Genomic DNA, 116,921 nt, shown 5'->3' on the forward strand with positions numbered 1-116,921 from the left:
ATCTTGTACTTTTCTTGACGCTTAAAAAAAGTCATTAATTCCCTTTTTTCTTGTAGTGACAGAGAACCAAATACAATTATTGTATTCTTGAAACATCTCATGTTTCCCTACTCCTTGTATCTATACCCTACCACGAGCTTTCTCATTCCACCGGATACCTCTCGTTCTTCTTCACATCTCTATCCACTTCATATAGTCTCTATAGACCCATCTCCATCTTATAAATTTTTTCCCTCATGACCTAGAATATTTATAGTGATATTTTCGACAATCTTCCTTATTAATAGATCCAATGATAAGATCATTAATTTTATTTAGGGCTATAGATATAATAGGAGTAAGCTTGAAGTATATATATATACACATATATAGATAGATAGATATATATACAAAAGAGGAAAATGATATTTTATATTAAAAAAGAAATACAACAAATAAATAAAGTAAAGAAAATAATATTTTGAATTAGTAGAAATAGAAAGAACCAATATTTATGGGAAAAGTGGGTTTTGAATCACTAATTTAAAAAAAATAAAAATAAATAACCTATGCCTTGTTTGGCAACCATTTTCAAGAACAATTTTCTGTTTTTTAGAACCAAAAAAACTGAAAAACGTGTTTAGCAATCAGAAACTATTTTCTGTTTTTTATACTCAGAAAATAGAAAACATGGTGTTTTCAGAGAACTTTTAGTTGTTTTCAATTGGTTTTTGAGAGTTGTTTTAAATAATAATTATACAAACATATATAATGATTAAAAATAAAGCTATGAACATAAAATTAATTTTTAAAACATATTTAAAAATATTAAAAATAAGTTAAAAACAATTTTAGATTCCCAAATAGACTTTTGTTCTACAAAACATCAGAGAATAGTTTTCAAAAACCGTTCTTAAAAACTATTTTTTCAGAACTGTTTTAAAAAAATAGTTAATTACCAAACAAGGCCTTAGCTTTTATAAATCAATTTTATCTTCATCCATTTAAAAATGTTTTAAAATACATACACGCTTTAATAAATCAAATAATTATTTCTTAAAATACCATTAAATAAAATTAATTTATCATTTTAATTTGATAAAAGTATCTTATAAATAAATATATTATAAATTTTTGTTATATAACATGAGATATAAATCATTGTGTAAAAATTATCCAGGATCCTCAAGTCATAAATAAAAAATTTCTAATTTCTTAATTAATAATGATTTTACATCTTGTATTTTTTTAAAAAAATAAAATTGAATCAAAATTTTGTTAGTTGAGATCAACAATAAACTAAGAAATTTTCAAATTTTAAAATTCAATTAAATCTAAAATACTTAAAAATTAAATACAATTAAAAAAACCTTAAAAATCAATATAATTAAAACCAAAAAAACTTAAAAATTAAAGAAATAAAAAAATTGATTTTTATTGTATTTCTAACTTTTTCTCAATATCTATATTTTCTATCAGTCAACTTTAATGAAGTGAAAGTTACTATTTTATTTTAAAGTTTTTTTTCTTTTAGTTTTAATTGTATTTTTTTTTTAAATTATCCATTGATGTTATTAATCTAACAAGTAAAAAGGTCATTTCAGGAAATAATTATTTGACTTATAAAAAACTGCATGTGTTTTAAAATATTTTTAAATGGGTAAAATAAAATTGATTTATAAAATTTGACGTTCTTTTTTCTATAATTTTTTTTTTTTAAATTTGTGATTCAAAACTAAATTTTCCCAACATTTTTATTTTAGTACAATTCTAAAAAATAATTTTCATTTGTTTTCAGGAACGAAATTCTATTTTGGAAAGTTCTCAAATATGAATAAAATTTTGAAAAATGTTTCCTTGACCAACACTTGTTGCAACAGTTGAGCCAAAATGCATGGAATCTTGTTCCTTAGATCTTTGTGTAGACCCCAAAATTTGTCACAATTTTATTTTTACATTAATTTTGAGCCCAATTTTGTCCTTAAATTTTAAATTTCAATCACATATGATTTTTTTTTTTTGCCCACTCACCATTTAATTATTAGTTTTTATTATTTTGTATATTATTTTATTTTATTACTATTACTATTACTATTACTTTTATTTTATTATTACTATTATTGTTATATTCTATTTGTTGTAAAACAAGGACAAATATAATGCAAATCAAAGTAGTAGAGATAAAATATATCTTACTTTGATATATAATATGGAAGAGGGAATCAAATAAGAGAATTGAGAAAGTGAAAGAAAGAGAGAGAGAGAGAGAGAATGAGAGGAAGAGCTTTCTTTCTTTTCTCGGGATGCTCTTACATGGGGGGGTAAGAAGCCTTTTATAGGCTTCATAATATGAACTCCCATTACTCATCTTAAAGATGAGTAAATGAAGTTCATAATGACCATCAATGTGGTCATTCATTTCCCTTAATTTACAACACTCCCCCTTGGATGACCACCATATTAAAAGAATATGCCTCATTAAAACCTTGCTAGTAAAAAACCCTATAGGAAAAACCTAGCGAAGGAAAAAGAGTACAATATTCTTTTCTTGGTATATTAGGACTGCCTCATTAAAAACCTTGCCAGTAAAACCCAGTAGGACAAAACCTGGACGAAGGAAAAAAGAGTACAGTACACTAACACCCTTTTACAAGCATACTCCCCCTCATATCGATATCCTTGAGTTGACGCATTCCAATATTGTGTATTAACTTCTTGAATGTTGAAGTTGGCAATGATTTTGTGAATAAATCTGCTAGATTATCACTTGAGCGTATTTGTTGCACATCAATTTCACCACTCTTCTGGAGTTCATGTGTATAAAAGAATTTTGGTGAAATGTGTTTAGTTCTATCTCCTTTAATATAACTCCCTGTTATTTGTGCAATGCATGCAGCATTATCTTCAAATAATGTTGTCGGGTCACCTTTGATAGAGGAGAGTCCACATGATTCTCGAATATGCTGGATCATAGATCTTAGCCATATACATTCACGACTTGCTTCATGAATTGCCAGTATTTCTGAATGATTTGATGATGTGGCTACCATTGTTTGTTTGACAGATCTCCATGAAATAGCAGTACCATTGCAATTAAACACATACCCTGTTTGTGACCTGCCTTTATGTGGATCTGAAAGATATCCTGCATCTGCATATCCAAGCAATTGTTGCTTTGATTCCCTTGAGTAAAATAAACCCATATCAGTAGTTCCGCGAAGATAACGCAATATATGTTTGATACCATTCCAATGTCTTCGAGTTGGAGCGGAACTGTATCTTGCCAATAAATTGACAGAAAAAGCAATGTCTGGACGTGTACAATTGGCAAGATACATAAGTGCACCAATAGCACTAAGATATGGTACTTCAGGACCAAGTAACTCTTCATCCTTTTCGCAAGGACGAAATGGGTCCTTTTTCACATCAAGTGATCGGACAACCATTGGAGAACTTAAAGGATGCGCTTCATCCATATAAAAACGCTTCAAAACTTTCTTAATGTATGTTGATTGATGTACTAAAACTCCATTTGGAAAATGCTCGATCTGCAGGCCGAGACAAAATTTTGTTTTTCCAAGATCTTTCATCTCAAATTCCTTTTTCAAGTAATTTGTTGTTCTTGTGAGCTCTTCAGGAGTTCCAACAAGATTTAAGTCATCAACATATACTGCAATAATTGCAAATCCGGTTTCTGATTTCTTAATGAAGATGCATGGGCATATAGGGTTATTCACATACCCTTCTTTTAGCAAGTATTCGCTAAGGCGATTGTACCACATGCGTCCAGATTGCTTTAATCCATACAAGGATCGTTGTAACTTGATTGAGTACATGCTACGAGGCTTTGTATTATTTGCATCAGGCAATTCAAATCCTTCGGGGATTTTCATGTATATATCATTATCCATGGATCCGTATAAATATGATGTAATAACATCCATGAGACGCATATCCAGTCCTTCTGAGACTGCCAAACTAATTAAGAAACGAAATGTGATTGCATCCATGACGGGAGAATATGTTTCCTCATAGTCAATACCAGGTCTCTACGAGAAACCTTGTGCTACTAATCGCGCTTTATATCTTATGATCTCATTATTCTCATTGCGCTTTCGTACAAATACCCATTTGTACCCAACAGGCTTTACATCTTCAGGTGTTTGGACTACAGGTCCAAAAACTTCTCGTTTTGTTAATGAGTTTAATTCTGCCTGTATAACTTCTTTCCATTTTGGCCAATCATTTCTATGTCGACATTCTTCCACATTTCGTGGTTCGGGATCTTCATCAATTCTTATGATATCAAAGGCCACTTGGAAAGCAAAAATATTGTTAATAACAATATTATTTCGATCCCATTTTTCTCCCGTTTGTACATAACTTACTGAGATCTCACAATTTTCAGGTACCTGTGCCTCTTCAGGGGCTTCTCGTTCAATATGTGGATCTTCAGGGGTTTCTTGTTCAATATGTGCCTCTTCGAGGGCTTCTTGTTCAATATGTACCTCTTCAGGGGCTTTCTGCATTATTTGTGCCTCTTCTAGGGCTATAGATTTATCAATTTTAAACTGATCAGTCATTTTGATGGTCTCTTCTAGAGTGCCAAGTTTTTCTTGGGTTCTCCTCTTCCGGGGAGTTACATCCTTTGAGCCGACAGGTCTACCACGCTTCAGGCGTATCTTAGATTCATTTGTTAACTGTCTTACAGGGACATCAATCTGTGCTGGAGTATTTGCAGCCGGGATATGTGACTTTGTCACTTTCTTTGTATCAATGAATGCATCTGGTAATTGATTTGCAAGATTTTGAAAATGAATGATCCTTTGAACTTCTAGTTCACATTGATTTGTACGAGGATCAAGATGGGTCATAGTAGATGTCTTCCAACTAATTTCTCGTCGTTCTTCAGAAATCGACTTTTCTCTCCCTAATGATGGGAAAACGCTCTCATTAAAATGACAATCCGCAAAGCGGGCTGTAAAAACATCGCCTGTCAAAGGTTCAAGATATCTTATGATAGATGGAGAATCAAAACCTACATAAACCCCAAGTCTTCGTTGGGGACCCATTTTAGTGCGTTGTGTAAGTGCAATTGGTACATATACTGCACAACCAAAGATTCGTAAGTGAGAGATATTTGGTTGTTTTCCAAGCACAAGTTGTGAAGGGGAGTATTCATGGTAAGTTGCAGGTCGAATACGAACTAAAGCTGCAACATGCATAATAGCATGTCCCTAGGCGGAAGTAGGTAATTTGGTTTTCATTAGTAATGGTCGAGCTATTAATTGGAGACGTTTGATGAAGGATTCTGCTAAACCATTCTGGGTATGAGTATGAGCAACAGGATGCTCAATATTTATCCCAACTGACATGCAATAGTCAATGAATGTTTGAGAAGTAAATTCGCCAGCATTATCAAGACGTATTGTCTTAATTGGATAATCTGGAAATTGTGCTCGTAATCTGATTATTTGTGCAAGGAGTCTAGCAAAGGCTACGTTACGTGTAGAAATGAGACAAACATGTGACCACCTAGTAGAAGCATCTATTAAGATCATAAAATAATGGAATGGTCCACATGGTGGATGGATAGGCCCACATATGTCTCCATGTATTCTTTCTAAAAAGATTGGTGACTCAGATATGACTTTAGTAAAAGATGGTCTGATTATCAATTTACCTTGTGAGCAGGCAGCACATGAGTATTCATTGGGCGAAAGAATCTTCTGGTTCTTTAGTGGATGCCCATGTGAGTGTTCGATTATTCGACGCATCATTGAAGACCCTGGGTGACCTAGCCTGTCATGCCAAAGGACAAAAAATTTTGGGTCGTTGAACTTATGGTTCACGACAACATATGATTCAATAGGCTTTATAGTTGTATGATACAACCCAGAGGAAAAAGCCGGGAGTTTTTCCATTATAAGCTTCTGGCCAGATATAATGGAAGTAATATAAAGATATTCTACATTATCTTCATTCATAGTTTCAATATGATATCCATTTCTGCGGATATCTTTAAAACTGAGCAAATTTCTTCTGGATTTGCTAGAATATAATGCGTCATTTATATGGAATCTAGTTCCATTTGGCAATGTTATGTTTGCTCTTCCAGAGCCTTCAACTAAGTTTGTAGTACCAGATATGGTACTTACATTAGCTTTTATTAATGTCAATTCGAGGAAATATCTTTTATCTCGAAGAATTGTGTGTGTGGTCGCATAGTCTGCGAGACATACATCATCCTCATTCATCTTGAGACCAAATAACACATGGATTTCAGATATAACAAAAAAACAAGGCATAATGTAAATAACAAAGTAAATCAGATGTAAATATAAGACATAATAATATATTATTTCATATATAAAGTAACATCAATCAATGTTAATTTTCTCATCATTTATCAAATGGTCTGTTTTTTCATTAGGACCTAAAAAAAATCAATGTCATAGTAGGTTAGGTCCAATCCATCACTATCGGTAAAGTTCATCTCTATCTCTTTTCCTTTAACTTTTATTGATGCTTAGTAAAGGTCGACCAAATGTTTGGGCATACAACAGGTACGTGACCAATACCCCTTAATACCACATCTATAACAATTATTCTCATGATTCTTAGGAGGTTTATCTTGTAAACGCTTCCCATTTTCTTGTTTTGCCTCAGTATTGTTCCATTTCGTATTGTTCCACTTCTGGTGGTACAATGAGGCTTTCATTTTATGAGAATTATTACTATAAGAACCATGGTATCGGGGATTTCTTTCACGACCACAATCACGTTCTCATCCACGTCCACGAGTTTGGGACGATATTGCATTCACTTCAGGGAATGATTCAAATCTAGTTGGATGAGACTGGTGATTTTTCATCAAAAGCTATTTTTTTTTATAAAAAAAACCTTCATGGAGATGATGACGAAGGAAAATCAATGTTTTTGCGTGATCCTGCAGAGATGCTTGATTTCCTTGTTTGATCATAGCTCGAAGGTCCATTGCATCAAGATGTAATTCAGTATCAAGGATCCAAGATAGATAGTTCTTTCCCGAAATGTCAAGTGCCACAAATTCGAGTTTTGTGATATTCGAAATTGTAAAATAATTTCATATATATGACAAAACAATATTATTAGAATCAGTTATAATAACTTTATAGCATTGGTATAACTTTGATTATAAACAAAATCAAATAATTTGTTTATAACTTTTAACAATATGTAACAAAACAAATCAACAATAATATAAATATGCAAAATTTTATTCTATATAAATAACTTCAAGTTTAAGATACGAGAATTACCTTCAGAGCAATTCGTGCTGATAACGTGTTATAAAACAAGGACAAATATAATGCAAATCAAAGTAGTAGAGATAAAATATATCTTACTTTGATATATAATATGGAAGAGGGAATCAAATAAGAGAATTGAGAAAGTGAAAGAAAGAGAGAGAGAGAGAGAATGAGAGGAAGAGCTTTCTTTCTTTTCTCAGGATGCTCTTACATGGGGGGGGGGGGGGGGGGGTAAGAAGCCTTTTATAGGCTTCATAATATGAACTCCCATTACTCATCTTAAAGATGAGTAAATGGAGTTCATAATGACCATCAATGTGGTCATTCATTTCCCTTAATTTACAACACTATTTTATTTTTTATTTATTTTTCTTTTCTCTCTCCTCTTTCCTCTCTCTTCCCCACCTACCTCACCCACTTCCTCTCTCTCCTCCCATACCTCCCCTCATTCCCAATACCACCGGTCACCATCTCATCTCTCATTTTTCCCTTTCTCTCCTCCCAATTTTTTCCCCTCCCATTCTCTCCATTGTCAAGAACAACCGACCCCCCATTCTTCTCTCCCCCAGCTTCTCTCTGTTTCGGGAGCCCCATTTTTCTTACTTTTTCTCCAGCCTTTCTCTACCCAAAGAAACCAACGGCACACCCGGGCTGTTTCCCATCTCTTCTATTTCTTTTCGATTTTATTTTCTCCTACGGCTAGTCTCAACGCCCACATCCCCACCCGACTCCATCATTACTGCCGGTGGCGTGACGCTGACGCCTCTCCATCTCCATTTACTCCATTTTTCTTCATCATTTTTATTTATTTATTTATCTTCTTTCTTTTTTATTTAATTTTTTTTCCCAAAAACCCATCAACTCTCACTGTCAGTAGATCACCGGCCAGTCGCCGTCGGTGACCCCCTCCCATTTTCTCTCATGCCCTCACTTTCACATCCCACTAGTTGTTGTTGTTGTTGTTGTTGTTGTTATTGTTATTATTTCCCTTTATTTTAATAGTAATTGTTGTTTGTGAAATTTGGATTATTGAATTAATATGAAATTTTGGTTAATTTGTTGTTGGTAAATTAATATGAAATTTGAACTAATTTATTGTTGGTGAATTTATTTGGAATTTGTTAATTTGGGCTAAATTAGTTGATAATTTATATGGTTGAACTCATTTGAATTATTTGATTTTGATATAATGTAATATTGTAGTATATTTTGGATGTAGGTTTACATATTAAATTGGTTTGATTTTGGTTGTAGATTTAGGTTTACATATTAAATTGAGCTTAGATTATAAGATATTAAATTTAGGCTTAATGAGATTTATTTTAATTTATCATGTTTTGAGTTTGATTAATTGAGCCTATATTTTAGCTATTAATTTGGAAACTTTGGATTAGGGCGTATGACATGTGAGATATTTTTGTTGGGTTATATTTGTTAATTTGGGTCCATTTTTAATTGCTGAAATTTATTGGACTAATTTGAAACTTGAATAATTATTTTGGACTCTACATATTTTTGGATATTTACATTTGTGTGTTTTTTTTTTTTTTTTTTTTTGCATGGGCCATTTCTACAATCTTGTTGGTTGAATATGAATTTATGACACGTGGAGCTTATTGTAAGTTTCTTTGGGTACATATTTTATTTCCCACTTTTATATTATTTTATTTTTATTAGTTCTTATAAATATTTGTTTATATATATTTATTGAGTGTGTACAGAATTACACATCAAACAAACTAGAAATTTTGTTTAAATGAGATGAAGAATTTAGTAAATGTGTTTTGATAAAACAATAATTTTAAAATATTATTTTTAATAAAAGAAAGTTTTTTTTATTTATAAAAATTCAGAAAAATGTATTTAGAAAAAATCCAAAAGAATTGTTTTTAATAGAATTCGAAAAATTGTTTTTAATAACATTGTCCAAAAATCTCTTTGTTTAATAAAAATTGTCTAAAAGTTGTTTTGTAAATAAAGTTGTCCCAAAAATTAATTTTTTATAAAATTGTCCAAAAATATTTTTTAAATGAATTTTTTTCCTTAATTAAAATGGGATTAAAAGTGTTTTTTAAGAAATAGAGGATTTAAATATTTGTTTTTCTTTTTAATTAAAATTTCTTTTGCAAATAAAGTTATGTCATTTTAAATAATTTGTAAAAATCACTTTTTTAAAATGAAAAAGAATCAAAATACTTTTGTAAATAAAATTGTAAAAATTCATTATTTTCTAAAAAAAAAAAAGCAAGTAAAATACTTTTTGTTGCCAAATTAAAATTTTGTAATAAATTTTTTTGATACAATAAGTACAAATAAATTTTTTTTTGAAAATTAAATACAAATGAAATTGAATCAAATCATTAATTGAAAATAAATTGAAACTTCTTTTTTGTAAATAAATAAATAAAAATCATTATTCAAAATCATTCTTTATAAAATCCTTTAAAATTTCTTGAAAATTATTTTTTAAATATTTTTTTAGTTCAATAAATCATTTTACATAATTTCTTGTCATTTATTTTGTAAATTCTTGTAATTAGATTTCATCATTATTTTTGTGTATATTTATTTTCACAATGACTTGTACATTGATTATTTTTTTTTGTATCCATAATTAATTAATTAATTGTCACAATTTCCTTAATTCGTTTAGTGGAGGTTGTACGTATATGGGCTTAGAGGGGTGCTACGGCTCATCACCGTACCTTCCCAATAAGTAACCTGACCCTCGGACCTAGACTCGGTTTTTCATAGACCTGTTTTTTTTTTTTCAAGAGTCAAACTTAGGGTTTTTCTTTCTTATTTTGTTTTTCCCTTCAAAAATAAAACAAAAATAAGTAGCGACTCCAAGTCTTTTCAAAAAATCAAACTTTCGCCAAATAAAAAAAAAACGAGTTTTGCCATCGAGTGAAATGTCCACACCTTGATATTAGTTTTCTTCTTTTATTTTCATCGATGTTAAATTTTAGTCTTTTTCATGCCATTGATAATGAAAATGACTTAGTATAGTACAAGGGATGTTTTAATAGCCTCTATAAAATACATGTTTTTAATTCTTTTTTTTTTTTGAATGAATGAAATTTTAATATCTTACCTTATATTTTTTTGAATCAATCATTAATGGGTTGAAAGCAATTGAATAATGTACATTTTCATGAAAAACGATGATTTGCTTTGTCATTTTTTTATTATCATAAATCACTATTTTCTCATATCTTTTACAAGTACATTAGATTCACCTTTAGGATGAATTGAATCCAATGGTTAAAACCCTCAAGATAACAATTTTTTTGATACATTAATAGGTCTCATGCTAAAAGAATGGAAAGTAAAAGCCATAGAGGTCTCAAATGATGTGTTTGATGAGGGTTTTAAGACCTCCCTTATGAAAGAAGATATGGATATGATAATCTCATTGAACGAAGTGTTGTTTAATTATGTCATATATTATTTATGGTAAAGGATTTTATAACTTGTTAATATGTGTTCTTTTATTTTTTTGTTAGAAGTGTAAAAAAAAAAAAAAAAAATCATTACTAATTTAAGGTATTTGGAATTTAATCATACACCTACAAAAAAAGGTAATTTATTCTAGGCTTGTCAAAAAATTTGTTTTTGCCAATCCAACTTTGGTTTCCAAAGCTAGAATGGATGTGAGGCAAAAAAAAAAAAAAAAGTAAAAAAATTTAAGGTTGATTACAAATCAATTAATGGATGTAAAACATGTTGACTACTTTGTTATTCCATATAATCCAGAGTAAGTTATGGAAAACATGAAGTTTTTTTGTACAAGTTAGCTGAGGTTATGCTAATTAGTAAATAACATCTAATACATGTAATGTTATTGTTATAGTTTCCACTAGGTTTTAGTAGCACTAGATATAACGCTAATGATTGAACACTATCTTAATCCATTGCTACATTAATTATGTGATAATATTCTTAAAGAAATTGTTAACATGTGTGTCTTCTTTTCCATACTTGAATGTAGTTCATAGTGTCTAAAAAATTATATTTTTCATCGTGATTCAAACATAAACCCCATTAAATGTAAGTTATTTTCACTTGTGTTTTATGGACTACTTGTATATCTAAACTTAACTTTCATTTAATTTGTATTAAACAAATATAATTTTCCTCTTCTATCCTTTGTTTATTTAATGTCTATAGGTAAAAGATTCCAAGTTCACGAATTGATATGCAAGCACCGAAATACTTTCGGCCTATTCATCTTTTTATTGGTAATATATTACTTTTGATGAGGAATATAGATGTTGCCCATTTTGTGGTGCATACTTGTTTTTATGTTGGAGTTTAGAAAAATTTTATGTTGTAAATCATTTGTTATATTAATAAATTTACTTATATACTAATCAATTATGTAAGCATTAGTTATGATTTTGTTAACAAATTTATTCAATTTTTTTTTTTTAAGATATAATTATATGTTCTAAAGTGTCAACATAGGTTACTCAACAATGGTGCTGCTTGAAATGTCGTCACCACAAGAAGATAACAAAGGATGTTAACAATGACACTTCTTGAGCCTCAAGATTGTTCCTTAATTGAAAGTTGGTGGAAATAATGGCAGTACACTCAAAGAAAATAATAAAACATGTTAACAATGACACTTGCTAAAGCACCACTGATAATGAATATTAAAGATAATGTTTTCAAAAGCCTCAAGATTGTCCTCTAACTGAAATTTGGTGGAAATAATGGTACTACAATCAAAAAACATCGCTGTTTGAAAAGATGATACTTCTATGAGCATCAACATTAGTATTTAATTGTAGATAATGCTTTCTAGAAAACCATGATTGCCCTTATCCATACCTTGACACGAGAGAAGAGGACGCTTTTAAGAAGTGTCATTTTATAGCTTTCTTATTACCACCTTTTTTCTTATATTGATCCTTGCACTAGGGGATTGGACACAACTTTATTGTCCTACTCTTCCAAATCCTTTGGGAAGGCGAGCACTTGCCATATGTAAAGGGAAGAGACGTACTCACTTCTCTATGAACATTGTAGTAGAAAATGAGGAAGTTGGGTTAATAGAATACTAAAAAATTTTGTCTACCTACAAAGGCAGTAACTAGCAAGCAATGTAAAGTGAAATCATTTGCAAAAATTAGTTAAAAATCACTTCATGAACTAACTTTCAAATTATTTTGATGTACAAAATGTAACAGCCAGTAACTGCAGGGGAGACACCATTTTTTTCCCTATTTTTTTATACAAGGAGACACCAATTTTTGCCATCATGCTTCCTACCATTTCACAAGTTGATTGTTTTCTGCCCTTCTGATAAATTGTTTTTCATTTCAAAGCAAAAGGTCAAAAACAGAAAAAAAGAAAAATAAAATCAGAAGTACTACTACAAAAACATTCTAGAATTGCAGGATTGTAAGTGATAAGCTGCCACTGTTGAAGACGACTGTAATTTTCAGGTCTAAGGAGTGTGAGAGAAGATTCCAACCCCCGGAGAAATGTGGCTATGCTTCAGTTCTGGATATTTGACATGGTTATGCATTCAGGAAGATGGATACACCCAACCGTGAAGAACTCGGTTTAATGGCGGCCAAGTTGCTTCATGCCCCCGGTCTCTAATGCACACTATCCAAACACACAAGTTGGTAGTGTACACAATCAAATAAAAAGGTCAAATGCTGAAAACAGAAATGTTACGAGGCCATACTCAAGCTAAGTGGACTAGTTTCAAATGCCTACAACATATCATAGGTAAAACTAGCGACTCTTCCACTGGGGTCAGGGGGCTAATATATATAACACCAGGCTACCAAATTCAAGAGAATCAATCCATGCCCACATAGATGTTTTGACTCGTGAGTTCTGATAATGAAACAAATAATCATTTGCTAAGAAATGTAAAAGTTGTCATAGACTCTGGTAGCAATTTGACAAATCAAATGGGAGAGCTGAAAATAGGCGTATGAAGAATACCAGGTCCTTTTCTGTATGATATACACATCATGATGAATGGTTAAACAACTAGGTACTCCCATGAGATAAGATTGATGCAGTGGGACTGGTTGCATCATGATCTACATTTCCAAAGTTGGCTTCTCCAGTCAGCATCTTCATAGCTATTTGAGCAACCTCAGCAAACCATTGATCCTCTGGCAGCACACTGCCAAAACAAAGGTTTTCAGTGCATCAATGGCTAGAAGGTCAAAACTTCTTAACAGAAAAGACTTAAAGGTGAACACTTAGTTCAAAATTATTAATCATAAAAGAAATGAAGGAAAAAGTGGAACAAAAAAATAAATAAATTGATATCTGATATCTTTCCATGGACTGAATTCCTCTCTCCTTCATTCAATTTTGCCAGCCAGTGTTACCTATATGGGTCTGTTCCAGTTGCAGCAGCAAATGCATCAATGGCTCTAGCTATGATGTTTTTGATAACTTGATGCAGATGACGAGATAAGTAACGACCTTGGGATGAAAAGAGTATCACAAACTCCATATCCAAATAAAACTTCAAAGAATCAGAGAAATACACAATTTCAGTTACAAACATCAAACTGATGGACACATGAAAGAATATGAATAAAGAAATGAGGTTTTTTTTTTCTAAGGAAAATATACCTGTTGAAGTCCAAAAGTGCTCAAAGGCTTTGGCCCAGCCTCAATCTCTCCCCAAAAGCTTTGATCATCAGAAAGCCACAAGATCACTGTCTCTGTGAGTCTCATCAGTAGAATAGTTGCAAACCTTTCCCTTCCCACAAACATATCCGTTGCAATGCTTGCTATTTGGGTCAATTTTGCAAAAAATTCCTTAATAAAAAACAAAAAAAAAAACGAATAATAAGCCACAGGATCTTGACAACTCGAGCTCCATATGAGAGCATGTATATATAACTCACAAAAACAGCTTAACCCACTCATGAAAAATATATCTGGAAGATGAAGCCTATATATGTAAAGACATGATACAACACTGAAATAGATGAACAAAAAAGAACCAGATCATATAACTCACAAAAACAGCTTAACCCACTCATGAAAAATATATCTGGAAGATGAAGCCTATGTATGTAAAGACATGATACAACACTGAAATAGATGAACAAAAAAGAACCAGATCATGCACCGTAAAGTAGAAAAAACACAAAATATATGGTTCTAGTGATTGTTCAATTTGATTTGAAGGGTTCTTGGCAGTCCCAAGGACAAGTAAAGAGGAATTCTATAAAACCAAGATGCTCCTACTTTAAGCCATGAATTACAGCATCTTTGTTGTGCGATGAAACCGACATGTTTATTTGTGAAGGCCATTTCGAGCACCAAGTGTTCATTTTGTTTTTAGGTTTCACTTTTAGGAACCTTGTATTTGTATCAGACAACAACAATTTGAATGCATTTGTTGCATAAGATAAGAACAACAATTTCAATGCACTTGTTACAGAAGACAAGAACAACACTTTCTCAAACAAGATAGAAGCTTGCAATTTATACTGAATTACCTGAAATATTGGAGATGGGAACCATTCAGGCTCATTTGTACTTCCATCCATGCTTGTATAGATCTCTGCAGTCAAACGGATTTCACCATCTTCCGTGAAGATGAGTTCAAGAGCGTGTTGTCGGCAGAAGCTATCTCGCAATCGATCAACAGCACGTTGAAGCTTCCTCTTCCATTCTCTATGCTCCGGGAATCGGTTTTGCCTGTCTGAAACTCTTCCAGGGGTGTCCATTCTACCAGTCTGGTGCAAGGGTGAAAGCTTCATAGCACCACGTGGAAGCAGTTCATCTGCTAGCATTGATGCATTTGCCAGCAGAGCTAGTTGTTGAGATTCAGTCTCTGCCATTCGAACAATTTTATGCCCAGAGCCACCAAGATTATCCTCAGTTTCCATTGTACCTGGCAGTGCATGTATCAGCAAATTGATGTAGGAGTTGAAAACTTGTAAAAGACCTTCCAATGTGGAACCACCCAACTGCAAGCTCTCAAGGGGCCCTACCTCCTCAAAGAATTCCTGAAGAAGGCATTTCAAGCATAATGAACAATTACCAAAATGACAAGAACTCGAGGCAATGCAATGAAGATGAAAAATAAATAAATAGAGCTCCGAAGACAGATGCATGACATATAATAAACTAAATTCAACACTCATCATTTTCTAATTATATTTAATAGCTTATAGTAGCTGTAAAGAGCCCATTTCTTGAATGAAAAGGAGGACCCATGGGAGTCAGATGCTAAATGAATCCAAAGTTGTAAAGAGGAAAATCACCTGAACCATTGAATTGAATCTGTGAGCACTGGTTGAAAGCTTCAGCTGTGATGCAATCGCACTACCAAGAGATGATGTCCATGCACCAAGAGGGCGTATACCAGCTGGTGGTAAGACAAGTGTCCAATCATCTACAACAGCTAGAGCAGAGCTGCTCTGTTCAATTCTTTTTAAGTTGGTAGTCAGTGCCTCTTCTATACAAGGCCTGAAGAGTTTCAATAGAATAGGAGAAAGGGCTAATCCGCGAGCTTCTAACAAGGAACAGTGACCCAAGCATGTTTGAACGCATTCTGCAGCAAGTCTTAGACCGCCTGCAGCTGCCGAAGTGGCTAGAACATGTCTCTTTACCAGAAGAGCAAAAGTCTTGGTCTCCTTGACAGCCCAAGTCACAAGCTCAGATGCATATGCTGGCTCATCACCAAAAACTGACAAGGAATCATTTGCTGCCTGGGCAATGATTGAGAAGACATGATGTGAAAGAGCAGCAGTAAATGCTCCTCCATATGAAGTGCTTGATGGGCGAATACGCATATTGTTCACCAAATTATGATGGTGAGAATTAAGCAGCAATTTATGAGCATGAGGGCCATCCCCCAGTTTCTTTAGGGCTTGAACAGTTGAACGAAGCTCAAGACCAGAGGTAGAAGTTTGGCAGGCAACATGTGCAAGCTGATCAGCCAACTTCTGTCTTCCTTCTTTAATAGCAGCCTGCAGATATAAGAAAACAGATGGGCTCAATGTTTGCCTATTACTAGCTTCTTGTGCTGTTCTTTCCCCTTCATCCAAGACGGTCAATGATTCATCCACTCTCCTTTCAGCTAATAAAACATCAAGATTCTCCACAAAGTCTATTAACCATTTTTCCATGTCAGTAGGTTCCCTATGTGTAACATCAGATGTGTCCTCTTTTGTTGAACTATCGGAATCAGCAGACAAGGAATCAACCCCAACTCCTTCAGCCAAACCATGAACTAGAGCTGCCTGAGTTGATAAAAGATTTCTCATGGAAAGAAGCTCTCCTTCAAGATCTGAAATTTCCTTGGATGTGCTGCAAATGAAAAGGATACAGACAGTTCCAAATACAATTGAATCATTCATACGTTAATCATGATCATCTACTCCAATTCCCTGTTACAGACGTAATTTTGTATGTGACAAATAAAGGAAAATGAAACAAAATCAAACGTAATGTGCTCACCGTATAAAGGCTGAATAATTAGCATACACGCTTTTACGCATTTCCTCCGCAGACGCCTTCTTTAAATCTACCAGATAAGCGAACAAGTGCCTTATTTCCTGTAGAGAATGCTATAAAAGTTATACCATCTTCTGTTGAAACAATGTGAGCAAATTATGAATAGAGAGACAGAAAGGTGACCTTTTCATTCGTGGCATGGCATTTTGAGGTGATGTAGCCCTTGCAATCAAATTGAGAAGTTTTGAAGACTTTTAGCCTGTCATTCAACGTTAATTCCACGTCAAATTCCGCAGAATCTCCTATGCTCGATGAAAATGACGCCCCCGAGAAAGCTGACAATTCCGATGATCCCATTTGTCTCTACTGTTTCAGTCTCTAAAAGCACTGATTGAGAAATCCCAACCTCCTCTTCTTCAAACAAAAATAGAAGTACAAGAACCAAAAAAGAATGGAATAGGAACTACAATTTGGAGAAACAAGAGAGAGGAACCAAGAATTGGTCAATGAAGTATGTGATAAACACGCAGGATCCGCATTATCTGTTCTGGTTCATCTTGGCTCCCTGATTAATGGCTTTTATTTTTTATTTTTTTATTTTTTTTTATTTTTGTCATTTATGATCCACCCACTAGCCCCTTGACACAAATCTTGGTTTATTGTTGTCATCAACCATAACCATACGACCAATTTACCTAAGGGAAAAAAAAAAGAAAAAAAAAATCTTCCCTTCCTCGTAATCGATGTTTATCTATAATAAATTCATGAAAAAAAAAAAAGTTAAGATTAAGAGAGTATTTGTTTTTTTAGTTTTTTGCTGAAAACAATTTGCTTTTAAATTTTACGTTATTTATTTATTTTTATTTTTTTAATGACTTGTTATAAATATTTTACCAAAAAAGAAGAAAAATGTAAGGAAATACTATATTTTAGGTTAAGACTACAATTTTAGAAAAAAAAAAATCAAATTCATTTTTTTATTTTGGTTTTTTAATAAGAAAATATCTTGTATTAAGAATGATGGAGTTTCCATATTTATTGGTTATATTTAGTTTCATCTTTGTCAACCTTTTAAAAGAAATTAACTCAAGAATTAGTATAAAAAATGTATAAAAAAAAAATAAATATTAAGAAAGCTATAAATTTCTAGTGAGAGGTCAATATTTTATATTTTATTTTTAGTTTTTAAATTCATAATTAGAAAATATTTTTAAAAATAATTTATAGTGTTGAAAAATTATTTGTAATATTTTCTAGAAAAATAATTGATAAATCTTCCAAAAATACTTAAGGAAAAAAAAATTTCACTAAAAACATTTTTAATGAAAACACTACGAAACACACTTTTAATATATTTTTTTAATACGTTTTCAATTTTCTCCCATAAATTTGTCCTACAAAGCGTGGAGTCGGATAAATGCTACTTTACAAAGAAGGTGGAATTATTGTATATAAGGAGTAAATAGGTTATATTTATATAAATAAATAAATAAATAATTGGTTTTTTCAAGACAAAATATTCTTAAAATTAGTATTTTTGGAATTAAATTTTTAGATATCTTTAAAGACATTGAAAACTATACTTTCAAAGCATTTGAAGATACCACAAAATTGGTTTTTTTTTTTCTCATTTTTCTTCCATTTTTTTTAAATCTCATTTTTAAAACACTTCTAAATTATTAATATCTACTTTTTATAATAAATTTCTATTACAATTTACATAAATCATAAACACTAACATATATTCATGTATTACACACATGATATTAATATATGGATTATAAATATATATATATATATATATATATATATAAAAGGTTGAAATTAAGGAGAAGATAAGTATGGAACAGAATAATGATAAGAATATTTTAAATACATTAAAAAGAATTTAGGTAAATATATTAATAGGATTTATGTTTTAAAGTCAATAGAACGAGTAGAATAAGGTGGATGTAAAGATAGATTTTCTCGATAAAAGTATAATTTTTATCTTTTATTTATTTTTCCCTTCTTTTCATATCCGGCTTTAACAAACTCTAACTTTAAAAAAGATGAAAAAATTAAGAGAGAGATTTACAGTTACCCAATCACTGAATGGAAAATTAGGATTGAAACTAGAATTGAAGGGTGAATGGTTGTGAAGGCAAGGCTTGATTGGCGAGCCAACCAACCCTCCTACATAATTATTTTTCTCAAAGTCATAGAATGATTGAAAGGTTAAAAGGTCGGTGGGTCCATGACAATCATTAAAATATAGCCGACAATTCATTAGGGTTTACCATGGTCGCTGTTACCCTGTTACCAACTTTCTTTGCGATAGGGACCACGACAACAATCTGCCGCATCATGCGCCCCACATTTCAAATATAAATTTACATTCTAGTTTGTGGGGCACATAATGTATACATATATTTTTTCTTTTCCTTTTGCCTTTTCCAAAAATTTTGAATTGCGTTTGGCTTTAAAACCTTTTTATGGATTAAAATCCAAACACTTTTTGTGTCATCCCATGTGAGGTAGTGAGCCAAAGGCGCAAAGGCAGCTCAAATTTTGCTTTGTCGGTGCCTTTTTATTATTAAATTAGTATTTTATTTTATTGCTAAAATAACAAAAAGGTTATTTACAACTTTTAAATATGAAAAAGAAAATAAATCTACAAAAAGAGAAATTAATTCTTTATTAATGATAATGCATCGCAAATAACACTTATATTGAAAGATATTTGCAAAAATTGACATCATATTCAATAATTCATATATGATAAAAAAAAAACAAAAAGAAGTAAGAGGATACATAAATATCGAATAGACTTTTTTTAGTTTTCACCTTATTTGCCATTGTTTTTGTTCAACATCAACAAACTTAAACTTTTCTAAATACTAATAAAGTTCAATTAAGTCTTCAACCATAAGAAAATACGAAGGTATCAAAAAAAAAATATATTATAAAGTTTAGATCATATAAAATAAAAATGCGACTAAAATATAGGATAATAAAATCAAACCTGAATGTGATTTAAAAAAATCTATATATTATATAAATAATATAACAAATTGGTTAACTTAAAAGTAGATGAGCAGTGAATAAAGTCGTTAGAAAGGAGCCACTTAAAATAAAGGTACAAATATTAGTTGAGATCAAATGTAAAGAAATAAATTGAATTCTTGAATGGTTGGATATGGGATTTCAAATTTTAAATCTTTGTTAGTTTAACACGTGGTCAGCAATTAAGTTCAGAGATATCAGATATCTTTAGGAAAATAAAAGACAATAATAATAGTGACGAGGATGGGGCGTGGGCGAGGAATAGAAAAAAGAGGAAGCATGAGGGCATGATGCCGTCGCCCACACGGACGGGATCCAGGGACCCCACCACCCCGCCCTACCACGAAGTCCGCTTTCAGATACCGCTCCCAACGGTCTTTTAAGAATGGAAAATAATAGCCATAGAAGGTCAGTTTTAAATAAATACAAACAGAATGAAAATGAAAGTTGATACCGACCGCAGTGTTCAAATGGGGTGAGAATTTTTGAGGGACGATCCCTTATTTTATGATTGATGATGACACTAAGGTCGATAAATAATTTTGAGTTTTTGAGTTTTTTACACGTTCCTGTGTCCTGACGACGCCGTTTGGTTTCACTAGTTGCTAAAACGCTGCGTTTTTATAATGATGTGGATAAATTAATAAAGGATTCCTCTTGCACGATCTGCTGTTTCCATTTATAGGATAGACTTTAAACTAGATTTCCAAATCAACCCAAAGGAGAGGGTCGTCTCTGTCTCTCGATTGTTGTCTCGAGCTGGCTGTTCATCGGCCCTGGCTTTTTTCCTTTCGGTGGAATCTAGGGTTAGGGTTTCGAGTTTGCAGGTGAAGAAACGAACTTCTTCATCCATTCTTCTGTTTTCTGCTTCAGAAATCCCCTTCTTGAACTGAGAATATTAGGGTTGGGGGAGTCGTTTTTCAACGATGAAGAGAGGAAAGTTCGATACACTGGTGCCAACGAGTCGGCTCAAATCGTTTAAAATTTTGGCGGGTCTGCTGTTTCTGTACTTGATTTTCATGAGTTTTGAAATCCCTCTAGTGCTTAGAACTGGGTTCGGATCGTTACCGGGTGATGGGTTTAACGGGTTTCTCGGTGACGCATTCTCTCAACAATTCATGCTGGAAAGCGAACAAGACATGGCGGAGAAAGATGCCCCAAGTCGACCCTCCTTTAGGGTTTCAAAGGGCTTGTCTCAGTCTTCGCGGTTTCGGGCCCCTGCGCGTCGAATGCGGGAGTACAAGAAAGTTTCTGGTTTGGCATTTCACGGGGGTCTTCTCAATAGTAAAGATGGCTATTCTGAGCTTCACAAGTCGGCCAAGCATGCGTGGGAAGTGGGGAAGACGCTTTGGGAGAAGCTGGATTCGGGAGAAATCCAAGTTGAGTCGAAGAGGAAGGCGCAGAATCAGTCGGAGTCGTGCCCACATTCAATTGCGCTATCTGGGTCGGAGTTTCAGGATCGAAATAAAATTATGGTGCTTCCCTGTGGATTGACGCTGGGATCACATATTACGGTTGTGGGGAAGCCGCATTGGGCACATGCTGAGTACGACCCGAAGATAGCGTTATTGAAAGATGAGGATCAGAGTGTGATGGTTTCCCAGTTTATGATGGAGTTGCAGGGATTGAAAACAGTGGATGGAGAGGACCCGCCTAGGATACTGCATTTCAATCCAAGGTTGAAGGGCGATTGGAGCGGGAAGCCGGTGATTGAGCAGAATACTTGTTATAGAATGCAATGGGGGTCAGCCCTTCGGTGTGAGGGGTGGAAATCAAGGGCGGATGAAGAAACCGGTAGGTGGATTAAATGTGGTGCTTTGCTTTTTAATTTTAAAATGCATGCAGTTGGTTGTCTTTTATCTATTATTGCTATGGATTGAGTGCATTGTGCCATATTTAGAGCAAGAAGATGCAGAGCTTGTTTTATAATCTCACTAAGTTGTTATTTATTTGATCCATTGTTATGGGTAATAATGTCAGCTCATTCGTACCGCCTTTGCAGTTGGAAGTGTGTCAGTTGTCTCTAGTCTGTGAATGAATCACCCGAACCTGAAATTGAAACAGACTTTAAATGTAGAAATTGAAATTTTTGGTATTATTGCCAATTCTGTTTGGTAGTTCATTTATTTCATTTTTCTTTCTCAGTGGTTGCTATTTTCTTGTTGTCACTAGCTTTAAAGAATTCAGAAATACCTGAATAATGGGACATTTGCTATAAATTTCCCTATTTCTTAATCCCTAAATGTTATTGAGGCAATTATAAATCTTGCTGATTCCTTGAATTCAATGAAGTTGATGGGCAGGTGAAATGTGAGAAGTGGATTCGTGATGATGATAGTCATTCAGAAGAATCAAAGGCTACATGGTGGTTGAACAGGCTGATAGGGCGGACAAAGAAAGTGGCGATTGATTGGCCATATCCTTTTGCAGAGGAAAAGCTATTTGTTCTTACTGTGAGTGCAGGCTTGGAAGGTTATCACGTCAATGTTGATGGGAGGCATGTCACTTCTTTTCCCTATCGCACAGTGAGTTCCCTCATGAAACCTCTCCTAGTATTATGATGTTGATGTTGGCTGGGATCATCTCAAAATTGTTTGTAATGTTGACAGGGATTTGTTCTTGAGGATGCCACTGGCCTATTTGTAAATGGGGACATTGATGTGCATTCTGTATTTGCTGCTTCTTTACCGGCATCACATCCAAGTTTTGCTCCTCAGTTGCATCTTGAGAAGTTGCCTAAATGGCAGGCCTCACCTCTTCCAGATGGACCTGTGGAGCTTTTCATTGGCATACTTTCTGCTGGCAATCACTTTGCTGAGCGGATGGCTGTGAGGAAATCTTGGATGCAGCATAACTTAGTCAAATCTTCTAAAGTTGTGGCTCGGTTCTTCATAGCATTGGTAAGGGCAGGAAACAAGAGGCATGCATCCTCTATTTGAAAAAACCCTCTATGCATAAACTTCAAGTTGGAGATATCACTTTCTGAACATTGGTGTTTTGACAGCATGGAAGAAAAGAAATAAACGTGGAGCTAAAGAAGGAAGCAGAGTATTTTGGTGATACTGTTATAGTTCCTTACATGGATAATTATGACCTTGTTGTGTTAAAGACTGTTGCAATCTGTGAATATGGGGTGAGTGGTGGATGAATATTTATACTTGATAACTCTTTATTTCTTTGTAGAAATTATTTATCTTCAATGCATATGCTGTTTTACAGGCTCGCACTGCTGCTGCAAAGTATATCATGAAGTGTGATGATGACACGTTTGTCAGGGTGGATGCTGTGATCAAGGAAGCAAGGAAAGTCCATGAAGATAACAGTCTGTATGTGGGAAATATGAATTACTACCACAAGCCCCTGCGATATGGTAAATGGGCAGTGACTTATGAGGTACGGATTCTACCTTGGTTCTACTTGACTCTAGGCTTGAACTAATGGTCATCACTGATAAAACTTTGATTCTTTCTACCTTTCTTTCCCTCCTATGTTGCTTTGAAATCAGATTTAAGTACTATTTTGCCTGCAATTCCTGATTGCAGAAAAATTCTAATATCAAATTAAAAATCATTTTCTTTTGGTTTTATGCATTCCTGTATGATTTTTTCTGGTTTGAAAATATCTTTTGTTTGTGACAGTTGAATAATGTTTGCCTCTTCTAGAAACAGAAGACTCCACATCATCATTTATTTTGGCATTACTATGATATGTTTGAATTGCTGATGAAACTGTCCTATTCCTAGTTATTCTGGCGCTTTGTAACCCACATGTATCTTTTTAACTAAAAAAATAAAGTATGGTTTTCTCTCAAAGACATTCTATTCACCCATTACTCCTGAGACTTACCTCCCATGGAGTGGGATTGAGTGGGAATGAGATTGTTCTTGGTTCAATTCCATCCACCAAGGAGAAAAGGAAAAATCTATGAAAAAGAATAAGTGAGGGAGATTCTATTTGCAAATCATTTTTTGCACAGAGAAGCATAAATTAATGGTGATAGGCTTTCTGACAGCTAGAAGTCTGGAGTTTCAAAGTCATGGTACTAAATTTGCTGTGGCCTCTCCTAGGAATGGGGGTTGAATAGGTTTTCCATGATGTACAGATATTAAATAATATTTGCCTGGTTTGCTGTACTCTAAATCTCGATGGCACAAAATGCGCTGTTGTGCCCAAGCCAAAATTTTCCTATTATTGTGTATAAAGAAACTACAATTCTGTTTGCAGTTAATTTAGAATTCTTGATAATGTGAATATCCTCTTTTTCTTTTCCTTACCATCTTGGCTGCAATCATACAAGTTTGAACTTAAATGTTATTTGGTTAGGGTTTTCTTTTTCTTGGGCATGATGATTGCTCCATATTGAAAGCAATTTCCCATCATCATTTCCTTTACTGGAAACTTTCAGGAATGGCCAGAAGAAGATTATCCACCCTATGCAAATGGGCCAGGTTACATTGTGTCATATGACATTGCAGAATTCATTGTTTCAGAGTTTGAAAAACACAAATTGAGAGTATGTACTTGTATCCATTTTTAAGCTTTGTATGGCTGTTTTTGTTTTGATCCTTGAAGGTTTACTAAATCTATTTCCACATGGTGCAGCTGTTCAAGATGGAGGATGTGAGCATGGGAATGTGGGTGGAGCAGTTCAATAGTTCAATGCCAGTGCAGTATCTGCACAGTGTGAAGTTTTGCCAGTTTGGGTGCATTGAGGATTATTATACTGCACATTACCAGTCCCCGAGGCAGATGATTTGCATGTGGGAAAAATTGCAACAGCAAGGAAAGGCCCACTGCTGCAACATGAGATGATCATGATCTTCATGACATTAGAAAAAGCTCGGTTATAAAGGGAAAACTTGAGAAAGATGGAAACGCAGAAACAAGTTTTGTAGTCATAGCATGTCCTTGTACATAATGCTGATGAGCTAAGTTAGATACTGGGGCTGTTCATGTTCCCTTTCATGATTCTTTCATTATTTAACCTTTTTCTTGTCCAATTCCTTTGTTATGGCACTCGGGCGCAACAGGAACGGGGTTTCTAATTGGATATCCACGAGGAATGCCTGATTTTGTAATCAAAGAGAAAAAAAAAAAGACATGTAGGGGCATAACAGAATCAATATTTTTCAGGTTTAAGTTCCAAAATTTTGTCATGTCCGTGCTTGGATTGGATGAGATGATGATAGAAATACAGTAGTAGACAACCTGCATTCTAGTCAATTCCATGGATTTTAGATACCTCATTAGCTGAGTTCATTCCATTGGAAGGATTTTCTCTTAAATCCAACTGTATTTGGTTGCAAACTCTGACCTTGTTCTCAAACTAGTGTATTAAATATACCTTCCTTTTTGTCTGAAGAGTCACAGGACTTCTTCAATGACCTTATCCATTCTCTAACTCAACGTTTTTAGCCTATCATCAAACAGTGCAAGTGCGTAGATATGGGGGACATACTGAGGGGAAGTCCGGAGCTTGTCATTGAAGTGGGGATGGGAGTGATCTAACATCAAAATTGTAGGAATATAACTTTCTATATCATTGGCTGGAGCTTCCCAACGAAGAATATATAAAAAAACAAAGAATCTTATAGTGAAAGCGAATCTCTCCTTGTGGACAAAGAGCTCAAAAGAAAAGAGAAGGAACCATATTCCATCACAAAAAAGTTTACTGGTCATCTTTATCCTTACAATCAATTCCTTTGGGCTAGCTTAAAAGATTTTACTTCTACTTTCCAAGCTGGATTACAGTTTTTGACTCCGCTGATACCCACATAAAGCAATGTTTAATGGAAACTAATAGAGTTTTTTGCGTGTCTACAAGCTACTCCTAATTGTATCTTATACAGATTCAATATTGTATTTTCAACATTTTTTTTCTCCAAATAAATGACATTTCATGCATTGCAATCTTGGGGGAAATTCCATTAGCATTACTCATGTTTAATCTAGTCTGGTTAATTGCCAAGTCCTGTTACCTTCCTCCAATATCAGTCAAACAATCTGCCCTAGCATGCACAATCAAAATTGTGTGATTTTGGAAAAGTTTCTACAATACGCCCATGTTTCTACAGGAAAGTAAAATTATTTCTCTTGATTGCCCTGTCGTGGCCATATTCACTTTTGACACCAACAAAAAGGACTTCACTCCTAAAGTCTACACTGCAACATAAAGAAATAAAAATGAACAAAAGATGAAACTGCAGTACTGGTCTTTTGAACATCTCTTCCATCTTTAATAGTATTCTCATTCCTCATAATTTACCTTGACATAATGGTAGCCTTGAAGAGTTTTGCCCATTCAAACTGGAGAGATCTCACCTAGAAGAAGTCGACCCTCTAGGTGTTGTAATCTGGTTCCCACGTGGGGGCCCCAGCCCATGATCTTCACAATCTACGAGATCCAAACCATCAATGCCAGATAATAGATCAGCCAAATTCCTGCAACAACACCAAGATAATCCAATTAATGTTAGAAGCTAAACCAAACATCGAGGACTTGAAAAAATCTAGAATGTATGTGTATAGGTTGATATGTGATTGGTACCCGTTTGCCATGGAAGAGGCCTCAAACCGTTGTTCCAATATGCCGAGAAGAAACAATTCCCTGTAGTGTTCACCCCACCAGGACAGTTGCAGATGAATGAATTATAATCTCCAGTATACCCACAAACTCCATTACTCTTCTCGCAGTCAGCACATGCGCCCGGATAGTCGTTATTGATACTGAACTTATATTTTAGTGCCACTCCATATTTCCAACTCTGTGGGTTAGAATCCTGGCCATTATAACTATAAAACCCGGAATATGAAGTGCACTTTAACTTCTGCAAATCCATTTCAAATGAGGGCCCAAGATCAACTGGCGTGTAAACACAGCATGTGGAGATTGGGATGTTGAGCACGATGATTGGTCTGCAAGAATAGAGGAGACTGCAAATGGGTGCACCCTCGCTATCACATAAAGGGACCAGGGTGCTGTTTCCACCACCATAGAGGCCGTCTGGTTTGTAAATAGGTGATGAAGTAATTGAGCAGTCAAGTAGAGCAAAGACATTGCCGTCATGAAAACTGAATGGAGCATTCCAATCTAGGCCAAAGCCTTTGCTTGGCTGTGCACAAGAGCAAGTGGACATGGATGGATCTGTGATACACAAAACTTGAGAGTTGTAATCTATGTTGGTGATGGTGTAATAGCCCGTGTGGGTTATAAAGGTGAGCTTTTCTTGGCTACAAGTTACATATGGCTGGAAGCGTGGATCACCGCAACCAGGGCCACTGCCAAAAGGATATTTGAGGTGTTGATTGCCACACGTTCTTTGGCAAGACTGGGATAAAATCAGGGTAGGGAGTAAGATGAGAGAAATGCAGAGGAAAGTGATGGAAAGGCATTTGGGCTTCATTCTCAGAGAAAGATGTGAAAGATGTGGAATTAATATATTGTGGAAGGAGCCAAGTGTTGAGTCTTCCCTCTTGGAAGTAGGAGAGGGTGAGGGTAAGAGAGAGGACAATGTGCTGTTGTTTATATGGGGATGGGTTTTGTTGCTTTCGGTGTTAGGCTGGGCTACAGGTAACTTTAGATTGATATTCGTAATGCCTTTTCCTATTACTGGATGCCTTTGTTTCATAACTCCTCTCCTTCATATCACTTCCTTTTCAACTAAGAAATGCACTTTATGAGATTTTAAGATTTCTTTAGCTTTGGCTGCAAGGTAAGTTGAGTGGGACAGAAGAAAACGTGTTGAATTTTTGTTATGGTTTTTACTTTTTATGATTCAAGTGGACTGAAATTTTATTTTATTTTATTTTCATAGTTTTAGAAAAAGATATTTTGACTATTTTTTATTCTTAAAAAAATATATGAAAGAAATTAGTTTTATGAATTAAAAATTTGTATATTTTAAATTATTAAATATTAGTGAAATGAGTTTGAAAAAATATATAAAATTAATTTATTAAAATAAAACCTATTTTTCATTTTCTTACCATTTTTTGAGGAAAACTTACAAAAAAAAAAAACATAATTTTCAATACATAATCAATTCATATTTAACAGAATTGCATAAATATTTGGCCTTGGGTTATTGATAAGCGTCCAATTATTGGGACTTGACAATATGCTAAAATGATGAGACTTGCACTTGGTGGGTAGCCTTAAAGTTCCACTTAGTGTTGGATAAAACAATTTTCAATCAATGATATATAACAAACTCCAATAACTCTATTATTCTTAATTTATTATTATTTTTACTTTGATATTAAGTCATTATTATGATTCTTATTTCTTTCTTCCCTCGACCACCACAACATTTTTTTTTTTCCTCGCTGCCACACTAGCCATAAACAGGATGCATAAGCCACCCAAAACACAACATTTTTCCTTACTAGGGGCATAATCAGTTTAGATGTAGTTTTTACCCAACCAACCATAATTTCATTGAAAAACTAAACCAAACCATTTGATGCCAATTTGCCTATGTTTTTTTTGTATTGGTTTTGGCCCAACAACAAAGCTCATTCTGGGCCTTGGGCCTAATAAAGTTTTAAAGTGGATTCATTTCATTTTTGAGCCCAAATGCCATTCAATTTGGATTACATTAAATGAAGTTTTTGTATAAGATATTATAGCCCATTACAATAAGCTCAAAGCATAAAGCCTACTTTTATTTTAAGCTTAATCCTCAATAATAAGACTTTCTTATACATTCATTGTAACACAATGAAAATTTTAAACATAATGAGACTTAGGTTATGTTTGTTTTTTTGGCTTAATTCTAAATAGAATTTATATTTAACTTAATACTAAATAATGCTTAATAGTATTAAGTATTAAGCTATTTGTTTTTTTTTTATATATACTAAAAACCAATATCTTAATATTTTAATGTATTAAAAAAATATAATTTAACGTATTTCTAAAAATTTCAAAATAATAAAATTGTTATAATAAATAATTTATCATTATTATCCTTACAAAAAATAATTAATATATTTTATTTTTTACATAATTAAAATAAAATATTTAAACTTAATAATCTGAAAAATAATGGATTGATAAAACCTAAATCAAATTAAAGAAAAAACATAACAATTTAAGTACATATTTTCAAATATCCAAAGACGTCACATTTTATGCTAATATCTAAACATTGCATTTCTTACAAAGGTAAAAAACTAAAAATGACAAGTTAATTAAATACTTGAAAGAGTTCGTTTGTGATTTGGTATTGGAATTGTTGCATGAATTCTTGATCAGATGTTGCAAAAAAATTGCTTGTAGTTGAGTTTTGATTTTGATTTGCATTATCACTTTCCAATTCCACTTCATTGTCATATTTAGAAAATAATCTATTCGCAACTGAGATTTGTCGAAGAAAATTGTGAATAGAGAAGGATGTCATGACAATTTTTGTTTGAGTAGTAAACGAATAAGGTGCCATTCTCTTCAATATTGGGAAACGCTCCTTAACAACACCAAAAATACGTTCAATGACATTTCTTAATCTTGCATGGCATTGGTTGAACATCTCCTCTTTTCCTACAGTTTTACCACCACTACGAAAATCACTCAACCAATAGCGTACACAATATGGTGCCATAAAACCTTGAGTGTGTGTGTGTATGTTGCATCTACTAAATAATATTTTTCTGGAAAAAAAAAAAAGATTGAGTTGATTATTATAATGAATAAATACAAATTATATTAAATAAAATGAAAATAAAATGTTTATATGATTGGGGGTACTGGAAAATTATGTTGCAGGTTACAGATAGTTTCTATGAAGACTCTTGAATCATGAGTTGTTCCTTCCCATCCAACAACAACGAACCTAAATATCATGTCAAAATCACAAACTAATATAACATTTTGAAAACATTCTCCTTTCCCACGACCTCGATGAGGTACTTGTTGGTTAGTAGGAATGCATGTATGGATAAGAGTTCCATCAATTGCACCAACAACATCCTACATGGTAATAATTCTTTAAAATATAAATAATTATTTTTATATGAGAATAATATAAATATGATATGAATAATTAGAAATAAAAAAGAATATACCTTAAAATTTTGTCTTAGCCGACGATTGGAGATACCATTTGAACTATCATTGAATGATGGAGGAGTAATAATCTCTTTTGATAAATTCACCATGGTCATGATCGCTTGAATTTTCGTCGTTTATCGCATCAAAACACAATTTATAGCCCAATTCGCTATTCTAAAGCAACTTGTACCCAATCAAAAAGTGGTTTTAGTACAAACTACTGTAGTATAGTGGTTTTTATGTGTTGTCCACTAGGATTGATTATTCTCGGTAATTAAGGCTTGAATGAAAGGAGAAGAAATGATTGAGATAAAATGAAAATGGTTTGACAATTCATGATAAAAGTTTAAAATAACAATGATTTCAAATTGAGAAGAAAAATAAAATGTAAAATAGAAGAAAATTAATAGGAGATGAAATTCTTGGAATTAGGATTTTCTAGAAAACAATTTCCATGGTGAATAGATATTGAGATCTAATTTTCATCAAGTTAGATTAAAAACCTAAATTTTCATCTAAACTGATTTTTTATTTAGCTTTAAGTCTAAATCTAATTTATCTTCAAATTAAGTCATTTAATCCAAGAGATCAATTCAAATCATATATTCAATTCATCTTAAATTATCTTTCAATGATTCTTACAATGCAACTATTCAATCTCACCAAATCTAGATTTAAGAATTTAATGAATCTATCTAGCTTGCATTGTAGAAATCATCTAAGATAATTTGAAAAGAAAAATCCCTACAATTCAATTAATCAATCAATTGGATCAAATTACCTTTTTAATTCAAGCTTATTTCTTTAATTCACTATAGATCTTGCCTCTAGATCGTCTTTCCTCCGAGAAAAACGAGATTTAGCCACTCATACTTGGAGATTTGGTCTCACAAGGTATGTTTGGCTAGTGAGAAAATGAGAGAAAATGAAGGAAAGTAGAAAATTTTACAGAAAGAGGAAATTTGGAAAATTCTACAATTAGAAAATGTCTAAAAGTCTTCTTAAATGAGTAAATCGAGTTTCTATTTATAGGCCAAGATCAAGTGGACACTTGACATCATCTAAGAGGTCTTTCGGAGGTTCTTCACCAAGAAATCTAGAGTTTAGTAATAAAATGTCCATTTCGCACAAGATTTGGCAATTTCGCACGATTGTGCGAAGTCAAAAATGCATCAGCACCAATTTTGCCTTCTTGGAGCATTTCGCATGATTGTGGTAAATTTTTGCATGGTCATGCGAAATCAGCTTTTAGATTTCCCTCTAAGCCGCAACAGAAATTGTCTTCTGGTCCATTTCGCATGTCTGTGCGAAACTTTCACATGATCATGCAAAATGGAAATACATAATTTTTCAACTTCTTTTTGTCATTTATCTCATTTCTTTCTTTTGAATCCACCTCAACCACCTTCAAATCAACTTCACATCCCGATTCAAACCAATTGCATTACTTCTTTCATTATGCATTTGGATTTTCATGAACTTTATTTGTTATCTTCAATTTGATTCATCTCTTTTGTCACCAATTTATCAAAATGATACATTGAAATGACTTCAAAACTTCATAAAACTTGTTAGTAACTCTTGCAAGGGAAACAACACGTTAATTGAGTGTCTTAGGCATAATTACTACTCAAAAGATGTGAAACTTATGAAAATTATTATCTATAATATGCTCTTTTTGAGTAGTAATCAGACCACTAAAACCTCATGGAAGTATTTTTTAATTGTTTGACTTGAGTGTTGATCAATCAATTTCGTAGACTATGACTAATAGTCATAAGAAACATGACCATTTTCTCTTCAACATTCAAATGTTTAATGTCAACAAGCCATCCTTTTTCTTGAAACATGTGACATAGAGAAATAAATCCATGTTTTTGCATCTGCATTAGTTCATAACATGTGCTAGATGAACCATTTCAAAGTTCTTAAATGAAAAGTGAACCTGTAAATGATGATGTAGAGACTCGTTCCTTATTAATGGATGAGTCACTTAATAATTGGAGCAACAACACAACTAATCTTTTTTTTTAAACTCTTGTCACTTCCATAAGAATATCTATTATAAAAAAAAACAATAGTTATGAAATAAGCATAACAATATAATCAAATAGTTATAATAATGTATGAGTAACAAATATCCATAAAATGTAGAGAGAAAGTCTTATAATTGGAAAAGTTTAAATGTATCAAATATCTAAAACAAACAAACCAAATGTACCAAATTACAAGCACTATATAAGCCATATACCATATGCATTCCACAAATCTAAAACAAATATTTAAAAAGTTTTTTTCGCAAGCTCTGAATCCATCCCATTCGCTCTTTGTCACTTTCCATCTCCACCCACACCTCTTTATACTCTTTCTTCTTGCAAAACACATTAATTTCTACATAGTATAATGGATCATCATAAGTCAAGAGCCTCTTCAAAATCTTCATGCATTCTTTGATTGAGGGTCCTTCAAAATTCTCCAACACATTCATTATTCTATTAATTTCTTCTTGAGTTTGCTTTTTCTTTCCTTTGTTATGTTTTTTCTTAGAACCTTCTATTTCATCATTAGTATTTCTTGGCCAATTCTCATCTTCTTCTAAACTAATTGAAGTTTCTCTAGGCATAGATGTAGAATGTGTTGATGATTCCTTAGCCCCAGAAACTATCACTCCTCCAAAGCTCCAATTTTTAGACCTAGTAGCTAATACTCCTCCAAACAATGCCTCTAATTCTTCCACATTTGCTAATGGTTTAAAACGAAATTGTTTAGTTTCTGGATATTTCTATTTTACAAAATGAACAACAAATTAGTCATGCATACATATATAAGACAATTATTTTTAAAATTCACTCAAATCCATAAGAAAACTACCTGTAGATATTCTTCCCATTTTTCAGTTGCCAATCAAAAGTTTTGGTTATAGAGTTGTAACCATGTCATGTCATAATCATCATTTTACTCCAAATGAGATATTGTCTTTTCATGTAATCCCACCCATTCTTAAGTTGTTTTGAAGTATAGCGTTTTCCAAATAACTTCTCCAACTCTTCAGCAATTCGAGGCCAAACACTAGACTTTAAACCTCCACCTGATCTAAAGCCTTTGTTTGCCTCTTGAAGACAAAGATCAATAAAGTGCTTTCTTTGGATGGGGTTAGTGCAATTTGCCCTACTAATCTCAACATTTTGACTTATTACTATACAAAAAACCAACCAACATTAATGATTAATTTTCAATTTTTTTTTTTAAAAAAATGTCTAGTGGCATTTTGCACACATATCTAGTGTGTGGACTTGAAAATTAAATTCAAATAGTAGCATTAAATTAGAGATAATAAATATATAGTTTGGATGATGGAAGAATAGACAACAAATATTAATCCATTCACATGTAACCATTCTATGTAGAGAATGAATTCATCAAGCACAAGAAACATTAAAACACAAATTATGCCAACAACCCGTAAAGACAGTTTATAAAAACTATCCAAAGTCCCTTAAGATGATTTTTTCTAAAGAACCCAAATATGGACATGCACAGAGAAGAAGGTAGGAAAGGTAGGAAGCATAATTTTTTTTTTTTTTCATTTCTAAAATCATTGCCACCTCCATCTAGTAGTTGGTTAACAAACCAACACCAAATGAGTTGGGTTAATCCCAACTGAAATCTGCTCTATGACCCGAGAGAGCTGCAGTTGTGAGAGGAGTGTGAGAAAGAGAGAGAGGTGTGTGTGTGTGAAAGAATTGGCCTGAGTTGTTTGTGAAATGAAATAAACCTCCTACAGTCTTGTTGTTAGATTAAATAATGGTTGTGTATAGTGCAAAATTCAAATTGGGTCTAGAACTGCCATACCTAAAACATAGCAATGTTTTACAATATAATAAGATATATTTAAATTTTAAATGAACTTCATTTTCCATAAAAGAAAAAGTACAAAAACCCATTAAGGTTTGTTTTGAATCAAAGAAGCAAGAAACCTAACCTCACCCATTTGAAATACTCAGGCAAAATTTAGAAGGGTAGTGACCTACATCAAAGCGCACAAAGTAGTTAAGCCTATTTTAAAAACAAGTTATTAATTTATAAGGGTTGTGGTAGGAATGAAGGAGGTTATAGGTTATATTCCATGTTAATATCATTAAAAAAATGAAAATTGAAAAACATAAAAACAAAGGAAAAAAAATCATTGCAGAGGGTCATCAAAAACCACAAAAAAATATAATGTTCGAATGTTAATATTAGAAGCACATCTAGCAAAATAGTGAGAAGTAAATTTCCAGTATGTTTGACTTAAGAAAAAAAATCCATATGCTAGTATTGAATTCAAGAAAGGAAGAAAAAAATCCGCCAATTTAATAATGTTATTTTCTATAACCATAAATACGATAACACGAAGAATCCCAACAAAGAACAAAATCGCATTATCACTCTAAAAACCTTCTGCCAAATAAACAAGACCATCAAACCTTTTAAGAACAAAATCGCATTAGTACTCTATCAAATTTTATTGTTTTTTTATTCATTTAATTTTATTACAAAATAAATGAAAACTCAACCCTTTCATCTATAATTGAGAACCATCTAAAGCCCGGGCCATGGAATCATAAGCTCAAGTCAATCTGTGCAGAGCAACTGGACTATCTCAAATTTTTCATTCATAAATATCCAAAGGTATTTCATTTTCTCTATTGATTCATAGTTGTTGACTTGTTGACTGTGCTGAACCCAAATTTATTGTTGGATTGCATTGAGCTAGTATTGAGGCCATGAGCCAAAATGCTAGCTAAGGTATAGCACATCATCCATGCACCATTTGTTAATTGGATTTTTTTACTATGGTTTATTTTCTGGCCTCTTTAGAGATGGTCCATTTATGCTAGGCACTGCTACTGAAATCTTTGAAATTGAGAGGCTAGGATTTGCTTAACATGCAATATGTAGTGCATTGCCAACCAAAAAATTATACTTGTCCATCTGGTTCTTTGGTTCAAATAATGGTTTATGGTAGGTTAAATAATTGGTCCCCCAATTGATCTGTAAACAAAACACCTGAATTTACATTTTTTTTTCCTTGGATTTGGGAAATGAGCATCCTGGGTTGGGACTGAATTGGGTTATTAGTGGATGCTCTATTTGGGTTTCTGTTGACCTTCAATTCTACTACACCCGTGTTACCTATGAAAAGAATTTTCTACTATTCCCACCTAAACTCCAACCATTACTTGATGTCTACTCAAATATTTTCCATCTATAGCATTTCCTTATATATAATTTTCCTTGTTTTATAGTATTAAAAAAAGAAAGAAAGAAACCACTATCAAAACATTTTTCCCCTCATGAACAAGAAAAAAAAAATATATATATATATATATATATGAAAAAAAAATCTAATATTTCCATGTCACTGTAGGGCCCCAGGTCACCTTTCTAGGGTTGTTGGGAAGGATTCTGGTAAGGAATGAGTTTGTTCATTTTTTTTGTTCATCTGATATAAGAACCGTACTTTGTTGTAACTTGGTTATGCCATAGAAATTATCACTCTCTTATGAAATTGGAACATCCAAGTTGTTTTGAGATTGCAAAATTTGTCAAACTTTCTCTATGTGATTCTTTTTTGGTCTTGTTTATTTGGCAGAAGGTTTTCAGAGGGAGTGAATAATTTCAATGCAAAACAACAAGAAACAAGAACACAGAGTCAAATCAAGCAATAACATACATTTAGAAAATGCATATTATTGTTTAAAAATTGGTTAAAATTTATCATTTTGATATTATTATTTCCTCCAACAACAAGTACAAGTGAATGATAGAGCTTCACTTTGCTCATTGGACAAGTGAATGACACAGTACAGGGGCAACAATAAACAGCCAAAACAAACAAAATATAGCTCACAGAATCACACAAATGGTTCCTCAAAGCCAAAACTGAATCACACAAATGCTTCCATAAAACCCATGAGCACTTCTACAAAATTTGTTGAACATGTAAATCCATCAAACTCACTCCCACAAAATCAAAATTCTCCACAAAACCCCAAAATAAATCATTAGCATGGGAATCATAAAGAATCGTACCAGAGAAGATATTAATAAACCATTTCCAAACAAAAAACAACCATTCTACCTATGGTTTAACTCCATTGCTAAGAAAGAGCAAGAACGAAAGCTGAAACCTAGATAGAGAGAGAGAAAATGAGGAAGAAATTACCTTGAGAAAGCTTGGTGATGGTCATGGAACCAATGAGCTACACAGGGGTGAGGTAAGGGTTGGGGATCACCGATTGCAATTGAGACTAAAGAGCTACAATGGATGGGCTAGGGTTGGGCATTGGCATAGAGTTGCAATTGTGATTTGGGGGAGGTTTAAAAAGCTTGTTTTTTTTATTTAGCGAAAAAAAATTTAAAAATTCAGTAATAAGTAATAAAAAACAAGAAAAACAAACAACCTAAATTCTGAAATCAAATTGTTTTCAGCAAAAAGCAAAAATAAACAAATGCCACCTTGGTAACCATTTGAAGTAAAACAAATTATTGATTGCAATTATGTTGAGATGATTAAAAGATAAAATAAATAAATAATGAAACAATTAATCTATGATTATATGTTCTAGTTTCTTGAAATATCGTCTACTCTTAACTCATGCTTTCATCTTCAATTTCTCAATACATCATCCATAATACATATAAGTAAAAACTAACATCAAAGAAAAAAAAAACTAACATTGTCCATGTTAGCATAAAGGTTTTCCTTATTATGCATTAATGATTACAAAACAAGGTTAAATACATTAACAGGTTTAAATCAAGTGAAATTTTCAAGTTTTAATGATAAGTTTCAAAGAAAGTTCAATCATTCTTATAAGAAATTCAAAAGACATGAAGAAATGAATCATTTTGAAGACTTAAGGTGTCTAGGAAATATTGTAAGGCGGGTTCCATTGGTGCATTTAAGTCTAAATAATTTTATGCACTTCAAAACTAGTTTTCATTCATCCTTACCTAAGCTTAAAAATAACTTTTTATTGTTAAAGTGGGTGAATATGCATTTTATCTCAAAACCTTAGATTCAATTTTTTCAAAACTGACTTATAAAAGTTTTAAGAAGACATACACAAGTTACTAGAAGTTAAAAACCAAAACAGGAAACATTTTAGCCATTTTTCGATGCAATCGATTAAGGTTACCTTGAATCAATTGAAGTAGTTAAGGAACCAACTCAACCGATTAAGCTCTTCTAACTGAGAGCTGGTCAAGCCTACTTAAAAATTTCTCTTTCTTCTAATAGCTAGTTTTTGACTGATTGAGGGTTGGTTGAAGTTTAAAATCTTAAACAATCACCTATAGAGCATTAAATGCACTAACGACTAGTCAACAAGTTGAATTGAAACTCGATAAGTCTAGACCTTTTTGTGTTGGTTTAGGTTCTCGAGGTTATTTTCTATAAATTGAAGAGTCTTACTATATTTATTGACCAGATAATATTTGCATTGATTAGATATACAACTACTTTTTCTCTTTCAAAGCTTTTCATTTAAGTGCATTGAATTCAAATTTACAAATTCCTTTAGTGCACCCTTCAAATCCATTCTAGTGTTCTTATGTATTGTGAGTTATATTTATACTATGATTGAGAGCATTAAAACTTCATCTACCTATTCTTTCTTGAGTGAAATAGATTTCAATTTGGAGGAAAACTTGAAGCAATTATAGTGTCATTCGAGTTGATGAATCTAATTATAAAGCTTGAAGGCTTGGGTTTCAAGCCTTGGATAATGGGAACCTCATTATGTTAAAAGACCAAGGAGAGTGGACATAGATGGATTACTAAATCATTATAAAAAGAGTTTACATTTCTCTTCTCTCTACTCTCTACTTATTTGCACTCTTATTTACACGTTTTATGGTTTTACTTAAAAAAAAATTAATGTGAAGGAGTTATGCCATATGAACACTTTTTTATTGTCACGTTTATCTTTTATTATATACTCTATTACAAGTGATAATTTTTATTTTATCGTTAGTGAATAATTATCATTTTGTGACTCCTTCATTATACATGATAGTCATAAATCATCAATTTTTATCACTCTATACTACTCTTATAAAATTATGAACATTTATAAACCATAATTCAGTCTTAACCATCTGATTTTTAAAAATGTCGTTTTTTCAGGTATGTTATTTTGAATACATATGAAATTATCTTCCAAATTCCATCATTGACTTAATTGCGGTTAAATGTCTTTTAATCATAATTCATTAGAACTGAACCAAACACCGTTTTCACTAATCTAGCTTTGGAAATTAATCTACTAGTGCGACATATTTCAAGTTTTACAAGAGTATGGTATTGCAAGCAACCAAACAAACAATGGTTTCTTTCCACCTAGAGTCTCACTTCTCCATAGTAGCTTAAATGCTTAATGTACATTTCTCTTGAAGTAAGCCTTCATAGGTTGGACATTTTTAAGTTTTTAGCAATATATACCTGCATTATACATATTTATGACAGTAGGAAAACTCTCATAATGTTTAAAAAAATTAAGAAAATATTTGAAAAATAATATTATTAATTTGGTATAAGGGTTTTAATGTCAATGGCTAGCCGCCAATACAAGTTATGATTCTCTCACTAAAAATCATATTTCACTTATGAAAAAACCTTTTCTTGAAGACTCATTGAATCTTTAACTTGATATTAAAGAATCTTTGAATCTTGAAATTCAGACTTGAAAAACCTTCAAATTTTCAGACTTTGATAGAAGACCAAAGACAAATGGTTGAAGAGTTCCCTTTCACAATTCCACAAAAATCAAATTTATACTAAAGGTGTCTCTTCAAGAGACACCTTCAATTGATATAAGGGTTTTAATGGCAACGACTAGTCGCCAATACAAGTTTTGATACTCTCACTAAAAATCATATTTCACCTATGAAAGAACCTTTTATTGAAGAATCATTGAATCTTTAACTTGATATTGAAGAATCTTTGACTCTTGAAATTCAGACTTGAAGAATCTTCAAATTTTCGGACTTAGATAGAAGACCAAAGACAAATGATTGAAGAGTTCTTCAAGCTTTGAGATGACCTCTTGACTCAAACAAGGCTTAAAACTAATAGTTATGTATATTTTTATACATATTTGAATAGTTTTGATCCTTAAAATATTATTTTTCTAATTAAAATTCATACCTAAGAATTTTGGATACATTTAAATCCATTGTCAATGAAAATTCATACTTATCTTTTTAATTATCAAATTCACAAATTTTATTTTATTTTTGATAAGTGCATCTTAATTATCAAAATTCTTCATTTTTTTTATATAATTTGAAAACAATTTGTATTTCTCTAATATTAGGCCTATCTGATATGTGTCTCGATTTTATTTAAAGGAGTTCTATCATGTGACCACTTTTATTTTGTCACATGTATATTTTATTATATACTTTATTATATATGATAATTTTTATTTATCATTAATGAATAAATATTATTTTGTGACTTATCTCTTCATTATACATAACAACCAATATGTCATTTGTAATCACCCCGCACCCAATTATGTAAACATTTGACTTTAAAATGTGTTTACTTGGTTAAGAGAAGCTCATATGTACTCATTGTGGGATATCACAATCATCCTTTCATGTAAACACAATGTTCTCATTGTATCGCACGAAATTACGAGACCAAACAAACAAATATCCTTAATGGGGCTAAACAAACCCTAGTTGGGGATCTGTTTTAATACTATTTTGTAGTGAACTGTTCTCAACCATGTAAATATTATTCGTTCTAAGCCCAAAGTTCCTAGGATTATATAAGTATGAATTTCTCTTAACCAAGTAGAATGTAAAATATCTATATGGTTGGGTGTGAGTCATTACAAATGGTATTAGAGTTAATCTCTAAACCCAATATGAGGGTTTGTTTAGTCTCATCAGGGATGTTTAAATGGAGCCCATACTTATATAACCCTAGGAATTTTGAGCTCAAAGCGAATAATATCTACATGATTAGAAGCAGGTCATTACAAAATGGTATCAAAATCGATCATTGACTAGGTGTGAGGGTTTGTTTAGCCCTGTTAGAGATGTTTATCTATTTGACCATGCAATTCCGTGGAACACAACGAGGACGTTATGTTTGCATCGTAGGATAATTGTAATATCACGCATCAGATATAAGAGAAAGTTCTTAAGGAAAGTATGAGTTCCTTTTAACTAAGTAAAAGCATTTTAAAGCTGTGATGACCTATTTGAACCTAGAGTTGACAATATTTACATAGTTAGATATGAGTCATTATAAATAGTATCAAAGTCGACCCCTGACCTTTGATGTGAGGGTTTGTTTGGCTCCACGAGGAGTGTCTGTTTGTTTGATCTCGCAATATTGTGGGACATAATAAAAACATTGTGTTTACATGGGAGTGTTTGTAATATCCCATATCGGATAGAGGAGAAAGTTTCTAACGCTATATAAGTGTGAACTCTTCTTAATCATGTAGACGCGTTTTAAAGTAGTAAAAACTCTTTAAACCTAAAGCATATAACATCTACAAGGGTTGGGTGTGGGCCATTACAATACAATGTGGGAAGATTTATGGGGCTAGGTCAGTATGAGCTCTTTTTAATCAAGTATGAGCATATAATATCTACATGATTTGATGTAGGTTGTTACATCATTAATTTTTTTATTACTATTGTATCACTCTACACTAGTTTTGTAATTATAAACATTCATAAACCAAAATATGAAGTATGACTAAACCATCTAATTTTCAAAAATGTCTTTTTGTACCACATTTTTTTTAATACACGTGGAATTATCTTCCAAATTCCATCATTGGCTTAATAACGGTCAAGTGCACCTTTTAATCATAATTCATTAAGGCAGAACCAAACACCTTTTTTCACTAATCTAGCTTTGAAAATTCCTCCACTGGTGTGACATTTCCCAGGTTTTGTAAGAGTATAGTATTAATAGCAACCAAACAAACAATGTTTCTCCCCACCAGCAACCTCCCTTCTTTGTAGCTTAAATCATTGGTGCATGTTTCTCTTGAAGTGAAAAATAATAAAAATAATCCTTTTTTCTTTTTCTTTTTTGTCTATTAGTTGTTTTAGTAGTACAATAAGAAAAATATAGCATGTCTATAATTAATAAAGGAATGGACTCATTGTGGTTTCTTGTTTTGATTTTTTACACAAAAAAATAATTGGATAATTAAATTATATTTGTTTATTATTATTTATTTTATTTACTCTATTAGTCATTTTAATAAGGTCAATTGGGCATATTTTAATCTATTAAATAATCATTTTTTAATATAAAATATAAAATTATTGAAAAAAGGAAGAAAATTATAATATTATAATATTGTTGGTAAATATTCATATTTATGTTTTAAATTATTTTATTGAATTTGCGTTTTCACTTTTTAGAGATTATGAGTTTGTTCCGTAGCTTTTTTCTACAATAATTTTTAAGAATAATTTTTAAAAATTACTCTGATGTTTTATAATGTAAAAATTTGTTCGAAAATTTAAAATATTTTTAATACGTTTTTAATATTTTTAAATATGTTTTTAAAATAATATTTATGTCTAAGTATTTTAATTTTAATTATTTTATATAAAAAATAAATAAAAATAATAGAAAATAAGCCCAATATGTTATTATAAAAATATTATTATTAAAAATGGTAAATAAAAAATAGTTTGTAATTAATATGTTTTTATGGATTTTTGTTCGAAAAACACAACACTGTACTCGACAACAGAACACTGTTATCGAAAACATTTTGAGAACAACCGAAAGCCCTATGGGTGTTGCCTAAAAGGTGTTTGGTATAATGCTCTTGAGAACTACGGTTCTATGAAGTCCGAATCGGATGAACGGGTGTGAATAGTTGTTACAAAGAAGGAATTTCATATTCCTTGTGCAGGTCATGGGCGATGAAGAAGCTTTTATCCCTTAGTTTTTCTACCGGAAGACAGTCGTCGCATTCCAAGACCGAGTCTCAAAATGGTTCCTTCTAGCACCCGTGAAGTGAAATGTCATCTCCTTCTGGCAACATTGTTTTGAAATTTTGTCATATCATTTTGACTTGGGTTCTGCTCGCAATCCTTCCTAAAGAATTTAGGAGATGTTTGATTCCCAAAAAATCCCCCCTTTTTCTACATGTAAGGGTCCTGCACTTCCACGACGGGTTCTCAAAACCTGTTTTAATGGGTCCTTCTAACAAAGATGAAGAGGCATGTTATCTCCTTTTCACGACATTGTTTTCAAGTCTTCTCTTATCATTCCCACTTGGATCCTGCTCTCAATCGTTTATCCTTCTTTAGAAGATGCTTTAGTGAAAAACTTTCTTCCTTTGATTCTACCACCAGAAATTTTCCTGATTATTCCCCAAAGAAACCTATCATTCAAGATTCTGAACTGGTTCATCGTATTTCCATTGCAATTAAGCAACGCCGCTCTGAGCCTCTCCGTCGTGTTCTAAAGCCCTATGAATCCAAATTCCGGGCTGATCACCTCATTTGGGTTCTTATGAACATTAAGAATGATTACAGATTGGTTTTAAGTTTCTTTGAGTGGGCCTGCCTACGCAGAGACCCATCACTGGAAGCACGTTGCATTGTTGCTCAAATAGCAACGGCTTCAAAGGATCTGAAAATGGCTCGCAAGCTCATCCAGGATTTTTGGGTCAATCCCAATTTGGATGTTGGTGTTTCTTTTGGTCATTTTGTTGAGCAGTTGATATACACTTACAAGGACTGGGGTTCAGACCCCCGTGTCTTTGATATTTTCTTTCAGGTCCTTGTTGAAGCTGGGATGCTCGATGAAGCAAGAAAACTTTTTGATAAGATGCTGAATTATGGGTTGCTCATCTCTGTTGACTCTTGTAATTTATTTATTTCTCATTTATCAGAGGATCTTGACGGGATCAAAATTGCTTTAAAGGTTTTCGTGGAATTTCCTGAAGTGGGTGTATGTTGGAATACTGCATCATATAATATTATAACACATTCTCTTTGTCAATTAGGGAGAGTGGTAGAAGCTCACCAGCTTCTCTTGCAAATGGAGCTGAGAGGCTGTATACCTGATGTTATAAGTTATAGTACTGTAATTAATGGATATTGTCAAGTTGGGGAGCTCCAAAGGGTTTTGAAGCTCATAGAGGAAATGCAAATAAAAGGATTGAAGCCAAACCCATATACTTACAATGGCGTAATCCTTCTTCTGTGTAAGACTGGTAAAGTAGCAGAAGCAGAAAGGGTCCTTAGGGAGATGATTAGTGAGGGAATTGCCCCAGATGGTGTCATCTACACAACATTAATTGATGGTTTCTGCAAGCTTGGGAATGTCTCATCGGCATATAGGCTGTTTGATGAAATGCAGAAGCGAAAAATTAGTCCTGACTTTATAACATATACTGCTGTTATATGTGGACTATGTCAAACAGGAAGGGTGATGGAAGCAGATAAGCTCTTCCATGAAATGGTCTGCAAGCGGTTGGAACCAGATGAAGTTACCTACACAGCACTTATTGATGGTTATTGCAAAGAAGGGAAGATGAAAGAAGCCTTTTCCCTTCACAACCAAATGCTTCAGATGGGACTGACCCCAAATATTGTCACTTACACTGCACTGGCTGATGGTCTTTGCAAATGTGGGGAGGTTGATACAGCAAATGAGCTTCTTCATGAGATGTGCAGAAAGGGTCTTGAACTGAATATCTACACTTACAACTCACTTGTTAATGGTCTCTGTAAAGCAGGAAATATAGATCAAGCAGTAAAGCTAATGAAAGATATGGAAGTGGCGGGGTTCCATCCTGATGCTGTTACTTATACTACTCTAATGGATGCTTATTGCAAGTCAAGAGAGATGGTTAGGGCCCATGAGCTCCTGCGTCAGATGCTGGATAGAGAGCTTCAACCCACAGTTGTTACATTCAATGTGCTAATGAATGGGTTTTGTATGTCAGGGATGCTAGAAGATGGTGAGAAGCTACTAAAATGGATGCTGGAGAAGGGTATTATGCCAAATGCCACCACCTACAATTCTCTTATAAAACAGTACTGCATTAGAAATAACATGCGTGCCACAACTGAAATTTATAGAGGAATGTGTGCCAAAGGAGTGGTGCCTGATGGCAACACCTATAACATTTTGATAAAAGGGCATTGTAAAGCAAGGAATATGAAAGAGGCATGGTTTTTACACAGAGACATGGTTGGGAAGGGATTTAATCTCACAGTTAGTTCCTACAATGCTCTCATCAAGGGTTTTTACAAGAGGAAGAAATTTTTGGAGGCAAGGGAACTGTTTGAGCAAATGAGAAGAGAAGGCCTGGTTGCAGATAGGGAAATATATAACATATTTGCTGATATAAATTATGATGAAGGGAAAATGGAGTTGACTCTTGAGCTTTGTGATGAAGCAATAGAGAAATGTCTTGTGGGTGACATCCAAACTAAGAACACATAACTTGGTTTTATCTATGATAGGATTATGGTGGATAGAAATGTTTGGTTTGCATGTGCATAGGTTGGATGGTGGGCTCCTTGCACAAACTGGCCTCATCAATTCGTAATCATGGTAATGGTTTTTCTTTGGCTTCTTTATATTGCCCTTCAATCTGGTTCTTTGCAATTGCTTAGAATTTAGAAGCTACTTTGGTGTATAGTAATTTTTATCAGTGAATGTCATGGTAGGCATGAAATTGTTATACATTACTTGTATAAAGGCATCAAGTAACTATGAGATTGGTGGGTAGAATGGTTTGGTATTTAGATGTTATGCTTCCATATTTTATGACAGCAATCTTCATGTCTATTTTCTTCTACTGATTAATAATTGACCTAAGATGATTTTGTGACACAGATTGATTTCAGGGAGAGTAGAAGAAAAATACAAACCACCATAGGCATTATCGTCTTCCATTATTAATTAAAGTTGAAAAGTCTAATGATTGAATGAAAAATAATTTAACATATCTTGGAACTGCCATTCAAAAACTAGCAGGCTACTCATTGTTATAGTTGGATGTCAAAGACTTTACTGAGAGCAAAACAAATTGTTACTATTCATTATCAGTCTATTTATTGTCTAGATGATACTTCCTTTATAAAAATAATAATAATAAAAAGCATAGAGATGTAAAATTAAAAATCACACAAAATCTTTACTAAGAACAAAATAAGAAAAACAATATGTGATTTTGTCAAAAAAATTTATATTTCTATTTCATACAGTATCTGAAAGAAAGAATAATTTATACCGATCGGTGCCTTAATTAACTGTATACTCATTCAAATCTGTAGTATCCGTTGTGCCATAAAAATAGAATTGGTTGAAGTTGATAAAATATAAAATAAAGAATCCAAAGGACTTCCATTTGTCTTTCTGTCTATTTTTATCATGATGCATTTATAAATGGAATAAAATACATCGAAAAGTTTTAGAACCCAACCATTTCCTAATTAATTGTATATTCATGAAAAGATAAATATAAAACTCATTAAAAGGTAACAAACAAAACAACAGAATAATAAATAGCCTGCCTATCTGGTGGAAAAGAGCTATAGAATAACAATCACCCCCAATAAGAAGTTGCAAAAAATAACATGGCCAATTCTAAGCACAATGTAGCATTTTTTGGTTTCTTATCTTACACCTTTCATCATTAGTTAAACATTATATCACCTTTTTATTTGTTATTTTTAGTTAGAATTATTTCACCATGTACTATTAGTTAAAAATTCTATCAATGTTAGAGCAGGCATGTTTAAAAATTAGGAAATGAGCTTTAACATCAATAGGAGAGCACTGGAAAACAAGCAAATCTTTGATGTCCTGTTTGTGAATCATGAAATTCCTTGGGAGCCCTAAAATATGTGTTTTGATTGTCAGAACTACTTACCTTATCCTAGTCATTCTTCTGTGCTTGTGGCTGATGGAGATGACTAGATGAACAAGCTTCAGATGTAGCATGCCAGCTTGCTCAGAAATCTCCAGTCCTGCCTTGGAGCTGGCTGCCATCTGTTTAAATCATGGAAATTGATTTATCATTGTTCTGTATTTCCAGGATTTTTTCTGATTCTAGTTGGAATCAGTGGATTTTGGGGTTTTTCTTGCAACTAAAGTGTATCTAAAACTCTAAAATATTTATTTAGGTTACTGAACTGAGCATACTGTGTTTTTCCAAGAGTTTAGTTTGCAATAGTTCCCACAGAAAAGAAATCGTCTGCTGTTCAATGTAATCTCTCTGTTATTCATCTGAGGAGTTACTTGGAGTTGAACAGAAAGCCTATGATTCCAGGAAGCAAAGATTTAATTTGTTGCAGGCTCTCTCATGAGGGGAACTAAAGCATGTGAAGAACCGATTCTCATCCATCATTTATCCTCTCAATGCCTTAACAACCCAGCTTATTTGTAGGTGTTGCCTAATTGGAATTTCCTCATGGCCTCCCAATCTCAGATTAGAACAATAAAACAGCCCATTTTGTTCAGGTTCTTGGTCTTGGGTAGCAGAACCTCTTGATGAAGGAATGCAAAAACTAGCTTATTTGCAATGCCTACCAACAGGTAAGCAGTCTCTCTTGCTTCATTTATTACAGAGAATTTTAATTCTTGATCATTTCCTTTACTCTTTCAGATTGATTTCTGGTACATTTAGGTTCTTTATTATGGAATTGGGAGAGTCCATTATATTTTGTTCTAGAAAGTACTAAGGAAAGAAAAAAATATTAAGGAAAATGATTTCTCTTGTTAAATTTTATTATAAAAAATACAAAAAAATAAAATAAAATTCAAATACAGTTAAAATTAATTAGAAACTTATGCATTTTTAAATTATTTAATATTTATACAAAAGAACTAAAATAAGTTAAATGAGTTTGAAGTAACATATTAAAATAATTTATTGACTTTAAATCTATTTTTTATTTTCCTTCACTTTTCTTTCTTTCTAGATTTCCTCTTTATTTTCTCTCTTGTATTGCTGGAACCAAACATTGCCTAAGAGTTATTCATTGCTTTAACATGAAGGCATCACATAATCAACAACTTGGATTATGAATTGTTTGTTTATTGAAATTCACAATCACTGCTGCCTTAAAACAAGTTTTAAGGAAAAAAAGGAACCGATGGACTAATCTAAAGGCTATCTAACACCCAATTATAATCCTCTGTAAAATCAATGAACTCATTCAATTCCATTGGGATTTCCAATTGTTGTGCAAATAAGGTTTTGTTGTGCTGGCAGCTGTGTATCAAATGCAAACTGAACTGTACTAGTATCACAGGCATGAAGTTCACCCCAAATTTTTTGCTTTATGCATCTCGTCGGTGTTGGAAAAGACTGGCTTATAGGTGCAGCACAACACATAATTTTGAGGGTGAACTTCGTGCTTGTGACAAGTGGCTATGTTTCCTTGGTTAAAAGTTGTCAATGCAATTGTTGCTTTTTTATCTCAATGGTTTCACAGATTTGCCTAGCACAAAACTTCAAGAAACTGGTCCGAGGAGAAAGGGAAGAGCCCTATTCTGGATGGAAAGACATTAAGCTTGGCCTGTATGACAACGCATCCAGTCTCGTTCAAATTGTAAGTTAAGATAATCCCTGAGAGCATCCCCACTCCAACCCCAGCTATTCGTGAAATTGATCTAGTTCGGTTATTTTTCTTTATTAGGAAAATCATTTTGAAATGATTCACATTGCAGGATGTCAGGGTAAGTGCTGAAATTTTCTCTTTAAAACATTCAGGTATAGCAAATATAGAAGAATTTTGAGATGAAATCCCCCACTGAAGAGACCGAAGGTACCTGTCAGAGGCATTTCAGAAGTTAATCCAAAAAGACGAGCAAAAGCTGCTTCTTAACAACCACCATGGTTACTAGGAGTACCTGATAATCTTTCAACTTAGGAAGAGAGGAAATGTTGTGATTATTGTAAAAGAGGTTTGATCATTGTCCACTTGAAGAGCCGTATCATAGTTAAAAATCGAGGGTTGGTGATTCTTTTTCCTGGTTTTAGTTATTTTCTGCATACAGCATTGACCTGATTCTAGCACGTAACTCCAAGAGGATGGATGCATTGACAGTTCTTGTTTCTCTAATTATAAGTCATATACATGGCTAAACCAAGAGAATGGTCACAACAAGTCCCTTGTACACTGTATGTCAAGCTGTTTCCAAGTGACCTTTCTTCATTGTTTTTCCTCTCCCCAGAAGCTGCTTTCTCGTATCAGTGCCTGTCTCCATATGAACCTTTCAATGCATTATATGGTGAGTACAGCATGAAAGATCTGTAGATAGACAAATACATCACCTTCAACTTTTACTATATTCCTCTATGCTGGAAGGTGTTCAGTATATGGTATTTGATCATGATAGTCTGCATTCCAATCAGAGCTGAGACCAGTAGTTGGGCATGTTTTTCCCCTGAGAATGCTAATTTTACTTGCACTGCCTTGGCCGGAAATTCTGTTTGGAGAGGAGAGAGACTAAAAGATTTTCCAACCTTTTTGCTCCAGGGCCCGGCTTGAGGACTGAAGGATTGCCCACAACCGAGCAAGGGTCAGTTCCATTTGAGCTGCTTCCAATGCACCAGGCACCCGGCACAAGCATGTCTGGTCTCCGGGACAGAAGCTCAGCATCTATCTTATCAAGAACTGGATCATCTCTTCGGAACTTTCTGGCAAATGGAGCATTGCTACTAATCATCTTGGACATGTCAGTGATGGTGAGCAGGTGGGGATGCTGCTTTGGGGGGTTATCCCATGAAATGAAATGCAGGTCGCTATTGACGGTGGTATTCCGAAACTCTTCGGCATTACAGATGACAGTATGGAAGTAGCCTTCTGGGGAAGAGACAAAGTTTGTGTAATACATTAGGACAGTTCGGGGAAGGTTGTCCCAGCCCCATATGCAGTAGTCTATGAAAGGCCGAGAAAGTGCCACCCAAGCAGAACCTGTTACAGGAAGCCAAACAAGGATGATATCACGAGCAACAATAATTGATTTGAATCTCAGTGCCTCAAAATCTAAAGGTTGACATCATACAGACTGTAATGGGTTCTTTTTCTCGTTCTTTCATTTTTCCAAGAAAGTTAAATTTGTCAACTTCTGACGATAGGAGACTAGAGAAGTGGGAAAGAAGATAACAATAGAATAATTAGGGATTCAATCTAAAACAATTCAAAGGGAAGTCTCCGATTCAAAGAAATCTTATCTTCTGGTTTAAGTAAACAAGGTTCCAACACTTACGGAAACTCGTTACATCATGTGTTTCACGGAAAAAAAATAAAAATAGAAGAGAAAAGTGAAAGAAAAAATAAAAAATAGTTAAAATTAATAAATTATTTTTATTTTTTTCTTTAAATTCATTTTATTTACTTTTCTTCATTATCTACAAATTAAATAATTTTAAAATATATAAATTTTTAACTATTTTCATTCATATTTTTCTTAGGAAAACCAAATCTTTTTTCTTTCCTTGCTTAGTTGCCATAGCCAAACATAGCCTAAAAGCAGTAGGCTGGAAAACACAGTTAATTTAAGCGAAGAGGCAAATATGAGAGTTCCAGCACTCGAACCTGTAAAGAGCTTGAAGGCCGTGGGGACACTTCGCCTCTGTTTCACCCAGAAAACATTATTCTTCTTTGTCATATACAACCCAGGATCAACAATTATAGGCTTTGCCCTTTGAAATCTAGGGGAAAAGAAAAATGAAAACTAGGTTGAAAAGCCATGGGAAAATCACGAAATCGAACGCAAAAAAATGCAAAGAACTAAGCAAAATCACATACTCCTTCCACCCAATGTTACTCGTATGATCGACGAAGTTGAGATCCCGCGGCAAATACGAAAAGGTGTGCAGCAAATCTGTCAAAAAAGGGACGCAATCAACAAGCCAATCAAACAAAGAAAACTTCAAAACTTCGACTACAAAGTTGCAGAAGGGGCAAAACCCACACACCATCTTGAGTTACGAGTGGGTAATCAGAAGCGCTGAGATTAATAAACCAATCCCACTCGCCTCCTTCCTTTAACAGAATGGCCGCGGCATGAAGCGTATTCGCCACCATGGTCGGACCACGGTAAGTCACCAGATTGGCCTTCTCCATCATCCACACGTTTTTGACGGACGAAAAAGCCGGGTGGTTACGAATATAATCGCGAAGATGAGAGCGTTCAATTTGTGGGGATTCGAGGTCCAAGTGAATGATGTAGAGGTTGTGGGGATGGTAGAGAGCTTGGAGTGTCCGCTTGAGAGCTCCACAGTCGCCGACGGTGCCGGAGATCAGGTAGGCAAGGCGCGGAGGGAGAGAGACTGGTGTGGGCGAAATGGGTCGGAGCTTATACTCCACAAAGAGGGAAGCAGAGCCGGAGCGATGGAGAGTGAGGAAAGGTATCGAATCAGGTGAAACGAGGGTGGTGAAGAAGAGGACGATGAGCGAGAGAATGGAGCAGGTGGATATGAGCATTATCCATTTGGGGTTTACATGGGTGGGATGGTTCTTGACCCTCTTCATCCTTATCTCAGGTCAACCAATGGAGTCCAGTCTCTCTCTTCAACACTGTTCACTTGTTGAGCTCACACCCACAGAGCGAGAGAGCTGCCTCAGGTTACAGAAAATGGATCAGCGCTCAGCGCTTCAAACGTTCTCTTCCTTCATTCACTCTTTTTGACCAATGCAAGACCTCATTTCTCAACCAAAACGCATCGTTTTTGCTACTTGAGTTGAATCATTTTGCAATATGACGAGGAAGATAGAGCTACCAGTCATACTCATCCACTACCATGATTATTTACCCATCATGAAAATGTTAAGATTAAAGTAATACCATACAAATAAATGAAATTAGAGTATGAACAATGAGATGTAAAAATATATATGTGACACCATGTGATTGGTGATATCTTTTTACTCCTGTATCTAGCCAGACCTTGGAAATGCATTTAAGGATGACCTACAATAAGACCAAAATTACGGTGCATTTCTCCTCAATCAAAAAGGGAATTCAAAAGCTCAAAGGATATGACAAGGGCCAGAAAAGAGAATAAACTGATTACAAAATCACAAACTCTAGAAATAAGAAAGGTTCATTTATTGGAAAATCTACAACATCCACGAGGGTTAGGGGAGAAGGCATACATACAGCACCGAAGGTTTAGCTAAACCATTTAAAGGAGATTCTAAATTACAACACTCATTCCAGACAGCCTCAGAATATATATCCCAGCAGAAGTAACAATGAAGAAAGGAAGAGCCGAAGCTCCTTATCTGCACCAGTCAACTGGTTAGCATAGTTGGAAGTGGGGGGACTTGGGCTGGGGGGACTTGGGCTGGCTGCTGTCACAGTTTCCTTGGAGCAAGTATAATTGCATCGGCTTGGACGAACTACTCTGAACACGCCATTGCTGGTTAGAATGAAAATGTCTTTCCTGTTATCCTCTGCAAATGAGTATATGTATCCCAATGCAGGAAGAGAACTTTCTGGCACAGAGCCACACTGTATGGGAGAGTCACTAGAACAACTGAAAGGAATAGAGGTACCAGTAAAGTTTCCACTGCCTTCCGGTCTCTCAGCAGCTGCCCATATATAACTAGCATACAAATCTCCATACAAGTAACTGAATGTTGATGAAGGTTTAAGAGGATTAGTAATTTTTAATTGAGTTTCCAAATATGAAAGGAGAAGAGGATTTGTGGTCTATTTACCTTCCATACATGCATGGATCAGTCATGGAGCGATAGAAATACCCTCCTGACATTGCTGCTGATCCAAGTTTTGGATTGACATCTGAGTGCTTATATCCCAATATAGGGAAAATCGGGTTTATTGAGTTAGCAGAGGTATTTCCCCCAGGAGTCTGTTCAGGGGTAAAGAGAAGGGGACCTTCATAAACACGCCACCCGTAGTTTCCACCCTTGGTAATAATATCCACCTCTTCATATTGATCCTGTAGGATTTCAAGGATTGCAAGTGTCAAACATGTATGATAAGAAGAATTGTTTTGAGGGAATAAAGAATCAACTTAAAAGAAATATGTAATAGACTTAAAAATGTCCTTAGGATGCTTTTGACAGAATTAAAGAAATAAAACAGAAACAAATGGTTTGTTAATTGACTGATCAAATGAGCCAATTGCAAGTATGTAAGCTCAAGAGTTGGGAAAAAAAATTGAGTTTTGTTACCACATGCTGGTTATATTTTTTGCATCATAAACTAATCAAGAACCTTTTGGTAAATATAGACGGGCACTTTGATAGACATTAGTGTGTGGATAGCCATTGCGAAAGTTCAAGACCATTGAAAGTAATCAAAAGCAAAATGATATCTTAACCTGCCCAACATCACCGCAAAGGAAGTATTCAGGCCTTTCTGAATCAAAGCTGCAACGCCAAGGATTTCTTAATCCTAGGGCCCAAATTTCAGGCTCCAATTCCTTATCTTCAGAATAAGGATTATCTCGAGGGACTGAATAGTTCCCCCACAAACCAAGTTCATCTATTTCTTCTCCACCTGAAAATGCATGGAAAACATGGGAAAAGAATGGTTAATTAAAGTAAAGAAATAGATGAAGAAAAGTTTGACCAAAAGCATAAGGATTGAGGAACTACTAGTCTACTGGTATAAACAAATTCATCATAAAAAAATTTATGGATATGAAACAGGAAGAGTGACAGGGGTCATTATCTGATGCTACTGTAACTGCATCTGATCACTGAGCATGAATCCACTGGTTTGAGTCTTGAAAGCATGCCACTTACCCAGGACTATCTTTTGTGGACCCACGGTTGGGAAATGGGCATTTAACAGTCAGAACATAACATAGATCTGAAGGAGCATTCTAAGCTACCGTATAGTTTCTTAACAAATGTAGCTTCAATGGCTCTGCCAAAGTCATGGAGATCTCATCATTTTGGTCACTTGGGGGCAGCTAACAGAGGGTTATGGTTTGTGAAAGAGTTCAGTCATCAAAATAATCCCCCAACTTAGTCTGTTCTTTGAACAAAAATCTTGAGCCCATGAAATAATTGCACTGTTTGCCAAGAGACATGTGAGCCATGCATACTATAAACAAATGGAGGGGTCAAGAGATGACTAGTCATTGGCAGCAGGAAATTTGTCCAGCTGATTAAGGCTGTGTGCATACATTTTTCACCTCAAATTTCATTTTTATTTCTCAACAGAGCTTAAGGAGTTAGGATCTCTTCATGCATAGGGCATATGTGTATGCTCAATTAACTACAAGTAATAATAAGTGACGCAATTTTTTCCCTAAGAATTAAATAGAATATAGAAGATAGAGTTACTATGTTCATAATTTTCATTAATCTTTAGGAGATGGCCAGTAAAAAGTTGGAAAACATATCAAAACCCCAAGGAAAAGGACCCCTAGGCATAAATAGGTCTCTGCATTGAGAGTTGTACTCGTAAAAATGAAATATGATATATTCAATCGGCAGTAGAAAGTTCTGATAAAAAGAAGAAAGACAGAAATCAGGAACCTCAAATAGAAAGATAGTTCTGACCCAAGAATACTCACTTGGTATGTTGTCTATGTCAAGCCTCATGATCTTTCCAAGCAATGATTTCTTGTTTTGGGCAAAATTATATGGATCACCTTTGCTCCCACCATCCCCCATCATCAAGTATAAGTACCCATCAGCAGGTCCAAACAGGATCTGGCCACCATGATCAGATGTAAATGGGAGGCCCATTGTGAATATTCTTCTCATTTCTGATGGTTTGGCACTTGTTGCCTGGAAATAGATCATGATTCAATTAGGCTAAAACCACAGTGAAAATCATGCCTGTAAAAAAACAAAAAAGAAAAATGGAAAAAACAAATCTGAAAAGTGTTTTGATGTTTACCGAGGAAGGGTCAGATGCAGTCCCATTTGCGGTGAACTCTGCAACAACAGCATGATACTGGCACGGCTGAACTCCACTTGAAGGATCTATCTTTGAAGGATCACAGTTCACATCTGAATTACATGAACACCTTCCCGAGCATACAGGTGATTGAACCTTATCACAATTGTATGAAGCAAAGAAGCGTCCATTATGGGCAAAGTTTGGATGAAAAGCCATACCCATCATCCCAGCTCTAGGATCAGAAAGAACAAGGTCTGTTATATCTACAAAAGGATCAGATTCATCAAGTTCCAATGTTCCTCCTGAACCCTGTTCGGGAACAGAGGCCAACCAAATTTTACCCGCTTGGCTAGAGAAGAAGGCTCTATTAGAGCCATCAGGATGAGCAACCATATTGATGTAAGATCCATTGCTAATTTTCTCAAGGCACATGCCCTTAGGGGGAACAATAGTTTCAGTATTTTCAAGTGAAACTGCCTCACCATCAAAACATATTGATCCATTATCAGAAGAACCACCGAAGGCATCACAGAAAACACTTTTGGACTGCCAGAGTTCGGTTAGCTTGGAAGCGGAGGAATTAACTGATACTCCACCTCTACCTTGCAATGAAGGAGCAAAGGGAGAATTTGAGATGAAAACATTTTGGCATTCATCCCAGACATTTGAACAAAAGCTACTTGTACCCTGTTTTGACATGGATGAGTTCCCTGAATCAGTGGAGTTGCAAAGAACAGGAACTGGACGAGGCCCCGATTGTACCTTGAATAGCTCTGCTGAGAACGGATCACATGTCTGCAAATGATGAAAATTTAAAACCAGTGACCTTGTGGAATTTTCATGCAATGAGTCAAATTACATTTAATGAATTCTTAGTCTATGATAATCAACAGCTAAAATTTTGTGAGCCATGTTATCAGTTTCACATCTTTGTTGGGATCAACCCAAAACCAGTATTGAGAGGGGCTTCAAAAGGAACTATTTGGTAACCATCTATGCAAGTTTATCTCTTCTCAACGGTGCTATAAACCTTGAAACAAAAATCTTATAAAGGTGAGAGGAAACAAATTATCACAACAGTCAAGCAGTTGTGCATATAATTATGTTCCGAAGACTCGTTGAATGGATGTGATAGACAATTGCACTTAAATTTATTTGCAATTACCTTTGTATTAAATCACTAGTGTTATGCCGATTCTAATGAACAGATTCAGTGAAGCCAGTCAATCAAAGTTTCAGCTGTCAGGAATCAATTAACGGCTATTCATTTTTACCTCATTGTTTGCATAAAATATGCATATGCTTTGGATTGTTTCATCCAGAATCTTTCAGGAAGCCTACACCTCATAATCACATAACAAAATCCATATCCTCATGTACTTATATTTGCCATAACAAAAGTGAACAACTGGCACAGATTTGGTAAATTGATTTTCACCATCTTCAGGACATATCAGTGGAGCAGCTTCAGCAACAAAAACAACACCACTGATGACAACAGATTATGTGCAGAAGGTTTTGAGCAGATCCCTTTGCATATTCATAATCACTTACTCAGATTCCAAAGAAAATCAATCATGTCAAACAACAGTAATTTGAAAAGAAATGAAGCAAGTAGGAACCATGATTTACACTAAACTAAACTCTTTAACTCTTTGTTAATGAAGGAACTGATCAGATTATAGGCATTCGTACTACATCAATGGTAAAATACAAGACTTTGATGGAAAATCTAACCTAGCTGAGTTAAATGCAAGATGGGCACATCAATTTCAAATTTGTAAAAAGACCAAAAATATCGATCTACTTTGATGCTCAACAACCAATGAATCCGTGATGAGCTTGATATATGGAAAATTTCTTAACAAGCCTTCTTCACTACAATTTGGTCAGTGAGGTCTCACCGCACAGAGGATTGATTTCATAAGAGAAGCACAGCCCTCATCAGAGATATTCATTGCTTGAAATTGTTTCTGCAGTTGCAGATCTTTGGCTGAGTCACAGCACACACTCCCATTATAAGGACAAAAGGCAAGAGGCTTCTTTGGAACGAGGGGAGCCCCTGTTTAAAACAAAAAGCAAAATGAGCAATATATATATATATATCCAACAGAGTGAAGATCAAGCAAAAACAAAACTAGGGTAAGTATGAAAGAGAGACTTACTCAAGTCAGTACACAAGGGGAGTGAAGAAGAAGGACAAGGCAGCAGCAGTAGCAGCCCCAGCCATATTTGATAAAACAGGAAAAGGTTGGTGAGAGAACCAATCATCTTTTCCAACAAAAGGGTACAGGCAGTAGCCGGCTCCTCCGCTACCTCCTCAAAGAGATGCTCATAAATCTAACATTTCCATTGGAGTTCCTCTGTTTTCATGGAAAATCCCATAATCTCTCCCTTTCTTTTCCTCTCATTTAATATTCTCTTTGCTTTAACACCACTGGATGGCTGTTGGAAAACATTAATCAGCACCCATCACTGGGAACAATCCACTTGACCTGGATACCCAAACAGGGAAACAGCACAAGTTTGACTTTACTCCAATTCTAGAACCCAGCTCTTGATGGGGGTAGTTAAAAAGTGCATGTCGTTGAGTGCAGGGTGGTGGGGGAACGAGAAAATAGATTACAGCACCACAGAAAATTCAGAAAAATAGACATTTGAGTTAAGGGTTTGAGCTCAAAATTTTCATTTCAGACAAACCAACCCCAACATGTGATTGCGGATTCTCTCAGATACAATACATTTTTCAATATGAACGTGCCACAGACAAGACCCACTTTCCACAATTTTCAATTAGAGAGTTGATAGCAACAACACCTAATTTTATACATATATATATATAAAAATATCCCAACACAAGATGCCTTAAATGCAGAAGTTGAATAATGGTGGAATAGAGCGAGTCAAATCTATAATGTGAGTGAAGACCACGATCCCGCCTTTACCCACTCATATCCAAAAGTCGCGAAAAGATAAGTGGGCTCCAAAGCTTTTCATATGACAGCCGCCCGTCCTTTAATTGAACAGACGTTGGGCTTTACAAAAAAACTCTCTATAAAAATGATATCAGGGTTTCACCCCATCAGCACCAGTGGTCTAGTGGTAGAATAGTACCCTGCCACGGTACAGACCCGGGTTCGATTCTCGGCTGGTGCACACTTTTGATTATTTTATTGTTTGGGGTCTTTACCAACCCAATTCTGATCAGGCTACTCCCAGGCAAGTCTCCTCACCATAAATCTGAATTAAATAATTCAATGTTTTCAGAACCGGACCGGTCATCGAACCGGAAAAGTTACCGGTTCACGGTTCACCGGTCGGACCGGCGGTCGAACCGCTATTGAACCGGTGACGTCATAAATATGTAATTTTTTATTTATATATTATTAAAATTAAAAATAATTATAAAAAATTTAAAATATATATGAATAAATTAAAAATCAATTTTATATCTTTGATATTATCAAATTAAAATTTTAAATTTTATTAGATGAAATATGTATAATATTTAAATGTGAACATATTTGAAAATTTAAACTAATTTTATAATTTTTAAAAATATTATATTATTTTTATTTAATATTATAAAAAATTTTAAAATCTAAAATATATTATTTAGTTTGGCATGGTAGATAACAAAATGGGTATAGCCGAGTGGTCTCTTAAGGAGGGTAGTGTACCAGAGGTCGGAGGTTCAAGCTCTCTTGGTGGAGATTGTTATATAAATTTTTCATTGATAATGTTAGCAATCCCACATCGGAAAGTGAGAGGAATAAGGAGTCAAGTGACTCCTATAAAAGCCATCCTCAGGGCATAGGTATGACATGATTAATGGGCTCAAGAGTCAGCCCAAAATGAGGTTGGGTTGAGTGTGTGGGCTTTGTCATAAGACAAGGCTCAGCATGGGCTTTGGTTCAAATTAATTAAATGCAATCAATGGGCCCTTCTTGCAAAATGAGGGGCTAATTTGAACTATTCGGTTCGTTTTGAACCGTCCGGTTCGACCGAGTCACCGGTCTGACCGTCGGTTCAGGCGGTTCGTGTCCGGTCCAATAGCCAAGTGGTTCAATAGGGTGAACCGGACCGGAAACGTGACCGGTCGACGGTTGAACCGGTTGAACGGGCCGGTCCGGTCCGGTTTTTAAAACATTGAAATAATTCATTATTATGGGGGCCTAATGTGAAGATTTATGATTATATTTGAATTTCCTATTTATTTTTTTATTTTGTATATCATTTAAAAATAAATGCAATAAAATTAATAATCACATATATTAGTATTTAATTGTTCTTATTCAACTTAATCATTTTTTTGTCATTTTTCTTTCTTCTCATGTCTATTTTTTTTATTAAAATTATAATTGGTCATATTCTCTTAATTTTTAATTTCTCTATATTTTTATTATTATTTATTTTCTAGTCCAATTATTAAAATGAAATTTATGAATAAATTAATGTTGAATACAAAAAATGTCATTCATTTCCCATAATATTTTTTTCTTTGTTCTTTAGACTTGAAATTAACTCTTATAATAAATTAAAATTTTTTGTACAAAATATTATTATAATGTCATGCCCCAAGACCCACTCCAAGGGCGTGACGATCATTTCACACCTCAAACCCGAAGGCTTAAAGTATAACCTGACCAAAACAATCATATTGTAATTGGAAGTAACCAATTACCAAAAACTTGTTCAGAGTAGCAGAACAAAATTCTAAAATCTCCAAAACTCAACTTTGATCTAACATAAAATTTGAAGGATCAATATCCAAATAACTTTCAAATACCAAAGGATCTAAATGAACATAACTAACAGTTAAATAAAATCTAACATAAAATCCTAAGTCAAATCCTAATGATGACCATTCATCAGCCTAGCCATCACTCCTCACCTAAACTAAGAGTACCTAAAAATTTTTCAACAATTGGGAATGAGCTCACAGCCCAATAAGGAATATTAATGCAGTTCATGGATCAAATATTTTCATTTCAAATAGGAGATATCATTTTTTTTTCATCAAATATCAGAGTTTCAAAAATACCAATATATTCAAAATTCAACCAACCATTTTCATATCAAATTCAAACACTTTCACATACGATTCAATCAAATCCATTCAATTTTCATTACTCTGGTTATCAAATATCAAATGCCCAGTTAGGTGAGACTTTTCAAATGGGTGGCTAGCCTCAAATTGTTCCGGGTGGACGGAACCAAACACTACTAGTACTAGTAACCTCTAACCAAACCCCTAGAGGTTGGGGTCCAAATCAATTACATTCCCACCATGAAATGTAAAGGTCAACTATTATATCCCATTGACAGGGCCGAATAGTCAACTATTATATCCCGTTGACAAGGGCCAAATAAACCAGAGTGATGTTTTTGTTCAAGTATTCAAATTTACACAACATAATATCTCCATATTTTGTGTCATAAATAAAACAAAATATTCCAACATAATATTTAGTGCAAAACAATTTGATCCATGCATGGTAACAAAATATCATTTTCTTTTCCACAATTCAAAATAACATATAAAATAATTTAATTTTATAAATATTGCATTAACTTCCCTTACCTCAAAATATGTAAAGACCTTGAAGGAAAAAATAACCCTGAAAAGTCTACTCCTCACCTAACACAATAAAAAGACAACTATTACTATTTACCTCAAAATATAAATTTGATAATCCTAAAATTTCTAAGTGTTAAGATTAATATTTCTGATTAACAAAGTAATAATTTAATTACTCTATTCCTTATTTAATTATATATATATATATATATATATATATTTCTAATTTAAGTAAAAAAAAACACCTCATAACTTAACTATTTACTATTTATTTTACTAATTAAATTTTATTCTATTTATTAGCTTAATTTTACCAACTAATCTTGCACTTCACTTTATTTACATAAACCTGTATATATAAATATTATTATTATTGCACTTCCTAATTCTCTGATTTGCTACCTCATTTCTTAATAAAAAAAATCTGGTTTATTATTACTTAACAATTACTAGCAAGAACCTGTACCTCATCAAAAGTTCCAACACCTAGTTCTATATTATATTAGTCTTCATACTCAGCATTACTACCCATTCCTAACACCTGTACCTCATTTTTTTTTTCTTTTCTACCCATTATTACTTTATTAATATAATATACATATGAAAAACATTCTTTTTACACTCTCTGCCACTCCAGCACACGAGAATTTATTTTTTTATTTGTAAAATATTATTTTCTCACTCTCTCATTCCCACTGCACACGGCATAACCAACAAGTCTTTTATTGTTATTATTATTATTATTTATTTATTTATTATTCTCTGGCTATCACCTGCCGCCACAACACGCTTAGAAATTTCCTTCATTTTTTTTTTACTCAGATTTATTCTTCTAAATTTCAAAGTTTCTCAATTTCCAACAATAAAATCAAAATCTTAAATTTTTTTTATTTATTTTGATATTAAAACGAATTAAAAATAAAATAAACTAACGCTAATCTAGATTTGAGTTTTCCAAAAGATATCTAATGTATTTGAAATTAACTAATGAATCTAAAATATTAAACTAGGGGTTAGAATTTTACCTATAGAGATTTGTTCTTCAACATTGAAATCTGACTCCAACCTACGTTCTCTGAAATTCTGCGAACAGGAACTCTATTCAGAAATAGAATTTCTAATTTATACCTAGGGTATTTATTCGTAAAATTATACTTTTGCCCCTCTTCCACTTTATTAAATTAATTAATTAACTAATTTAATTATTATTAGTAATTTTCTAAATTACCCTTAAAAGAAAATGTTTGGGTGTTACATCCTCCCCTCCTTAACAAAAGTTTAGTCCTCTAAACTTGACATACCTGAGTCTTGAAATAATTGAGGATGTTTTTCTCTCATCTCTTCTTCTAACTCCCAAGTAGCTTTATGAACACTATGGTTGCTCCATTGAACCTTTACCAATTTGACAACAGCATGTCGTAGTACTTTATCCATTACATCTACAATCTGAATGGACACTTCTTCATATGTCAAGTCCTCAGAAATTTGAATAGGCTCCAACTCCACAACATGAGAGGGGTCAAAAACATATTTCCTTAGAGTCGAAACATGAAACACATTATGAACCTTAGACAGGCTTGGGGGCACGACTACTTTTTATGCCAAAGTGCCTACTCTTTCTAATATTTCAAATGGACCCACAAAACGAGGACTAAGTTTTCCTTTTCTCCCAAATCTCATCACAGACTTCATAGGTGAAACTTTCAAGAACACATGATCACCCACCTCAAACTCCAAATCTCGCCTACGATTATCAACATAACTCTTATGTCTATTTTGAGCTGCTTTTAATATTTCTTTAATCAAGGCAACTTTTTCAACAGTCAACTGCACAAGTTTAGGCCCCAAAAGTTTCCTTTCTCCAACATCATTCTAACAAATAGGAGATCGATATTTCCTACCATACAATGCCTCAAAAGGTGCCATCCCAATGCTATCTTGAAAACTATTGTTATAGGAAAACTCTACTAGAGGTAAATGATCATCCCAATTACCTTGTAGGTCCAAAATACAAGCTCTCAACAAGTCTTCCAAAACTTGAATTACCCTTTCTGATTGGCCATCAGTTTGAGGATGGAAATCAGTACTAAAACTCAACTTAGTGCCCAAAGCTTTTTGTAGACTATGCCAGAATCTAGAAGTGAAACGAGGATCTCTATCAGACACTATAGAAACTGGTACTCCATGCATTCTCACAATCTCCTTCACATAAAGAGAAGCTAAACGATCTAAAGAAAAGTTGACTTTCATAGGCAAAAAGTGAGCAGACTTTGTCAACCGATCAACAATCACCCAAATAGCATTATTACCCCCTGAGGTTCTTGGCAATCCTATCACAAAATCCATGGTAATATGCTCCCACTTCCACTCAGGAATAGCAAGTGGCTGCAAAGACCCTACTGGTTGCTGATGCTCAGCCTTCACCTGTTGACACACTAAACACCGAGCCACAAATTGTGCAATATCACGCTTCATACCTGACCACCAATAGTTTTGTCTCAAATCTTTGTACATCTTTGTCCCTCCTGGGTGGATTGCAAGCCTAGAACAATGAGCTTCCTCCAAAAACTCCCTCCTTAAGTCTCCATCATTTGGGACACAAAGTCTAGTCATAAACCTCAAAATCCCATCATCTGATAGAACAAAGTCAGGCTTACTGCCCTTTTTAACCTCTTCCATAAGTTGCACTAAATTCAAATCGTTCTTTTGTAGGGCCTTAATTCTCCCAACTAAGTTTGGTTGTACTCTGAAGTTAGCCACAAGAGCTCCCGAGTCCAAAACTCTCATATGGACTTGTACACTCCTCAAATCTTCCAATAATTGCCTTTGACAACCTCTAATAGCTGCTAAGGAACCAACAGATTTCTTACTCAAGGCGTCAGCCACAGCATTCGCCTTCCCTAGGTGATACTGAATAATGCAATCATAGTCTTTAAGTAGTTCAATCCACTTCCTCTGTCTCACGTTCAATTTCTTTTGGGAAAATAAATACTTCAAACTCTTATGATCTATGAATATCTCACAAGTTTCACCAAAAAGAAAATGTCTCCAGATTTTAAGTGCAAAAACCACTACAGCTAACTCCAAATCATGAGTAGGATAATTTCGTTCATAGGGCTTTAACTGTCTAGAAGCATAAGCTACAACTTTCCCATGTTGCATAAGAACACAACCCAAACCCTGATGAGAGGCATCACTATACACCACAAACCCTTCTAAGCCTGAATGGATAGTCAAAATAGGAGTTGTCACTAATCTGTTCTTTAACTCTTGGAAACTACGTTCACAATCATTAGACCACTCAAACTTAACCCCTTTCTGGTAATAGCTACGGTCTAAATCCATTAGATAGTCTATGGCAAAAAAATTTTTTATCGGTGACAGAAAATTCCCATCAATAGACTTTTGTCAACATGCCTTTCCCTGACTACCATGTGTTGGGATTATACTTTAGTAAATATTTATTCCGACAATGTATATCAGTTGGAAAAAGTCAAATTTCTTATAGTACATCACATTTTGTTTTTAAAGGTTCTATTGTTACGCTCAAGTCATGTATAATGTAAGTGATACAAACGTACATACTCAAATAATAAATAATGCAATTAATGATAAATTTGGGAGCTAAAAATCATAATATATAAATGTACTAAAAAAATTTATTTATTTTCACGTCATGTTATGTCTTTAAGAGTTCTATCCTAAGAGTTCTACCTTACAAACTCTTGTTCATACTCAAATACTATAGACACATTCTATGAGAGTTGTTTTGAGGAGCATGTTAAGCTTAGGCGTTAAGACAATTTTGTCTGCATAGACAATTATTGGGAACCTCTTACATCTATTCAGGAAGTGGTGTACCCTCATTATACTTGAATGTTCTACGTGTACATTTGTCAATTTAACTAATACTATGTTTAATGTTTCCGAATGGAATCTTACTATCATAGTGACCCCTTATATGTCAAACTTTAGGACTTCATCCACATATTAGAATAGCTCCAATCATGATTCTAATGTTTTGACACTTTCTCCCACTAGGATGAAGTTGTGGCGAAGAACTTGTGTAGTGAGAGTGGAGACCTCATACTCCACATATCAACAAGGATAAAAATATTGATTTTTACAAAAATATCAAAAATTAGATTTTACCAAAATATTGGGATATATTAAAAAAAAATACAGATGAAAATTTTGATAAAAACTTTGTGAGACAAAAATAATCAAATCTCACAAAAATGTTAAAAAAAACCTAAAATAAAATAAAATAAAAAAGTAATCATAGTGCATATTAAAATTATTTTGTTAAAGAAATCAATATATATATATATATATATATATATATCAAAATTAGTGGCCTTGGTGAAGCTTAAAAAATATTAATGGGAAAAATATAAATTTTATTTTATTAATAACATATCATATTTCAATATTTAAAAATTTAAAAGACATTATATTTATGAAATAATTTAAATTTTACCAAAAAACAAATCAATATAAAAATAATGTGTTGAAATTTTTTTTGCTTGTAAATTAAAAACATTGACATTTTTTTTTTCAGTTAGCTTATTTAAATAATTTAAACTATTAAAAGTTATCTTTATAATTTATCTTATTAAATTAATTTTTATTTAAAACTTATATTTATAAAATTTTATAAATTCATTAATTATTTTGATATTTTAGTCATTTAAAATAAAATTAAAATAAAAAATAAAAAATAATTACGCATATTTCCCTCAAAAATGGGGAGAAAATTGCCAACTTTTGCACGATAAAACCCTTATATATAATGGCTAATAACGTTATCTGATAAAATCATTCCCTATTTTCGTCGGACAATTTTTTTGAACTTCATAGATTTTTGACCCTATTTTTCGCTTCAGTTTGATCCGTGGGAAATTTCACGGGGATTTATTATGGTCTGTATATGTCTCATAGATGTGACCAAGTGGCAGCTTATCTATTGGGTACTTTAGGGACCGACACATTTTATAGGGAAACTTGTGTTTTGATGGGCCAATTTAGTAAATATATACTTTTTGGAATCCAACTTTTTGAAATCTGAAAACCAGCTTTTAATTGAAAAATTTATCTTTGGTATGCACTCTAAGTTGACTGCATTTTTTATACCGAAATTGCCCTTTTTTTTTTTTCCTCCCGTACCCACCATCCGCCTCTCCCTTCCGTAAAACCGGTCGACCGGCGTCATCACCGACCGCCACTCACACCTCGTTTGATCCCCAAGAAAATCCATCCCCCATTCAATTTGCGGGAAAATTCATCCTCGTTTGATTTCCAAGAAAATCCATGCAAAACTCCCAAGGAAAACCAAAAAAAAATTGTTTTTTTTTGCTCCCTGTGTTTTTTGGATTTGTTCTAGGGGTCTCTTTGCTGTTGTGCCATTGGATTTAAATTTCATGAACCCTAAATCCATGATTTTTGAGCCAGGCTGAAAAACACAACGACAACGGAAGCGGAGGAAACAAAAAAAATCTCCATTTGATCCCCAAGAAAATCCATCCTCCATACGATTTCCGGGAAAATTCATCCTTGTTTGATTTTTGAGAAAATCCATGCAAAACCCCCAAGGAAAACAAAAAAAAATGCTTTTTTTTTTTGCTCCCCATGTTTTTTGGATATGTTCTAGGGGTCTCTTTGCTTTTGTGCCATTGGATTTAAATTTCACGAACCCTAAATCCACGATTTTTGAGCCAGGCTAAAAAAACACAACCTTTGCTTGCCGGATTTTTCAGCCTGGATTCTGTTGTGGAAGAAAAATCCGGAGGTGCCACGGTCGCCGCAGCTCCACATCAGTCCATCGCTGCCGCACCACTGTAACCTATTTTTTTTATCGGTGATTGAAATCGGAAGGGCAATCTTAGCACAAAAAATGGGACCGGCTCAGAGTGCATGAAGGCAATATTATTTTTCATATTAAAATCTGATTCTCATATTTCATAAAATTGGCTTTCAAAAACCATATAATTATCAAATGACCCCATCAAAACACAAGTTTCCCTATTTTATACTATACATCACATAGGACACAAATACCTTGGTTGGGAGTTGATTTTGTTCAATATGTGCTTGTACGATGTGAGCTTCCTGTTGTTCGGTAGCTTAATTAACACCCATATATGAGATATCTTGGTCCAAAGGCATGTTGGTCATGCCATTTGGTGGTTCTGTAATTTGGAGCAAGGAAATGACTGGGGGGGTTCTTCCCACCGTCACTCTCGCTTAGTATTTTCTCACTTGGAAAAGATGGAAATTTAGGAATGTGTCGTGCTCCATTCTAATTTTTGAGCCACAATTCACCAACCATTTCTTGGAGTTTTGGGTCAAAATGACCCATTTAAAAAAAAAAAAAAAATTGTAACATCTAACCACCTTTTGAAACTTATGTTCAAATTGGGCTCTTTGGTGCCACGTAAGTGTCATGTCATTAAATTTTTTTTTTCTTCATTTTAGTTAAAGCTGCAGTTGGCAACTACGACTTCATTTTTGAACTAAAGCCACAGTTGCTAATTGCGACTTCATTTTTGAACTAAAGCTGCAGTTGCCAACTGAGGGTTTAGTTAATTTTTTTTAAAAAAATTAAAATTTAATTAAAAATTATTAAATTACAATTTATGATTGAAATTTAAAAAATATACTTAAATAATAAATTATTTATATTTAAATTTAAAAATCTAGTATTACTTCAACAAACATAAATTGATAAATAGAAGATATTATAAATGAATATTTTATTTATTAATAAATTAATAATCTTAAAATAATAAACTTATATAACATATAAATAATATATAAAATTGTATAATTTATTAATTTAAGATATTTAATTTGTTGTTTTTTAAGATATTAATTTATTTGTATTATGATAAATTTATCTTTATCGAAATAATAGTATACTTTTAAGCCGCAGTTGATAACTGAAATTTCAATTATAATTTTTTTTTTACTTTCAAATTTAATTAAAAACTTTTAAATTACAATTTATGATTGAAATTTAAAAAATATACTTAAATAATAAATTATTTATATTTAAACTTAAAAATCTAGTATTACTTCAACAAACATAAATTGATAAATAGAAGATATTATAAATGAATATTTTATTTATTAATAAATTAATAATCTTAAAATAATAAATTTATATAACACATAAATAATATATAAAATTTTATAATTTATTAATTTAAGATATTTAATTTTTTGTTTTTTAAGATATTAATTTATTTGTATTATGATAAATTTATCTTTATCGAAATAATAGTATACTTTTAAGTCACAGTTGGTAACTGAGATTTCAATTATAATTTTTTTTTACTTTTAAATTTAATTAAAAACTATTAAATTATAATTTATTATTGAAATTAAAAATATATACTTTAATAATAAATTATTTATATTTAAACTTAAGAATCTAGTATTAGTTCAATAAACATAAATTAATAAATAGAAGATATTATAAATAAATGTTTTATTTATTAATAAATTAATAATCTTAAAATAATAAACTTATATAACATATAAATAATATATAAAATTTTATAATTTAAAATATTTAATTTGTTGTTTTTTAAAATATTAATTTATTTGTATTATGACAAATTTATCTTTATTAAAATAATAGTATACTCTTAAGCCGTAGTTGTCATATATAATTTTTTTTACAAAATTAGTTAATGAAGTTAATTACAAAAAGTCTATTACAAAATGTAATTTTTAATAGATTAATTAAAGTCACAAAAAATAGCCACTAAACATTAATATAGTGGAAAATAAAAAACATATATAATCTCACATGGAACCTATGTGTAACTAGATTTTAAAATTTAAATATAAATAATTTATTATTTAAGTATATTTTTTAAATTTCAATCATAAATTATAATTTAATAATTTTTAATTAAATTTTATATTTAAAAAAAAAAATAAGTAAAGTCTTAATTGGCAACTGCGGCTTTAGTTCAAAAATGAAGTCGCAGTTGCCAATTGTGGTTTTAGTTCAAATATGAAGCCGCAATTGCCAACTACGACTTTAATTAAAATGATGAAAAAAAATATTTTTTAATGATATAACGTCTACATGACACTAGAGAAGCCACTTTGAACATAAGTTTAAAAAAGTGGTTAGATGTTAGCCATTTTGACCCCAAACTCCATTTCTTGGGCTTTGAGAGATTCATACGGATCTTGATTATATTCTAGAGCTACGTTATGGACGGTTCCTATCCTCCTCGATTTCACTATACTCTCGATCTTCACGCCCGTAACAACGGCCTCAACACATGTAATACCTAATTGTTTACATTCCCTATTCACAGAGAGTGGCAGAGTTACTGATTATTTATAGCTTTGTGTTTGCTTGTTTTTTTGGTACTTCTTTCCAGATACAGTGGCTATGGCTAAGAACGATGTGAAGCTTTTGGGTGCATGGCCAAGCCCATTTGTGATGCGAGCACGCATCGCCCTCAACATCAAATCCGTCGACTATGAGTTACTCGAAGAGAAACTGGGATCCAAGACCCAACTCCTCCTTCAATCTAACCCAGTTTATAAGAAAGTGCCCGTTCTCATCCATGAGCACAAACCCATATGCGAGTCCCTCATCATTGTCCAGTACATCGACGAGGCTTGGTCCTCTGGACCCTCCATCCTCCCTTCAGACCCTTATGACCGCGCTATTGCCCGCTTCTGGGGTGTCTACATTGACGATAAGGTATGTTTAATTCATGTTTTATTACTCCAAATATTATAGAAATGCATGCTAAGTGATTCTTGTTATTTGATTATGATCGATGCGATTCAAATGGGTGTAGTGGTTTCCGTTGCTGGGTGGGATCGGGAAGGCTCAAGGAGAGGAGGCGAAAAAGGCGGCAGTAGATCAAGTGCATGAAGGGCTTATGCTGTTAGAGGAGGCGTTCGGGAAGTGCAGCAAAGGGAAGGATTTCTTTAGCGGGGATCGAATTGGTTACCTTGATATCGCTTTAGGGTGCTTCTTGGGGTGGGTGAGGGTGTCGGAGAAGATGAATGGCGTGAAGCTGCTTGATGAAGCCAAGATGCCTGGTCTGGCTAGCTGGGTGGAGAAGTTCTGTGCGGACAGTGCTGTGAAGGATGTGATGCCGGATACCGATAAACTTTCGGAGTTTGCTAGGATGCTAATCCAGTTCAAGGCCAACGCTCATCCGCCGGCTTCTTAATTATAGATGGGAGGTATCCTAGCTAGGGTTCATCTTATTCATAGGATTGAAAATAAATTCTAATTGTTAAGTGATTTGATGCATTGATCATCTTATTCAGTGGCTACTTCTCAATGCTGTAAACCTTCCTCTTCACACCTCACATTTTTCTACTTGTTTTTTGGCAGCTCTTCACTTCATTTCGATTAAGGTTTTGGCCAAATCTAACCTCGTTGATTTGAAATTTGATCAAATATCTCCCTAGTTGAAGTGAAAGAAGGGTATTTGTTGAAATTTTAAAAATGACAATACATTACAAAGGATCTACATAAGCAACAGAGTATGAATATTCCTTTATACTATGGTAGAGAAACCTAAATTATTAGCGTTCATAATTCTCAATTAGACTAATTAAGATGTGTCTATAAAGTAACTATATATATATTTTTTTAATGTAACTCTTTATTTATATAAAGATTAATCATACCTATTGTCTTCTGCTCAATTGTATGTCAACTCTCATCTATAATTTTTTAAAAATAAAATATTAAATTTGGCTCATTTGTAGCCGAATGGCCCTGACTAGGCTTGGACAATTTCAAGCCAAGTTTGCTGATCTTTAATTCATATAATACATTGTTTGAGCCACAAAAGTCATACAGAAAATTGCATAACAGCCCTATGGAACTTGATAAAGCTGATTGATTCTAGTAAAGCAGTGAGGTGGTGAAACTATTCTTTTCAAGTTCTGGTTGGAAATAGACCTTTATTGCAATTAAATGAGAAGAAAGTGGACTATTACTCATGACATAAGGAGGGTGACCCTCAACTCGATTCTACTTAGGCAGTGTTGTCACACTAGATTTTCACTTCGTTTTTTTCTAAAAGATTCCTTAATTTTTACATGGCTCCTAGTGATATTCTCTGAATCTTCATCGTCGTACTCATAAGAATAGGACTTCGTCTTAAGTTCTTATACTCATTACTAGATAGGTTGTGTTCATAAGTACATGGATTTCTAATCGTGTTCTTATAAAAACGGCTTATCGTTTTTGTACATAAGAACACGATCTTTAATTCATTTTCTATTCTTTATAGATAAAAAAGTAAGAAAGTAATTCAGAAGTTTATTTGATAGTATTTTAATTTTTAGTTTTAAAAAGCGTTTTTGTCAAAGTTTCTAAATTAACAATCTAATATTTCTTATAAAAACATCTATAGAATTGTTAAGAATGAGATTAAGTCTAAAATCAAAATAAAACAAAAGTTTAAAAATATAAAAATAAAATATTACTTCCACCTTATAAATTTAGGGGTGCCTTTTCTTTAGTTTTTCAAATGCTGATTTCTTTAAAATAATAGCTAAATAAAAAGTGACACAAAATGTAATTAAAGACGAAAACTCCATAATTCTTAATACTAGCTTTTTCTATTAATAAAAATGTAAAAATAAAACCAAAATTTTAATAAAATTATAATGTTAGTTTGAATGTAGCACTACTTTATATTTATCTTACATCTCATAACTTCACTTATTATTTTTTAATGATTCTATCATCTTAATTTTACTAAAAAAAATTAAATTTCATGAATTTATTATCTTATTTTTATTTTTGGGAATAATCCTTAACACTTAACTAACTCCATTATTATTATTATTATATTTCTAACTTAATTTTTTTTAGCCTTAATATTTGTGTTAATTTCTTTTAGGTTATGTTTGGTTCCATAAAACTAGAGGGAAAACGTAAGGGAAAAAAAAGAGAGAAAAAATAGAAAGAAAGAAAAAATAAAGGAAAATAAAAAGTAGGTTTAAAATCAATAAAGTATTTTTATTTACTATTTCAAACTTATTTCACTTATTTAACTTGTTGATGTAAAAATTAATTAATTTTTAATTAATTGATTTTCTTTGGTATTTTTCATAAGACAACCAAATATGATAAAATCATTTTTCTTAATGTTTTTTTTTCTTTCCTTAGAATGAGAACCAAACATAACTTTAATGTTAAGGTATTCTTACTTTTATCTATTTTTAAAAGTTTTATTTTACGAAATAGTGATGAATTAAAATGGTAGTTATCAAATTATTGTAGATCACATGTGGACGAGGGAGGATTTTTGAAGTTGAAGATAATTTTCACTTGCAGAAATTCATCAATAATGACTGATAACAACTCAAAGAAAATTCCAATAGGTTTAATTAGCCTATTTTCTAAGCAATACTATAAAGGAATCAAATCTAAAGAATTTAACTAGGGGACAACAATTGATAAGAAGTATCGTGTACACATTTAGTAGAAACTCACCTCTAGAAACCGCTATCAAAAGGTAGGGATCGACACAAGGGATTCAACTGAGTCGTTACATAAATCTTTCTCCTGTACTCATCACTTTCAACATAAAGTATATATTTGTGGTTCAAACCTTCAAAAGATTGACAATCTATAAACTTAAGGCCATTTTTTTATTTATAGATAAGGTGTATGTCTTCTGAAGTAATTTAAAGTTTAAAGAGTTCTAGTAATCGTCATACAATCAGCAACCAAAAAGCCATTAAGAAGATTACATTGACAAAGAACATTTCAAATTTTCAAAAAGAACAAAAAAAAAAAAAAAAAAATGGAAGGTTGATAGTAACCCTTTCTAGCTATAGCCACAATTAAAATGGAAACATGACCAATCTAAGGAAAGAATCAAGCCATGATTCAAATGAAGGATACCATGTAAAAGGTGGTAAACACAACCAAATTTCAGCCACATAAAAAGGGTCAACAAATTGAAGCTAAAGATCAACCTCTCCCTAGGATTGATGCTTAGGACAAACTTGAGCTGGATAATCAATCAAAAGATCGACCCGACCATCATGGCAGCCTCAAGTCTTCAACTATTTCATCAATCACCAATCAGTGAGTGTTTACCAATAGAAGATATTTGTCAATGCAAGCAATAAAAATAAAAAGGAAAAAAAAAATCAAATATGGAAGCTTCAAATCTTCTACGTACGTTTTGAGTCGACCACCAAAATGTGCAAGAATAAATCAGTTATTGATTTATTAGATATGGCATGTAAGGGAGTGAAGTGTTTGACTTTTTGGGAAGAATTTGTGAACGGTTGATCTGCATTTGAAACTGTCCAATTCAAAATTATTTTATGCTTATTTGGAATTGTATATTATTTGGAAGATATTTAGAATCTTTAGTCACTAAGGAAATATCCAAAGATTCCACATTAATAAATGAAAGATGATCTAGAGCTACGTTGATTCTCTATATGAGAGAGAAACTTGGACAGTAATAAGCTCTCCTCTCCTAAGAAAAGACCCTCACGTCCCTTTCTGTTGGTCTTTTCCTTTTGGAATCATAGTTGAAAGATCCACGAGGTAAGAATTTGAAAGTCAACTCTATTTTTCAGTTTTTGGGTTTCTATTTGTTTTTATTTATTTTTATTTTTTGGTCTTGATGATACGAGGCTCTTGGGAATTCAATTCTGAATTTTCCTATTCCGCCCACCAGATTTAAGGTAATGAAAAAGATTCAATTCTGAACCATGAGACGCATGGATTAGGAACCCTAAGTGCAGCATATGCCAAGTAAAGGAGAAGTGTTCCTTCAAAAATAAGAGAAAACTAAACACGTGTTTGGAGATTGTTAAAGAAAATTGCCTTATATATTAACTGAAATTAGTCTTTAAAGAATTTGTTTTGAAAATATTTTAATTTTTAAGAATAAAATTGAATTGTCTTTTTGTTGTTTCTTTTGTAAATTATTTGAACAAACAATTGAAAAATATGCAGAAATTTTGTGAACTTTTGACAAAATATGTTAAAATGATTATTTTTTACATTTATATTTTTCAATAAAATTTTATTCTTAAAAATAATTCAAAACTCGGTTTTAAAACCTTTCTTTGAAAAAAAAATTTATATTAGAAAATGTTGCCCAACAAACCCTAATTTTCCTTCTAATAAGGCAATGTGAACACGGGGAACACAAGTCCTGCAAGCAGGACTCTTCGACTTCTTGTGCGGTGGAAATTTGGAATCTGCGTGTTTCATTCTCGGCCTCTTGTTTGGCTAGGATCAGTTTCAACCACGTAGATGTATCCTTATGGGGTGGCATCTATCCGCTGTATTTTAATTCAGCTGCAGCCTCGAGAAAACTGCTTTCAATCCTTTGATGATTCTGATCTACTCGCAATTAAACCGACTTAGCTCCATTCAACTGTATATTAGTTTCAGTCACAGTGGTATACCGCTTCACAAAATTCAAAAGTGGCAGCATGGTTCATAAATGAACTGCGGGCGTCCTTGTCCTCTGCCCTGCCCACATTTAATTTTAATATCTACTCTCTTCCATTTTCACACCTACATGTTCACACCTATAACGAAGCCCTCATTAACTCGTTCTATATAAGACCTATTTATATTCATTATTCATATACAGCACCACCATAGATTTAATAGCTTGTGATTTTCTTTTGACATTTCTGTATTGTAGAACTCGGTTGCTCTGCTTGAGATTGTAGTCATGGCTGAGAGTGAAATCAAGCTTCTGGGTGCATGGCCAAGCCCATTTGTGATGCGAGCTCGGATCGCCCTTAACATCAAGTCCGTAGACTACGAGTTCCATCAAGAGAAACTGGGATCCAAGAGTCAGCTCCTCCTCGAGTCCAACCCAGTTTACAAGAAAATCCCAGTTCTCATCCACGATCAGAAGCCCATATGCGAGTCCCTCATCATCGTTCAGTACGTCGACGAGGCTTGGTCTTCCGGACCCTCCATCCTCCCTTCCGACCCTTATGACCGCGCTATTGCCCGCTTCTGGGCTGCCTATATTGACGACAAGGTACGATTTTCCTGTTCCATGGCTCAAACTATTTCGATAAGGCTGTGGTAATTCTTCTTGTTTGATTATGATGCGCAATTCAAATTGGTGCAGTGGTTTCCATCGCTGAGTGGATTAGCGAAGGCTCAAGGAGAGGAGGCAAAGAAGGCGGCGATGGATCAAGTGCTTGAAGGGTTCCTGTTGTTGGAGGAGGCGTTTGGGAAGTGTAGCAAAGGGAAGGATTTCTTTGGCGGGGATCGAATTGGGTACCTTGATATTGCTTTGGGTTGCTTCTTGGGGTGGCTGAGGGTGTCGGAGAAGATGAATGGTGTGAAACTGCTTGATGCAGCCAAGACGCCTGGTCTGGTTGGATGGGCGGACAAGTTTTGCGGGGACGATGCCGTGAAGGATGTGATGCCGGAGACTGATAAGCTTGCGGAGTTCGCTAAGATTCTTTTCCAGGCCAAGGCCAATGCTCCTCCGCCGGCTAATTAATTACCATGTATTAGCTAACGGGATCTTTTAAGTGGAGTGTGGATTGGTTGCAGTGTTCATCGGCGCAAACTTGGTTTGTTGTGCCTGGTTTTTCTTTTTTCCCCCCTTTTCTACGTGAGTCCATGATGATATTCCTGGTTAATAGACGCTATCCTCATAGGTTTATTTACCACGATTATAGCTATTCCTCCTGTCAACATCCTTTGAGGCAAGGCTTTTATGATAAGATTTTATAAATTATCATTTTGATGAAACCTTACTTTTAGGGGTAAATAATGATCCATCAATTCATAAAAAGTTACATGATCAAAATCCATTCTAGAAATATTAACGAATATGATTTGATAACCCTAAAGGATAATTAGTTAATTGTCAATTAACTAGTATCATATCATAAATAAATAAATAATTTTTTTTTATAAAAAAAACCCAACTAAAACATACTTTTGATAACCTGTTACTAATTTGTCTTCAGCTTCTAGTAAATCAAAAGGCAATCTTTCAACTAGGAAAGAAATTAGAAAAACAATAAACCCTATAGATAGACAGCACAAATTCCACCCAAAAAACATTTTGACTGTAACTTAACTATATTAATTGTACTTAAATTGTTAGATAATCGTAATCGATGATAACATCACTGTTCTCATCCTTATTACAAAACTTTACATGAGTGTGATATATTTATGTCCTTATACAATTAATTAGCATAAAAATAGATAAATCTATGTCCTTACGGTGAAATAGTTAAAACAAAAGTCAATGTCCTAATAAGACAAGTAGTAGTATGATACACTTGTGGTTCAAATAATATAATTCTTTGGAAGAGGAAAACATAAGAAAAACTTGGCCCTTTTGAAGAAACTACAAAAATGATTAATCAATTCAAAATTAATGAACCTATAGCCTCTTAAGAGGCACAAATGACTCAAATGATCTAAATGATTTCTTAAGAGACACATATTGAACAAATAACTTTTGAAGAGGTGCAAATTCAACAAATAACTCCTACCTCCATATTTAAAAATAAAGAGATCTCTATTAGTCATGTACATGAAAGAAAAAAGATGATATCAAAATAATATTGTCATTAACAATACATCTTTTTAGATGAATCTTGACATCATGAGGAATAATAAAGATTACAAATTTAAATTGTGCAAGAATATTGACATAAAAATAATTTTTCAAAATGGAAAAATCTAATACACATCAAGCTAAACTTGTTGACGAAACAAGGAGTACTTGGACCAAATACTAGAAGAGTCAATCGTGTTGAATATAAATGGATTTGAAGTTCAACACCTCATGAAGATGTGAAAATTGTTGGATATTAATAAGTTATAATACAAAAGTGTAGTTGAGATAAACACAAATATAATATAAGATTTCTTACAAAGGCCTTGTATTAACTTTTGTAATAAATCAGTCATATTCCTAACTAACATTATTAATCTTCCATGGAGGATTTGATATGTATTTTATAATGATTCGTAGATATGTTAAAATCCTTGAAGGATTCAAAATTCATAAAGTAAAAAAGTATTTGAAGGATTTAAAATGTTTGAAGCAAATATATCCTTGAAGGATTTGAGATACTTGAAGCACGTAATTTGAAACCTTGTAGCATGTACTCAATTAAGCTACAATTAAATACCTTTATATGGATTAAAACAACACGGGTGCATATGGTATAATCATCTTAATGAATATTTATTAAAAGAAGGATATGTAAATAGTTCTATTTGTCCATGCACATTCATTAATAATTCAACAACCAAATTTGCAATTGTTTTAGTATATGTAGATGATTTGAATTTTATTGGAACTCTTGACGAGATCATAAAAATAGTTGACTATCTAAAAAATGAATTTGAAATAAAAGATCTTAGAAATATAATATTTTATTTTGGCTTATAGCTCAAACACTTTCCAAAGTCTTGACATGTTTTTATTTAATTTTCTTATGGTTGTTTTTCACTTGAAGTGAACATCAACCCTTTTGTCTTTTGTCCTAAAGAAGATAATGATGAAATGTTTGATGAAAAAAAATACCATATCTATGATGCATGTATTGACATATATGGCAAATTGTACATGACCAGAAATAATGTTTTCCATCAATTTGTTAGCAAGGTATAATTGACACTAACTTGAAGACATTAGAATTAGATCAAACATATATTATGCTGTCTTTGTGGAGTTATTGATATAGATTTATTTTCTCAAAAGAAGCACAATTATAGCTATGTGGATATGCATGATAATGCTTTTTTTTTTAAATCCCTATAAGATTAGATCTCAGATAGGATATTTGCTTATATATGGGACTACTATAATATAATGGTGGTCAATAAATCCGACAATGGTAGTTATTTCTTCAAATCCTTAAGACATGCTTGCAATTCATGAACAAAAGTCGAGAATGTATGTGGCTAAGAATGTAATAAAATACAATCAAGAATCATGCATACTATCTTCTATTAAAGACAATATAATAATGTTACATGAAGATAATGTTAAGGGTGATAGAACTAAACATATTTCTCTCAAATTTTTTTACATTTGTGTGTTCAAAAAAGCAGTGAAATCAATATCCAGGAAGTAAGATGAAACGATAGTTTAGTAGACCCATTCACAAAGTATTGCCAACTGTAACACTAAAAAAACTCATATATAACATTGGGGTGTAATGACTCAAAGATCTTCATATTGCACTACTAGAAAGTAGGAGGGCAAATTAATAAGGATGCTATTATGTGTATTGTATTAATTTTTTCTTCATCTAAGTTTTATTCCACTAGGTTTTATTGGTAAGATTTTTAATAATGCAATTGTAGTGAGTGGTTGTCATCAAAGGGGGAATGTTGTAAATGTTTATTGTAGTTTATGAATGACTACACTTGTTCTCAAAGTTGTGTTACTCTTAGCCTATAAATAAGGTTTTTCTGGATTAATGAAAGATAACAAAAACAACATATTAATACTCTCCTCTTGTTTCCTTTTTCTTGTTTTCTACTTTTATGTTTACTTTAAATCATTTCTCACAGAGAATGGATTAAAAGTTATGAACAATAAAACAAATAATCATGTAAAAAAATTACCATTCCACTTTCTATTATTTTGTAATATATAAAGAAACAATTATAAAACCTTAATTATAATAAATAAAAAAAAAAAAAACCAAACTCTTAATAAAACTAGGATTTTGAATCCTAAAAAAAAAAAAAAAACTAAAAACTCAAATATTAATAAAATAATTGTAATAAATTAAGCAAACATAGATACTTTAATTAGGACTCTAAAATGTTTTCCTTAAACCAAATTCTTAACTTTAATCATGTTTATCTTCTTCTTCATGGGTTGATTGGTTTTTTTCTAGATGTCCGCCATTTAATTTTCAGAAAAACAAAACTTAAAGATATTTTTTATTGTCTTTTACCAACTCACAAATATTGTAAATTTTGATGTCTATATATTTGCTTTTTCATGAAAAGTTAAATTCACTACAACAAAAATAGAGTTTTGTCATGAATTAATTTATAATTAAAAAAGAGTATTTCATGCTTGAAGACCGTTTTTTTTTTTTTTTTTCAATGTTACTATGAATTCATGAACAATTATATTTAATCATAAAATTTGAAGTTTATATATATAGCAGAAAACTCTTATTGTAAATTAAAATTTGTGACAACATGTCACTTTCACGATAAAATAAAATTTATCGTGACATATCACTTCTCACTGTAAAACAAGTTAATAACAACATGTCAGTTTTTTTTTTTTTTTTTTTTTTATTTTTTTTTTTTATGAAAATAATCATGATAAATTTTTCCAAAAAAAAAAAATCATGTTGAATGATCACCCTTCTATTTTGCATTGTACAAGAAATAAAACTTGGGATGAAACGTATTTTGCCATAAAAAATATTCTTATGTATCTTACCTATTTTTGTTTTAATACATCTTCTATGTTTCCCTCAACCATCTATCTCATCATACAATTTAAAATATGTTCTTCCTTGCCAATTCCATATTAGCCTTTCAAATTAAACTTTTTCTTACTCAACTTAACAAAAGCATGAACCATGTGAATTTAGAGTGACACTGTAAACCAGTATATGCCTGCTACAACCTATCATTTGACGTGCACCATAATGGTCCATGGATTCAATACTACTTCTCAAGAGCACCCTTCAATGCCCACCTAATTTTTGAACAAATAAGGTATACGATCATATTGACTGCTACCAACTAACCTGCACCAGATTGATCAATAGATTTAATGCTACTAATATGGGTATATGGCATTCTTGCCTGACAAATAATTGACGTTTCTATTAATGGAATGAGGACTGGTCATATCTAAGCCTTGAGAAATTATCAATTTCTTCTTCCCACTGTGGAGGAAAAAAATAATAAATTCTAGACTATACTCTCTACCTTTATGATTACTACCAAAAAGTGTTATTTTGTAGACCTAATTATAATGGTTTTAAGCACCTTTGAGTAGTAATCATATTCATTTAACCCAATTAATTCATTAAGGTCCTTAGTAATTGGTTTTAACCATTTTGTGGCAAGTTTACATGTTTTTATCAGCTTATGAATCGATTCAAGCATGCCAATTGATGGAGGAGCTACTTGGGCGAGTTAAGCAAGGATTTTGTACGTTTATAGGCTTGAATTTCAAGTGGAAACACGAGCACAAGCAATGGAGAAGAGGAAAACAAAGTGAAGAAAACAGCTGCAGTCTTCCTTTGAACTTTTGGAGCACTTCCCGAAGTCCATTTTTTGCATGCTATATACCATTTGAAATCTTAGGAAGTCAAGAATCCAACGCTTCAAACCGTGTATGATTTGGAGCTGAAATGAGGAAGATATGGCCTTTGGAAGGCAACTGCATCATGTCAAATGACCAATTTCGCAATGTGAATTTCACATTGCGAAAATTTCGCAAGGAGATTTTCTTCATGGTGCGAAATTTTGCCATTTCGCAATGTGAATTTCACGTTGCGAAAATTTCGCAAGGGGATTTTCTTCATGGTGCGAAATTTTGCCATTTCGCAATGTGAATTTCACATTGCGAAAATTTCGCAAGGAGGATTTAGGCACATTGCGAAATTCCTTTGAATCCCCTGTTTTGAGACGTTGTTGATGTTATTCCACTACCGGTTCTCCAAGATATTTTGCTTGATTTTTAGCTTTGTAAATACCTATTTTACCCTTGTAATCAACCAATGAATAGGTTGCTTTTGTAATAGCTCTTGTAATTTAGCTTGTTATTGTCTTTAAATAGAGGTGAAGAGCCTCAGACGATCATCTAATCTTGTAACCTGTAACTTTATAAGTTATAAGAGCACTTTTGTTCATAAGTTTCTTTTCTCTTTTCTTTCTCATTTTCTTAGTAGCCAAACATCCTTGGAGGATGAAATCCCTAAGGATGAGAGGCTAAAACCTTTTAGTTTCTTGAAGTAATGGATGCCATGTGAAGCTCCCGTGTCAGGATGGAGATTTCCAAGCCATGAATGTAAGTAGTTGAGCGTCATAAATGTTTTCATTCAAAGTAAAGCTTTTAATCCCTCTGACTTGCTTTGAATGGCCAATACTTGATAAGCTTTTGGTCTCAGTGGATTCTTATTGTTAGATCCACTGATGTTCATTAGTTATCTCCTACGAGCCATTGTATTTCAAGTCGAGGAGATGACTTATATCATTAAAAGAGCATTTATGAGGTTCAACTACCCTTTTTGTAAGTTTTCAAGGACTAAAACTCAGTTGTTAAACTCATACCGGTTCGGGAAGTAAGCATCACCTTAGTTGCTTCCCCAACTCGAGGTGAAGAGTCCCAAAATCTCCATTTTTACACAGTGAGTTAAGCATGGCTATCCAAAGCTTTGAGAAACTTCTTTTTCCATCTTTTAACCTATTTTCATGTTAGTTTAGTTTACACACCTTCATCTTTTTATGTTTTCATCTTAACCTAATTTTTATTAAGAAAAGTTCACTCCATCCTCCGAACTTCACCAGTTAAAGTAAAAACCCTTCCCAGTGTTCGATCCTAGAGCCACTATGCTATAGTAGCTTTGCTACTTTAGTGTAAGGACCTTAGGTATAAATTTTGTTGATACCCTTACATGCCAAGCTACCAAGAGTCGGGTTATCAAATGGCGCCGTTGCCGGGGAAGGTGCTACTTCACTGTGAATATATCAGCCGGAGGTAACTTGTGAGACTTCTCATGAGTAAGGTGAATTCTATCTCATTTTTCATTTACTAACTTTTTATTTTAGTTTTAGAACATTTTTAACTTAGTTTAGATAAGTTTCTTTTAGCTTTTAACTTTCATTTTTAGTTTATTTTTCATACTCTGTTTTTTCCTTCCGCATGCTCTGTTTTTTCTTCTTTTTCTTTGTTTTGTTTATTTGTTTTGTTCCAGCTGAATCCGTGCATGCCCTATTGGATTAGAGACCAAGAGGGAAGGTTAGTACGGATAGAGACTCCACGAGCTACTGAATTAGAGATTATTTTGGAAGTCATGGAGAATCAGACAGAGGATCAACATTCACAACACGGGCAGGGGAATGATCCGAACTTGTATAGGTCCATGAGGGACAGGATGCACCCTCCGAGGATGAGTGCACCATCTTGCATCATTCCTCCTACAGAGCAATTGATTATCAGGCCACACATCGTGCCTCTGCTTCCTACTTTCCATGGGATGGAAAGTGAAAATCCATATGCGCACATAAAGGAATTCGAAGATGTGTGCAATACTTTTCAAGAAGGGGGAACAGCTATTGAGCTTATGAGGTTGAAGCTCTTTCCATTCACATTAAAGGACAAAGCCAAGATATGGCTCAATTCCTTGAGGCCGAGAAGCATAAGAACATGGACAGAACTTCAAGCTGATTTTCTGAAGAAGTTTTTCCCTACTCACAGAACAAATGGATTGAAGAGACAAATCTCCAACTTCTCAGCACGTGAGAATGAAAAATTTTATGAATGCTGGGAGAGGTATATGGAGGCCATCAATGCATGTCCTCACCACGGCTTTGATACATGGCTTTTGGTGAGCTATTTTTATGATGGCATGTCATCTTCAATGAAGCAGATATTGGAGACAATGTGTGGGGGTGATTTCATGAGCAAGAACCCTGAGGAGGCTATGGACTTCCTAAGTTATGTCTCAGAGGTTTCCCGTGGATGGGATGAGCCCAACAACAAAGAAATGGGGAAGAGGCCAGTTCAGCAAATGTCAAGAGGGGGGATGTACAGTCTGAGTGAAGACATGGAGATGAAAGCCAAGGTAGCTGCCATGGCTAGAAAAATAGAGGAAATGGAGTTGAGAAAAGTTCACGAAGTCCAAGCTATTTCAGAACCTCAACAACAAGCCAATCCTTGCTCCATATGTCAGTCATTTGAACATATGGTGGAAGAATGTCCCACCATTCCGGCAGCAAGAGAAATGTTCGGGGAACAAGCTAACCTGATTGGCCAATGGAAGCCAAATTCAAATGCTCCCTATGGCAACACGTACAACTCTAGCTGGAGGAACCACCCAAACTTTGCATGGAAGCCAAGGCCAAACCCATATCAGTCACCAGCCCAATCAAGCCAACAGAGTCAAGGTCAATCCTCAGTTGAGCAAGCACTCATAAGCCTTAGCAAGGTTATGGGTGACTTTGTGAGCGAGCAAAAATCCATCAACTCTCAACTAAATCAGAAGATTGACAATGTAGAGAGTACATTGAACAAGAAGATAGATGGGATGCATAATGAGTTGTCTCAGAAAATTGACAACATCCAATATTCCATCTCAAGGCTCACAAATTTGAACACTGTCAATGAGAAAGGGAAGTTTCCCTCTCAGCCTCACCAAAATCCTAAGGGGATACATGAAGTGGAATCCAAAGATGAGGATTCTTCAAAGGTGAGGGACGTGCAAGCTATTATCACTTTGAGAAGTGGTAAGGAAGTGCATCAGCCGGAGCATGATCAGAGGAAAGCCAAAGAAGATAAGGCTGATAGAAAAGAAGAAAAGAAGAATGAACAAAAGGGAAAGGAAGTTCAGATGAAAGAAAGCATCATTCCTAGCATGGATGAGGAACCTCAAATTCTTTTAAAGGAAGGCATGATGAAGAAGCACATGCCTCCTCCATTTCCTCAAGCCTTGCGTGGGAAGAAACCGATCAAGAATGCTTCTGAGATTCTTGATGTGCTAAGACAAGTGAAGGTGAATATTCCTTTACTTGATATGATCAAGCAAGTACCCACATATGCAAAGTTTTTGAAGGACTTGTGCACTGTGAAAAGAGGACTCAATGTTACAAAGCAAGCCTTCCTAACCGAGCAAGTGAGTGCTATAATCCAATGCAAGTCTCCAATCAAATACAAAGATCCGGGGTGTCCTACAATCTCAGTCAATATTGGAGGAACCCAAGTGGAGAAAGCATTGCTTGATTTGGGGGCAAGTGTTAACTTGCTTCCATACTCTGTATACAAGGAGCTGGGGTTGGGAGAACTCAAGCCAACATCAATCACCCTATCCTTAGCTGACCGATCAGTGAAAATCCCTAGGGGGGTAATAGAGGATGTATTGGTTCAAGTTGACAAATTCTACTATCCAGTAGATTTTGTGGTGCTTGATACGGATCCCATTGTCAAAGGGATCAACTATGTTCCAATCATCCTTGGAAGACCATTCCTTGCAACATCCAATGCAATCATCAATTGTAGGAATGGGGTCATGCAACTCACTTTTGGGAATATGACATTGGAACTCAACATCTTCCATCTATGTCAAAAGCACATCCATCTTGAAGAAGATGAGGGCCCGGAAGAAGTGTGTATGATAGATACCCTGGTGGAGGAGCATTGTAATCAGAGTATCCTTGATCAGTTTGAAGAGAATTCAGATGAAAGCCATGAAGATCTTGATGATGGGTTAGCTGAACCCATGGGAATGAATGTCGTTATGTCAAACTGGAGACAAAAGCCAGTGATCCTCCCTTTGTTCAAGGATGAGGAAGAGATGAAAGAAGCTAAGGATGCAATCCTTAAGCTTGAATTGAAGACCCTTCCTGCCGAGTTGAAGTATGCTTACTTAGAGGAAGGCAATAAAGCCCCGGTGGTAATTTCTTCTTCTTTAACCGTTTCACAAGAGGACAATCTTCTAAGAATCCTTAGAAAGCACAAGAAGGCCATCGGATGGCAAATTTCTGATTTGAAGGGGATAAGCCCATTGATTTGCACGCACCATATTTATATGGAGGAGGGAGCTAAGCCAACTCGTCAGCCACAGAGAAGATTGAATCCTCATATGCAAGAGGTAGTAAGGGCTGAAGTGTTGAAGCTTCTTCAAGCGGGCATCATTTACCCCATTTCGGATAGCACTTGGGTGAGTCCAACCCAAGTTGTTCCAAAGAAGTCCGGGATAACCGTAGTCAAGGGGGAAAATGGAGATGAAGTGTCCACACGCCTCACAACTGGTTGGAGGGTGTGCATTGACTACAGGAAGCTGAACGCAGTAACGAGAAAGGATCACTTCCCTTTACCTTTCATGGATCAAGTCCTTGAGAGAGTATCTGGGCATCCTTTTTATTGCTTCTTGGATGGGTATTCCGGGTATTTTCAAATAGAGATTGATGTGGAGGACCAGGAGAAGACTACCTTCACTTGTCCATTCGGCACCTATGCTTATAGGCGGATGCCTTTTGGATTATGCAATGCTCCTGCTACCTTCCAAAGATGCATGCTTAGCATCTTCAGTGACATGGTTGAACGAATCATGGAAGTCTTCATGGATGACATAACTGTGTATGGGACTTCTTTTGAGGATTGTTTGTCACATCTTGAAGATGTATTGAAAAGATGCATAGAGAAAGACCTCGTACTCAATTGGGAGAAGTGCCATTTTATGGTAAATCAAGGTATTGTTCTTGGTCACGTAATCTCAAAGAAGGGTATAGAGGTAGATAGAGCTAAGGTGGAACTAATTGTGAAGTTGCCACCTCCCACCAATGTAAAAGGAATAAGGCAATTCCTTGGGCATGCTGGGTTCTATAGGAGGTTTATAAAGGATTTTTCCAAGATTGCCAAACCTCTTTGTGAATTATTGGTGAAGGATGCCAAGTTTGAGTGGGATGATAAATGTCAAAGGAGTTTTGAGCTTCTTAAGCAATTCTTGACATCAGCGCCCATTGTGAGAGCACCAAATTGGGAGTTGCCATTTGAAGTGATGTGTGACTCAAGTGATTATGCCATTGGGGCTGTTTTGGGACAAAGAGAAGATGGTAAACCTTATGTGATCTACTATGCAAGCAAGTCTTTGAATGATGCTCAAAGGAATTACACCACCACTGAGAAGGAATTACTTGCTGTGGTGTATGCTTTGGATAAGTTCAGAGCTTATTTGATAGGGTCTTCCATTGTGGTATTCACGGATCATTCAGCTTTGAAGTATTTGCTAACCAAGCAAGATGCCAAGGCTAGGTTGATTAGGTGGATACTTTTGCTTCAAGAGTTCAACCTCCAAATTAGAGATAAGAAAGGTGTTGAGAATGTGGTAGCTGACCACTTGTCAAGGCTCAACATTGCTCATGACACCCATGGACTTCCCATAAATGATGATTTCCCTGAGGAATCCTTGATGCTTGTGGAGGAAGTGCCATGGTTTGCACACATTGCCAATTACTTGGTCACGGGAGAAATACCAAGTGAATGGAGCTCTCAGGACAAGAAGAATTTCTTTGCCAAGGTCCATGCATATTATTGGGAGGAGCCTTTTCTCTTCAAGTATTGTGCGGATCAAATTATAAGGAAGTGTGTGCCTGAACAAGAGAAGCATGGGATCCTATCTCATTGCCATGAGAATGCATGTGGAGGCCACTTTGCCTCACAAAAGACAGCAATGAGAGTTCTTCAATCGGGCTTTTGGTGGCCCTCACTTTTTAAGGATGCCCATGAGGTAAGTAAAGGATGTGATAAGTGCCAAAGACTAGGCAAGCTTTCAAGGAGAAACATGATGCCTTTGAACCCCATCTTGATAGTGGATCTTTTTGATGTTTGGGGCATAGACTTCATGGGACCTTTCCCTATGTCTTTTGGCCACTCCTACATTTTGGTAGGAGTTGATTATGTTTCAAAGTGGGTTGAAGCTATACCCTGTAGAACCAATGATCACAAAGTGGTTCTCAAATTCCTAAAAGAAAACATCTTCTCGAGGTTTGGAGTGCCTAAAGCAATCATCAGTGATGGAGGCACTCACTTTTGCAACAAGCCCTTTGAAGCTCTTTTGGCCAAGTACGGAGTTAAGCATAAGGTAGCTACACCTTATCATCCTCAGACGAGTGGCCAAGTAGAGCTAGCCAACCGGGAAATTAAGAACATCTTGATGAAGGTGGTGAACACCAATAGGAAAGATTGGTCTGTTAGGCTCCTTGATTCCCTATGGGCATATAGGACGGCTTATAAGACTATCCTTGGGATGTCACCATACCGTCTTGTTTATGGCAAAGCTTGCCATCTTCCCGTTGAGATCGAGTTCAAAGCATGGTGGGCCATTAAAAAGCTCAACATGGATTTAACTAAGGCTGGGCTAAAGAGGAGTTTGGATTTAAATGAGCTTGAGGAATTGAGAAATGATGCCTATCTCAACTCAAAAATAGCTAAGGAAAAGCTAAAGAGATGGCATGATCAGTTGGTGACCAAGAAAGAATTTTTCAAGGGACAAAGAGTCTTGCTATATGACTCTAAGCTTCACCTATTTCCGGGAAAGCTCAAATCAAGGTGGGTAGGGCCTTTTGTCATCCACCAAGTACACTCACATGGAGTAATTGAGTTACTCAACTCAAATAGTGCAAAGACCTTCAAGGTAAATGGGCAAAGACTCAAGCCCTACATCGAGCCATTTTCCCGTGACAAGGAGGTACTCATCCTCCATGACCCATCACATCCTTGAGAAAGTGTGGTAAGTTGATGAGCTTAGCATGAAAAGCTAAGTGCTCATATCTTTTTGTTTTAGTTTTAGTATTACATTCTTGTTTACTTTGCATTTTTAGTACTTTTGCACATATTTTGTTTAGGTTTCTTAGTTTTGATTTTGTTTTTTTTATGTTTTTAATGGAGCTTTGATGTCCAATAGCAGGTACGAAAGCTCACAAGCTCACAAATGTGGAGAGAAAGGTGAAATAGGGGAGAAATATATCTAAGTCCAAGCTTAAAAGCCCATTTCGCAACTCAAAAAGTGAGTTGCGAAAATTTCGCAAGGTGAATTTCACCTTGCGAAATGCACATTTTGGCAAGATGCAAAATGCAACCTCTCGGGATTGCACTTTCGCAAGGAGTAACCAGTGCGAAAATTTTCGCAAGTCATTTTTCACCTTGCGAAATTGTTTTCAAAGCAAATATCAAAGTGCAACCTCTCGGGATTGGTTTTTAAGGGGAGTAGCCAGTGCGAAAATTTGGCAAGGTGAATTTTCACCTTGCGAAATTTTTTCTTCATGCTTACCAAGGTTTTGATTCTTTTTAAATTCATTTTCACAGCTATCCTGGACCAGCACTCCGCCATGCTCTCTCAGATCCACCATCACCTGGGCATATCACCTCCTCCACCTCAGGAGCCACATCCATGATTGGATATTTCTATCTCCATTTTGTATATGTTTTTTGTCGATGTACATGTTTTATATTCTGAGATTGTATGTACCTCATGCTTCTATCTTGTACTCAACTCTCTCAGTTTATATAAGCATCATTTTTTGTATCTTATTTCCTCTCTCACGTTTCTTATGGTTTTTGAATCATGTGGATGCACTCACACGCTTTGAATACCACATCACCATAAGGTATATCATTCCTTCCTCGTTTTTTTCGATAGAAACATTGGGGACAATGTTCATCTCGGTTGGGGGGAGAGTTGAGGAAGTAAGTATTTCCTATTTTAGTTAGTATTTTGTTGATTTAGTAGTTTTTGCCCTTTTTCAAAATTTTTTGTTTCATTCTCTATGGTTGTTAAAGATAATTTCTCAAAATAAAATAGGATAAGTCGAGTTTTAACTTAATTACTTAAGTCTTAGAGTTTGTATTATGCTCTTCTAAAAGTTGATGAATTGTTGAAACTCCCATTGCATGCAAACTTATCTCTTCCACCTTAAGCTATTCGCACACACATACATTAGATTCCGGTTATAAGATGTGAAACTATCTCACCCTCTAAGCTTAGGAAAATTTTGACTTGGTTTATTACTTAACCTCTTTTTAATAGTGTTGGGACACCTCAAAAAGACCAATGAGTCTTAGAAAAAGAAAAAGAGAAAAAGAAAAAGGAAAAGAGAAAAAGAAAAAGAAAAAGAGAATAAGCTTCTATTCTTTCCTTGAAACCTAAGCATGATCCGAAGGGGTGGCGAAAGCCTTTAAAACCCGATGCCCTAAACCTTGATTGGTTGGGAGTCATCGATCCTCTGCTTGCTACATAGGTGAATTGGTTAAGTTTAGTGAGTAAAAAGAATTGTGAATAAGAAGGTGCGTTCCTAACCTATTAAGAGTTGGTTAATTTTGCCAATGTCCGAGAAAAGCTTAGGTTGGGGGGAGAGGATAGTTGTGCATACTATATCCGGAAGCTAATCTCATTAACACTTAGCTCATTATGGAAGAGTTTGATCCGGAACCTTGAGAGTAGAGATTCTTTTGATACTTAATTGCATAATCTCCACTCTTTGTACTTTTTGTTTAAGTTTTAGCTTTGGCAACTCCTATTGCATTTTGAATCTTCGTATCTTTAGTTCACCATGTGAGATGTGTTTTGATATCAGTCATGCCACTCAATTATTTTTTGGAGTGATTTGCATGATCCCTTTTATGTATATTATTATAGTTTACTTAGTTTTTATCTCCTCCATTGCTAAGGGACTAGCAATGAGTCGGTTGGGGGGTGTGATTACTACCAAAAAGTGTTATTTTGTAGACCTAATTATAATGGTTTTAAGCACCTTTGAGTAGTAATCATATTCATTTAACCCAATTAATTCATTAAGGTCCTTAGTAATTGGTTTTAACCATTTTGTGGCAAGTTTACATGTTTTTATCAGCTTATGAATCGATTCAAGCATGCCAATTGATGGAGGAGCTACTTGGGCGAGTTAAGCAAGGATTTTGTACGTTTATAGGCTTGAATTTCAAGTGGAAACACGAGCACAAGCAATGGAGAAGAGGAAAACAAAGTGAAGAAAACAGCTGCAGTCTTCCTTTGAACTTTTGGAGCACTTCCCGAAGTCCATTTTTTGCATGCTATATACCATTTGAAATCTTAGGAAGTCAAGAATCCAACGCTTCAAACCGTGTATGATTTGGAGCTGAAATGAGGAAGATATGGCCTTTGGAAGGCAACTGCATCATGTCAAATGACCAATTTCGCAATGTGAATTTCACATTGCGAAAATTTCGCAAGGAGATTTTCTTCATGGTGCGAAATTTTGCCATTTCGCAATGTGAATTTCACGTTGCGAAAATTTCGCAAGGGGATTTTCTTCATGGTGCGAAATTTTGCCATTTCGCAATGTGAATTTCACATTGCGAAAATTTCGCAAGGAGGATTTAGGCACATTGCGAAATTCCTTTGAATCCCCTGTTTTGAGACGTTGTTGATGTTATTCCACTACCGGTTCTCCAAGATATTTTGCTTGATTTTTAGCTTTGTAAATACCTATTTTACCCTTGTAATCAACCAATGAATAGGTTGCTTTTGTAATAGCTCTTGTAATTTAGCTTGTTATTGTCTTTAAATAGAGGTGAAGAGCCTCAGACGATCATCTAATCTTGTAACCTGTAACTTTATAAGTTATAAGAGCACTTTTTTTCAGAAGCTTTTTTTCTCTTTTCTTTCTCATTTTCTTAGTAGCCAAACATCCTTGGAGGATGAAATCCCCAAGGATGAGAGGCTAAAACCTTTTAGTTTCTTGAAGTAATGGATGCCATGTGAAGCTTCCGTGTCAGGATGGAGATTTCCAAGCCATGAATGTAAGTAGCTGAGCGTCATAAATGTTTTCATTCAAAGTAAAGCTTTTAATCCCTCTGACTTGCTTTGAATGGCCAATACTTGATAAGCTTTTGGTCTCAGTGGATTCTTATTGTTAGATCCACTGATGTTCATTAGTTATCTCCTACGAGCCATTGTATTGCAAGTCGAGGAGATGACCTATATCATTAAAAGAGCATTTATGAGGTTCAACTACCCTTTTTGTAAGTTTTCAAGGACTAAAACTCAGTTGTTAAACTCATACCGGTTCGGGAAGTAAGCATCACCTTAGTTGCTTCCCCAACTCGAGGTGAAAAGTCCCAAAATCTCCATTTTTTACATAGTGAGTTAAGCATGGCTATCCAAAGCTTTGAGAAACTTCTTTTTCCATCTTTTAACCTATTTTCATGTTAGTTTAGTTTACACACCTTCATCTCTATATGTTTTCATCTTAACTTAATTTTTATTAAGAAAAGTTCACTCCATCCTCCGAACTTCACCAGTTAAAGTAAAAACCCTTCCCAGTGTTCGATCCTAGAGCCACTATGCTATAGTAGCTTTGCTACTTTAGTGTAAGGACGTTAGGTATAAATTTTGTTGATACCCTTACATGCCAAGCTACCAAGAGTCGGGTTATCACTTTAGAATTAGCCACTTGTCAAAAACATGAACTGAACCATGACTATTTTTATTTTATTTTATTTTATTTTAATTTTTTTTAATTGAGTCGGGAACCCACTTGCCCACTTCTTCTTCTTTTTTTTTTTTTCTTTTTTTTTCTTTTCTTATCCTTTTGTTTTTTCTGATTTCCCTTTTTTCTTTTGGTTTTTTCCATTCTTTAATTTCTTTATTTAGTTTTTAAAATTAAAATTGTTAATTTGTTTAAAATTTTTCAAAAAGATGGAAATTATAGAAAAAAATTATGTTAGAAAAAGTTATCTTAAAAAATAAGATGTATAAAAATCATTAAATATAAATTTATTATTAAAGATTAATGTTAAAGAATAAAGAAATTGTGTGTTCCGATGAGACTTTCTTAAGGGTTCAACTTAGGAGTACAACCTTGAAAAATAAAAAATAAATTAAAATAAAATTATAGACCCTCTATTTTGTCCCTTGCACACATATTTTTATTGTCATTTTTCATCACACTTTGCTCTTTTTCAGCACGTGTTTAGAATCCCTTTTTGCTCAATTTTTCATGGTCTCTTAGTGGTTTGCGTCTACTTAGCTCATTATCGATTTTTTGAGCTACATTTTGGGAGACCATTAGAGGATTGATTTGGGTCCGACATGATTATTGGAGGCATGTTAGGATTGGTTATTTTAGAGTGTGTTTTTAGAGCTTTAAAGCTCTTTTGGGCTATTTGGTTGGGATGAGGACACGTGTCCTCATCTTGGCCGTCTGTTTTCTTTGTTTTTTTGGCTCTTTTTGGCCCTTTGTGAGGCTTTTCCCCCACTTTTTGGAGACGGTTTTTTTTAGGAAAGTGGGAGACAATCTCTGAAGGGTAAGTTGCGAGAGACACGTGGCACATGACACTATTGTCTTGGGCATGGTGTGGTGGTTAGGAGTTCAGGTGAGATTCCTGGAGGGGGGAGGAGAAGAGGAGGAGCTACAAATGGAGATTCCGAGTGAAAAGTGAAGGGCTGAGGGAGGCATCATTAGAGGAAAAAAAACACAGAGAAAATGAGGGATTCTGGGTTGAGTGTTCGTGAGAAAAGAGAGATAGCTATGAGCATAGGAGAGAGTTATTTTTTTTTTTAGAGATGAACCAGAGTGAGTTGTAGAGGAAGATGAGAAAGTGTTCGTGAGAGTTTGGAGGAACCAGAGAGAGCTGAGAAAGAGGGAGAAAATAAAGAGAGCTAGACCAAAGACAAAGGATGACCAAAAGATAGAAACTGTTGATGACATGAAAGGAGGGGCATTTTGATTTTTCTGGTGGGTTTTGCTTGGTGAGATGAAAGAGTAGTGAGGCTTTGTTTTTGGTGGGTTTGTGCTAAGCAAGTAGAAACTGGAGAAAAGAAAAATAAATAAGGGTTGCAAACTAAAGTGGATGGACTTCCTAAGCTTTTCGACGCTCAAACATTATGTGTCTAAGCTAGTGCTCAGACATCATGCGTCTAGGCCGACGCTTAGACATCGGGTGTCTAGTCCGTCGCTCGAACATTTGGCATGGTTTACCATACATGTTAGAAATCATGAGGACTTGACTGAATTGATTTGCCCGTCTGAGAAGTCCAACCAACTTGGTTTGTCCATCCCGTCTAGAATTGTGGAAGAAAGAAAACTTCTCACTTCTAATACTAGAAGGAGCTTATTTTGGTCTAGACGAAGTGATCCCAAACGGGTTACTTCTAGTGTCAAACGGAGTTTATCTTGGTCCAGACGAGTTATATATTTGTCTTGGTCAGTCAAAAGGTCTTGAGTCTAGGATGGACACATGGAGGGAAGCCCCCCACAACCCTCAACATCAAATCCATTAAGTACGAGTTACTAGAAGAGAACCTGCGAGCCAAGAGCCAACTTCTCCTCCAATCCAACCCAGTCCACAAGAAAGTCCCAGTTCTCATTCACCATGACAAACCCATATGCGAGTCCCTCGTCATTGTTCAGTATATCGATGAGGCTTGGTCCTCTGCTCCCTCTATCCTCCTCTCAGACCCTTACAACTGCGTTGTGGCCAACTTTTGGGCTGCTTATATTGATAACAAAGTTTGTCTAATTCTTTATGTAGAATCACTCCAATTATGTATTTCAATAGGGCATGTGTGGACCCCGCATTTCGGCTCAATGCGTTTCCCACTCGATGGCGAGCTCGATTTTTATTTGAAAATTTGATTTTTTTATTGATTGTTTGAAAAATGACTTGGAATCGCCACTTATTTTTGTTTCATTTTTAAATGGTAAACAAAATAAGAAAGAAAAACCCTAAGTGTGACTCCTTATTTTGGAAAATGTGATCTACGAAAAACCGGATCGGGTTCGGGGGTCAGGTTACTTATCGGGAAGGTACGGTAAAAAACCGTAGCACCCCTCTAAGTCCCTAAAGTCGGGTCTCTACTAATAAAATGAAGCTGACATGACAATCAATGAGAAAATCAATGAATACTCGAATCAATCATGCACATATGAGAAACAAAGCATGTATAAAGAATGAGCAAAATATGAATAGATGCGTACCTGGGCGGCAATCACGAATGCGCTATCATGAAACATGGTTAGTGAACAATGAACATATATAATTAAGCGCATATCAAGGAATAGAGTAAATCAATCATGCATGACAAATAAATCAATCAATCATGGAATCTCATATGTAGGGCCCCCACCAAGACCCAATTTATTTTTGCATGAATTAATTCCATAAATTCCCTTGCTTGGAATTACAGAATTTTATTCTAGCTTATTTTAAAACATTTTGAAAATCTGAGGAGTTGTGAAAATTGCTTGTCAGGGAGAAAAGTGACAGCAAATTTTTATTAAAAATGGGATTTTTGGAACCTAAGAATTCTATGGATGAAAAGTGCGAAATTGAAATTATTGTTTTATTGAAAAACGAGGAATCAGAAAATTATTAAAAAAATGAGATTTGAAAATTTGTTGTCAAAGTCAAAGAGGATAAAAATGGCAGATGTCACGTGACCAAGGGTGGTCATGCAATTGAATGCACATATGCGCGGGCCCAAGGAGGTCACTGGGGCTGCTTTGTTGGCGCACCATCCTCTCTTATAACTGCAAATAGGCTCGGTATGAAAGAAGCTTGAGACAGATCTGGTGACTCAAAACATGAACCTCCCCCCACAGAGCTTTCGACCACAACCACCTGGGTTATAATACCTCTCCCCTTCAACAGGCTTCAGGAACTCATTAATGCTGGCAGCCTTCTTAGCTCTCTCTTCCTTCTCAGCATCCTCTTACCGCTTATCCTTATTGGAGCCTCAATTTGATGAAGATGTCATCATTTAGAGACTCAAGAAATTCCACAAACACCAAGACGGCCCCAAGATCACATGCCACCTTAGTGTTTATAAGCTGTGAATCTGCGGGTATGACCTGTCACATGGATGTCTATATCTGACTACCTTCGACGCGTAACTGGTGAGCCCAAGTCCTCTCACGGAATAACCTGATGACCATGGTGTAGTCCAAGCTTGAATTGACCAATGGTCAGTGTTTTGGTCTCTGGGCAACGTGTCTCCTCATCATATTCACCTCAGGCAATATACATGTCAGAACAAAGGGTTTTCAAGTAATCATGAACCTCTTTGATACGCAAATTCCCAGTGCAAATGATGTGCTGGATCTTGCCAGGAACAAGCATGGATTTGAACTTTGGCGGCTAATCAGGAGCCCTATCAGGGATATGAAGATCCCCTAAAGCCAACACCAGCACCATTCTTCTCTGATTCTCTGTGCCTATGTTGCCTCCTTGACCTCCCGTGCAGCAACCTGTGGAGGGCACGTCTAGGTGCAGTCAGCATACTAACCCTTAGAGGCTTCATGATGATATTTGGATTATAAACCCCAGAAGAATTGTAGAGATTCTTGATGTCACAGGAGAGATTGGTTGCCAACATGCTCAGGAATCAGATTCTGAGTTCTGGAGTCTTTTGACCTTATTGGGCTTATTCTTTTATTGCTTCCAAAGTGATAAGGACTCCTGCCACTTGAAAGATACACTTGGTTTCAACTTCAACAAACTATGGTATCCAGTGATGAAAACTGGGCATGAGCTGTTCTTTGTCTCTACTAAAAGAAATCTTCATCCAGAAATGTTAAAGTCCACCTCTCGGACTGAATCAATTTCGCCCGGAGCCAAGGGGAGGGACCATGTCTAAAGACTTGATGATAAAAGCATAAGTGAAGGCATATTCTTGGAGCTTCTCAAATCTCCCTAACTTGGAGGAATGCCCAGCAGCTAGTTCCACCATCAATAACATTGAAAATAAGGAAGCCTTGGAGACCAGCACAATAGTCAGCCAGTTTTCGGATCTGGTCCGAGCATAGAATGAGAAACTTTGATGGACAATCTGAGTTTTCATAGGACTGTTATTGTTGAATCTCTGCAGCTAAGCAAGATCTTGAGGAGAAACACATATAGGTTTGGGATTTTTCTCCTTGTAAAAATGCTTAAGTTCAGAAAGGTCCTTCAGTTATGAAATCACAAGTTTATCAGCAGCTTGGATTTTATCAGGTTCATAAGGAGTATGAGCAACTTGGAGCTGAATATAAGCTGACTTTAAGGGGGAGATGTTCATAAAAATCCTGGATATCAGGGCTTCTAGTGCTTCTGAAGTCTGATTAGTGGCCTCTTCCATGGGTTAGGGGTGAACCTTCTTTTTCTCCTTGTGATCTCCACCAGTAACAGTGTTGTTTGCATTTGAGTTGTTGCACCTTCTTGAAGCTGTGCATGACAAGCAGAGAGGTTGGGATAGATGCACAGGGCTGGATGATGGATGATGAATAAGGAGTGGTGAAATGGGTATGAAAGAGTTTGGAGAGAGAGAAAAGGTGGTAATGTGGAATGGGTTTGATGGGTGCATGCATGGGGGCATGAAGCGAGGGCTTAGGTGGAAATGGGTATGAGATGAAATGAGTTGGATGGGTGTGGTTGAATGGGTATGGAGGATTTGCATGGATCCAATGGGTACAGAGAGGTGGGCATTATTTGTGAAATGGGTATGGAAAGGGAAACGGGTAGATGAGTGATGGGTTTAATGATTTCGATGGGTTGAGGTGAGAGATATGGTAAGAAGGGGTGATGGGAAGGGTACATTTAGTGGCAGATTGGATGAATAAGAGGAGGTAATGAGATGTGCAGCTTGGTGGGCATGAAATGGGCATGAAGTGATTAGCATGACCGGTGATGGATATGGTGATTGTGAATGGCAGCCATGGGTGCATAAGTGAGGGATGGGTACGTGAAGGTGGTGAGTTTGCATGGGATAGATTGTGGGGTGATGGATATGTAGAGATGAGGGGAGGTTCAGAGATATGGGTATGGGGGTTAGGTGCTGGGATGATGTGGCAATAGGAGTATGGGTACGGTGCAATGGAGTTGTGATTGCACAATTAGGTGCAAAACTCCCACGGTTGGGGGTGCTCTCTTTCCATTAGCTCATTAACATGCTAGCCGCATAAGTAGTTGTTCAGAGACTGTCATCAACACAATCAACATTGATGCCATAGAGACAACCGCTAAGTAGAATGACCAGGAATCAGAGAACCTATTGTCGTTCTTTCAAAACAAGTGAAGGAGCTTTCAGGTTCCTTTGACGAGTACCACTCTCTCATCACATCCAGATATGGTTTCCTCGACCCTTACCTTTACACCAATTTCTTGACATATTTGTGAGATTACGGTGCCATATTTCTTCATGACAATACCAGTTTCAAAAGTAAGGCAGAGTATGCGAAAACAACGGCACTAGGAGAGATTTTCAACGACTGATTTCATGATCGAAGACCTCCTGATCGTTGCCATTTCCCTTTCCCATTAGGATCAACAAGACTCCACTCACATGACCTCTCTCTCTGTTCAGAAAATCCTCCCAAAGCAGTCAGCTACAGCACATTCTCCTTCCTTGCACCAATACGTTCTCCTTATCTAAAAAATACTCCTCCTCTGTTTTTCTTTTCAAGACTTTCCTCCAACCAACTGTCCAAGATATACTTCGATACACTGTTTGAGGTAAGGATTTTTGCAACCACGGCTTACACTGCAAGGGATCCCAGGTGATGATATATGGGCCAAGGCACTCCACAACCAGTTACATGAGAACAGAGAAGGGTGAATGATGAAATTGTTTAAAAACAGAGCAAGAATGACGCGGGGAAAGAAGTATTTAGACCAAGCCACGTATCATGAGTGATAAACGGGCTTAAAACCGGTGGGACAAACAGGAAGGCTTCAATACAACTATCATACATCAAACTTAAACCCAAGGAAGAATCTCACCATTTACAGGGGAAAAACAAGAGTATAAGAGGGGATAAAACAGAGCAACTGCAATGTGAGCTTAAATACAACAAACTCAATAATCAACGCTTAAAATCGACAATGACAAGGAAAATAACTCAAAGAAATCCAAAGCAAAAGCGTTTGTAGTGGTCATACCTGAACTCCTTAAGTGAAAAACAGTCCAACTCCTTCTCTTGCAGTCATGAAAAAAAATACCCTCAAAAAGATGAACCTCCTCTATTCTTTTCTTTCCTCTCACCTATGGAAACTCCCTCCGGAATCCTCTGGCAATCCCCTCACGGCCTGCCCAAGACCCTACTTCGGAAAAATCTCTCTAACGGCCTGCTCCCAGATACCCTCCAGCAGCCCAGGTACCTCCTAAAAGCTTGCTCTCCCTCAGCTAGCCAAAAGGAAAACCCCCCTCTGCTTCTAGCTTCATACTCCAGTTAAACCAATACCTCTCTCCGTAGCAGCCTAAACTCCAGGAATCCTCCTCAGAAAAATCTCCTCCTCTCTCTAAAACTCCCTCTGTTTCTTTTGCTTCTTCTCTCTAAAGCTCCCTGATTTTTCTCTATTTTCTCTCTCTCGTCTCCCTCAGTCTCACAAAAGCAGCTTTTCTGCTTCCACCCAGAATCCTTCCTCCCCAAAAACCTAAACAAAAACTCTTCCTTCCCCCCTAAAACCAAACAAAAGCCCCCCTCACCCTAAAAGATCTCTGCAGCCTTCTCTAAAATGGAAAAGCACCACCTGAAAAGCACTCCACCTCCAGCACCCACCTGCAGCTGGCCTGCTGCTCCTCAACGGAAACGTACCTCCTCTCTAACGGCCAGAATATCTCCATGCCACGTGTCCAACTCTCACTCGCTCCTCAATTCCACCATCTGTTTCTATGACCACCAACCACGAGGCGACACGTGGCTCCTTGAGAGCCCTCCACCTGCAAAGAATTATAACCTGTAGAGATGCAAAGGAATGAGCCCCAAATGGGGGTCTACAGCATGCAATTCCTCTTGTTTGACTATAGTATGGTTCAAATGGATGTTGTTGTTTTCAGTGATGTTTGGGGTATGGAAGATTCAAGGAGTAGAGGCAAAAAAGACGGCATTGGATCAAGTACGTGAGGGATTAATGGTATTGGAGGAGGAGTTTGGGAAGTGTAGCAAATGTATGGATTTCTTCGACGGGGATCGGATTGGATACGTTGATATTGCCCTAGGGAGCTTGTTGGGGTGGGTGAATGTGATGGAGAAGATGAACGGATGTAAAGCTACTTGATAAAGATAAGATATCTGGTCTAGCAGCATGGGCTAAGAAGTTTTGTGAGGATGGTGCTGTGAAGGATGTCATGCCAGACAACGATAAGATTTTGGAGTATGCTGCAAGGTTCAAAAAATCGGTCGAGTCCGGTACGACTCGACCGAGTCACATTCGCCTCGACGCCGACCGCAACGAGTCTGATACCAGATATAATTTATACTTAGACTCGGCCTTGAATCGATTGGACTCGGATGACTCGACCGATATTCCGCGTTAACTCGATCAACTCGAAAAAAAAAAAAAAAAACCCAATCAACAGATTCCCTGCAAAAGAAACCCATCACAACAAGAATCAATTTTTCAGAGAAATCAGAGATTCATCTGCAAAAGAAAACCCGTGAAAATTTGAAACAAACCCATGACCCTTTCAAAAACCTTTAAAAAAAGCCTCTGTTGAAAAATAACTTACTTAACCCTAAATCCACCATTGTCGGAGTGTAGAATGTTTGTCTTTGGTGCGTTGTCGATGGGAATGAAACAGATCGTGGTTGTATGGTAGTAGTGGGAAGGTCTGATAGTCTGAGAGGCTACAGATCGTGGTCTTCATGGTGTGTTGGGGAAGAAGATAGCAAGGCTACAGAATCGGTCTTCGTGGTGTGTTGGGGAAGAAGATAGCAAGGCTGCAGATCGGTCTTCGTGGTGTTGGGAAAGAAGATAGAGGGTAAGGGTTTCAAACCAGCAGGTAATAACTAATAAAAGTAATTCCCCTTTTTTGCTATATAGTTGTACTTAATGAAGCATGTGAGTATATATACACTCCTCTGTATACGATTTAACACTTTATTGTTACTATATATAATCTATCATTCCTTTTCAAATATTGGATGGTTATAACATTTTTGTTTTTAGGTGCCAATTAATTTGATTGACTTTCATCCATCACATAAATGAGAAAACATAAATGAATATCTTTAATATTTTAAAATTATTATCACCATTAAATTATACATTCTATCAATTTCTCAATACTCTTAATAAAATCAGTGATTATTTTTTATTTTATACAATGACAAGTGACATTAAATACTAATATATTTATTAAGTGATTAATTAAAATTCATCTTAGCCCAATTGGGTGATTGACCATCCTTGAGATGTGATCTATTTGTCTTTGGTTGAATGGTCTTTGATTTTTGTTTTATATTCTTCAACTATGGTATAATCTAATTTTCCATATATAAGTAAAAAATTATAAGTACTCATTTGTAATAGATACTAAACCTTCGTTTAGGTTATATTTGATTCCCAAAAAATTATTAAGAAAATTTATTTATTTATTTCACTATTTTTATCATAAAAAATATAAAATAGAATCAATTGCAATTAAAAATTAGCTAAACATTTATATATTTTTAAATTATATAATCTTTATATAAAAAATAAATAAATAAAATGAATTAAAAGAGCCATACAAAAATAATTTATTAACCTTAAATTTGTTTAGTTTTCTTTTTCTTTTTCCCTCTAATATTCATAAACCAAATATAGCATTAGTAAATGACTTATTTAATTAAAAAGGTTATTGAAAACCCAATTTTGGAAATCTAACCCTTCATTATTTTTTTGGCATCATTTTAAAAAAACACTCTCATTTTTTTCTTATAAAAATAATTATTTCTTTTAAAGCATTCATGTAAATACTTAAAATAATCAATATATATATATATATATATATATAAATGAGTTACTCTTCAAATATAAGGATTATTTTCATCATTTTTAACTAATTAGGTTTTAATAAATTGAGTAAATCTCAAGATAGTTTTAATACTCAATCTTTCGTTTGAATTAGAATTGCCAAGTAGTTACTCACTAACAGTAATCACCAATGTTACAACATAATTTCAAAGCGTCTTATCATACAAGATATTAAAATAAATTAATTTTCTTTTCCTAGTTGTCTACTTTATTTTTTATGCTAATAATATTTTTTTTAAAAATTAATAAGGAGAAAAATTGACATTTGACATATAATTAGTCAAATAGTATTCAGTAAAATTATCATCAAAATCTTTTATAATATTATTATTGAGTGATATCATGAGCTCTGAAACATTACATTGCCTGGTTGAGTAAATGTTATATATTTTATATAAAATTTTGTATAATGCTACAAAATATAATGTACAAGAAATTGTATTGAATACTTTAAAACTATCACTCAATTTTCTATTAGTATAAATAAATTTACATTATATTAGTGACAAAAAATCTCCCTATTACTCAATTACATTAATACTATATTGCAAAATTAAATTACATTAGAAAATTAATAATCATTTAAGTTTTTTTTCAAATAATCATAAATGATTTAATAATACGGAATGAAGGGTATGGCATTTACATGGTAAATTACATTTATATTTGAATCAATCTACTTCATTATATCATGTAGATTTTTTATTTTATAATATTCTACAATTAAATTACAATAGGAAATCAATAATTATCAAAACAATAAATTGGTTTACTAAATTATTTTTGTATGGTATAGAAATATAAAGTACATTTATATGGTAAACTTTATATGGTATAAATATTGTATTTTTAATTTATGTTTTTATCTTATAATATTGCAAAATTAAATTACATTAGAAAATTAATAATTATTTAATTTTTTTTTCAAATAATTATAAATGATTTAATAATGCGGAATGAAGGGTATGCATTTACATGGTCAGTTACATTTATATTTGAATCAATTTTACTTCATTATATCATGTAGATTTTTTATTTTATAATATTCTACAATTAAATTACAATAGGAAATCAATAATTATCAAAACAAACTTTTTTAAAAGAATTTTTTTATAAAAATATCCATTTATTTACTATTATTTATTTTAATTAAAAAACATATAAATAAGTGGAAAACAAAATATGATGAACTTAGGTGAGATCGTGTTTATTGTTTTTTTTAGTAGAATTTATTTTTATATGGTAACAATATGAAACATATAAGTGAATGGAAAATTGAATATTATAATTCTTATCTAAATGTGTTTATATATATTTAATTTGAAAAGTAAGTTGTTTTCCTTTTATACATGGTTATGTTAAAATTTCAAAATGGCTTCAAAACATGATATTGGTTGGGTGCATGTAGAACCTGTTGGTGGTAGTAGAAGAACCACAAAGTGTAAATATTATGGGAAAGTTATACATGGTAGTATAACAAGATTAAAGCAACACATCGCACATATATCTGGACAAGTGGAAGAATGTCCACGTGTATCGGTAGAAGTGTCACATAGTGTTAGACAACATATGTTTGATACTTCAAAAGAAAAAGAACAGTTAAAGAAAAAAAAAAGAACGACTTTTGAGTTCCTTAAATAGAGAAAAATTCTATAAAATTGATGAGGGTGCTTCTGATGATGAAATTGAGGAAGTTGCTATGGCTAATTTTGAAAAAAGACCAATGAAACAAGCAATGAAACAAAGTCGTTGAATTTTTTAAGAGAATGGACAAGAGCATCAGAAGGGTGGTAGTTCCTTACAACCTTCTAATTCTAGGATTAAGCGCGGACTAACATGTAGCTTCAGTGTAAGAGAAGGAGCTAACATACCTCCAAAAGGAATTGATCTCTACATGTTCCCATCAAAGCAGAAATCAATAAAAAAAACTTATTTTCTACTGAAGACGTGAAAAAAGTGGGTAAAGTTATTTCTAAATTCTCTCTTTAATGCAATACCCTTTAATGCAGCTGACAATGGGCCTTACTATCAATCAATGATTGATACCATAGCAGAAGCAGGTCCAGGCATCAAAGGTCCCATGGGATACCAAATTAGAAATACATATTGGAAAATGAGGTGCAAGAGCTTGAGGTATACATAACAAGATTGAAGGCTAAATGGCCTATATATGGGTGCACAATCATGTGTGATGGTTGGAGTTCTAAGACTAGAAAGTCTATCATCAATTTCATGATGTATTGTGATAGAAGTATGATATACCATTCTTCATTTGACACTACCAACATACCTAAGACAGCAGACTACATATTTTCCCTCATGGATAAAGTTGTAGAGGAGATTGGGGAGGAAAATGTTGTTCATGTAGTCATTGATAATGAGGCAAGTTTTAAAGCAATCGGTATGTTGTTGATGGAGAAGCGGAAGCATTTGTTTTGGTCTCCTTGTGCAGCCCACTATATTGATTTAATGCTTGAAGATATTGCAAACATGAAGCAGATTAAGAAGACATTAGATCAAGCTAAAATGATCACAAGATTTATTTATAATAGCTTGAAAGTAGTGAATTTGATGAAAGTGTTCACCAATGATAGAGATCTGTTAAGGCTAGGAATAACCCGTTTTGCCACTGAATTCATTTCACTTAAGAGTCTTATACGTTATGAGGCTGATTTGAAGAGAATGTGCACAACAAATGAGTGGTGTGAATTCAATAAAGATAGGAGCAGAAAAAGTCTAAGAGATAAGGTATCCAATCTTATCTTAACTAATCGATTTTGGAAGAAGGCATAGGAAGTTCAAACCATCATGGAACCTCTCGTCAAAGTATTGAAATTGGTTGATCAAGATAAAAAGGCCACACTATCAATCATTTATGAAGCAATGGATAGAGCTAAATTGGCTATCAAGGCATCGGTCAAGCAATGGGAAAGTATTGGGAAGCCATTGATAGAAGATGAGAAGGTCAATTGCATAGACATTTACATGTTGCAGGTAATAAAAAAATTCTTTATATATTTTTTATTATTTTTTCAAGTACAAATTATTATAAACTGATCATTATTTAACTTATTGCAACATATTTTTTAAATCCAATGTTCCAATATTCAAAGCATTTCTCCAACCATCCGGAAATTAAAGTTGGATTAAAGGAGGTTATCAAGATATTAGAGCCAGATTTAGATAGACAAGCAAAAGCTATTAACGAGGTATAATAATAATTTGTGACCTTTATATAATGCATTTTGTATATGTAATGTGCATTAACAAAAAAAAATTGTTAATGATGTAAGTGAAATTATTTGTTGACGACCAAAGAGAATTTGGAAGTGTACTTACAAAGAAAGCAATAAATCAATCTCTTCCAGGTACTCAATACATTTACGTCTATTACAAATAAGAAATTATCATCATTTTTTGTTAAATATATCATAGTGATTAATAAGTATGCATTTTCTTTATTATAGTTGAATGGTGGAACAACTATAGCAACGAAGGTCCACATCTAGAAAAGATTGCTGTTAAAATTTTAAGCCAAACTTGTTCTTCATCAGGTTGTGAAAGAAATTGGAGTACATGGTCATTGATTCACACAAAGTTGCGCAACCGTTTGGCAATGAAAAAGTTGCATAAGTTAGTTTATGTGCACTACAATATGCGACTTCGAGTTAAGAATTTGATGCAAAAGCGAAGCAATGAAGATTTATACAATCCAATTTATCTGAATCATATCTTTAATGATGATGATATATTAGATGAGTGGATACAAGAAGGAAAGGAGCCCATTTTATCATCTAATAATTTGGATTGGTTTGATAAAGGTCTTCCCACTAATGAAGAAGGTAGAGAAAGAGATGTTGATTCCCGTCGTAAAAGTAAGGCTTCTAGAACAATTTCTTCAAGTTCTAGTACTGATGATGGTGACAATGGGGGCAGTAGGCGGGATGGTGGCACTAGTGGGGGCAATAGAGGAGTTGGTGGCACTAGTGAGGGTACTAGAGGAGATGGTAGCATTGGGGGCGGTTATGTTAGTCAAGTATATCCTGGCATGTCATAGGTACAAGGAGGTGAAAATTACTATGCCACACAAGATACAAATCATGGATATCGACCAGGGATATGGGAACAACGAAAGCATTTGGAAAAACTAACTACATTTCCAAGCGATGATGATTATTTTAGTGGGCATGATTATCATAGATCAAATTATCACCATATTGATGAGCACTTACAAAATTTGGGTATAGGATCAAGGTCGTATTTCAGAGGGGTAGATGATAGATCATATCACAACTTTAGAGACCGTGATAGCTCTTCCAGTACTTTTAGTAGAAATGATTTTGATCGATTTCTAATTATGCATCCAGAGGGATATTCAAATACTGGAACACGAGCTAGTGACTCATATAGATATGATCAATCTTATAGTAGTAGTAGCATTGCTTATCGAGGTTTTGGATACTATCAATATGGTGTTGATTCCGAGCAGCCTTGAAACCATATTTTCTTGATTATGGATCATCAAGCCAATCATCTCATCCAACATATTCGAGTTATGAACAACTCTTTCAACCATATCCTCATTACGGGAATTGCCACCCCAATTTGTATATTATTCGTAGAACTGATGATGATGATTTTGAACCCCCTTGTCATTCAACATGGAATTGATTATTGTATTGTATGTTTGTTAGTAAAAATGTTATTATATTTGAAATAAAATAACTTTCTTTTATTAGCATTATCATAAATAACTTTGAACAGATACTTTTATAACTATTTAAATAATGTTAAATGTGAGACATTTTATTTTATTAATTTTTTGAGCTTATTTAATTGTATATATTTTCTGATAATTTATATAATATTTTTATATTTTTTGAAATTTCTAATTAGCTTATTTTACGTATCGCCCGATACCAAATCGATACACCGAGACTGATATGCCTCGGGACCCTCCAAGTTGGTGACCAATACCATGACTTTGAACCATGGTATGTTGTAAAGATGTTCTTCTCGGCCAGGGCCAACACCAATGCCCCTCATAACAATTAATTAGGAAAAATTGTGATCAGATCAGTCAAGAAGACGCTACTAGATTGGTGACACTTTTTGCTTCATTTTCTATTATTTTGAAAATAAATGTTGTTATTGTTTCTAGAATTACCAAAGAAGAAACGTCTTGTTAGAATGAGGAAATCTGGTTTGCCATAATAACAATATCGATCCCTTCCTTTTTATATTACAATTTCTTCTACGGTACTAATTGCCACTTAATTTCAAATGAATATTAGTTTGAAAGGACGGTTTCTTTAAATAAAAAAAAATGAAAAATTATAAGCAAAAATAGTCTTTAAAGAGACCTGTAGACCCCCTCTCTGGACCTCTGGGATTTTTCTTGATGATTTAAAAACAATAGGGCATTACATGGCCTGAGGAAGAGGGAAATACTTCTTTTTTTTTTTAAGTAAGGGGAGGTGACCTCCTTAGGCAGAGATGAACAGCACGAGACACATGGCGAGAGAAAATGACGGCCATGTTGGTGGTTGAAAACGCCATGCTTGCTGAGGGATGAATAGTGGAGCAAGTGGTGGCTTGCTAAAGAAAACATAAATAGAGATTTTTGAAAAGAAGGAAAAGGAGAAGCGTGGGACTACAAGAGGAAAAGATGAGGAAGGGGAGATGAGTCTAGTTTTTTTTTTTTTTTGAGAGAAAAAAAGGATAGCTGAGGAGAGACAAGAAGGTTGCATCGTCGACTTCCCGATAAGGTGCGGTATGTTTCCATTTCTCTCAACGTATTGCTTCACTTTCTACTGAACTATGAGCATGGTTTCATTATTTGCTGTGGACGTCAAGGGCCACAGGGTTGCTTTTGGTTGAGCATTCTCATTTGCTTAAAGTGTTCTATTTTCATGGTCTTTCACATCCTATATGCATGTAGTGCATGCATGCATGGCTACATGAAACACTTCTCCTCCTACCCTCTCGGATATCCATACACCCATGTATACCAAACCCATCCTTACACTCATTTCTCACCATTTCTCTCGTTCATCCTCATCACCTAACCATCTGTACTCCTCCTTGATACCCCCAGCCACAGCCTCTGCCATCACAATGCAACCTCTACTTCTATCTCCAAGCCCATTCCTTTCTCCATACCCAAATTTCACAATACCCATGCATGTTGCCACATTTTCTCTCTCTAACCTCCATACCCATTTCATACCCACATGTGTGGAAACTTTGCATACCCGGCTGCCCACCATGCCCACACCTTGCTCATCTCCATAGGAACCCTAAAGCCACCCGCTTACATGCACGGGAACCACGCATGTAAGCTCTCTCCATGGTTGTCGTTCATCAACACCATCGACAGTCCCTACTTCCCAGCCAGTCCGACCACCACTACCTCAACCATCTCCAGCTAGCCATTCTTCGTTCAAGGACCCTGAACAAGGACCCCGTCAATGCTGACCACGACGATGAAATCTCCTTCGTTGGCAATGCCACTACCGCCGTCGTGGTCGCCCTCCAACAAGCCGCTTGGACCTTCGTGGAAGGCCGATGTCAGAGGGACGACGCCAACGTCATGCTCCACTGCATCTACAGCGCCGTCAAGAAGTCCACCCACACCTATGTCCGCCGCGTCGGTGGCCAAGTCATCGAAGCTCCGTTGCTGTTTCCAGTGAATTCAAACGAAAAGAACGTGGATGAGTTCAGGCAGGCTATGATGGAGATTGAGGCTTGGGCTTGCTCATGGCGACAGGCTTGGGCTTGAGTTGGAGCCCAGCCCAAGCATGTTGATGGAGAGCCATGTCATCTCAAATAAGTGGGTTGTGAGGGGAATAGGTGCCTTGGGTTTGCCCATGATGGAAATGGATTTGGGCTTGAGTTGGAGCACCAGGCTCAAGTTTGTGATGGAGATGGGTTTTGGGCTTGCCCATGATGGCATTGGATAAGGATTTGAGTTGGAGCACCAGACCCAAGTTTGTGATGAAGATGGGTGCCTTGGGCTTGCCCATGGTGAGGATAATGGGCTTGAGTAAGAGCCCAGGTCCAAGCATGTTGGTGGAGGGCCTCATGCTCCCCATGCCAGCCACCCTCATGGCCCAAGTCCATATTAAGTTAGCCCATTTGGCTACTTCATTTCTAAATAAGTTTTAAACCCCTAATCTTAGTAATTTATTAATTTATTCATTCATTTTTATTTTTTATCTTATTTTATTTTTACCAATTTAGTTAGCTCAACTTAAAGACAATTAAAAGACAAATCCTTAAGGTTGAATATCCTTTTCAAAACTTAAAATAATTCGTATTTTATCTTCCCTTTTTTAGTCATGTCCAATCACCATATATGAAAATTTTTATATAATTAACTTATGTTGGACTCGATGAATTTACTACGTTCTAAACTTTAAATCCTATTTTCAAAACCTAGGTCCTTAAGCAATTTTTCAAAAATCCCATGTCCTAATTTAATTTTTCAATCCTAAAAATTCTACAATTCGTTCAAATCTTATTTTCATCAATTAGAATTATTATTCCATATTTATCTATTTATTTAAAGTCTAATCCTTCAAAAATCCCATGTCCTAATCTAATTTTTCAATCCTAAAAGTTTTATAATTCGTTTAAATGTTATCTTCATCAATTAGAATTATTATCCCATACTTATCTATTCATTTAAAGTCTAATCCTTCAAAAATCCCATGTCCTAATTTAATTTTTCAATCCTAAAAATTTTACAATTCGTTCAAATCTTATTTTCATCAACTAGAATTATTATCCCATATTTATCTATTTATTTAAAGTCTAATCCTTCAAAAATCTCATGTCCTAATCTAATTTTTCAATCCTAAAAGTTTTATAATTCGTTTAAATGTTATCTCATCAATTAGAATTATTATCCCATACTTATCTATTTATTTAAAGTCTAATCCTTCAAGAATCTCATGTCCTAATTTAATTTTTCAATCCTAAAAATTCCATTATTCGTCTAAATGTTATTTTTCGTTAATTAGAATTATTATCCCCTATTTATTTATTTATTTAAAGTCTAATCCTTCAAAAATCCAATGCCCTAATTTAATTTTTCAATCCTAAAAATTCCACTATTCATCTAAATGTTATTTTCATCAATTAGAATTATTATCTCATACTTATCTATTTATTTAAAGTCCAATCCTTCAAAAAAATCTCATGTCCTAATTAAATTCTCAATCATAGAAATTCCATTATTCGTCTAAATGTTATTTTCGTTAATTAGAATTATTATCTCATATTTATTTATTTATTTAAGGTCCAATTCTTCAAAAATCCAATGTCCTAATTTAATTCTCAATCCTAGAAATTCCATTATTTGTCTAAATGTTATTTTTGTTAATTAGAATTATTATAACATATTTATTTATTTATTTAAAGTCCAATCCTTCAAAAATCTCATGTCCTAATTTAATTTTTCAATCCTAAAAATTCCATTATTCGTCTAAATGTTATTTTCATCAATTAGAATTATTATCACATACTTATCTATTTATTTAAAGTCTAATCCTTCAAGAATCCCATGTCCTAATTTAATTTTTCAATCTTAAAAATTCCATTATTCGTCTAAATGTTATTTTTCGTTAATTAGAATTATTATCCCCTATTTATTTATTTATTTAAAGCCTAATCCTTCAAAAATCCAATGCCCTAATTTAATTTTTCAATCCTAAAAATTTCACTATTCGTCTAAATGTTATTTTCATCAATTAGAATTATTATCCCATACTTATCTATTTATTTAAAGTCCAATCCTTCAAAAAATCACATATCCTAATTAAATTCTCAATCCTAGAAATTTCATTATTCGTCTAAATGTTATTTTCGTTAATTAGAATTATTATCCCATATTTATTTATTTATTTAAGGTCCAATTCTTCAAAAATCCAATGTCCTAATTTAATTCTCAATCCTAGAAATTCCATTATTCGTCTAAATGTTATTTTCGTTAATTAGAATTATTATCACATATTTATTAATTTATTTAAAGTCCAATCCTTCAAAAATCCTATGTCCTAATTTAATTTTTCAATCCTAAAAATTCCACAATTCGTCTAAATGTTATTTTCATCAATTAGAATTATTATCTCATACTTATCTATTTATTTAAAGTTCAATCCTTCAAAAATCTCATGTCCTAATTAAATTCTCAATCCTAGAAATTCCATTATTTATCTAAATGTTATTTTCGTTAATTAGAATTATTATCCCATATTTATTTATTTATTTAAGGTCCAATTCTTCAAAAATCCAACGTCCTAATTTAATTTTCAATCTTAAAAATTCCACTACTCATTTTCTATTCGTTTAAAATATTATTTCCGTTAAATAGCATTATTATTCCATATTTATTTATTTATTCTAGTCGTTAAAGTTTAATTCTTCAGAACCCGACTTCAAAGTCTAATTTCCAATCTCAAAAGTTCCACCGTGCGTATACCGCCGTTTAATGATTATTCTCGTTATTAATGTTATCCCATCCATTTACTTATTCAGTTATTCATATACCAAAGATCTCATCTCTAAACAAATTCTTAAGTTTTCAATCTCTAAATTCACATCTCCAATCTCTAAAATTCTATTTTTCGCAATTATTTACCTAATCTTTATTATTTCACCATCGTTATTATTCCATTCATTTACTTATTCACTCATCCACTTATCCATTCATTTAAAATCCCAAACTCTCAAATCATTTTCAAAATTCCAATCTCGTTCAAATTCAATTTCTAAAATTCTCATTCTCACATTCAATCTCTAAAAGTTTGATCTTCAAATAAACTCTAAAATTCCAATTTTCCAGTAATCTTTGAGATTCCAATTTTTCAATTAAATTTCAAAAATCCAATTTTCTCTCAAATAGTTTTAATTCCACTCTACGATCTTCTACTCCCCTTGATTTCAATAAGCATAAATAAATTTTTCATAATTCTAGAATAATGGAATCTGTGACAATAAGTCATGCAAAATAAACGGGCTTTGGTGGGGGCCCAATATGGATGACTTTATGACAGATTGATTGATTGTTTGATTTGATTATCATACATGATTGATTTATCCTACTCTTTGACATGCATGAGATTATTCCTAAATTATGCACTAACCCTCTCTATTGATAGCGCATGGTGGCTCGTTGACCAGGTATGTACCCATTTTCCCTCTAATCGTTGTCTATGCATGTCTCGATTCTCATATGTGCATGATTTATTCTGGGTATTCATTGATTTACTCATTCATTGCCATGATTGCTTCAATTTTATTAGTAGAGACCCGACTTAGGGACTTAGAGGGGTGCTATGGTTTTTTCCGTACCTTCCTGACAAGTAACCGGACCCCCGAATTCGATCCGATTTTTCGTAGATCACTTTTTCCAAAATAAGGAATCACACTTAGGGTTTTTCTTTCTTATTTTGTTTACCCTTTTAAAATAAACAAAAATAAGTGGTGACTCCAAGTCATTTTTCTTAATCAATAAAACCATTTTTCAAAATCCAAATCAATCCGCCATCGAGTGGGAAACGCATCAGCCGAAATGCGGGGTCCACAAGACCATTTGTAAAAATCTTCAAAAAAAAAATCCAACCACAATCGTCTCTTCAAGAGACCACTTTGAAAAAAATATAAAAATTGCTAAAAACCAAAATTGTCTCTTCAATCTAAAAAAAAAAAAAAAGAAAATCCTTAAAAAAATGCTTTCTTTAAAAAATAAAAAAAAAATTGTTTTGCCCAAAAAATACAATCTAAATTTGTCTCTTACATGTTTTCTTATTTGGATAATATATATATATATATATATATATATATATATATATATATATATATATATATATATATATATATGATATTTATAACAAGTTAAAAGATTAATTTATATTTAAATTAAAGATAATCTAGATAAACATGATCAAATTAATTTATATTTATAAAAACATAACCCAAATTTTTTAAATCGGTTTTATTTTCATCAATTTAAAATTATTTTAAAATACATACACTTTTTCATAAATTAGATAATTATTTCTTTAAATCATCTTTTACTTGATAAAATTAAATAAAACTATCAAAAATTAATTTATCATTTTATGTTATAAAAGTATCTTACAAATAAATATATTATAAATTTTTATTGTATAATTAAAGTTACAAATCATTGTAAAAAAATTCTTGAGATCCTCCCGGGATAATGATTTTATATTTTTTTAGTATATAAATCCTCTCATCTTCTTATCTTTTTTTCATAAAACTGAATAAAAAATTTTGTTGGTTGACACCAACAATAAAATAATAAATTTTAATTTTTTTTGAAAAAAAAAATTAAAGCTAAAAATATGAAAATAAAATATTAACTTTCACTTTGCTTATAAAGTACACTAATTGAAAATATGGATATAAAAAAAGAGATTAGAAATACAATGAGAATCAATATTTTATTTTTTAATTTTTAAGTTTTTTGGTTTTAATTATATTTAATTTTAATATTTTAGTTTTAATTTTTAAAATATCTTATTTTGTTGTTATTCAATATTATTAAGGACATTTGTTTCTATAGGGAAAAAAAATTCTAAATCATGTCGTACAATTATTTTAAAAAAGAAGAACTAAAACAAAAATTAGTTCTTTATAATTAAGCATCCAATTGTCTACTTGTTAATTAGTGTTATTACCATAACAAATAAAATTTTCATTTTGAAAGATAATTATCTAATTTATGAAAAAATATATAGATTTTTAAATACTTTTAAATAGACCAAGATAAAACTGATTTATAAAATCTGAAATTCTTTTTTCTATATATTTTCAAATTAATGAGTCCCAACTTCTTTTATAAAATTATTTTATGGAGAGATATTACTTTCCATAGTAAAGTTTTTTTTTTTTAATTTATTTCATCTTTTTACATTTCTCTCATATCTCTTTACCCTGACATTCCAGACAATACATATTCTTTGGAGCATTACAAAAACTATTAGTTTACTTTTAGGTTTTTTTTTTTTTTTTGTCTTGTGAATTTTTTCCTTTTAATATTTCCTCTTTTTTTTTTTATCCTAATACTATTCATTTTTTAAATTCGATTGTATGTTTTGAGTTAATTTTTTTGTTTTTAACCTTTTTAAATATATGAATCAATAGGGATTAATCTTCATTAAACTTTCTTTTTTCTTGAACTTTTATATTATTGTACACTAAATCAAATTTTCACTTCAATCATATTAATTTTATATAATCATGAATAAATATTATATGGGGCAATGTTTGTAATAATAATAATAATATAATTATTCTTTATGCATATAAGAGATGTGATGCTATATAAATGAAAAGTTTACCAATTATGACTTTGTAGTTTTTTTTTAAACAATTATTTAAGTGGACTACATGAATTGATTATGAAAATGTATATTTTTTAATTGTTGTTGGTAGTGAAAATTTTATATTCTCATTCATCTATAACAAGATTCTTGAAAAGTGTAAGTACATAAAATAAATTTTTAGACATATTTAATAAGATATATTATTGTATATCTTCTTAATAATAACAATGAATCATAAGTAGAATGCATTTCTTTAATACCACTTAAGGATACAAATATTTTGGTAATGATACATTATTTTTTTTTGTATTTTTTTTTATTATAATCAAGTCAAACATTTGGTTTAATTTTATTTATATTTAAACAATATATTTAAGTGACTTATGAGTTGAATATGAAAACTCATAACCCAAAGTGTTGTTAGTAGTGAAAATTTTATATTGTCATCGTTTCAACTATGATTTGTGCACCATTTGAAATGTTGAATTCCTAACTTCTTAAGTTTGGAAAGATATGTAGCTTGCCTTAAATGCCTTCCAAGAAGTGGTATAGAATTCAATGCGAAGTCAAATGTGCTATAACTACTTTTGTTTGAGTTGAATCTTCATTTTAACTTTGAAATGAGACCTCAAAACTTCTTCCTTCATGGCTTCTTGCGCTCTAACTCTCTCCATAATATTTATTCCTAATATTTCATGCTCATGAATCACTCATTTCACTGTTGTTTGGATTCCTCAAGGTTCACAAGTCTCAAGTCTCTCATTCATGCATATTTAACTCATTCATCTTCCTTGGTTGAACTTGACACTTGTAACTTGTATTTTTTTTTTCTCTTTTGAACTTGAAATTAAGCTCAAAGTATATGTTAAATCCATAACTAGAACCTTAGCACCAATTCAAGTTAACTTGAATAATTTGAGTCTTTTATGTTGCATATATCATATCATATATGTGCTATTAGAGCACATATTTTTGCTCCAATTAATACCAATGCCCACAACAATGGAAGAAGCCTCCTTCATAGAGCACACATTGACAACTTTTATATCTTTCATTGAACATAAATTGATAAAACATTGATTTTTTTGTTTCTTGTTGATTTATTTGTATTGATGATGCATGCATGTTAATATTTTGTTGGTTATTAGATTATTTATATTGATGATATAGGTTGATATGTAGTTTGTTAGCATTGAAGTTACCATTAATGATGTTGAATTTTAATATTGTAAATTTGTTGGTATTTGGTTGATATTTTGTCGGTGGTTTGTTACTTTATTTATATGGATAAGGTATTAGTTTTTTTTGTATTCATGATAGTAGTTGATATTTGATCATTTGGTATTTGAAGACATTTGATTGTTTAGGATTGAACATATTAATACTATTGGTTGATATTTTTTTAGTTGTTCGATGCTTGTTGGTTTGTTAGTATATATTCAAATAAACAAGATAATTGGTTTTTCTATATTCATGATGGTAGTTGATCTTTGATCCTTTAATTAGTATTGAAAACATTTGATTGTTTAGGATTAGATATATATCCATACAAGTTATTTGATTGATACTTATTGATTGTTGGGATGTATGAAGTATTTTTATGGACAAGATTATTGATTTCTTATATTCATGATGCTAGATAATCTTTGATTCATTATTATTCAAAACAATTGGTTATTTAGGATTGAACAGATCAATATATGTTATTGGTGTTTTATATTCATAATATAATGTATTGAAATTGTAAAGTTGTTATAAGTTGGATTTAGGTTTCTTTTTTTTTCTTTTTTTTAAAAAAAATGTTTTCTTTATTTGAACAATCCCTTTGAAACCTATCATACTAAAAATTTAGATAATTTTATTTTTCAATAATTAAAAATTGAATATTTTATTTCCCTCAATTTTTCTTAATAAAAATAGATTTTTTTAATTCAAATAAATAAAATTTGAAATAACTTAATTTTTAATTATTTTATTTCCTTTAATTTTTTTTCCTAATAAAAAATTATTAACCATTATTGGAATAATTTAAAATTAAACATTTATTTCCCTTGATTTTTTTCCTAATTAAAAATGATTAACCATTACTAATTTTAAGTGTATTATATTATTTATAAACAAATATTAAAAAAAGAGCAAAGAGCTTACTTATGGTCATGGAAGATGTCATCTCATTTTCTTTTTGTCAAATTACCTTATTTCTTTATCATTTATAATTAATAAATACAAATTTTAATATACAAAATAATTAATATTTTATTTTAAATTGAATAATAATTAAAAAAATCCTTTAATCTTGAATATTAATTTGTATCAATTAAATATAAATATAAGAAGTGAATTCATTTTTCTATATTTTTATTCCTTTTACGATTAATTTAACTTAAAATATAAATATTTTAAATTTTAATTTTTTTTATAAAATTAATTTAAAAATTAAAACAAAATAAAATTATTCATTTAAAAAAAAATAATTCAATACACTAGAAAAAAGAAATAGATAATAATTTTTTTTTTAAAACTCAAATAAAATAAAATTTATAATAGATTTATTTTTTAAAACTAAAAAAAAATCCATAATTTATTTAAAACATTTTATTTTTATTTTTTTTTAAATTTTAAACAATTTCTATGACAAGTTAAATATAATATAACTTAATGTAAGGAAATCACTTATAATAAAATTTAAATTTTATTTATGTTTAAGATTCTAAATTGATTGAAAATAATTGTAATTCAACTAAAAATTACATAAAAGAATATTAAGAAGTAATGTGAAAGTGAAATGAGTAAAAAGGTAATAAATAAATTTTTAAAAAATATTAATTATTTATTATAGAAAGAACAAAAGAGTATAAAACTAAATTAATTTCTATTTTTAATAATAATTAATTAAATTAATTTAAAGATCAAATTTAAGATTAAGACCAAAATATTTTTTTAATCAATATCTAATTTAATATAAAATATTATTTTTTTAATATGAGATGGTGATCATAATTTATACTTTTATAATTATTATTATTTATAAATAATATATCTATAATAGTTATAATTATTTTTATATAATGAATTTAGTATATAAAATTAATTAATTTTATAATACAAATATTTATTATAATATTATTATTAAAAGACATTACCAGTTAAAAATGTTATTAAAAATAAGAAAATATGTTAGAGATGAATTTAGCATTGTATTTTTTTTGGAGAAAACATTTTTTTTTTTAAAAGAAATCATATCTTTAAGAAATGAATTTTCTTTTTAAACATTTTAAAGATTTTTCCTAAGCAAAATCGTCTCTTCAATAGACAATTTTTGGTTGGAATATTTATTTTTATTTTTTTTAAGAATTTTTAGAAACCATCTCTTCAAGAAACAATTTTTGTTTATACTTAAAAAATTGTCTTCTCCAAGATACAACTTTTTATTCATTTGTCAATTATGTGGCAACTCTTACCTTAATTAGTTCCTTGCTTATATGGCTAAAATGACGGTAGTTTTGAAAATATTTTTTTTACCACAGTATTTTACAAATTATTTTTAATATGTCGTGCAATTATCATAAAATCAAGAAAGTTGGATGTTGTGATAAAGCTGCCAATGTCCTAAACTCATAAAAATATGTCAAACCCTTTTTAGAATTGGGTTTTGAGATTTGTCATAGAAGCAATCACATAAGTCTCAACCCCTAATTACCGTTATATTTTTATTCTTTATTGTAAAACACCTCCTCCGATTTCAACCTTTCCTCCTTTGTATAAGTTGTTCTTTAAGTAACTATTCTTCTTTTTCTGAATGCATGCTTCAACCTTTAATCCCGCTAGATGTATATGCCACGGCTTCTTTTACTAAGGACCTTGGCATGCACCAGATAATTAAAGAATTCTCCATCTCTCACAAAAATCATAGCCTAAAATTTGGTTTTAATGGAGTTTTTTTATTTTTATTTTTTGTTACCTATAGTGTTTATGTTGGAAACTATCTCAAATTTTATTTTGAGTTAATTTTAGGTGATGTACTTGGGGTTTTGAGATTTGAGAGTTCTAAGACTATAATCTCTTTGAATAGCAACAAAAATTCTTCTTTATCTTCATTTCATGGATATAGTCTTTAGGTCAAATCATGTAAATCGGTGTATGCTTAATGTGTCTTCTATTTTTGTTTTCTTATTTTCTTCTTTGTTATTGTTCTTTGTCATTGTTTTTCACAATAAACTAGTATTAAAGTTTATGTTCTTAGCTTGGAATGACAACAAATTTTGAGGTAATTGAGAAGTTTGATGGAAGAAATGATTTTAGTTTATGACACATTAAGATGCATATTTTGTTGGTTCAATAGAGGTTATCCAAAGAACTCAAAGGTTGAGAGATTCTACCAACAATGATGTCTGATGAAAATAAATATGAACTTTTTATAGAAAACATATAATGTTATTATTCTATTGTGTTTAAGTAATAAGGTATTTTATAAGATTACAGAATAGGGTAAGCTCCCCAGCTATGGTTGCAGTTAAAAAGTTTGTGTATAATAAAGTCTCTTATAAATTGTTTGTATTTGAAAAAGTGATTATTCACTCTCAAGATGAAAGAAGGTACATTCATTAAATACTATCTTGATATGTTTAATAAAAATATTATAAATTTAATAAATATTGATGTTAGAATTGATAATAAAAACCAAACCTTAATTTTGATATGTTCTTTACCAAATTCTTAAAGGAGGAAAAAGAGTGTCCAAGAGAAGAGAAGAAAGCTCAAGTAAAGCTTTGGTGGCTAGAGAAAGAAAAGGGAAAAAAATGTAGGAAATGTTGATCCAAATATAAATCAAGATCTAAGGGAAATAATAAATGTTTCAATTGCAACAGAGAATGACACTATGTGAGAAATTATACAAAACATTAAGAAAATGAAAATGAAACAACTTCTAACCTTGGTGATGTGGTAGTTTAGAAGAAAATTTAGATGCTACAAATGGCCCTTCAATTACTGTTGGTAATAACTCAATAATGAGTGGATCTTTGATTCAAGGTGCTCTTATGTTATGTCTCCTAATAAGGATTGATATAGTACCTACCAACTTATAGATGATAGGAATGTTTTTATGGGAAACAACGTAGCCTCCAAAGTTGTTGGTATAAATTCAATTTGAATTAATATACAAGATGCATGACATTGTAAAAATAATAACTGATATAAGATATATTTGAGAGTTGAAGAAAAATTTAACTTCTTTGGGGACACTTGACTCTAATGGATCTACGTATAAAATTGAAAATAGAGTTATGAAAATTTTAAAGGGTGCCCTTATTATGATGAAAAAGAAAACAAAAAATAATGGTCATTATATATTATAGGGTAGCACGATTACAAATGCAATTGTAGTTTCCACCTCAGAATTGATTTCAAGGACTACCATATTATGGCATATGCAGTTTGAACATATGAGTGAGAGAGGGTTGACAAATTGGAGCAAATAAGGTTTGCTTCACGGATAGAAAATAGAAAAAATTAGGGATTTATTTGTTAACAATTCTCAAAAACATTTTTTAGGAAAAAAAAAATAGAAGGCTCAATTCAATTTTTTGTCCGTAAAAATATAAAATAAGGTGTTTTATTGATAACATATTTTAGTTGTTTTCTATTATTTTTATTTGTTTTATGGGGATTATTTTAAAAAATAATATGACAAATATGAAGAATAATTGAAAATAAACCACTACAAATAAAATTTGTTTTTAAAAAATATTTGA

The 116,921-nt window shown here is 33.4% G+C and overlaps 8 protein-coding genes, 1 non-coding gene and 1 pseudogene across 15 annotated transcripts; 6 read left to right on the forward strand and 4 right to left on the reverse strand.

Moving 5' to 3' along the window:
- Positions 1–12,507: 12,507 nt before the first annotated feature.
- Positions 12,508–17,251, reverse strand: LOC100265642 (exocyst complex component EXO84A). Its single transcript, XM_002268525.3, has 7 exons — positions 16,914–17,251; positions 16,734–16,831; positions 15,536–16,583; positions 14,765–15,277; positions 13,887–14,075; positions 13,637–13,776; positions 12,508–13,425 (listed from the first exon to the last, which is right to left on the reverse strand). Exons 1-7 carry the CDS (start codon positions 17,085–17,087, stop codon positions 13,287–13,289), a joined length of 2,301 nt encoding a protein of 766 aa, XP_002268561.1. The 5' UTR covers positions 17,088–17,251; the 3' UTR covers positions 12,508–13,286.
- A 3,195-nt stretch (positions 17,252–20,446) lies between these two features.
- On the forward strand, positions 20,447–24,775 carry LOC100260423 (hydroxyproline O-galactosyltransferase GALT6). Its single transcript, XM_002268567.5, has 7 exons — positions 20,447–21,569; positions 22,068–22,300; positions 22,385–22,675; positions 22,780–22,908; positions 22,995–23,168; positions 24,181–24,288; positions 24,378–24,775. The coding sequence occupies exons 1-7, from the start codon at positions 20,702–20,704 to the stop codon at positions 24,585–24,587; spliced, it is 2,013 nt and encodes a 670-aa protein (XP_002268603.1). The 5' UTR covers positions 20,447–20,701; the 3' UTR covers positions 24,588–24,775.
- A 990-nt stretch (positions 24,776–25,765) lies between these two features.
- Positions 25,766–27,316, reverse strand: LOC100255341 (wall-associated receptor kinase-like 10). The gene is made up of 2 exons (XM_010654399.3): positions 26,323–27,316; positions 25,766–26,216 (listed from the first exon to the last, which is right to left on the reverse strand). Exons 1-2 carry the CDS (start codon positions 27,176–27,178, stop codon positions 26,170–26,172), a joined length of 903 nt encoding a protein of 300 aa, XP_010652701.1. The 5' UTR covers positions 27,179–27,316; the 3' UTR covers positions 25,766–26,169.
- Positions 27,317–41,601: 14,285 nt separating this feature from the next.
- LOC100250172 (pentatricopeptide repeat-containing protein At1g05670, mitochondrial) lies at positions 41,602–47,862 on the forward strand. 7 transcript variants are annotated; one of them, XM_010654377.3, is made up of 4 exons: positions 41,602–46,270; positions 46,349–46,423; positions 47,326–47,442; positions 47,604–47,862. In XM_010654377.3, exon 1 carries the CDS (start codon positions 42,077–42,079, stop codon positions 44,321–44,323), a length of 2,247 nt encoding a protein of 748 aa, XP_010652679.1. In that variant the 5' UTR covers positions 41,602–42,076; the 3' UTR covers positions 44,324–46,270; positions 46,349–46,423; positions 47,326–47,442; positions 47,604–47,862. The 7 variants fall into 7 exon arrangements, with proteins under 7 accessions (XP_010652679.1, XP_002268680.2, XP_010652686.1 ...); XM_002268644.5 differs by having other exon boundaries at positions 41,602–44,434; positions 45,749–46,423; XM_010654384.3 differs by having other exon boundaries at positions 41,602–44,434; positions 46,183–46,423.
- A 42-nt stretch (positions 47,863–47,904) lies between these two features.
- LOC100255369 (beta-glucuronosyltransferase GlcAT14A) lies at positions 47,905–50,687 on the reverse strand. Its single transcript, XM_002273423.4, has 4 exons — positions 49,818–50,687; positions 49,648–49,723; positions 49,435–49,550; positions 47,905–48,810 (listed from the first exon to the last, which is right to left on the reverse strand). Exons 1-4 carry the CDS (start codon positions 50,371–50,373, stop codon positions 48,296–48,298), a joined length of 1,263 nt encoding a protein of 420 aa, XP_002273459.1. The 5' UTR covers positions 50,374–50,687; the 3' UTR covers positions 47,905–48,295.
- A 242-nt stretch (positions 50,688–50,929) lies between these two features.
- Positions 50,930–56,611, reverse strand: LOC100245038 (HIPL1 protein). Its single transcript, XM_010654329.3, has 7 exons — positions 55,894–56,611; positions 55,633–55,790; positions 53,726–54,523; positions 53,397–53,613; positions 52,191–52,369; positions 51,565–51,806; positions 50,930–51,476 (listed from the first exon to the last, which is right to left on the reverse strand). Exons 1-7 carry the CDS (start codon positions 55,997–55,999, stop codon positions 51,068–51,070), a joined length of 2,109 nt encoding a protein of 702 aa, XP_010652631.1. The 5' UTR covers positions 56,000–56,611; the 3' UTR covers positions 50,930–51,067.
- Positions 56,612–56,813: 202 nt separating this feature from the next.
- TRNAG-GCC (transfer RNA glycine (anticodon GCC)) lies at positions 56,814–56,884 on the forward strand. Its single transcript has one exon. It is a non-coding gene; the product is annotated as a tRNA-Gly (tRNA).
- A 10,602-nt stretch (positions 56,885–67,486) lies between these two features.
- LOC100250199 (glutathione S-transferase U17) lies at positions 67,487–68,644 on the forward strand. The gene is made up of 3 exons (XM_002273701.4): positions 67,487–67,611; positions 67,712–68,040; positions 68,141–68,644. Exons 1-3 carry the CDS (start codon positions 67,539–67,541, stop codon positions 68,519–68,521), a joined length of 783 nt encoding a protein of 260 aa, XP_002273737.2. The 5' UTR covers positions 67,487–67,538; the 3' UTR covers positions 68,522–68,644.
- Positions 68,645–72,629: 3,985 nt separating this feature from the next.
- Positions 72,630–74,076, forward strand: LOC100245065 (glutathione S-transferase U17). Its single transcript, XM_019220697.2, has 3 exons — positions 72,630–72,749; positions 73,001–73,348; positions 73,442–74,076. Exons 2-3 carry the CDS (start codon positions 73,031–73,033, stop codon positions 73,820–73,822), a joined length of 699 nt encoding a protein of 232 aa, XP_019076242.1. The 5' UTR covers positions 72,630–72,749; positions 73,001–73,030; the 3' UTR covers positions 73,823–74,076.
- Positions 74,077–90,388: 16,312 nt separating this feature from the next.
- On the forward strand, positions 90,389–97,331 carry LOC100267351 (glutathione S-transferase U17-like; annotated as a pseudogene).
- The last annotated feature ends 19,590 nt before the right edge of the window (positions 97,332–116,921 follow it).

The sequence above is a fragment of the Vitis vinifera genome, chromosome 1, assembly GCF_030704535.1.
Source record: "Vitis vinifera cultivar Pinot Noir 40024 chromosome 1, ASM3070453v1".
NCBI lineage: Eukaryota > Viridiplantae > Streptophyta > Magnoliopsida > Vitales > Vitaceae > Vitis > Vitis vinifera.

Coding starts and splice junctions, on each gene's coding strand:
- LOC100265642 (XM_002268525.3), bottom strand. CDS start 17,087: ATGGGATCATCGGAATTGTCAGCTTTCTCGGGGGCGTCATTTTCATCG. Junction 16,832..16,913: donor GCCATGCCACGAATGAAAAG/GTCACCTTTCTG, acceptor CATTCTCTACAG/GAAATAAGGCACTTGTTCGC. Junction 16,584..16,733: donor AATTATTCAGCCTTTATACG/GTGAGCACATTA, acceptor TTTCATTTGCAG/CACATCCAAGGAAATTTCAG.
- LOC100260423 (XM_002268567.5), top strand. CDS start 20,702: ATGAAGAGAGGAAAGTTCGATACACTGGTGCCAACGAGTCGGCTCAAA. Junction 22,301..22,384: donor CTTCTTTTCCCTATCGCACA/GTGAGTTCCCTC, acceptor TAATGTTGACAG/GGATTTGTTCTTGAGGATGC. Junction 23,169..24,180: donor AATGGGCAGTGACTTATGAG/GTACGGATTCTA, acceptor GGAAACTTTCAG/GAATGGCCAGAAGAAGATTA.
- LOC100255341 (XM_010654399.3), bottom strand. CDS start 27,178: ATGAAGCCCAAATGCCTTTCCATCACTTTCCTCTGCATTTCTCTCATC. Junction 26,217..26,322: donor GCCTCTTCCATGGCAAACGG/GTACCAATCACA, acceptor GTGTTGTTGCAG/GAATTTGGCTGATCTATTAT.
- LOC100250172 (XM_010654361.3), top strand. CDS start 42,077: ATGAAGAGGCATGTTATCTCCTTTTCACGACATTGTTTTCAAGTCTTC.
- LOC100255369 (XM_002273423.4), bottom strand. CDS start 50,373: ATGAAGAGGGTCAAGAACCATCCCACCCATGTAAACCCCAAATGGATA. Junction 49,724..49,817: donor CCCACTCGTAACTCAAGATG/GTGTGTGGGTTT, acceptor CTTTTTTGACAG/ATTTGCTGCACACCTTTTCG. Junction 48,811..49,434: donor GGCCTTCAAGCTCTTTACAG/GTTCGAGTGCTG, acceptor TTCCTGTAACAG/GTTCTGCTTGGGTGGCACTT.
- LOC100245038 (XM_010654329.3), bottom strand. CDS start 55,999: ATGATTGGTTCTCTCACCAACCTTTTCCTGTTTTATCAAATATGGCTG. Junction 52,370..53,396: donor TGACATAGACAACATACCAA/GTGAGTATTCTT, acceptor ATGCATTTTCAG/GTGGAGAAGAAATAGATGAA. Junction 51,807..52,190: donor TTTGCGGTGATGTTGGGCAG/GTTAAGATATCA, acceptor GAAATCCTACAG/GATCAATATGAAGAGGTGGA.
- LOC100250199 (XM_002273701.4), top strand. CDS start 67,539: ATGGACGGTTCCTATCCTCCTCGATTTCACTATACTCTCGATCTTCAC. Junction 67,612..67,711: donor TAACAACGGCCTCAACACAT/GTAATACCTAAT, acceptor ACTTCTTTCCAG/ATACAGTGGCTATGGCTAAG. Junction 68,041..68,140: donor GTGTCTACATTGACGATAAG/GTATGTTTAATT, acceptor AAATGGGTGTAG/TGGTTTCCGTTGCTGGGTGG.
- LOC100245065 (XM_019220697.2), top strand. CDS start 73,031: ATGGCTGAGAGTGAAATCAAGCTTCTGGGTGCATGGCCAAGCCCATTT. Junction 73,349..73,441: donor CTGCCTATATTGACGACAAG/GTACGATTTTCC, acceptor AAATTGGTGCAG/TGGTTTCCATCGCTGAGTGG.